Source organism: Cavia porcellus, unplaced genomic scaffold (genome assembly GCF_034190915.1).
Source record: "Cavia porcellus strain 051 isolate PalLab524CR breed Dunkin Hartley unplaced genomic scaffold, mCavPor4.1 scaffold_1, whole genome shotgun sequence".
Classification (NCBI taxonomy): Eukaryota; Metazoa; Chordata; class Mammalia; order Rodentia; family Caviidae; genus Cavia; species Cavia porcellus.
The window spans coordinates 72,706,049-72,850,227 of record NW_026947484.1 but is presented as its reverse complement, the minus strand read 5'-3'; the positions used below and the strand labels follow the sequence as shown (position 1 = coordinate 72,850,227).

The 144,179-nt window shown below is 37.9% G+C and overlaps 2 protein-coding genes and 1 non-coding gene across 5 annotated transcripts; 1 reads left to right on the top strand and 2 right to left on the bottom strand.

Annotated features, from left to right (window-relative positions):
* Window positions 1-62,051: 62,051 nt before the first annotated feature.
* Abhd17b (abhydrolase domain containing 17B, depalmitoylase) lies at window positions 62,052-94,864 on the bottom strand. 3 transcript variants are annotated; one of them, XM_063249759.1, is made up of 6 exons: window positions 94,714-94,850; window positions 77,341-77,399; window positions 73,099-73,135; window positions 69,694-70,163; window positions 66,042-66,221; window positions 62,052-63,581 (listed from the first exon to the last, which is right to left on the bottom strand). In XM_063249759.1, the coding sequence occupies exons 4-6, from the start codon at window positions 70,158-70,160 to the stop codon at window positions 63,362-63,364; spliced, it is 867 nt and encodes a 288-aa protein (XP_063105829.1). In that variant the 5' UTR covers window positions 70,161-70,163; window positions 73,099-73,135; window positions 77,341-77,399; window positions 94,714-94,850; the 3' UTR covers window positions 62,052-63,361. The 3 variants fall into 3 exon arrangements, with proteins under 3 accessions (XP_063105829.1, XP_063105824.1, XP_063105826.1); XM_063249754.1 differs by lacking the exon at window positions 73,099-73,135 and having other exon boundaries at window positions 94,714-94,844; XM_063249756.1 differs by lacking the exons at window positions 73,099-73,135; window positions 77,341-77,399 and having other exon boundaries at window positions 94,714-94,864.
* A 571-nt stretch (window positions 94,865-95,435) lies between these two features.
* On the top strand, window positions 95,436-143,848 carry CUNH9orf85 (chromosome unknown C9orf85 homolog). The gene is made up of 4 exons (XM_003472215.5): window positions 95,436-95,842; window positions 128,188-128,294; window positions 141,967-142,080; window positions 143,669-143,848. The coding sequence occupies exons 1-4, from the start codon at window positions 95,438-95,440 to the stop codon at window positions 143,814-143,816; spliced, it is 774 nt and encodes a 257-aa protein (XP_003472263.2). The 5' UTR covers window positions 95,436-95,437; the 3' UTR covers window positions 143,817-143,848.
* On the bottom strand, window positions 117,090-117,225 carry LOC111757534 (small nucleolar RNA SNORA2/SNORA34 family). Its single transcript, XR_002791858.2, has one exon. It is a non-coding gene; the product is annotated as a small nucleolar RNA SNORA2/SNORA34 family (small nucleolar RNA).
* Window positions 143,849-144,179: the final 331 nt, after the last annotated feature.

The following is a 144,179-nucleotide window of genomic DNA, read 5'->3' as shown; positions in this document are numbered from 1 at the left end:
AATTTAGAAGCAAGAGTCACAACCGTGAAATACATTAAAGGTATAATGCACAAGCACAATAGACTTATGAGTCTACTCTAGAGTACACAGAAAGAGATTAGCTGAAAATTTTCTTTGAAGGAACAGAACATTTTTTAAAACTAGAAGAATTCGTGACTAAGCAATATTAGAAAGTGTATCCAGTCACAACATTTTAAACAGTCTATATTTAGAATATATCCATTTTACACAAGGACATACAAGAAATAGTTGGCTTTCAAAACTAATTAGCTGTTCATTATAAGAAAGCATGCTAGTTACAAATAAACTTTATTTTACACAGTCATGAACACAGTCATGAACACAGAAATGAAATAGCTGCCCCGGGGCTGGGGATTTAGCTCAGCGGCATAAGCACCTGCCTTGCAAGCAGGCAGTCGTGAGTTCGATCCCTGGTACCAATAAAAAGGAAAAAGACAAAAAAAAAAAAAAAAAGCTGCCTGTTTAAAAATTATAAAGTTTTCTGGGGATATAGCTCTGTGGTACAAGTGCCTGCCAGGCAAGTGCAAAGGCCTGAGTTTGATTCCCTGGTGCACATACATACCAAAAAGAAATTGTAAAATTCACTTTAAACATGAAGATGCTGTACATTGTGCACCATTTAAAAATTTTTACTCCAGTGGCTCATATAAAAAGATTTTGAGTTTTTTAATGATATTAAAGGTCAAAGCTTTCAAGAATCAAATAGCTGTCTTTGCAAACCTTTTTTTTTTTTTTTTGAAGTGCTATCTTCGTACTTTACACAATACATAGAATTGTCTGTGGGTAGTTGTATTAGTCATCATCCTGCATTAGCATCTAGACATCCAAAGTTCTGCTATGAATCACTGGCAAAAGTGAAGCTTATGTCTCTTAGAGATACATGCAAGTCCATATTTCTGTGCATCATCTTCTACAGCACTTTTCTTTTACAATATGCTTTTTAAAAAAATTTAATGGCTTGGATTCATCCCTAATAAGGCATCTTGGCAATTATGAGATTTGTATCAATGATGTAATGAGAGAATTCTCTTAAGGGATTTTTCTGATTATTATGCTTCATAAATAATTAGCTTTATTTTTTAAAATATAAAAATATCTAAAATATGTTGACTTGCATATGAAAGGAATTAGTACAAAGTATTTTATATTTCCATGGAAACATACATCATTAAATTGCAAAAAAAAAGTATATGTTGTCTACTTTAATTTGAATAAAGATTGTAATAAATAAAAAGCTATCAGGAAGACCTTTACCTGGATTTTGTATGGCCTGACTTGGTCCAGTACTCAAAGAAAGCATCAATAATATTTAGTCCCCTTTCAAATAATGATTCCACTCTGCCGGTAGAGGGCACTATGTGCACACTGGGCAGATGGGGCCAAAAGGTTATTAAGTACAGCAGTTTCTTCGTTTTCTTTAAAGGTATAGCCCGGGGGAAGGAGTGAGGATGTGGGGCACCAGGCTGGGGGAGAATAGGTTGCTAGAGCTGTTCTTTGGAACTTCACGTTCTTTTTAGGGATCCCTCAGTGCTTCCAGGCTCACAAGAGTTTGTGTTCAGCCTTGACCCCAATGAGAACAGAGTGTGACTATAATGGGATGACTTGGGGGCAGGCACTATTAAATGGACAAGGGCTTCGGTTGAGGAGGATTTTTTTCCTTTTGTTCCACTCAGTTTGTGTAGCAAAAGGCAAACCAAGCGAACTGGGATCAGAAGACCTCTTTCTACTCTGTTATACCAGATCCTTAATCACTTCATGCAAACAGGCAGATCCGAGCTCCATATTCACTAATAAGCTTGGTTTTAGCTTTTAGTACACATGCTTGATGGCACAGCTACTCAGACTTTTTTATGTTATTAGGAGACTATTTCTGCTCATGTAAATATTTATTAAACATTTGATTTAGAAGACTACATTCAAATTTTTTGTGTATGTTTAAAAATTTAATTTCAACTACCATTTATTTTAATTATGTAATGCTAGCATAACTCAGCTTAACCTAATTTTCTTTTTATAGTACTGAAGATTAAACTCAGGTTCTTCACTCTGAGCTACATTCTCAGCCAAAACACCATAATTTACAAATCAGCAGGCAGAGGGCAACTAGCTTATCTCAGTGTCTCCCATTAGTTAGGAAACTAAGCCCAGAATCCTACATTGTCCAGTGAAGCACACTGCCTGGAGATGAATTTTAACTGTAGTATCTGCATTGGAATGAGGTCTTCCTTAGTATATACAAAGGTCGGAATCCTTTTTTTTTTGCTGTGCTTGGGATCAAACCTAGGGCCTCAAAAGCTAGAATCTTAAACCAGAAATAAAATCATCTAGGACTGATGATGGTAGCTGGGTGGTAGAATCTGACCCTAGCATATGTAAGGCTGTAGGCCTTAGTTCAGTTTCCAGTGAGTGCACAGACAAACATGAATCATCTTTCTTAGAATTTTCCTTTCCCATAGCAATTATAGAGAAATATTTTGCCTACACAGAGGATGATACTTATTAATTGCAAACATTTTTCTTGTAAATAATATACCAAAGGGTTCAGGTGTGCTTTTATAAAAGTCATTTTCAAAAGTACACTGAGAAAACCATAGGTAGGTAAAACTAAAATATAATCACACAGCTTTTTTAAATTTGAAATTTATCTAATCATCCCCATTTCTCTGCTACAAAACACAAAGAATTTTTATTTTCCTTCACCACCTCTTATTCTTAGATCAAGCACAAAACTTCAAAAGAAACACTAAGTTCTGAGTAGAACATCCATTCCAGTACTTTCACAGGCACCAACAACACAGAAACGAATAAATCACTCTCACGAGCACCTCCAGCTATAAAACAACCTGTCTGTGCTCACCCTGATTACTGACACCACCCCAACAACCAAAACACCACCCTCCCCACTAGTGTTTTAAAATTGCTCTAAAGTGATTCACGTTTTTTCTTTCTCCCAAAGTCAAGTCTACCCCCAAAATACCTCTCCTTTATGCAACACAGCAAAAATATATTTCTGTGTTGTCAAAATATTGCTACAAAAGCATTTATGCCGACTTTCTGGGCAGATGCACTCCAAAACACCCACAGGGTCATTGGAAATATTCTTTTCACATGCTCCAGAATGAATACTATCATTCATAAACCGAGTCCAAAGTGGCATTGTAACTTGCAGTGTAATTAATAAGAAAAAAGGTTATAATTTGCAAAGAAGAATGAGGAGGAGGAAAAGAAGAAGAAGAGGAGGAGGAGGAGGAGAAGAAGAAGAAGAAGGAGGAGGAGGAGGAGGAGGAGAAGAAGAAGAGGAAAAGAAGAGGAAGTGTCCTTATCTTTAGAGTGAATTCAGCTGTCTGTGAGCCTTTGCACCTAAGCTTGTCTTAGATGGTGGTAAGCCACCTACACTGAAGAGTCTTGATCAAATGTTATCATTTTCCTTCTTTCACACTGACAAAAGATTTTAAAAGCTAATTCCTCATATTAGAGAGAACACTGAAAGATCTGCCTTCTCATATCCCATTGGTAGGACTGTGAGTTAGTATCATCTTGCTTGGAAACAATTTGGCAATGAACAGCAAAGGTTTAAAACCAGAAATTGCTTGCTCAACAATTTTGCTTTTAAGAATTCATGGGGTGGAGGGGAGAATCCATCCAGGGGCCGGGGATATAGCTGAGTGGCACAGAGCCTATGTGGCAAGCATGAGGTCCTGAGTTTGATTTGGGGGTACCCCTCCCCAAAAAAGAATTCACCCAGTTAGGTGGGGTAGCACACAGCTGTAACCCAGCTAGTCAGGAGACTGGAGCAAGCAGATTGCAAGTTCAAGGCCAACCTGGGCAGCTTATCAAGAACCTGTCTCAAAATAAGCAAAAACTACTGGGGATATAGCTTAGCAGTACAGTGCTTGCCTAGAAAGTAAAAGGCCCTGGGTTCAATCCCTAGTACCACAATAAATTGATTAATTAATTTGCCTAAGAAAACAATCAGAAAAGAGGTTCATCACCACCATACTCATAGAAATAACAATGAGAACAATAGAAGTTTGAAGAATGCAGAGTGCTCAGTCATGGGGGATTGCTTGGCTGTAGCACGGAGCAACATAGGACAGAATGCTGAGCAGCTGCTGAAGATGTTAAATAAGACGTAGTGGCATAAGAAAATGTGAAGTATTCAGAAGACCACACGTACACATGCAAGCCCAAGAGTGCTGGGGACGGAACTCAGAACTTCATGAATGCCCAGCACACACGATTTACCACTCACTACACCCAGTCTAAGCTGATGCATCTTAAAAGAAGCAACAGACACATCACAGTGACTTCCCCTGGATACTGATGGGATAATGGTGTTTATTTTCCTTTCTGTATTTTTCTCTACTGTCTAAATTTTTACTGAAAACGTAGTTCTTTTGTAATGCAGGAATCTCTCTTTCTCTCTCTCTCTCTCTCTCTCTCTCTCTCTCTCTCTCTCTCTCTCTCTCTCTCTCTCTCTCTCTCTCTCTCATGTTTTAAGCCAGAACTTTCCCAGCTGACTGTCCAAATGGGATGAGGACACGTCTTCATAGATTTAGGAGAAACTGTGTGATCGTGTCATGAAGGTGCATCTGCTGTCGCAGCCATCTACAAACCTTTCATCTGGCCTGAAGGTCACCCTGGGCTCTGGAGCCAGCAGTTTCCTTTCGGCCAGCAGCACACAATCCAAGGAGGAGCTGCTCTGTGGGCTGGCCCGGTGCCATGAAGCCTTCCAAATCCTGCTGGAGCAGCAGAGAGGCCACCTCTCCCTCCACCCCGCCACACAGGGCAGGCAGATGGGAAGCCTCCTCTGGCCTCTCACTCCTCAAGCCATATTGGAACAGACACAGCCGAAGAAGCCCGCTGAGCTCTCCGGGCCAGGCCAGGCCAACTGAGTTCTCTCTCAAGAGAAGCTGCACCATGTGGGCTGCGCCCTGGCCTGTTTCAGCAGAGAGCTGGTGAACTGAAGGCCGGAGCTCTATTTCACGGAGAGCAGCCGGGCTGTGGGTCCCTTGCACACTGTCAGGCAGAGGCAGCCTTTTGGGACCCAAAAAATTCCCAGGATCGCAAAATTCCCAGGGGCCTGGCCAGTGAACCAGGAGTCCTGGGATTATTACTTCCTGCTGGTCTCCACTGACTTTGAATTTCTGTTCCTCCTCCTCTGAAATAATTGGAGTGGGGGTGGGAGCAGAGGGATGAAATGAGTTCGTAGCTGCTACTGGTATTCAACAGCTTTACAGAGATTTGCAATGAAGCTGCAGGGCAGACTTTTATGTCAGTAACAGTTTACTCCATGCCCATTACACGTGCCGGGAGGAGCCCGATAAATAAACTACCTACAGCCCACCACGCTGGCTGCTCAGGTATCCTTTGTACCGTTTAGTAAAGGCATGTTTTCCCCCAGACGGAACTTTCTCTGTTCCCAATAAAACGGGTCCGCTGTGGATGGGCAGTGTGTGTGCTGCTTACCGGAGCCCATGGGCCTGGGTACCATGAAGCTGCCCTCAGAGATTATCAAGTAAACGTGAATTCGACCTCTTTCTACCTGGTACCTTAGAATAATTACTAAAATTCTCTCCTCTTCAGCTTCCTTATCTTTAAAATGATAATACTCGGGCCAAGGATACAGCTCAGTGGCACAGTGCCTGCTTGGCAACAGTGAGGTTGTGAGCTCCATTCTGGGTACCAAAACAAAAAAGGGCAGGGATAATAATGAAATTTTGCTTCCTGGGTGCTATTATGGGGAGTACATTACCTTAAGTAAACTCTCAATAAATCATTGCTAATCTTGTTGTTAATATAGAAAATACATTTTAAAAATATTTTTAGTTTTTAGAGATACGGTGTTGCTATGTATGGTGGGCCAATTTCGAACTTAAAACCCTCCTAAAGTAGCCTCCCAGGTGCTGAGATTGCCAGTATGAGCCACCACACCTAGCAAACATGAAATTTTATTTTTCTTTTGTACTGGGGATCAAATCCAGAACATTGTACATCCTCAGTGAGCACTCTATCACCTAACTACCTCACCAGACCTACAAAACCAATTTTAAGATCAGTTTAAACAAAGCACAGGCCAGGCATGGTGGTACATGCCTATAATCCCAGCAATCAGGAGGCTGAGGCAGGAGGATTGCTGTGAGTTCCAGTTCAGCCTGGGCTACAAAGTGAGGTCAAGTCCAGCCAGAACTGCACAGTGAAACCCTGTCTCAAAAAGAACAAGTAAAGAAGAAGAGGAAGAGGAAGAGGAAGAGGAAGAGGAAGAAGAAGAAGAAGAAGAAGAAGAAGAAGAAGAAGAAGAGAAAGAAAGAAAGAAAGAAAGAAAGAAAGAAAGAAAGAAAGAAAGAAAGAAAAGAAAGAAAGAAAGAAAGAGAGAGAGAAAAGAAAAAATCTTGGAATGTTAGATTTTAAAAGGACCTTAGAAATAATCAATTTTGGGCCAGGGATTTAGCTCAGCAGCACAGCGCCTGCCTGGCAAGCATGAGGTCCTGAAATCACTTTAGAAATAATCAATTTCATTGCAGCCGTCTCCTTTTCCTTAAGGAAACCATGATTCTGAAAGGTTGAGCTGGGCCAGGGAGTCCCTAAGAGGTATTTTATTCTCTGTGTTAATTACTTATTGATATATCTTTCTGAGAAACTAAAAAATATTTCACAGATCATGTAGAAATCATTTCTTCCATCTCTATTATTTTGAATCATTTATTTGCCACTTACTGAAGGTTCCGTTTCAGGGAGGCCAGCCAAGACGCATTTGTCATTTTGGCTAAAGCGTTGAGTTGACCCTCTTTCCAGTGTCACCAAACCCACTGTGACTGAGCCATGGAGATTCAGAATTCCTCTCTTGTGTGCAGATGCCACTCGGTCTGGTTTTGGCCTGTTGATTTTCCTGGTCATTTTTGGCTAGTCCAAAAAATAATTTCAAGTTTAGGCAAACCAAATTTGTTTCACTGATTTCAAAGAGACAAAAATACCTTTTGTAGAAATCAAGACAGGATATCCAACACTGTGTGAAGGGCCGAGGAAGATGGATCACAGAAAGACAAATACTGTGTGACCTCACTCAGACATGGCTGGGAAGGAAGTGTATCTCAGAGCTGAGAGTAGAATGGGGTAACCAGAGGCTGGGGGAGACAGGATGGGTAGATGCTAGTCCGTGGGTGCAAGGTTATTGTTAGGCATGAGGAAGTTGTGGTGTCTGATTACACTGCAGAGTAATTGTAGTTGACAGTGGTATGCTGGATATTTCCAGATAGCTAAAAGAGGATTTTTGAATGTTCTCACCATAAAGATGTGATACATGTTTAAGACAGATCCACTAATTACTATGATTTGGTCATTACCTGATAGCTACATGTATCAAAATATCACGATATCGCCATATACACATACAAGTATAGCAATCAAAAATTTTGTTAAAAGCTTAAAAAGAAAAAAAAAAAGAGGAAATGAAGAGAGATTAGACAGAAACGGAGTGATCATATATCCTGTGCTTTCTGTGGGCCCACCCAGAGGCTCACTCAATCCTTATAAGAGGTTTGTGAATTAGGTATTATGATCTCTACCTATCACAGGTGAACAGCTGCAGGCCAGAGGTCCACTTGCCTCAAGCTGAGTAGCCAGGAAAAGTGGACTTAGAATTTAAACCCAGGTCAGTCTGTTTCCAAACTCTTCCATGGAAGTTGGCCACTCTTGATCTTAGTATTAATGAGAACCTGATCAAGAACCTGTTGATGTAAAAAGATTTTTTATTAAATTAAATGACTCCTATAAGATAGTATTTTAGAGACAAGAGATTTTTTATGCAGCTATTTCAAAGATAGCAAGACATAGTATGGTAGTCATTTTGGATTTACTACTGGCTTGTTTTCAAATCCTTTATTGCATTCATTGTTTTGTCCTTATTGTTTCTATTCTATCCTGCTGTTTGATTTTTACTATGTCCAAAGTTATCTGCAGTTATTTTGAGGACATCAAAAGGCATTATTGGAAACTACTACTGATTTCATAATGTTTTGAAAGCCTGTCTCTTTTATACTGGTTTGTTTTGATTGGTTTTATTCTGTTCTATTCTGTTTAAAATAAAATAGAATAGAATAAAATAAAATAAAATCTATTATGTAATCCATAAAAATGTGTTGACTAACTACTGAATGTTACCAAAACAGTGAATTCCAATCCTAAGATTCATCCCAAATATTATAAGGGATTCTATAGTCTTTCCTCATATGACTTTCTTGTATTAGGAATTATGCTTCTTGTATTGTCAGAAGAGATTTAATAGATTAAGATGAAATAATTGTGTACATCTTATTTATATCTAAATTCCTCTAAATTCAATCTCCTTATAATCAATCGATTCTTCTTTCATGGCCTTTTTAAGAGCAAAGCTTCAGCGTTCTCCTTGGCTTCGCCCTTCTGGCTTTTTTTCAAAGTATTTTTCCAGCCCACTTACAGTTCGGAACAGATGTAGATGCTGGCCTGCTCCCAGAACCTTGCCGCTAAATCATGACCACCATTCCCCACGGACTAAGTAGTGCAGAAGTAGAAAATGACTTCAGCCCACAACCGAATCTGTGTTACTGCCAACCCAATTTAAGCCCAAAGGACTCAATTCTATCTTTGTTTTATTCCCAGCTCGTGCTCTGAGAATGTATAGCACATCACATTTGATGACTTACAGAGAGTATCTTCAGGCCTCCCCCACCACCCCAACACTGTCATCTGTCAATTCCCAGACTTGAAAGGCAGAAAAAGGAAAAAGTCTTCAGCAAACCTAAGACACAGTAAATCAAGAATATCTAGAGTTGGCTACGAGGCGAATCAACACGAACTCAAAGAGAAAATAAAACCGTCTTTCTGGGAATAACTGACCATTTAAAATACGAATACAGTTAGAGATATGACTCAGAAGATTACACAGCACAACTCTGTCATTCCTGTGTACCGAGGGCAGCTGTATCATTTCCCTGTTACTGATGAATACAGGAAACTGTACAGTGCTGATAAAGAGCAGATGTGAAAGGGGACAGCTGTCAGTAACCCGGGCCTTTATTACAGTAAACTGCTCTAGAAAAACCCCAGCAGGAACACAGAGAAACTGAACAAGACTGTTGCAACTCTCAGTTCCAGAGCAGTTAGAGCACAGTTCACGGAGAGCTATTGTCTGACACAACCGTGCTTAGGGACCCAACTGTGCTTACTGATCCCTCTCACTTAAGCATTCACCAAGTCCTGCTGAGTCCCTCCATGGATGATGTACTGTGTAAGACCCAGGACAGACTGCTGAGCTGGGAGCCACCACAAAGCCTTTACCCCTAAGTCACACTTCTTATGTCCCAGGGAGCAAATTTTAAGCAAGTCATCAGTAGGAAATGCTCAATGCTCACCAGTGATATTTCAGGATGGATGAACATGTTTTACTACCAGTATGGAGCTTTTTCTTCTCCAAGGGATCCTTCTGTATTTTAGTCACAAAATATGCATTACTAAGTGATAGTTTTTTAAAAAGGAGTAATGAAAACTTGAACTCTAAGGAGAATCACTTATTGCTGCAAAACTGCTAAGCTTGCCCTACCTGAAAGTCTAAGTGAAATAAATGTAAGATGCCAAGAGACACACTCACCAGGAGTGTGGCACGCTGGTCTTTGACATTCATAAGCTCAAAGAAACGACTGTTACTTCCCATTAGTATTTGGTGGACTTTGACAAATTAACACAAAAGGGCAGGCTTGCAAACTATCTAAGCAGGATGCCTAAGCAAATAAAACAAAATCGTAAGGCCCTTATACGGGGTGCTGAACTGCGGTTCACCCTTCCCATAGGTGAGGAAGCTGAGACTCCCAAAAGATGGGGTGGGAGGGAGGGCTGCAAAGACAGGATTCAGGAAAGGGAGGGAAGTCACTGAGGGTGCCGGAATGGGGCTGAGCTCGGTACGTAACAGTCATGAGCACTAGATTTTAGCACCTCATCAGTAAACGTTCACTTCCTCCACATGGAGAAAAAATTAGAGAGAGAGAGGAAAAAAAAAACACCAAGGAAAGCAGCTAGGAGCCAGGCCTCAGCTGAGAACAACAGGAAACGGCAGCAAAACCAGCGTCACTGCGGCTGCCTCCCGACAGCCGACAGCCTGCGGAAGGTGAGGCCCCTGCGAGCCAGCAACTGTGAACCGGTGTGTGAGGACAAGGAACGGAACCCGGACATCCAGCTCTGCAGATGCAGTGGGAGCAGGGCCAGGAGGCTGCTCAGAGCAATTCTGAGCGCAGAAGAGGGAGCAGACACACAGGGCGACAAGCCTCACAGTAAGGAGCACAGGAGCACAGGGAGCCCCAAGGGAAGCAGGTGATTAATTCTAACAGCGCAGGCATCACAGAAGAGGGATCATCCTAGGGGCACTCCAGGCAGAGGGGAAGAAGGCAAGAACCACTGCATTCCCACAAGAAAAAAGAATTGCAAAGGAAAGCCCGTAAACCGAAGGAAAAAGAATAGGAGATGAATGTGTAGAAGTAGGTAAAGGCTTTGGCTATTACTCTGAAGAAGTCTAGAGAAGCATTTCCTTTTATTTAGAAAATCATTTTAAGCTATATAGACAAGTTGCAATAATCAAAAAGATGACACACAACAGCTTAGTATTTTCCCCCACTTGTAACACATCTCCTCTCCCTTCCTCATAACTATAATTTTTGAATCTATTGTAAGTAAAAAAATTAATCATTACTGTGAGAACATTATCAGCTTTGTGTTTCAAAATAATCAAGCTAGGGTGCAGCTCAGTGATAGAGCACCTGCCTAGCATGTGTGACGCCAACATGAAAAACAGGAAAATGAAAAAAAACTAACGACCATCCTCATGAAGGCAGAGAGATCTTAGAAAGGAGCATTGGGACACTGTATCTGAGGGTCATGGGAGAAAAGAGGGGAACCCAAGTTTTTGGACAGGGAATGAATGGTAGGAGGCCTCTCAAGACAGAATAATCCTAGCAACACATGAAAAAAGTGTATGGAATGATAATTATACGCTAGGCGCTGTTCCAAATGCTTGTACATTAACTCACTTAATCCTCACAGCCACCCTATGACATTAATGCTCTTAGTAACTTCAATTTACAGATGTTTTAAATTCATGCAATATATCTTTAAAAGTAAACATAACGTAATCTTTCTAGAAACTTCTTTTTAAAAGAGTAAGAGAAACATGGGCTGTGGGCCAAGGAATTAGCTTAGAAAATTTGGTACATGGGACCTTCCTCTCCCCACCTCCAAGCCAAGCATGAATGCTGAAGGTAACACTAATTTTACAAATATGTTTGTAATTTTAAAGATTGTGTGTGTGTGCATATATATATATATATATAAAGTAATAGAGCCTTGGCTCACAAGAAAAAAATTAAGCCCAAATTCCCAAGAAGTGAAAAATACATTTAATCACACTTTTTTCAAATGATGTGAAGCAAAATTAACTGGGAAATCGCCTTTATTTCTACTGTAGTATTCAAAACGGTTTTAAATCACTGAACTAAAATCAGCATCTCCCAGGCGCCCCCTTGTGGCCTTGTGTAGTGATTTCTGAAAAACAATTTTTATTGCTACACTTGTCACACATTATGATCACATTCATCATAGGGAATGTGTGTCTGTGTATACCTTAATTCTTCTTTTTTCCCCACTCCCCTGTAAATCCTTCTTCCCCTCCCATTTATGAGAATTTCAATTTTTTCCTTCCGTTTCTTCTTTTGCAAATCCCTTCTCTTCCTCTCTCCTCTTTTGCTCACTTTCCATTTGAACATATTCTTCCTTCTTCTCAATATTTATCTCCCATTTTGCTCCTTGCTTACCCTTTGAGTTTCTCACACTAGAGAAACAATGCAGTATTTAAACTCGTGTGTCTGATTTACTTCACTCAAATTTATGGTCTTCTGGGTGCATCCATTTACCTAAAAATGACCGGTTTGTCATTATTTGTGGCAGAGGGATACTCCATTGTATATAAACACCATATTTTATTTACCCACCCATCTGTTGATGGGCACATGGATAGTCTTGCTATTATACATTGTGCTGGTATGTGGTATGATGCTTTTTAACTCTTTCAAGAAGATAACTAGAAGAATGACTGCTCAAATGGAACTGCCAATTAGTTGTTTTGAGGCTTCTCCATACTGACTTCCATAGTGGTTGTGGCAACTTACGTGCCCACCCACAATGAAGAAGAGTTCCTTTTTCCTTAGCCTTTTTCTTCCCAGCATTTGTTATTGGTTCATTTTTTGATGATAGCTATTCCTTGGTGTTTTGTTTTGTTTTTGTTATCAGGGATTGAACTCATGACCTTGCACTTGCCAGGTGCTTATGCCGCTGAGCTAAATCCTCAGCCCAATGATAGCTATTCTTGTTGGAGTTAGAACCTCAGTGTTTTTTTAATTTGCAGCGATGTTGAACATTTTTTCCCATATATTTGTTTCATGCTTGCACTTATTTATCTGAGAAGTATCTATTAATTTAAGATGCCCACTTTTGGATTATGTCTTTAATTTCAGGGACTCAGTTTGGTTTTTTAGTCCTTTATATATTCTAATCTTAGTCCTCTGTCTGCAGAGTTGTTAGCAAAACTGTTTTTCCATTCTGTGCATTGTCTCTTCATCGAGTGGGTGGTTTCTTTTGCTGTGCAAGAACATTTTAATTTGACATGAGGCCAGGTATTGATTCTTTGCAGTATTTCCTGTGCAGCTGAGGTTTTGCTCATAAAATCATTGCCTCACCTACGTCTTCAAGAGTTCCACCTGTTCTGTCTTCCAGCAGATTAAGGGTTTCCGTTTTAATATTTAGATCTTTGATCAACTTCAATCCACTTTGATTTTAGTTCAGTGCATGGTGAGAGATATGGGTGTAGTTTCAATCTTCAGCATGTAGAAAGCTGGTTTCCCCAGCACCATTTATTAAAGAAGCTATCTTCTGTTGAAGGTGTTTAGCCCCTTTGTCAAAGATGAGAAGCTGAGTGTGCTTGGAGTTCTTTCTGCCTTGTCTACTCTGTCACTGATCCTGAAGTCTGCTTTTCTTGGTGGGGACGGTGATTTGTTTTGTTAGAATCATGTTGTTTTATCACAGCAGTTTTCACAGAACTTCTTGACCACAAATGCCTTTGCTATTCTAGGTCTCTTGTTTTCATATGGATTTTAGGATTGTTTTTCTAGTTCTGTGAAGTATGTTACTGGTATTTTGATTGGGAGTTCATTAAATCCCTGTGACAGTTTTGGAACCATGACCATTTTCTTTATATTAGTCCTGTCTTCAGATAATATCTGCATTTTCTGATATTCTCTTCTTGAGAGTACTGTAGTTTTGAATGTAAAAGATTTTTCACTTCCTTCTTTAGATTGATTCCTAAGTATTTCATTTTTTTATGCTATTGTAAAAGGTGATGTTTCCCTGATTTTGCTCTCTGTGATTTGTTATTTGTGTACAGGAAGGCTATTGATATTTGAGTGTCGACTTTGTATCCTGGTGGAGTATTTATGGTCTTTTACATAGTGTATCATGTAATACTGATATACTCAGGAAATACTGATAATTTCATTTCTTCTTTTCTACTCCTATTTCTTTTGTTTCTCTTGTCTAATTGCTTTAGCTAATGTTTTCAGAACCATGTTGAATAGGAGTGGTAATAGTGAACATCGTCGTGTTCCTGATTTTAGAGTGAAAGTTTTCAGTTTTTTGAGCATTTAGTATGATGCTGGCAGTTGGTTTGTCACAGATGGCTTTCATCAGATTGAGACAAGGCCTTTCTGTTCCAATTTTCTTTAGAGTTTTTAATCATAAATGGGAATGGACACTGTCAATTGCTTTCTCTGTGTCTATTAAGATGATCATGTGGTTTTTGTCCTTGGTTCTCTTAATATGATGTACTACATTTATTGATTTGCAGATACTGAACCACCATTGCATTCCCAAGATGAATTCTATTTGGTCATGGTATAATCTTTTTGATGATTTTATGCATTTGTTTTTCAGTATCTTATTGAGGAGTTTTGAACTTATGTTCATTAAAGAGATTGGCCCATTTCTATTTTAGTTGGATCCTTCTCTGGTTTGGGGATTAAGGTAATCCTGCTTCCAGGAATGGCACTGGGCATATTGCTTCTCTCTCAATTTCATTAGAATTTGAGAAGTTATGTCTTCTATAAAGTTCTCATAGAATTCAGCAGTGAATCCATAGGGACCTGGACTTTTCTTTGTTGGTAGTTTTTATTGCTTCTTCAATTTCATTGGCTGATATTGGATTATTTAGAATTTGTATATCTTCTTGATTCAGTATTCCTACTTTATATGTACCTAGGAATCCGCTCATTTCTTTAGAATTTTCCATCTTATTAGAGTACAGATTCTAATGATCTGCAGGATCTGTTGTGATTTAGTCCCTGTCATTCCTCAGTGCATGGATTTGGGTCTTTTGTTTCCTTGTTTGGGTGAGGTTGGCGAAGGGTTTGTGGTGGATTGATAATTAGTGGTCATCTAAACTGAATCAACGTGGTGCTGAGCATGGATGGCCCACTTGAGGACTGCCGCCAGCGTAAAAGGAGAGGAAGAGCATTGCTTGGTGCTGTTGGTTCTCCTGTTGCCATGGGTTCTCCTGGAGGAGCTTGTCAAGCTTCTTTCCTAATATGAGCTTGGCTGTTATTATCGTCATAGGAGCTTGAGCCCTTGTTACTAAGAATGACTGTGGTTCACTTTGGGGAGCTGTGGTCCTTACACTGAGCATCGCTTCCTGGCTCCAGAGTGGAAGATGGTTTGCTATTCAGTTTCCAGGAGAAGCTTGTCATGACCATGTTTGGTCATGAATTTCTTCAGTTGTTCCCATCTTCAGAGGAGTTCGGGACCTCGGGACCTTGTTGTCATTAAGGATAGCTGTGGTACTTTTCAGAGGCGCTCTGGTTCTTACTTTGAGTGTTGCTTCTCGGCTCCAGTGCAGAACCCTCAGCCTACTGACACAGCACCTTCAGCCTGTCACAGACTTTCTATCTTCCATTGCTGACCTTAGGGCCTTCCCAGTGCAGATCCATGAAACAGATTTGCATGAGTTATTGTTGTGGACTCTAGGCCTCCAGTTGGACTTGTGGGAAGCACTGTCATGGGCTCTAGGTTTTCAGATGAATTCATGCAGGTTATTGCCATGGGATCCAGGCCGTTGGTTGGATACTTTAGGTCTTTAGTGTGTAGACCGGTTTCATGCACTTTTTGTATTTGACTCTTTGGGTGACCATTATAAGTAATACTAAAAGTTATGTGTCCTGTCTGTAATTGTTTTCTATGCAAACTCTGACTACAACAGGGTTTGTCTATTTTACTATTTCAAATAACCAACTCTTTGATTCATTGATTCTTTGTATTGTTTTTTGAGTCTCAATTGCATTAATTTCTGCTCTGTTCTTTATAATTTCTTTCCTTATATAAGCTTTAACTTGCTCTTCTTTTTCTAGAAGCTTAAGGTTCAACAGTAAGTTATTTATTTAAGATAACTTTATCTGATGTGGGAATTCACCACTATAAATTTCCCTTATAGGACAGTTTTGTGTCCCATAATTTCCCATATGTCTTATTGGTATTATCATTTAATTGTAGAAATTTTCCGATTACTTCATTTCATCTGTGACCCCTTGGTTGTTCAGCAAGGTATTATTTAATTTCCATGTGGTCATGCAGTTTTTGTGTTTTCTTTTTCCATTTGTTTCCAATTACATGAACTATAAGCCCAAAATACGCATGGGATAATTCAATTCATGTACATTTACTTAAGTGTGTTCTATGATCCAGTATGTGGTCTATTTTGGAGAAAGTCCTGCATGCTGGCAAGAAGAATGTGTACTCAATTGTTATTGGGTGGAACACTGTAAATATCTACTAAATACATTTGTTCAAATGTTTGGTGTGGCTCTAATATTTCTTTGTTGGTTTTTTGTCTAGTTGATTTATGTATTTGTGACAGTGGAATACTGAGTGCCCCATTACAATTGTATTCATGCTTATCTGATTTTTCATATCCATTAATGTTTGTTTTATATAGTTGGGTGTGCTGGTATTTGGTACATATATATTTATGATTGTTATCTCATCCTCTTGGATTATTCCCTTGACACATATGTAGTGACCTTCTTTGTTTATTCTAGTCAGTCTTGGCTTAAAATCCACTTTGTCTGAAAATAGATTAGCTTCCTCTGCTTTTTGTCAGGTTCCTGTTACATAGAATAATGTTTGACTTTCATTCTATGAATCTCTTATTAAGTAAAATGAGTTTCTAGTATGCAGAGTATCATTAAATCTTGTTTTTTTATTCATTTTGCCAATCTGTTTTACTTGATTGGTCAATTGAGAGTATTTACATTGGTGGTTATTACTGATAGATACTGAATTATCCTTGTCATTATATTATTTTTCCTGTGGTTGGCTCCCTTTTTTCCCTTTCTATTTAATTGCTTGCTGTGCCTGGTGGATTCATTTTATTGGGACTCTTAGAACTGTTGTCTTCATTATCTTTGTCCTAGAATATCCTTCAGAACTTTCTGTAGTGTAGGTTTGGTGGTCATGAATTTCTTCATCCTAAAAATATCTTATTTCTCCATCAATCTTGAAGGATTATTTTGTGGGATACATCAATCCAAGCTGGCAGTTGCTTTCTTTAAAGACGAAATATTTAATTTGAAGATCTCCTTAGCTTAAAGTTTGTGTTGAGAAGTCTACAGTGATTCTGATGGCTTTCCCTGTGTAGGTGATTTGTTTCTTCTTTGTTAGCTTTTAATATTCTGCTCCTGTGTTAAATTTCTATTACATGCCTTGGTTTAGTTTTCCTATGATTATGTTTTTTTAGTTTGGTGCTTCACCCATTTGTATGTCAGTTCTTTTTCCATGTTTGGAAAGTTTTCTGCTGTTACTTCTGTGAATGGATTTTTTTTACCTGTTGTGTTGTCTACTGATTTTTCATTAATTCCAATTAATCTTACACTAGTTTTGCTGGCATTTTCTTTTCTTTTTTTCTGCCTCCTCCCATTTTTCTAGCAGTTTTTTGATTCCTTCACAGTATTAAGAATTCTTTTATTCAATGATTGCTAACCACAACCCTGTCTTCTAGGTCCAATAGTCTGTCTGAAGACAGACTATACTGGTACATTTTTGCTACATATACTTTCAATAGAATTTTTAATCTGCTGGGTTTCTAATTGCATCTCTTATGAAACCCAGTTCTTTCCTATGTCAGACATTCACCGTTTCCATGTCTTTCCTGAGCTTCTCTACTTTTTTTGTTCTGTATCTACTCTAAATTAACTAATCATTTCCCTCATTATGGTCATCATCTCTGTAGTCCTGTGTGTAATTTTTCTGTTTTGGCCTATCAAAAGACATTCATCTGTTCAGTTACTTCTGCTGCTACCATTTCAGCTGGGTGCCTTTTGATTTCTTCCACCTGGATCATTCCAAGATTTGCTTTGGGCAAGTTAGAATGTGGGGTTGCATTTGCTTCAGTATTTCTGATTTTCTTTTTTTTTTTTTTCCTACTTTTTAAAATTAGTTTCTGCATTGAAGCTTGGAAACTGCATGTGGTAGGTAGATTTATTACTAATATTGAGATATTCTGGGGAATGACTATTTTTCAGAGATATCCTCTAGCAATAGTTGGATTTTGGCATTTGGTCTGTCCCAGAAGGCTAACTCTCCTGTTTAACAAGAATGAAACATTGCAGCCTGGTTGGCCTAGCACCTAGTTCTTTGGTATTAGACTGTAGTATTGATTACTTAGAGAATCTAAGTATTGGCATACAAAAAGGGTCAATTGATCATAACAACTATGTCATCTTGTTTAAAGTAGTACAATCAGTAATAACAAGAATATCAAACACAGACTGAAAAATATCAAACTGTGATAACTAATAATTGACCACCTTTAACTATAGGTACAAGATTTATAGTTGTATAACAAAATTTAGGAAAAACCAGAGAATTATATACAAAAAATACCCACTCAATAGAGCAATTTTAGCCTAAGGGGAGAGAATTTCAAAGGGAGAAGAAAAAATTGAGAAATAAGAAAAACAGATCAGAAGCAGGGATGGAGAACAAAGAAAGATTAATCCAGCCGCAGGAAGTTGGTGAAGACAGGAGGAAAGGAAAGAAAGAAAAAACAAAAATAAGGACAAAATAAAAATCCAAAAACTATGTTCACATTCATAAACAAACAAACACTTTTTAAAACTAAAGAAAAAAATTCCCCTGTAATTTCAAGCCCGTGGTTACCTTCTGGGTCTACAGTTTTGTGGTGCTATCCACTTTAAAGCTTGACTCTGCTCTCGCTGGTAGACAAAGGAGACTGTAAGATCCATGCTGGAAAATCACCAAGAAGCCAGCAGTAAGATTAAGGTGCAGTGCTATTTCTGGGGCTTTTTTTTCTTTCTTTCTTTCTTTTTGGACAGTGTCTCACTATTTAGCTCAGGATGGCCTCAAACTCATGGCAATCCTCCTGCCTCATCCTCCCTAGTGCAGGGACTACAGGCATGTGCCACCATGCCCAGTTTTGGGACTTTCAAATTCATGGAAATTCAGGTTTAGCCTGGGCTCGGGTAATGGACGTAGGTCCTGAGTGGTTTAGCTTACATTATGAATATTGTTTGCTGCCTGAGCATGGGTCTCCAATCATGGAAATCTCTTGTGACTGTCCCAGTCACTGTGGGGGTTTAACACTGGGAGCCCTGAGATGAAGCCAACACATGGTTGCTCTAAATCCAAGGCTCATTTGGTCCTTCCAGCCAAGCACTCCAGGGGACATGGTAGTCACTTGGGCTGGAGTCACTAACCAGCTGTCATACTATACAGCACCCATCACTCATTGCACTGGTCCGTTTAGCCCTGAAGGCCTCTGGAGTCACACACTCGCACTGTGTCTGTGGGGACTGTCTTCCTTTCTCATGCCAGGTGCTGGGCAGAAACTGTTGACTGCCCCTCCTTTTCCTTGGCTGTCTCTTCAGTTTCTCTGTGAGCGCCAGCATTCCCTTTGGATCCTTACTAGGTCTCAGGGATCTGTCTCCCTTCTTTTCTTCGTCAAGTTGTTGCTTTCCAGTGTTTGGATTCTGAATCTTTGAGAGGTTGATTTGTTGCTCCTTACCACTCTGCTATCTTCTCAATGTCTTTCCCAAGTTTTAGGGACGAACTTTTGGGTAGGACAGAATTTATCTGGGGAACTGTTGTTTTGGGTAGGAGTAGGAACTAGAGCTTGGAATCTAGGATCATGCACACCGTATGCAAGTGCTTTGCCACCAAGTTACATCTCTAGCTCTTGTTTTTCATATTGAAACAGGATATCACCAAGCTGTATAGGTTAAGGCTGAATCTTCAACTTTTGTCTCACCCTTCTAAATAACTGGAGTTACAGTCATTCACTTCTGGCCTGGCTTTAGCTAAACAACTTCACGGAAAGTCTCAAAAAAGAAAACAAATCTCCAACATTAAAGCTTGGATTACTAGAATCAGGTAGGAGGATTTTTTTCTTTTATTTTTTATTTGCAGTACTGGAGATCAAACCACGGCCTTGTATTTCCTAGGCAAGCACACTACCACTGAGCTATAGTGATTGCCTTAGATTTATATTTTTGAAAGTTCTCTAAAATTATTTTGGTGACTAGTCAATGTGAAATCCTACACAAAAAAATTCATTTCCCTCTGAAACCTCAGAAACACAACTTTTAAGAGCCAGAAGGAAACCGAGAGGTCATTTTGTCCTGTCATTTCATTCGACATGTGAAAAAAATGAAAGCAAACACATAAAATGACTTGCCCAAGGTCACAGAGGACATCAATGTCAAAGTAAAGAGCCGAACCCAAAGTCTCTTGGCTCTACCTTCCACATGATTAACTGGAACTGCCTAATCCAATTCACTGCAACCTACTTACCCGGTAACTCGCTGAGAGGTCTTCAGTGTTCCCCACGCTCCACATCACCTTTGAGTAGAGTGCAGCCAAAGTTGCCGACAGATACACTGTGAAGATTAATCTTCCCTTTTATATTTGGCGTACCTTAAAGACAGACTAAGGAGGTACAGGGAAAACAGCAGGACAAATCGCATGTTCCTTACAGGACAAACCACTGAACAAAGACTTTTCTGCAGGACTTGTGCATAACTGATATGGGAACAGTGCTGAGCAGGCTCCTGCCCCATAAAATCAAAGCACTGCCTGTCATGCCAATAGAACTGTTATTCCTTGGGGTCTTCCATTTGAAAATGCCACTGAAGCTGGGAGAAACGATCTGTACCTGTAGTCTCACCTGTTTGGGAGGCTGTCATTTTCCCTTGATAAGCATCTCTTGAATCTAGGAATTATGAGCCAGCCTGGGCAACATAGTGAAAACCCCTGTCTTAAAAACAGCACAAAGAAAATAAAAGAGAACATAGCTTCCTTGCGACGGGGTAAAGAAAGTACAACGGGAAAAATCATCGTCCAGTCTGCCCCTGGGTAAAGATTAGTTCATCTGTAGGGAACTAACCCTGGGCAAGAGGGTGGAGGAGGAATGCAATTTGGAAAGCAGGGAGATTCCCCTGACACAGCTGGTCTGCCTCATCACTGCTGCAAGATCACCTGCTCTTTACCCCACCATTACTGTATTTTTCTGAGATGGTTCTGGGTCCTTACCTCTGATCTCTCCCCATGCCCTCTCTCTGTCTCTCTCTTTCTCTCCCTTTATCTGTCTCTGTCTGTTATCAAAGTCATGACCTTGTGCTTGCCAGGCAGGCACTGTGCCGTTCAGCTATATCCTCAGCCCAAACCTTTAGTTCTTTAAAAGCTAGACTAGTGTCACCAGCATCTCCTGGGAGCTTAAGGCCCCACCCCAGACCCACTGAGGCAGAAGTGACCTTTTCACAAGATCCCCAAGTGATTTGTATGTGCATTAAAATTTAAGAATCATTGCTCGGAAAGATGCATTTCACATTCCTGTGGTTGGGTGAAATACAAAATATCATTTTGGTCAGTTCTGATTTTTCTCAGTTGTATTAAAATCTAGGGTCTCATGATTCCAAGAAGTACAATTGCTGAAGGTATAAATATTTTACCTTTGAGGATCACAACTCATTTTCCTTCTCTTTTTCTTCCAATCACACACTTAATTTCACCTATCATGCTGCATTTATGTCCAAATGCAAAGAGAATTGGGGAGCAAACCCTTAATTATTAAAGCCAAGCAGCTGAGTCACATCAACTTCAGCCAATTACTAGATTTTCTTGAATATTTGTCACTACCTCAGTAGGATGGAGATAACATTGCCTGTTTTATATATTTCCTAAGACTGTTAAAAGATCAAAGGAATACCCAGGTTTCAATTATCATCCAGCCTATTGCTTCTCTCAAAACTTCCCATTTGCCAGACATAGTGCTATGACTTGTCTCTAGATGTACCCCACACACTACACCATCACCAGCTTCCTGTGCTCAGAGGTGGGGCATTTCAGAGATGGCTGGATCTAGGGTGTGTGATACCTAAATTAGTGCCCTGACTGGGTTAGCATAGTTCTCGATGTGGATAGTTTTATTTTTCTCATTGTTGAGACAAGATACATGCCACCCAACATTAAAAGAGGAAAGACTGATTTTGGCTCACAGTTCGTACAGGTTTCAGTCTATAGTCAGCTGCCTCCAAAGCAGGGTGGCATGGCAGAGGGGAAACGTAGGGGAGAAATAGTTCATTGTAAGCCAGGCAGGCAGTAGCAAGCAGCAAAAGCAGCAGCAGCAAGCTAAGGCAGTAGCCTTCTTTCTGCCACTGTGTTCCATCACACCCAAGGTGTGGCACCCAGCATTGCATACTTAATCCCAGCATTACACACCTTAGATCCACACCCCTCTGAAAAGCCTCACTATGACCACATGAGGCTCTGGGGGTACATCTAGATACAAGCCATAAAATGGATGATAGGAAGGCCCATCCTGGGTATGGGTCAACCATTCCTAGCATGCTGGCATGGAACAAAAGAGAAAGGAAGCTCACTGGTTGCTGCTTCCTGCTTTCTGCCTGCTCTGCCATGGACTGTTTCTCCTCCGCCAGGCCGCTCTGCCTGGCTACCCTGCCTTGGGGTCTCCTGGATTGAGGCCTCTACAAACTATGAGTTAAAATAAACCATTCCTCCTTTAACTTGTCCCTTTCCTCCTTTATCCCAGCGATGAACAAGTAACTAAAATACATGGTGATGAATGCCTTAGGAGACTAAGACAGAAGGATTACAAATTCGAGGGCAGCCTGGATTATATAGTGAAACTCTGCTATCACTTCCCCCAAAAGAAAAGCCTTCTATTTATGAATCTCCACTGCCACTGAACTGAAACACCATGTCTGCCCAAAGTCTAACTTCTTTTTGGTAACCCAGGCCTCCAAGACTTCAAAACATCATTTAATCTGAAACTTAAAGAGTATTTTAAGAGCAGGAATTTTCTTCCAGAATTCTCCTACCTCAAACTGTTTTCATGGCTTTCTAAGAAGGGTCTTTAAGGAAAGTCCCAAATCACCATGACTCATTTGGCCCTCAGATGTGATGCTGGCCACCTTCTCTACCATCTTGCCACACTCTGGTGAAATTAGGACTCAGAAAACTAATCAAGGAACAAATTAAAATCTCTGTAACCCTTCCTGTGACAGTTTCTTCTCTGACACTTTGATGAAAATGCCAGGAGTTGGGGGCTGGGGATTTAGCTCAGCGACATAAGCACCTGCCTTGCAAGCAGGCAGTTGTGAGTTCGATCCCCGGTACTGATGAAAATGAAAAAGACAAAAAAAAAAAAAAAAAGAAAAAAGAAAATGCCAGGAGTTTCTATGACTTTTCAGGTCCTTTTTGTGTAACAGATAATAATATAAACTGGGCATGGTGGCACATTCCTGTAATCCCAGAAGTCTGGGAGGCTGCAGTTGGGGTACCTCAAGTTCACATCCTGCATTGGCAACTTAGTGAGAACTTGTCTCAAAATAGAAGATAAAGACAGAAGCTGTTCAGGAGACGGGACAAACTGTGATAGGGGAGAGGACAAACGGGTAAAAGGAAAAATATGTGTATGTACAAGATGGCTAAGGTAGCTATACAACTAGGTCCTGTTTGTCACTTGAAAAGAATGTTTTGGCTCTTCCGGTGTCATGGCTGCAATTGCAGCTGAGTTACTTAGAAATACAGGCAACTGACTTCCGGGAGAACATGGCGGACAGATAGTAGCAGCTACTGAGGCTCTCTGAGAGACCCAGCTTAGAATCCAGGAATGGTATGGAGGGAGGAATCCTAAGCAAGAGGAGATATACCCTGCTGACCCAAGAACGAACTGGGCTGAGAGAAACCAACTGGGAATGCAATCCTGGTGCTATAACAGGAACAGATAAAGCCTCAGTGTGGAAGTTGGAGCCCGCGCCATTGGAAGACGTGATTTGGGTTTCCTGCCGCCGCTGCTGTGTATGAATCGGCTCGGTAGAGAGAGAGAAGCGCAAAAGTTCTGAGAACGGGAATCGGTGAACGGAGTTGAGAGTGGGACGGGTAGGGAGCTGTGCATCGACCTGCGGTGAGTGAGGGAAACTGGGACTCTTCTATGGTCTAGGAGGCTCCAACAGAGGACATTCTGGGACCATGCAGACTTGCTGGAACAGGGCGCTGTAGTGACCTCAGTCACATATCCCCCTCTCAAGTGGGATTGGTGAGCAGTGTCTAGCCTACATGACACAGTAGGCTAGCACAACCCAGGTCCCAGTGCCTGAAGGTGCACCCTAGCGGTGAAGCCTTCGGTAGGTTGACCTGGAGGGGCAGGCACTGCATAGGCTGCCTGGTCCGTAACTCCCTGGTGCGCTGCAGTGGGCGGGAACACCTAGTCGGTGCAATTCAAACAGACTGTGGGTGACAGGGAAGGAAGCTGGACCTCCTATATACACTTGTATTTAAGGAACAAAGAGTATGGGAAGAGGGAGCAACAAGAAAGGCTCCTCGGCCCCCAATCCTGAGAAACAGGGAATAGCAGACACAGCACGAATAGACATAAAGCGCTATCTCCAGAGCCTCATAGATGAGTTCAGGAATGAAGTTATTAATGACCTGAAGCAAGACAGAAGCAGAATAGTTAGAGAAATGCTAAGCACTGCCCAAGAAAAAATAGATGGTGGAATGGACGAACAGAAAAAAAGGGCAGAATTGTTTGATGGAGAAAATAGAGAAAACAGAGAATACGTGAAGCAGGTTTAAAGAGATTACCAGGAAACTAAAAACTCTATCGAAACTGGCATAACAGCTTGAAAGAAACTAAGGATAGATTATCTGAACTGGAGGGCAGATTTGTAATATGGGAGCATGAAATGAAAAACTTAAAAATAACAAAGAAACAAACAGCAATAATACACAGACCAGAAGATGATAAGAGGATGTATAACTTAAGAATAAAGAACATAAAAGAAGAGGTAGGACACAAACAAATGAATTACAAAAGCTACTCGCAGAAATAATCCAGGAGAATTTTCCTAATTTAGCAAAAGGTAAAGATACTCAGATGTATGAAGCATACAGGACCCCAGCCACCTACAACCCAAACAGAGCTACACCCAGGCATATAATAATCAAAATACCAGAAATCCAGTATAAGAACAGAATATTAAAAGCTGTCAGAGACAAGAAACAGATCACTTACAAGGGAACACCCATCAGAATTACAGCAGACTTCTCAGCACAAACCATCAAATCACGAAGAGCGTGGGGGGAAATAATTCAAGCTTTGAAAGATAATAACCTCCATCTATGATTGATATATCCTGCACAACTATCCCTGGAAATTGATGGAAAAACAACATGCTTCCAGGATAAAGAGGAACTAGAGGAATATGCAACCACCAATTCAACCCTACAGAGAATACTGCAGGATATTCTAAAAAAGAAAAATATGAAGAATCCAGAAATAGTGACAGAGAGGCCACAATGAATGGAGCAGAAAACAAAATGAAGAAGACAAATTGATAACTAATGACAGAAAAAGAGCTCAACAGAAATGAGGGAGAGAAGATTGGATGATAGGAACAGCTATTTTGGAGAAAACGACATCATAATAGGTAATGCTAATTTAATATCATCTTGTTTTGAAGTCCCATCAAGCTTTTGTTCTTCTGTCTCCATAGGTCTTAACATGTTGTATCTTATTGGATTTTATTATATGTGATAGTATAAACAAAAACTTTTATAGACAAGGAGATTATACAGAAACCATAGTTCATTTTCTGTTAGTTGATTCTAAATACCCTGTAATACTGTCATTCTCTTCAATGGTTTTACATTGTTTTGATATATTTGATGCTACAGTATACGAAGTTATACTCAAAGATTTCAAGGAAAGAGACAATATGGTAACTACTTTTATGTCAGGATTATATTGTGGTGAAACACTATTTTGCTTAAAGGGAGGTTATGTTTTGATCTGTGCTGTTTTGTTGTTATGCCCTCTTTTATCTCAATCTCCATTTTATTATTTACTTTTTTATTTTTATCCTTTTAATTAAGGGAAAAATAAAAAAATAGCAGGATATATTATAGTAACCCACTTTTTTTTCTATTAACTTGATTTGAAGCCCTGTATTGCTCTCACCATCTTGTTTTGACTGATGTTCCTCTAATCTGTTTTGCTTGATAGTACCAGGTTCGCAAGTTTAGGCAACAGCTGTGAAAATAGTGGGATTCATTATGCGCCCATTCTGGTTGACTGTTAACTACTTTTGAAGACCTGTAATGTCTCCAATGTTTTGGTTCTGTTGGTTTCATTCTTTACTGTTTTGTTCAATTTTATTATAACTGATGATATAGGCAATTCTATTGGAGATAGCGGGAGGCATTATGATAATCATTGTTGATCACCTTGTATTATGTTTTTACATTATCTATTATGTCCACCCTTTTGATTTGACTGACTCTGTTCTGTTATATCACATTTGGTTTTACTTTCTCCCAAAAAAGTAATAAGAACTGTGGGAGTAATAAAACCCAAAAAGTATAACAGTCATTTTACAAAAGAGAGGAAAAGAAAGTGCTCTAAACAATATAACTGCATGTATATTTAAGTGTATAAGATAGACAATGATATTACTGAGTTTTGTTGGATCATTGAACAGAACTGTTTGCAGTCTCACTGTTTGAATGTCCACTTTATACACTTTAATTTTGTAACTTGAACAAATATTTCTAAGATGACAATATGTAATCCACTAACTAGTGATTTCCTACTGTTTATTTTTTTCTAAAATTCTGTATAACTTGTACCCTTTTTCTGCTTTTTTTTCTCCTTAAATAAAATTTAAAAAAAGAAAAGAATGTTTTGTGCTAATATTGTTGAGACAAGATATCATGCCAATGTCTTGTACTCTGAATAACTAAGACAGCGATACACAACGTCTCAAGTATTATAACTGTCCTATTACCCTGTTTTGAAACTTGTTTTCACTGTTTATCTGTTTTTCTCTCTAAAATAAAATTTAAAGGGGGAAAAAAAGGGATGTGGATGCATCTTGGTGGCCCTAGGTTCAGTCCTGATTACTACCCACACACTCACACATTGAATGGTAATTGGATACTCAGCTCAATGTTTCCAAATATCTAGCCATACAGTCATCAAAACACCAAATTCATTTCAAGTTAAATTGCGCCCCGGTCTACACTGGGGCCCAAGAGAGTCTGGCAGCTTGGAGAGAAATGGTGGGTCACAGTCCCTTCTAATTTGCTCTCATTTGTGCCCTCGCTTTTCTCAGACCTTTCCATTATCAAAGCATGGGCATCGGCTCTACCAGGAAAGTGAAGCAGGGGAAGAAATGACTGAAGTTCTGGTTGGCATCATTGTGTTACATCACTCAAAATGTAGAAGCCGAGCTCTTTCTACTGCCAGCCTCTCTTGACGGAGACTGCAGGTGACTCCAGTCATTTCGCCATTGGACTTACAGAATGAACCGCCATGAGGCTGCCATGCAGACTGAACCCCTGAGGTACTCATCAGGTTCTCTTACTGGCCCCATGGAGGTCCTTTTCTCTCATCAAGATGAAAGTGTAGTACTCACCCTGCTCCACCCCCTTGGAGGGGTGAGCAAAAATCACCTCCACAAATATTTCCTCCATTTTCATTCTCTTGATCTTTTTACATCCTTATGAGGCTGAGGAATTCAAGAGTCAAGTTTCTAGTTTCTGGATACCTACTTTGAAAGAACCACAGCAGAGTTTACCTTGAAACTCAGTTTCTGACCTCTCTCTCTCTCTCTCTCTCTCTCTCTCTGTTCAGGTCAAGGTTTGGTTTTTCACGCTGTGCTGCATGGTGTTTCTGTAGGTTCTCAACACGCCACATTCTCCCAGACATCTAGGTTCCCAGTCAGGGCGTCTCCTCTTCTTGGAACACTGGATCCACCCGTCCTTTCTTTTCTGCATTGTTAATCAGGCATCTCCAACCCCTTATCCACACTGTAAACACAAATCTACTGAGAGAATGAAGATGAACAATGTGTAAGTCAAAGATGTGAACTGGTGTTTATTACCTATATGAGGAAATTGTGGAAAGCAATAAACATGGAAAGATATGCTAATTAACTATGCAAGAAATATAAATAAAAACTATTTGACATCATTTTCTACTTACCGTACTGGTACATATAAAAGTGTCATGAGGTCATATATTGGAAAGATATATACAAGTTTAACTATTGTTGGTTGTGGTGTAAACTGGCCCTAACTCTTTAGGAAATAACTTGCCATTACTTCATCCATGTAAATATGTACATATCCTATGACTCAGCAGTACATTCCCAGTGTTCACCTAGAGAAATAATCAAGAGTTCCCTCAGTCACATGTTCATGAAAGCACTGTTTGCAAAGGTGACAAACTGGAAACAATCCAAATGCCCCTAGGCAGAACAGGCACCATGTTCATAAAATGGGATGCTCTACAGCAGCAATACTGAACGAACCACACAGCTCTATGTGACAAGTGAATTAATATCAGGGACGTAGGGGCTGGAGATTTAGCTCAGTGGTATAAGTGCCTGCCTTGCAAGCAGGCAGTCGTGAGTTCGATCCCTGGTACCAATAAAAACAAAAAAGACAAAAAAAAAAAAAATATCAGGGACATAATGCTATTTTTTTTCTTTTGGTGGTGGGTTTTGTGGGATTTTATTTCATTTTGATGATAGTGATGGAGATTGAACACAGAACATGGTACATGCTAAGAAAGTGCTGTACTACTAAGCTGCACCCTAAATTTAAAAGTGATACCGTAAATTTAAAAGTGAGTTGCAGAATACTTGTAGTATAACATCTTTTGTATAAGTTTCAAAAGCAAGGTTACTAACACATTTTGGACAAACATTTACAAAGACGTGTAGCAAAGACAAGATACTGGCTTTGTACTAGCTCAAGAGATGTAAGGAAGAAAGGATACAACAATGGGGTGATCAAAAATATAACGAACGTCTCCATTTAAAAAATTATTACAGTAGAAGACACATTGCTAAGAATGACGAGATAAGGGTGTTTGAAACAGAGGGCAGTATTTTGAGGAGGATTAACAGTAATGTGTTTTCACCACAGTACATTTTTTAAAACTGTTAACATTCACTGTATTTTGTGGTCACACCTCACTGATCAAATGTTTATGGAAATTTCTGTCAAATAGAAACATGGTATGTCCTTACCTTCTTTATTCACCAGATCTGGTATTTTGTGAATTGTGGCTCTTCCCTAAAGTCAACATGACCCTGAAGTATAAAACTTTTGAATTATTCTGAACATCAAGGCAGCCGTGAAAGCACAGAGCCTCGCAAAAAAGGCCTTTCAGAGCTTCTCAGAAAGTGGCACAAATAATAGGGTACGTGTGTTCAAAGTGGGGGTGAGCATTCTGAGTGGGGTTAATGGCCATGTCTTTTCTTAATAAATATTTTAAAATTTAATTATATTTTATCACAACTTTTATTTAATGGATAGATACATAAATGTTTATTATCCATAATTTCTATATTTAATGCATATTTCACATGTAAGTGACACTGATCGACGATTATATATACACAAAGTGTTGATAAAAAGTTAGGGGTTTTCCTTTACTATTACTTGTCTCTGCCATAATTGATTCTCTGTCTGATCGATCAGGGTGCACATGGGGTCTGTGATTCAGGAACGTCTTGTTTCATTCATTCCTCAAGGCTCCCATCTGAGCACTAATTGAAAGGAGTCATTCTGCCCATACACTAAATCTGGTATTAGTTGGGCAAAGTGGAGGTTAAGAGCTATTTCCAAGTCCTGGCCCTGCTGTTTATGGTTCAGCTTTAAGAGTGTTGGCCTCAACAGAATGGAGCTAACAACTCAGGCTTCACAGGGTTGCTGTGAGAATAGAAAGGGACAAATATACACTAGGTACTTGGGACATAGCTAAGGACATATTAACTTCCTTTCCTGACATAAAGAAATAGGTAAGAATGGGTACCTCAAATGGCTCTATCACCATTATTTACAAACTAAATTTAAGCCTGTTTTGAGTTTCTCATTGTTTTGTTTGACAGACATACATTGAGGGGCTACCATGTACCAAATATTTTGATAATGGATCAGTAACTTCAAGCTTACAAATAGAGATGGCGTCCATTCCAACCTCAGGGAAAGACCTAAGAAGAAAATTCGAAACCAAGCCACACACTCCATAAAAATGGAGGCACAGAAAGCAAGCAAAATGTTTAATAAATATTGACAATATGCCCCTCAGCGCCAACACAGTACTTAAGGCCATTCATACTGTCTGCCATTGCTGAGTCATTGCTAAGTGGGGTAAACACGAGTTCCTGCAGTTACCTTCAAGGCTGATTATGTTGTCTCTGGCTGAAATGAACCCTAAAATATGTCATCTCCTGGGTGGGAGAGAGGTTTTAACTCCTGGAAATTGAGATAATATAATACTTGGTTTCCATTTTCCAAAAAATCCACTGGAATGCATTACCAGAAACTGCCTCCTGAATGACTTAAGGAAGAGCTGAGGAAAGGATGCATATTTTTAATTGATTTTCTCATCCTTTGAGCTGAGCTCCAAGCTGCCTAATCAATTTTTAACGTCTCAAAGAGCTAGTTGCATTCACAGTGACTCCAAAAAAGATATTCTAATTTGGGATGTCACTGGCATCACAGTCATAAATCATCACAAACAAAATTGCTGCTTTGACTAATCGTGGGCTATGGGAAAGGAAGTTCTCCTCGACTTTTTCATCTGGCTTCCCCTTCTTCACTTTACTGGGTATCAGTTTTCAAAGTTAGCGATATGAGTCCAATATATCCTCCTATTAATAATTCAGATGTGAGGTCAGAGAAATACCATACAACTTTAGTGCTGGCGACCACAGCTCAGTTATTGCTCAAAGTCACATATTTAGCTCAGTGGTTCTCAAACTTCAGTTTGCACCCCTGCAGGCTTCGTCAAACCCCAAATTGCTGGGCCCCAGCCTGGAGATTTTTGGTCTAATATGTATGGGGTATGGGGCTGAAAAATTCACACTTTTTAAAGTAAGTTTCCAGGTGTTCCTGACCCTTCTGATCCAGAAACACAACCTAAAAACAGACTCTTAATTCTAACACAAGATATAGAGTTCAGCCCTCAAGCAATCCAGTATTTTTTCCAAAATATTGTACTCAAGAGTATAGATTTCTATTTGTTTGTAGTTTGTAGCACTGATGATAGAACCCAGGGCCTCGCACATAATGGTAAGCACTTTACCACTATGATACAGATTCTATGCTAAGGTTATGGAAGTCTTATCTGCATATTTGCAATAAGGAGGTCTTTTTGCTCCACTAGACATCCTCAAAGAGGAGGATATCATTCTAGCTTAAGCTAAAGGCATGAGATTTGTACAGATCTGGGTATGGAATCAAGCAATCTGAAAGCTGACTTTGTGATTTGGGGTTATATAATTTCTTTCAGCATTTGTATCTTCATTGATAAGTTAGGGACTATAAATGCCAAAGATCTGAGAAGACTGAAAAATAGCCCAAGATCTATTTGACATACGTGTAGTTCTCAGACTGTAAGCATCCAATTTAAAAAAATCTAATTTAGGTTACTTCTTGTTGTTGTCGTTGGTTTTTTTACTTTTCAGATGTTAAAAAGGTCTGGAGGTAAATGTCTTAGCCAGTATCTCATGATATACACCAGAATGGAGGATAGAATTTGGTCTTTCCTTTTGCCCCTCATGCTGGCACTGAACTCAGCATCACAGCCAGTGCTCTATGCCTGTTACACCACAAGGTCTTTTAATGAGATTTGTTTTGTTTTAAGCCATCATGCTGGGGTAATTATTTCCAAACTAGGCACGTAGAAACTAAACATTTCAGTAGTGAAAGTCCATTTATATGGCAAAATAAATATATAGGCTTATAGCTGGGTGCAATGATGCATACCTATAATCCCAGCACTGAGGCAATGAAGGCAAGCAGGTTGTAAGTTCAAGTCCTGCCTGGGAAAACTAGCAAGATCCTGTCTCAAAATAAAAATAAAAAAGGCTGGGGTGGTAGCTTAGTGGTAAAAAAAAAAAAAAAAAAAAAAAAAAAAAAAAAACCTCCTAGACACTCTCTGTCTCTGTCTCTGTCTCTCTCTCTAATGCAGCAAAAATAAAATAAAATCATTTTAAAGGTAGGTTTATGACAAGCATGTTAGAGACCATGTTAGTGAAAATCTGTGATTTAATCTACTTTTAAAAATGCTATACTTCAAACCATTTCACAGAGGAAGGGGCTCCAACAGACAACATTCTGGGACCGGGCAGGACTGGCAAGAACAAGGGGCAGCAGTGACTTCAGTCAGTTGTTCACTTCCAGAACGGGAATGGTGAAGTGAGCTTGGCCTAGATTACATGATCTGGCTGAGACCAAATAGGTTATCCGAAATCAATTCCCTATGGCGGCGGCGCACACTAACGCAGTGAAGGCCTCAGCAGGTAGACTGACCCGGAGGGGAGGGGCCAGCATATGCTGCCCCTGTTTGCAACTCACTAGCATACTGCAGTGGGAAGGGTCACCTAGCCAGCATGCTTCAGAAGAATTGTACAACAAAGAAAGAAACTGGGGCCTCCTGGAAGAAACAAAAAAGATAGGAAGAGGAAGCAACAAGAAAAAGTCCCCAGGTCCCAACTCTGAGAACTTTGACCAGGACAGGTAAATACAAAGGAAGATGAGGACAGCAAATATGCCATATCAGACATGGCACCAGTGGACATAAAGAGATAACTTCGGGACCTCATGGATGAGTTCAAAAGTGAAATATTTAGCCAAGTAGAGCAAGATATAAGAAGATTAATAAAACAGATGTTAAGCACCCCTCAAGAAGACACAGACGGAAGAATGAAGGAACTCAAAGGAGAGAACCATTTGATGAAGAATATAAAAAAATATAGAACACATGAAGCAGATTCAAAGAGATCACCAGGAAATTAAAACCCCAAGGAAAGATGGCAAAACTGCTTGACAAAAACTAAGGATAGATTATCCAGCCTGGAGGACAGGTTTGCAATGTGGCATTATGAAAGGGAAAACTTTTTTAAAATAACAAGGAAACAAGTAGTAACAATACAAAGACTAGAAGACAAGAGAATCTATAACTTGAGAATAAAGAATGTGAATGAAGAAGCTGGGATACAAACAAAGGAACTACAAAGTCTATTCACAGAAATAATTAAGGAAAACTTCCCAAACATAGGAAAAGGAAATGATATTCCGATGTATGAGACATACAAAACTCCAGCCACCTATAACCAAAGCAGAGTTACACCCAGGCATGTAATAATCAAGATCCCAGAAATTCAATATAAGACCAGAATACTAAAAGCTGTTAAGAGACAAGAAACAGATCACCTATAAAGGAAGGCCCATCAGAATCACGGCAGACTTCTTGACACAAACCATCAAGTCAAGAAGAGCCTGGAGCGAAATATTCCAAGCCCTGAAAGAAAATAACCTCCAGCCCAAATTGATATACCCTGAAAAACTGTCTCTAGAAATTAATGGAGAAACAAGATGCTTCCAGGACAAAGAGGAACTTGGGAAATTCGCGACCACCAATCCAACTCTATAGAGAATACTGCAGGGCATTCTAGAGAGAGAGAAAAGTACTAGGATTCCAGGAACAGTGGCAGAGAGACCTCAATGCACGGAGCAGAAAACAGAATGAAGAAGATAAGTAGACAACTGATGGCAAAAAAAGAGCATAACAGAAATGAAGCAGAGATTTTATTCAAAACTGCTATGATTGATAATATCAAGTCTGAGAGTATAGGCAACTACACTGAAGATGACAAGACTCTACAATACACATTCTGGTTTGATAACTGCCTGTTTTTGAAGTTTTATACTATATACAAAGTTGTGTTTTTATAACTGTTATACACTGATATATTCAATTATACTATGTCTGATGATATAGCAAATTCTATTGAAGATAACAAGAGACAACACAGGAACTATGGTAGAAATCCTTGTACAATGGTCTTATATGTCTTTTTCATTTCATGTGTTCATAGGAATATGTTTTGTTTTGTCTTGCTTTGTTTCTCCCTCTAATATAGAAAGGATAGAAATACGTGTTAAGACTCATGCATGTGTAGAACCTATAAACAGTTTATGAGAATTGATCTTATGACACATGACGAAATGAACAAATACTTAAGAAAAAGAGACACTAAAGTACCCAGTACTGATCCTGGAGTGTCATAATGTGAAACCCAGCAATAGTATTATTCTTTGTTCAGAGTGATATTAGCCTGCTTCGGTTTGTTCAATCTCAACATAATTGAAGATATGGATAACTGCATGTATGTTTAAGTGTATACGATTGATAAGCATATTTCTAAGTTTTTGTTGGAGAGTTGAACAGAACTGGTTGCAGTCTTACTGTTTGAATCTCCACTTTATATGCTCCACTTTAGTATCCTGAATAACTATTTGTAAGAGGACAATCTGTAATCATCAACTAGTGATTTATTTTTTTCTTTGAAAGTATGTATTATTTCTACCCATTTTGTTTTTAGCCTTTCTTTAAATAAAATTTTTTTAAAATGCCATACTTCATATGATGTTGGTAAACACTATCAGTAGTGTCAAAGAATAAAATTACAAACATTTCATTTAGAGACTTTAATTGGCTTTGTTTCCAAATCTAAAATTGGCAATATTTTTCCATGAAATAAAATGAGCATCCTGACCAGCTGAAGAGAAGAGGTTAGTTTTAGAGGCAGAGAAAGGCTGGAAAAAGCAGAAACAAAAACCAGGAAGTGGATCGGTTATCTCACAGTTACTCTCCTGTAAGGCAGCGGTAGGCAGATGAAGTGATGGAAAGCCGGTTGTTTAGCCTGCTGTGTAAAGAGTGAGGCAGAGCGGCTTCATCATCAGGTGGCTGAAACTTGTCAGCTGGGAAACTTGGTTATCTTGCATTTGCCCTGGTTCCTGGGGGTCAGCTAACAACGTGGATTTAGTTTGGCTTTTAGTTTGAGTGATCCTGTTTTGTTTTTCAGTTTGGTCGACTGGGGCCTGGTACAGTTTAGTCCCAAACAATGGCCTTTTATAATTATTCCTTAACAGTTTGAAGACAATAAAGAATTTATTCTGCCTCCTCCTAACTACTAAAAGAAAACTTATACAAAGTTTCCAAAGTTTATTTTTCTTCCTGGTGGGTTTTCCAAAAAGAATCTTCTGTTTTGCAAAAGCATTTTTTTTGTTTGTTTTGGTTTTTTGCTATTAGAAATGATTACATCTGAGAAAGACCAGATTAAGGATGGGAAATCAATTTCCACATGAGGAAAAAGTTTTTATATATATATATAGTACAGTGAAAGTATTTTTGTTTTATTGAGAAAACATCTCACTATGTAGTGCAGGCTGCCCTATATAGCCCACATGAAATCCACCTGTGTCAGCTTTCTGATTGCTGGGATTGCTGGGATTTGAGGCCACTGTGCTTGGCCTCAGAAGTAAATGGTTCAAAGGGGAAAATGCAACTCAAAGGATTTGCTCAAGCTGTACCTGTTATATTTGTTTGGGGATATATGAAAATCAGCATGTTTTAGCCAGGCCTAGTGGCACAGGCCTATAAACCCAGCACTAGGGAAGATGAGGCAAGAGGATCAAAAATTCAGGTCCCACGTGGGCAATTTAATGACTTAGCAAGACCCTATCTCAAAATAAAAAATGAAAAATGGGACAGGAATGTAGCTCAGTGCAAATGCCCTGGGTTCAACCTCAACTACCCCACCCCCCTCAAATTAGCGTGTTGTAGAACCAACTGAAGCTCTTCCTCTGCTAACAAGGCTCCTGGGATGCAGTATTCAGAGAGCTGTTCAGCTGTGCAAATGCTGATGGCAGAGAGGAGGATGGAGATTAGGTCTCTTCAATTCTGGTTCTGTGTTTCTGGTACTGTGACCAGTTGATCACCATCATTTTTCATTGTTAGTTTAATAATTTGATGACACCAGTGTTGGATTTTAAGACATCATGGTGTGTTTGGGTGCTTTTAAGACATCATGGTTGTTTGAGTGCTTTGTCATTATTTTGCTAGATGTGAGTCAACAATTATGCACCCATGGAGAGAGAAACAGGGTGAAAAAGGGAACTGAGAGGAGTGATGGGCGCGTACTGGCTCCACACAAGGACTATAAACATCGTGTAACATGTCCTATGAACATGCAACAACAAAAATCCAAAAGCTGAAGTACTTGTTAGAGCTGGCAAGGCAGACTTAATTCAAGAAAGCCCGTGGTGACAAGCACAGTGATATTGGTAGGGAGCAGCTGGAGTCAGCATCAGTTCACCAAGGCACGAGTGGGGATTTATCCCCAAGAAGCAGGATGGGGAGAGAAAATTGCTAAGAAGAAAGAGGAAGCAGAAGAGGTTTCTGGCTAAAAGACTTGACAGGATTGTTGCTGAAGGCAGGCCGGGATGATAAACTTCAGGGGTGGTCAGGCACCCCAGGCCAGAGGACAGGTATTTTCTACACTGACTTAGCAGAGCTCTTGCTCGTGCCAGATTCTATATGGGCAGAGGGAAGCCCAAGACTTGAGCATCATGGAGCAGAGAACTCAGAGGACCCTGACTGAAGTTTTAGTCAAAGGGGAGTCTTTGTCACATCCAAACCAATCCTTGGTTTACAATAAAACTAGTACCACTGACTGGCATAGTTTAAAAAGTTACCTTGATCTAAGGAACTTACAGCTCTTATTCTTATTCTGAGAAGAGAGATACCCATTGAGAGGCCACTAGCTGCTAATTAGCCAGGAAAAAGACTTCTAACAACTCCTTGGCTACTGTTAGAGGCTTCAGTATCCAGGTTTACATAGTGACACAGATATTCGGAACATGGCAGGGATTTTCAGTCACCTTGGGAGGACATATTGATGTGTAACAGATCAGTGTGGGGGGGAAAATGTGTTCTCAGCCAAGGGACAGAAAATTGTGCATGACGCCCATGCCACTTACATAGGTCCTTTTAACTCGTATTTCCTCACTGATAGGAAGGTGTTGTCCAAGCAAGGGAATGGAAAATCTCTACAAAAAGCCACTTTGACCCTGGGTAAACCTTATGACATATCCTCCTTCTAATGACTTGGAAAAAATCAGAAAATAAATTATTCTGAAATGATGATATAAATTATGTATGAGTATCAATCGAACACTCAAGTATAATGAGTTTATGGAATACAAGAGAATGTTTCTTTTGAGATACTGCAATACTGCTATTGTTAAGTTCCTGGGCCAGCTGACCTCTTACAGGGAGCCTTTGTGCAAATTTGAAAAAAGCACCCCCACCCTTGTGGGTGATGCAGCTCTGTGGGGATAGTTTGGCAAGCAGAGCTTGGGATGGACCGTAGCTCTCTTCTGTCCTATTGGCTGGATGCCTTTGTGCAATACCCAAACTGCCCTCCCAGAAGAGGCTACCCAATTGCTATGGGAAATGAGTGCCGGCACAAAAGAATTAAAGCTTGAAGTGCTTGTGTTATTAGAGGACATTTGAAAAGATGTAGAAGTGATTGGCTCCTCTTCTTTGGACACAGAATTTATTTGCAAGGAATAAAGCATCAGGCTCAAGAATGACATGAAAGACCAGGGATTTAGCTCAGCAGCATAAACGTCTGCCTGGCATGCGCAAGGTCATGAGTTCGATCCCCATACACACACACACACACACACACACACACACACACACACAAAGCATAATATGAAAACAAATACAGCCTTCATAGAGAATCAAGATCTTACCTTGGAGGGTGTGTTTCCTGATGAAGCTCAGCTGGTGGAGCTACTTTTCCCCAGCAAGAAGCAAACAACCCCACACTTGGGGAAAACAGATTTCTGGTGTCAGAAGTGTCTCACCATCTGCCTGCTGTACTGACACTCGAAGGGAAAGTTTTGTGTTGGGGTATGGAGTTACAACACTACATCCACCTAGATGGGCTGAAAATTGGTGGGGTAGGTATTGGCAATGAAAAGTACATAAGTATTAATGTCCATTTCCTTTCCAAGAACGACACTTTTCTGGTGTCTCAGCAGAAAGGCAGAACCACAGAAAGCTGAGAGTCTCAAAAAGGACAAAATGGATACACACCTTCCTATCTCTCCTTTTAACTACAAAGTCCTAGAGATTTTGTTTTTTGTTTTTTAAAGAGAATAAAACAAAACACAACAGAACAAAGCAGATCAAGCAAAATAATGCAAATAACACAGGATTTCAAAACAAGACAACAGGAAATCAACAGTGGCTACCATAGTATCTCTTGTTTTCTTCAAAATAGTTGCCCAAACCTTCACACACAAATAGAGACTTTGTATAAAAGAAAAAGACAAAAGACAAGCTTGAGCAGAGATCTAAGGACTTAAGGAATGACATGATAACATGGATTTTCTTCTTGCTTTATATAAGATTTTGATCTTAAACATGGTAGATTAATCGAACTGGCTAAGGAAATTTGAAGACAATTCAATATTCAAAGTGTGGCAAGGTTAGTGCTGCTTTCTTTTAGCCAGATGATATAGTAAGAAAAGAGCAAGGCCAAATGATTTACCATGGATGCTAGATAAGTAGGCTGTCTGAAAATGCAACAGGTATAGAAAACAAAGAGCCCCAAGAAAATTCAACTTTCTCTGACTATAGAGCAAGGAAAAGGGCAGCTTAGTTGATATGGTTTAGATCTAAAATGCCTCCCAAAGTCTCAAGTATGCAGAGTTCGGGCCTGATCGGAAGAGGTGGGCCATTGTGGGGCATAACCTGAGAGGGTGTATTCACGCACATCCACATCCCCAGCTCTTCCTTTCCTTCTCCATTTTTTAACTGCCATGTTGTAAAAAGTTTTCTCTGCCTTGTCCCTTTGCCACGCCATTTCTGCCTTGGAGCTGGCTGACTGGACTAAAAACGAGCCAAAATAGACTACTACTCCTTTAAACTGTAGGTGTCAGGTGTACTGTGTTCAGGAACAGGACTATTGACTAACACAAAGAACTGGTATGTAGAGCAGGGGCTTTGATGTAACGGGATCATGTAGTTCAGAAGCCTTTGGAAACAGTTTGCAGCAAGAATTTGGAAAGATTTGCATACACTAGCTAGAGATGCCTTAGCACACTCTAAGAGCCTCATGTACAATTCTCATCAGAGGTAAGACTAGAAGGCTGATAGGAATGCAGACAGTAAAAGCCACGTTCACAAGGTTTCAGACAGGAATAAGAACTCTACTGGAAACTGTGCTAGGGGTCATGTGTATTTAATTTGGGCAAAGAATTTGCCTACATTTTACCCTTGTCCTAAGACATTGAGTGAGGCTAAAATTTAAGTCGTGGATGAACTGACCTTGTTGAGGAAATTTTAAATTAGTCCAATACTCAAACTGTGGTATGAGTACCACTGGTTTCTTTTAGCCAAATAAACATGAGAATCAGGAGAAAATACCAGAGCTTAATGATTTTAAAAGTTTGCATTGGCCAGAAAGGAAGCACCCACCCTGAGAGCAGGCTTGCTAAAGGAACTAACTTTAAAAAGAACTAGCTTTTAAAAGTGTTTTTACACCAGAACAATTGGAAAGATGACTTGAGAGCATCTCAGACCCCACTCCTCTCAAACTCAAAGACAGAAAAAGGCCGAACTCCTTTGACAGACTTTGTTTGAAAAGAGAGTTCAAGGGTGCCGTTTACTCAGAGCCAACTAGGGAACTGAATCCCAAATTTAGCCATCCTAGAACTGGGAGGACTCTGTAAGCAAGCATGGTCCATAGGAATCTAGCTACTGCTAATGATGATTACAGACCATGGCATCATTCATCCACATGAATGATTTTTTTATGCATTTTTATGCATGCAGAATGCAAATTTTGGGTTAAATAGGCCAACTTTAAAGGAAAGCTTGGGAGGCCAGGAAATGTGTTCCTTAAGAGGCAGAGCACAAAGTGGTAACACTGAAGCCAAAGATACAATGGATACCTCCAGAAGTTGGATAGCCAGGAATATGTAATGTGTTCTGAAGAAAATTACAGGCAGTGAACAAATCCAGCCCAAAAGAAAGGCCAAGTGAGCTGTAAATGGCTATCACACAGGGGAAGGAATGCTTAAGTCCTTTGAAATTCACGTCTTACCACAGCCTGCTGGATACTGCACATAAAGCTACAGGATTTGATGTTTGCCTTGTTGGGTGTACCCCCGTTTTTCCTGGATTGGGAATATTTACCCTGGGTCACTGCATATTGGAAGTATTAAACTTGCTTTTTGATTTTTACAGCGGCTCATAGCTAATAGGGTTGAGTGGCAAGTCTTAAGTCTCAGAGGAGACTTTAGACTTGGATGTTTCAGCAATGATAGAACTAGAAAGACTTTAGCAATTCTTAGAGATAGACTAAGTGCATTCTGCATAGTGGGATAAGACATAGGTCTTTTGGAGGCTAGAAGTGAGATGTCATGCTTTAGGTCTAAAGTGTCCCACCATATTCTAATGTTATGAAGGTGCATCTGTTTGGAAGAGATGGCTCCCCGGGACTGTAACACGGGAGGTTATATTCTTGTCCTTGGCTCTCCCCTTTGCTCTCTGCTTCCTGACCACCATGACATGAGTTTTCCTCTGCCACGTACCTCTGTCATGCCATTTTTGCCTAGAGTTGGCCAGCTGTGGACTAATACTGTGGGCTTTTAAGTTGCAGGTGTTGGGTGTTTTGTCCCAGTGATAGGAAAACGAATACATTGGCACAGCATCACTTTTAGATACAGTTGCTCTATGCTAGCCAAATGCCCCAGAAATTGTGACCCATTCACAGCCACAATAGCACAGGCAAAAGAGGGAGCATAGGCTGACATTGCCCAGTTATGGCAAGATCTCCTCTTTCCACCCACCCTCTGGTGTTAGAGGAGACCAAGTGGGGAAAGCAAAACTTTTATTCCCACTTGAGAAAAAGAGCCTGCCTCATATAACAACTCATAGTAACTATAACAGTACCAGATATAGTAAATATTTTAGTCTTTGCAGTCACACTGTGGCCATTTATAATGCAAAAGTAGCCATAGACAACACATAATCAGATGAACGTGGCTGTGTTTAATTTTTTTTTTAACTTATGAACTTGGACAAGAAAAAGAACAAGAAAAATAATCTCAATTTATTTATTTTTATTTTTTGGTACTAGGACTGAACTCACAATCTCACATTTGCCAGAAAGGCACTTACGCTGTTGAGCTAAACCCATGGCCCAAAAAATTTCAATTTAAATAAGAAACAATCAACAGACCCTAGAAGCAAGATTATACAAATGCCAGAATTATCAAACAAAGATTTGAAAAGCTGCCATCATAAAAATAGCCTGAACAGGGGCTGGGGATTTAGCTCAGTGGCATAAGCGCCTTCCTTGCAAGTGTGCAGTCATGAGTTCGATCCCTGCTACCGATAAAAACGAAAGACAAAATAAAATAAAATAAAATAAAATAAAATAACCTGAACAAGCAGGTACAACATACTTGAAACGAATTGAAAAAATTAATCTCAGACAACCCTAACCCTAAGTCCCAATGGGTACACGCAGTCAGATTTAAACCCTGTAGAACACACCCAAAGTGGTGCTTCATATTCCTCGAATCATAATTTATCCTGACCCTGAGAAAGGTCCTGGGAGCAGAAAGGACTACTCAAATTCATGTTCTTTTTTCAGTTGCAGATACCCAGCAAAAGTTAGAAAAGTTAGGCTATCAGACGATGCTAGTACATTTAGAGGAGGGTTTCAATGTCTGGGGATTTAGCTCAGTGGCATAAGTGCCTGCTTGGCAAGCACAAGGTCACGAGATCAATGCCCAGTACAAAAACAAAACCAAACCAAAAGCAATGTATTTAGGGCCAGGGATTTAGCTCAGCAGCATAAGCGCCTGCCTGGCAAGTGTGAGGTTATGCGTTCAATCCTTGGTATCAAAAAGGAAAAAAAAAGGTCACTAGAGGAGGGTTTCAAACTTTGGTCCTGGCTTTTGACTCATCTTGTTGAGATTTTCAATTCATTTTGGTCACATGCTGGACCCCAGGTAAAAGACAAAGAATCCTACAATGGGCTAACAATTTTGCAAATGAGCAGTATGTTTTAAGAAGGGAAGCAAAGGGGGCTGTGGATTTAGCTCAGCGGCATAAGCGGCATAAGCGCCTTCCTTCCAAGTGTGCGGTCGTGAGTTCGATCCCTGCTACCGATAAAAACGAAAAAGACAAAAAAAAAAAAAGGGAAACAAACCACCCTGGAGAGGCTCTCTCTTCAACAGAACCAAAGTGGGACGATAATAAGAGTGCAGGATTAAAAATTATGTCTGATATGATACCTGCTTCTACAATGGGGAAGAAAAAGTATATTAAGAAACTTGTTAATTATGATAAGGTGAGCAGGGTCATACAGGACAAGAAGGAAAATTCAGCTGTCTTCCATAGTCAGTTACTGGAAGTCCTTCATAAATACATTAACATAGATCCATTTCCCAGGGAGGCAGAGGCACTATTTCATTTATTAATCAGTCCCAGATATTCAATATAAAATACAAACCTTTAAATGAGTCCACAGACACCTACGACCCTAGTGTTAGACACAGCCTTTTCTGTGTTCAACAATTAAAATACAGAGAGTTTTTAAACTCATCCAAATCACAGAACCCCCAAAGATAACCGAGGAAAGAGTTCCTGTTTCAAGTTCAAGAAGTCTGGACATTGGGCATGCGACTGCACCAAACCACTGCCTGGATTCTTTCCCAGGTGTAAGACAATGTGCCTGACTCATGGCACCAGAGGGTTGACTGCTGCTTCCAAAGACAGGGTAGGGCAGACAAAACCCTCATTCTCTCCTCTACAGATTGAGGAGGCCCAAGGGTATCTACAATGTCTCTGCCCATAGATGTGACTATTTCCTGTGAGGAATGCTGGGTAATCTGAGGTGTCATGAGTGAGCCAATTTATTTATTGGTACAAGTACAGCTAATTCATTTGGCTTGCTTCTCTGGCAAACCCCCTTTAGATCGACAGTCACAGTTGGGATGAGAGGACCCTAGTCAGAGATTCTTTTCTCCTGATGTGTCACTTCGAGGGCCAAATGTTTAAACATCATTTTATAACTATTCCACAGAGTCCTGCTTACTTGCTAGGAAGACATTTACTGGCAAAATTTGGGATAATTTTCATATTCTGGCAAAGGCAAAAACAGACTTTACCTCTTGGGATTACACCAGGTCTCAATGACCAAACGAGCCAAGATGTAGATCCTGTTGCATGGTATAATGTGAGGACAAACTTAGCTGTGCCAGTAGTTATAAAACTAAAAGGCCCTAGCTTATTTCCTATCAGAAAGCAGTATCTAATTAAAGAGGCATATAAAGGCTTCCAGCCTTCCATGGACAGGTTTCTTAAATATGGCTTTCTGCAGCCTTGACAGTCTCCTTGCAATACTCCCATTCTCCCTATAGTAAAACCCTGTGGAGATATATGATAGTACAAGACCTCTGAATCACTAATGAGGTTGTCATTCCAATCTACCCCCTGCTAGCAGATCACATACATCCTGTCCTAAATTCCAGGAGACAGACTGGCTCTAGTCTTAGATCTCAAAGATATGTTCTTTCCCATTATCCTACATTCAGATTCCCAGTTACTGTTTGCCTTTGACTGGAAAAATCCCATTTTAAGGGAAAAGCAATAGGATACTTGGACAGTTCTCCCACAGGGTAAACGTTTGGAGATAGTCCTCTTATTTTTGCTTGGGTATTAGAGAAAAACTTAGGAACTTGAGCTTAAACAAGGAACCAATCTACAGTATGAAGATAATATTCTAGTTTGTAACCCAACTCAAGAGCTTCCCAACCATAACACTCTACAAACCTTTAACTTTCTAGCTAAAAAAGGGTTAAAAGAAAAAGCCCAGATATCCATCCAAAAGTTTTAATATTTGAAATATATTCTTGCACCCAGGGAACAGCTGTCTAGGGAATGTTTCCATGCTATCTCTGACGCTGGAACACTTGCCACTAACTAATAGCATTCCTTCTTCAGAATGACTGATTTCTGCCTGCTGTACACACCTAATTCTGGACTAACGGCAAAGCCTTTATAAGAAGTTGTCACAGGCCTCGAGTCTGTGTCCCTACAATGCACAAATGTGACTAGCAATGCCTTTTTTTCCCCCTGGTACCAGGGATTGAACTCAGGTTCTCACACTTGCCAAGCAGGTGCTTACGCCACTGAGCTAAACCCCTATGGCAACCCTATGGCAATGCCTTTAAAGAATTAAACCATGCCTTTACTCAGAGTCCAGCACTGGGAATATCTGACTTAAGAAAACTCTTCTTTCTCTATGTAACAAAAAAGAAAGGCATTGCTTTGGGTGTTTACCCCAACACTATGATGAGAACTCTACCCAATGTCATACTTTTCACAAATATTATATGAGGTAGCAACTGGCTAGCTTCACTTCCTGAGGGCAGTAGCAGTTATAGCTATGCTAACAGAAAAAGGTATAAAATCAACTTTAGAATAGTGACTAGAAGTCCAGGCTCCATATCAGGTCAGGGCTATTCTAAAGACAAAAGACTATTTGTGCTTAACAGGATAATGTTAACCATTCTGGTGAAGAAGTGATTTCCCATTCATGCAGGTCGCAGTAACCTGTCCCTCCAAGACTCAGAGACGCGATTCACTGGTGAAAGTAGCTTTGGTCAAGAAGGATGTCAAAAGGCAGGTTATGCAGTTTTCAGTTCATAATAGGTCACTGAAGCAAAACATCTTCCCTTTATTCAAAAGGCAGAGCTAACAGCTCTTAGGCACTGCTATTAGGAAAAATCAAAAAGCTAAATATAAATATGCCTTTCTGAGGCTACATGCACATGTAGCAATCTAGAAAGAAAACTTGTTAACTAATAAGCAATCATCTATAAAGCACAAGCAGAAAATTATACAAATCCTACAGGCAATGTGGGGAGCAGCTGAAGCTTCAGACCAATCACATGGTGTGGCGTCAAAGCCAGGTCAGCCTGAAGAACATGGAGCACTTGAAGCGAGTCACATGAACAAGCTGTTCCAGCTCTGAGCACAGAGCCCGAGGCAATCCAAGCAAACAAGCTGCTAGGTGCAGGGATGTCATGTGACCCTAACCCCAACCCTTTTTAGTATAAGGCCAATCTCATATGAACTGTCGACAAAGACCACCCAAAAAGAAAAACCTATTCCTGCGAGCTGCTGGAAAATAGGGTATGGCTAAAACTAGTTGGGAAAGAAAGCATGACACGGACTGAGACACATGCACAAAAGTTCTTGGAACCATGCATGAGGACTTCTCATACATGAGCAGCATCTTGACAGGATGATTTAGCCATGCTGGTGGCATGGGAAATAAAAAAAGTGACAGTTGCCACTAAGTGCTCATTATCATGCCAAGTCATGGCAGCTCATTCTATGCAGAAGGGGGCATTTTTTTCTTCTATTTTTCCTTGGCTCAAGGTTCCTCTGCAGAGACCTTTTTTCGTCTACCCGTCTACTTTTCCTACCTTTAATAAATGTGAAATTTTGTCACCATTTATGCTTGTTTCATGCAATTCTTTGTCCAGAACGGAAAGAACCTAGGCATCACCTCTTAAAGGATACTTCAGCACTCCAAAAATGGTAATAAGACCCTGTTTCGAAAAATAAAAAAACTAGGGATGTAGCATAGTAGAAGAGCATCCATGAGTTTGATCCCTGTCATGGCAGTCTACAGATAATACATCAAGCTATGAACTCCTCATCCAAGAAAAAAAAAGGAAGGAAGGAAACAAAAAGAACAAAACATCATTCTGTTAATCTCCTCTCTTCTTCTTCCTCTTTCTGATCCAGGTGCTTCCTTTGCACACACTAGGTAAACACTCTACCACTTAGCTGCACCCACAAGCCTTTCTATTGAGACAAGGTCTCATGAACTTGCCGAGGCTGACCTTGCACTTCAAGCACTCCTGCCTCCGTCAACTACGTAACTAGGATTACAGGCACCCGGCTTAATGTCTATAGCTTTTTTCCCCTTCTCTCTACTCCAAATGAGTTTTGTGTTTTAACATTCCTGAGGCTTTCCTCCTTGCCCTCAACCCCACTTGATTAGGAGAATGTTGAGAACAGGCTGTAATCCTCAGGGGACACTCTTGTTTTCTCATCTTATTCACAAGAGACAATCTGGGAAAGCTTTTAGTCCCTTCCAAGACATTCTGACCTGAATCTGATATAAGGCCATGGCAATCAGTTTGATTTTAATTTTTGGCATCTTCTTCAGAATCTTAGTTCTCTGAAGTGGTGCTTTAAAATTCTAAGGCTTGAGTGTGGCTAATTGTGTTTTGAATTAAAATGATGTAAGAAATACTGGGTATGACAGTGAAAAGAGACATGTCCTCTTCTTTTACTTGCCAACTAAGTTGAAGTTTGGCAATGGAAGTACATTTTCTCTGTGCTGTGCCTACCAGATGCTTCTTAGAACATGCTTGGGGGTAGGAAGCAAAATGCAACCAGTAAAATATAATCTGATTAGTGCCATCTCACCCAGCACAGTGGTGTCTCAGCACGTTGGACCACATTTGATTTCATGATGAATCAACAAATCAGGTATGCTCTATAGCAGAGATTTTTACCTTCACCATGATATAGTAAGCATGGGTCATGTAGTGGTTACTGTTTTCCAAGCTAGCATGATCTTTTGGTAAAATTACCTAAAGGTAACTGAGCATAGAAAAATTTGAATGGGATTCCAAAGGAAGACTGAAAGGAAAGTGATGAATGATAAAAATTGAGAGGTCAAAAACAAAAGTTTTTTTGTTTCCTCATATGCGGGAAGAAAACAGCTATAGAGAACAACAGGGGCTGGAGATTTAGCTCAGTGGCATAAGTGTCTGCCTTGCAAGCAGGCACTCATGAGTTCGATCCCTGGTACTGATAAAAAGGAAAAAAGACCAAAAAAAAAAAAAAAAAATATATATATATATATATATATATATATATATATATATATATACACACCCTGGAGAATAACAGATCCTAAGCCCAGACTTCCTGGATAAAAATTAAGTTCCTTTAGCATAAAAAGTATATACCTCAGTCCAGAATGCTAACATATAAAGCAAGCACTTAGGAGCCTAAGAACCTTTAGGGAAATAAGTAGAGTTATATTAGTGGGATTTACTTTCAATTTCTTTGGTAATTTTGACTTCTGTATTTTAAGAAATAAAAATAAAGACAGAAAGCACACTTGGGAAACATTTATCTTATTGAAGTAACACCACATGTGTTATGCATTGTGAAATTTAAATTTGGTCATTGTGAGTTTACCATTTATACTATAGGAACATGTTGCACTGAGATCACGTTTTTAGTGAATGAATTTGTCTACTCACTTAAAAAAAAGTATTTACCCTCTATTCTTATTAAAAGCACCAATCTTTCTCAACATGCAAATAAAACATTAAGTAATCAAAATGCAAACCAAGAACACCTCTAAAGCTAGGGATGTGGCTTGGTAGAGGATTGACTGCCAGCATGGGGAGGACCTGGGTTTGATCCATAGCACATCAAAAACTAAACCTGCCTGCCTACATTCTGTGTCTGCATGAGCTCCACTCCTTTCATGCGCTCTGCAGTCTTACCAGGCAGTTTTTGCTCTATTTTATAGAGTGGATTAGGGCAAAAGCTTGTATTTCAGGTCTGTGTTTTCTTGGAAGATTTGCAATAGTTTTCCCTTACAAAAATCTCTTTAAGCAGAAATTGAATCTTCTCTGGATTACCATCGCCTTTTCTACAAATGTCACACAGTAAATGAAGAGTGAGGTGTTTTTGTTCTCTTACTGTACTATTTAGATGGCATGTACCAGCGTCAAATTAAGTGGTATTAGTAAGGTAATTATCCAATTTATGTCTCTCGAGTTTCAAGTTTCTTCTCATGTTTTCTTTTAAATATTTGATCATTTGTTTACAATAACTGATTTACAGTCCTTGTTAGCTAGTGAAATTTTTGTTACTTTATGCTTTTTCTCCTAGTTAAGGGTCAGAATTTGCTTTTATAAATTTGGTGGCAAGCCAGGCATGGTGGTACACACCTATAATACCCGAACTCAGGAGGCTGAGGTGAGAAAAATCACTGTGTTCAAGGCCAGCCTGGGCTACATGCTAAGCTTAAGGCCAGCCTGGGCTACAACGTAAGATGCTGTCTATAAATGAATGGATGGATAAATGAATTAATGAGGTGGTGGTGATCAAACCCAGGGCCTCACACATACTAGACAAGTGGTCTACTACTGAGCAACAGTCCCAGTCTTTTGAAAATTTTGAGACAGGATCTCACTAAATTGCCCAGCCTAACTTTGAATTTACAGTCCTCCTGACTCCGCATTAGATCTGCTGGGGGCAGGGGTGGCATGTTCATTAAATTCTTATTGGATGCCGGACATTACTCTTATTGAGTGTTAACATCTTATTGATCCCTTTTAAGAAACATTAAGTTACTTGCAAATATCCCCTTGATCTTTTGAGGCTTTTTTCTTTTTCTGGAGGTAAAAGGGATAAACACCAGCCCCTTTCAGCACACAGGCAAGGGGGAAGAAGAACCTATGCACCTCCCCAACTCCATTAAGTGACCAACTGATCTGGGGAAACACAAGCTGTGATGTTAGCTATTGAGGTAATACACAACTGAATGCTGGTAGTGCTTAGTGATTCACCGACTTTGCAGGCCTAAAGCCAATGGTCTGATCATCTATTCACAGGGTAATAATATGTAATGTAGCCCTATGGGGGAGCTCTTTCTGAAGGTAGTGGCCATTGTTAATTCCCTATTATCTTGTTTTGAGTCCTGTATCATTCTCATTGTTTTAATTGGGTTGTATTGTTTTATCTTGTTTGATTTTGTTGCATCTGATGGCATGGGTAGCCATTTCAAAGATAACAAGATATATTACGGTAGCCACTTTGGATTTACTATTATCTTTAAGTCCTGTAATGTGTTGTTTTGTTTTATTGGTTCTATTCTATTTGTTTCGATTTTACTATGTGTGAAGGTATGGGCACCTATTTTGAAGACAAGAGGCATTATAGTAACCATTGTTGACTTCCTATTACCTTGTTTTAAAATTCCATGTCATTTACACCGTTTTAATTTTGTTTTATTTTGCTTTGTTTTATTCTAAAATTAAAAAAAAAAAAAAAAAAAAGGAAAGCAACTGTTCTACCACTGAGCTACATCCCCAGTTTTACCAGAGTATTCAGCCAAGAAATCAAAGAGCTCCTTGTGAAACTTTCTGGGGCTCTTTCCTGTGTTGCTTGCTGTCTCCAGCATTCTGTATTACAAATCTTATCCACTTCAGTATCTCCAAATTCACTTCTCTCCTCATTTGAATGGAAGTGCCATACTGTTTTGAGTTTTCTCTCCCTGTCTCACTCTAAAAATTGCCTCCCATAGTTTTCAGTTAGAAAACAAGAAATACAATGTATTTTTAAAAACTTTTTGTAATGTTAAATTTATCATATTTTTGAGATTTAACTAAATACCTTGTTTTATCTGTCTTCCTCTTAGGCAGAAAATCTAAACAATTGTGGAACTCATTCCAATGGAATCTCCTCTCAGGAATCCAAATATTGAGCCTTCTACCATTTCAACGTTGAAACATATAATGTCTTTATTTTTCTCTGCCCCCTTCTTTGTAATGGGGTTGAACCCAGGGCATTTGCAGCTACATAAGACTCTATTTTTTTTTTTTAAAGACAGGGTTTTCGTAAATTACACATGCTGATCTTCAATTATGATCATCCTGCTTCAACCTCCTCAAAGTGCTAAAATTATAGCTATGTGCCACCATGCTTTGCTATGCTTTCTTCTTTTTCCCTTTTCTCACAGCTCTATCCCCAGTACAGGGGTCAAAACCCAGGAACTGTGTACTTAAAGACACATCCCCAATCCCTTTTTTTAGTTTTTAATTTTGAGACAGGGTCCCAGCAAGTTGCTAAACTGTGTCGGCTGGACTTAAACTTGTGTTCCTTCCTACATACTGTCCAGTTTCCCAGTTGTTTATAACTGAACTCTGTACAAGTTATTCCTTGGCACTAAAAATGGAGTTCATAATGCATCTTTAGATTTAAAGCAAACATAAGAAAGCTGAATCTTTTGGAGCTGTTTAGCAGAAAAATAAGCACCCTCTTGTCTTCATCTTAGAGTGTGCATGAAGTTGCCTGTGTGACAAAGAGCTAAACTGTAATTCAGAGCACCAGCCTGCCATTCAGTGTTTACATCTGATATGACCATCTTTCTTCGGCTTTGTGATCCTAGTGGGTTTTCCTTGTCCCTCATTTGTAACTGCTCTAGAGAATGCCAACCTCTTTGGGAAGCTATCAGAGCCCTGCAAAGCAAAGTCTGTGCACTTCACACATCCTGTACTGTTGGAGAAAGCACATCAAAATTATCCTGAAAAGTTACCAAATGTTACAGTTGTAACATTTGTTAAGTTTATTTGTGTAGCTAAGTACAATAATGGCTCTCATCTCTTCAGGAATTTAACAAGTTACACAGCCCTGCACAAAGAACTTGTGCCTAGAAGATGAAAAAGCAACTAGTATTTAATATTTGATGCATGCCAAGCGTCACACATTCAATGCTGTGCTAAGGCTGGCTCACGTGGGTTTTGTGGGAGGCAAAGAAACGTGTTACAAATACTGCCACCCAGTTGTTAAACCATTGGTTGTTTGAAACTGGCCAGGGGAAAGTACCATGGAAATAAATGCTACTTATCAGGGTTTCTTGATACTAAATATCAAGAAAAAGCTTTCACATGATTCATTATGAAGAAAGGTGGAAGAAGATGAGGTACTTTAAATTTAGAATGGGCAATAATCCCATTTAAGAGAAAAGATGTGTTTCTAAAAACTAGAGGAGGTGCAGACTCACAAATTTCACAGGACTGAATGTATGTGTGGTTTAGGGGAAGGACTGCACGATGTCTACAGGAGCCATGTACTAAGCATATTGGCCTTAGAGGGATCAGTAAATTTCTTAAAATAGGGCACCAGTAATAATGGAGCCACTGGTACAATCACTAGCCTTTAAATAACTGGGCAAATAACAACACTTTTTTAACTTAGGGGAAAGGAGGAAGATGCTATGAAGAATGGCTGTTTCTCTGACTTTGGTGCTTGGTCCTCAGACCACATTAATCTGATCATCATGAAGAAGTGGATTATCTGTGTCTCAGTTACTTTTTACTCTTCGCTGTGACAAAATACTTGAGGCCTAAAGTTGGGAAGGGAAAGGTTTATTTCTACAGTTTGTGAAAGTTTCAGTCCATATTCAGTTGGCTCCCAGGCAGGGTGGCATGGCGAGGTCGCAGTTCATGGAGGCTGCAAAAAGCAACATGGAAACTGGCGAGAGACACACCTTCTTCCTGCCATTATATTATATGCTCCACCTGTAGGCGGGTATAGCACTGACACCATCAATCCAAGCACTAGACAATGAATCAACCACAAATGCACAATGCAAATGCATGAGGCCTGGAGCCACCCACATAAACCATGACAACCTCTTACATACCAACAGATACAATTCATACTTCTCAAATGTCATAAACAAGCACACACCCCAATTCTGTGTTGCAGAGTGGAGAAAAATGATGAGTTTAAAAGCTGGCATAACTCTTCTTAGTGTTTTTCAGTCCCTATCATCCAAAAGGGGATGGAATCACACATGCAAAAAGATTTACTGGATTGGGGAGAGGGGAAAAAATGACTAGAAGGGGTAAAATAGGCAGGAGAGCCTTCAGATGCAGTTTAGACAGCTCTGAAAGGATCCAGAAAGGAAGAATCCCAACAATGGGTCACTACTGCAGCATGGTCTGCGAAAGCCTGGTTCGGTCCTTGGCAAGTCCCTGAACAAGTCCTAATGGAAATACTGTAGAGAACTCTCACATAGAGCAAAAAATGGTCCATTCTAGAGGACTTGACCTATCACTCCAAGCCTTTAATAAAATCTGACACAGGTTTGAATACCTTGTGTTTTGTAAATCAAGGAAAAAGGCTATATTCTATGGTTGTGTAAGACACCAAAAAGGAACGTTTCTGACATAAGAGAAATAATTCTCAGGAAACAGTCAGGATGGTCACTAGAGAACATAGTTCGAGAATTCCCAGAAACCATTAGCCACTCCAAACCACAGAGGTGTGTGGGGACATCAAAGTGTTGAGAACAAAGATGTAATGGGAACTGACACTGCTCCTCTGGGTTTTCCTGATTCTTGTCTTTTGTGCAGTTTTTAATGCAATCTTGCTAAGATCTCTTTGATGTTTCAGTGCTCCTCTGCTCAGCAGAAAGGGTGTGGCCAAACTGGCTAGGGAAAGGAGTGGGAGATGTCAATTACAGGGAAGGTGAGCGCCTTGTGTGTAGGACATCTTATGAGCACCTACGTGATGAAAATGACATTAAAGACCGAACTTCACAGGGAATCACTGCCATGGTTTGCCAAGATATCCTATGCTGTTCTCAGACACAGTATGTACCTTTGTTTTTTGAGACAAGGTGGTGCGATATAGCCCAGGCTTGTCTCGTACTAATGACAACCCTCCCATCTCGGTCTCCTGAGTGCTGGGATTACAGGATGTGCCACCATGCTCAGCTGTAGCATGCACTTTTACTTTTCTCTTTTTCTTTGGGCCCACGTTGGTTCTGCAGAACTAGTTTCTCCCATACTAATGCATGCCTCACTTTTCAAATAAATTTTTTGATACTGTTTTTGGCTTTTCATTCAATTCTTTGTTCATGCCAAGTACCTGAATATTTTGATCAGTGAGCCATTTCTAAGGGATCTACTCAACAACACCTCCTCTACAGTATATATTGAGACTGTGTATCACCCTGAATCCCACTCATTAGCCCAAGCAGGAAAGTATAGTCTTATATACTCTGTATTTTCTCCCCATCCTATCCATAAATTGTTTTAACTCTAACTGGTCTACTAGTACTGCTTCCATACACAACTCCACGTCTCAGACCCATGAAGTCTCCCTTACTGTAATTTGTGCTTTTAAACTTTCCTCAGTATATTAATAGTAAAATATTACTATTTGTAGTAATAATCTCTGCATGGTTTCCCTCTTCTGTTATTCCTTTTTCTAAATTTCTTCCACATGCTCTTATCTTAACAAGCCTTTGCAAAGGCCTATAGTCAGGGCAGGCACTGGAGTACAACCATTTACTCATCAGGACAGAGGGGCTTAAAGAGGATCACTAAGTGTACCGAACTTGGAATTCAGATGTTTAGAGATGCAATACCCCCATAACTACCTTTTTGAGGGTCCTTCCATTTGTGTTTAAATACTCCAAGATTCAGCGACTCTGGGGAATTACAAACACATTTTAACAGCAGGAACACCCCCCCCCCACTACCTTTATGAGGGTCTCTCTATTGATGTTTAAATACTCCATGATTCAGCAACTCTGAGAATTACAAACACATTTTAACAGCAGTTTCTTTTGAGATCCTCCAGAAGTGCACCCATGAAAAAAGATTTGAGTGCAAATTGTTTACTTATGGGAGTGACAAAGTCTGAAATTAAAGACACTCAGGGCCAGGCAAACCAGCAATCAGATTTCCCTGGAGGCCACGGAAGCCCACTTAGGACACACACATGGCTTTCCCACTGGGGACACTAGGGAGCTGAGCTGTGTCTGGGTCCTAGTCCTACTTTGGTTAAGGCTGCTGCCCTGACTAAAGTCCCGTGAAACTTTCTTATGTACCAAGAAAAAGCCCTTGGAGGAAGAAATCAATGTGCCACAAGTAAAAGGGGCTCTTTATCAAAATGCTGAGGAGAGGGCACAGCTGCAGCATGGACAGTGCCTTGCTGGAAGCATCAAGGGAAGTTTATCCAGTGTCACACTCATTTTTCTCTAAGCACACACAAAACCCCCAAAGTATTATAACTGAACATAGCTTTACTTTTATTTATTTTGAGAAAGGACTTGATACATTGCCCAGGCTGATCTCAAACTGATAGGGTATCTACAAAGTAAGAAATGGGACAGCACTCCAAGGACTCAGTGTTCTCTGAAAAATCACTGGCAAACTGGCACATTATCAAGAATGAAAACATCTTAAAAAATTATCTAAAAGCAGTTTCTGGCCTAACATTCTACTTTGCTAGACATAGATCTACCTATAGAGCATATATAAACTTACAGTTTACATTTCTTTAGAATACTAATAATTTACTTACGAATTAATCTTTGTATCTTCAAGATCAACAGAAAAGATTACTGTCTTTACCCATGGTTAGCTGGTGATAAAACTGTGGCTCAGAGACTACTGATCAAGATTTCAAAGGGCACCCTTCTCTCCCCTTCTACTTTTTGCTAGCTTCTTCTCATATATAATGGACAGTCTATAACAACCTGTGCTCACTCTCAAGTCTTTTTAGAGCAAGGCTCTGGGTAAAGATTTCTGAAAAACAATAGGAACGATCTGAAAAACTAGCATACCTTTAACAGCTATTGCTAGGATTTCCTCTTTTGTTTGATCACTATTTTTTGCTTATTTCTCATAGGCAGACTGGATTAAACAGTGGTGAAGATGTAAGCCTACTTGCTCATTATAATTCCATAGTCTGTTTCCAGTATTTCAAAAAAAAGTTCCACACTACTTATTCATATTCAAGTTAACTATTAAATGTGCTCAAGGTATTCCATGAACTGCCAACTGTTTTCTAATTGGTTTTTCAGGCTGCATTTATTCCTAAATTGCCTTTTTATGTGTGTTTGGAAGTACCTTAGATCTAAAGTATGTTAACATTACTTCTTTTTCTTCTGCTTCTTTATCCTGTTCATGAACTTGTTTCTCAGCTTTGAAAAGTCACTTTAAAATTCAATTCCATATTCCCTGGTGTTTGCAACCACTGAACTTTCTCTTTCACCCAGAAGAAAGCACTTTTTAACTCTTTCCAACAATAATGGCCAGTAAACTACACTAAGCTAAAGTAACACTATCATTTGTTCTCCTGCAGTTTTTCATATTTGCAAAGAATCATTTAGAAGTTTCTGTTCCTATGCTGCCAAAATTTGGAATACTATGTTGCAATTCATTGAAAATTCATGCCTTTATTCATTAAAAGAAATACTAAAAACAATAGCTGTGACATTCACAAGAGAAGCAGTGTCTTAGCAGGCAAAATCAGACTTGCTCTGCAGAAACCATCAACTGGCCAGCACTGACCCTAATTCTTACCTCAGGTTGGTATAGCTTCATTTGTGGCTGCCTGTAGTACACAGCAGGGCCTTTTGTACCTTAAAACAAAGCCAAGTTGGCTCTTAATTTAGAGAAAATTTGGTCCAATTATCTTGTTTTCTAGATCAGCTAAACAGAAACGGAAATAGCAAGTTAAAGCAGATAAAAAAAAATTCACAGTAGTGATCAATGACAGTTAACAATATTAAAGACAAGACTGCAAACTCAAAAGCAAATATAAAAACCTAAAAGAAGTCCCAATATCACACGGGCATAACTGAATTCTACAGTGCTCAGGTTTAAGGTAGAAATATCTGATGAAATAAAGGCAAAAACTTTCTGAATTTATTTATAAATAATCTACATGCCCAAAAAGCTCAAAAAAAAACTTCCAAATATAAATACGAAAAGACCTCCAAACAGACAAACATACTATAAATCTACAATATCAAAGACAACCCTGAAATCTCCAAGAGAAATCCAATGCAGGGAACCTTCAAGAGAAATCTACCAGGGAACTTCAAGATTAACTTACTTACCATCAGAAAAAATGGAGACAAGAAAGCAATGGGAGAACAAAGCACCAAAATCACAAATATTTGGCAACCGAGACAATTTTATATTTCAAAATGAAAAAAAAAATGATTCCCCACAAAAACTGAATTGCTAGCACTCACAACTAATAAATTTTAGTAAGTGATCCCATCACAGCACAAATCCATAGAAACAAAGAACATTGATAAAAGTAATCATCTGACTACAAATGCACGTTCTTTTCTTATTTGAGAGCAATTTCAAAAACTTACATGTACCTAGTATACTGTTGAACTTAAAATATGTGAAGCACAAATATGACTATAAGCTAAGCTGAAATGTGTTAAGGAAATGATTACAGATGATAAATTAATTAATAATTGTAATACTGCTTTGTTTTGTAACATTAATAGACATTGTCTACAGAGTATATTTGGTATGCAACAAAGTTTCAGATATTATACAAATTATTGATTCTCTACACAAGACAAAATACAGAATTCATTGTCATGTCAACCAAATAAATTTTCCGATTTTCGCTAATTTTATTTCCTGCCCTGACAGACTTAAAGCACATTTTCAAGTTACTTGTTTATTATCTACCTGGAGTGTTATTGTTTTGAAAAGCCAGATACTAGTTTCTGATAATGGAAACCACGAAGACAGTGATGATTAAGGGTTTTTTGTTTTTGTTTTAAACATTAAAAAAAAGACTAGAGCAACAAAATGAGGATCTAAGGAAAAGGCTCGAACCTCAACAGAAACATTTTTTTCATTGTATTTTATTTTCCTTTTGACTGTGTTCTACAGGCATCCACATTTTTATAGATGTACAATCATTTTTATAGATGTACAATCTTTTTTTTTGCTCTGTATTACACTGGGTATTTTATGAAATTCAATTATTCTTGATAGCATCGCATAATTCAGGTGTATATAAACTACTCTGCATCTCTTTCCTTCACATTATATCTAATACTGCTGAATCTAGAAAGCTTGGAGTCTAAACTTTCAAACTCAAAAGGGTTTTAAAAATAGCAATATGGAAGAGATGATCTCTGACCTTCTCAGTTATTAGGTATTTAAATGCAAGTTCTATCTGATAAAGATTTTATAATATAGACTGCTAATCATTCTGATTTACAGTTTATGAATCTACCATGCTCGGGTAGGGCATTTGGAAAGGAGCAGTACATTTAGAAATTCTGATTCAGATTCTGCGGTACCCATAAATCTACCTGCTAACCTCCCTGCCTCAATATATTGCCTAATGCAGTTATTAGGGGTGGAATCAACTCTGAACTAATCAAGTAGTATCATAGAGGAAAACTATTTTATCTGCATATAAAAAAGATTTTAAATTGCAGTCCCCCTTTCTAATATAAAAATCTTACTTTTAAAGCACACTGTTACAACTTTGCTCTGTATGTACTAACTACATGGTATAGGAGAGGAAACAGAATAAAATTACTTAAGTCCCAGTGACTTTATATGGAGAACTAGTCTAACAGTTCTCCGCTCAGTGAGACTTGTGAAGTGTCTGTTCTTCACTTTGTGGGGTCCTCGAGGGTAGAGATGTTTGCTTACTACCTTACTCTTTACTCACCATGCTCAGTCCAACCCATTCAGAAAAGGGCTAAAAGCCCTCTCCAAACTGCAAATTACAACAGAAAACAACTTTTAGTGTCAGGCGGATAAGCTGTTACTTTTTGTGATTATTGGATATTATTAAAATGTACACACTATCACTGTGATTATTTTAAACCAAAGTAACAAACTAAAAGCCGATTGGTAATAATTACTTTTGATACATTTTTCAATGCTTATTCTCAGCATCTTAAAATTTGTAAATAAGCTGCTGGACTAGTTCTAATCTAGGACCACAGTTTCCATCATCATTAGGTTTAAACATAACTAAAAGCTGTACCTTTTAAAACTAAAACTGCACTTTATAAAAATAAATTTGTATCAATTACTTTAAACTTACAAATCATTAGTTTGAGAAATGTGAAAGGCACAACCCTACTTAATGTTCAATAAAAAAAAAATCTGAACAGAATAAATCTAGGTGTCATTAAAAAATAAAATATGGGGGCTGGGGATTTAGCTCAGCGGCATAAGCGCCAGCCTTGCAAGCAGGCAGTCATGAGTTCGATCCCTGGTACAGATAAAAAGGAAAAAGACAAAAATAAATAAATAAAATAAAACATGGGAGAGAAAAATAATTTATGCTCTGTTATAGCTCAACAAAGAACACAGTCTTATTACTCCAGATAAATTTGCTGAAGACAAAACGGGTTACAACATCATCGGCTGACATTAAGATTGCAGGCCTTGAGAAAGTCCCTTTCTTTGGATTTGTTCCTCCACCTGTAAAACAAAGGAATTAGGCTGTATTATCTTTAAACGTCCTAAGACTTACAAGTTTACCTGCATTCTTCTAATACCTGTGTATGAAATCCATCCTTCAAAGTTCAGTTCAAATACCACCTTTTCCTGGGGTTCTTTCTTATCACATTCCCTGGCAAAAATACCTTTTGCCTGTGAATAATATCCTGAAAATTTCCTTTAGCTTTTATTAAAATAGTATTATTTGCGCAATGAGGTGCCTGTGTCTTCCTTCAGCTACTCTATGAAGTGTATGAGGTCATACTGTCTCTTTTTACCCAGCCAGGATTTTGTATAGTACAGGCATTCAATAACTACTTGTTGGATGAAATAATAAATTACTATTACCAGTATTAATACTTTTACAGGTAATAGGAGAAAACAGTTAAAACCTGGGTTTTAAGCATGAACTGCATAGGTTCCAAGACATTCTTGAGAACGAAAAATATTTCCATTAAATGACGATACAATTTAGGTATGTTTGAGCAGGAGTGGCTATACTGATAACTACCAAATAGGCAAAAGGCATGGGAAGGAAGAGACAACTATAGCTACTATAAAATGATTAAGAGATTAATTCAATATTGACAAAAAGGAATATAAAACTGCATGTGCCTAATGTTTCACCATCCAGATTTACAAAGCAAACACTATTGGGCTAAAGAGAGAGCACAAGGTCCCAACACAGTAACAATGGATGACTTTCACATGCCACTTTCATCAATGAACACGTCATGCAAACCACAAAGAGCAACAAACATCAGAGATAAACTGTACATCAAATGGATCTAAAGTGTAACAGAACATTTCATCCAACAGCTACAAAGCACACATTATTTTCATGAGGACATGGAACTATCTCTAATAGTATATTGGTCACAAAACAAGCTTAAAGAGTCAAAAATTGAAATCATATCCTGTTTTCTGATCACGAAGAGGAACTTCATAAATTACACAAATATGTGGAGACTAAGTGACATACTTTTAATGGTGACATATCAAGTTAAGAAATTTTAAAAATTGTTAAAACAAATGAGAATGGAAATAACATATCAAAGTTTATGACAACAAAAGGAGTACAAAGGGGAGTTTTCATAGCAGCAAGCTACCTACATTAAAAAGTAATTTCAAATAATCGAGAACTTAGACAAATAAAAACAACAGTAGAATGAAAAAATTAACAAATATTAAGTATAAAACACTAAAATAATGTATTGATCAGAGTTTTTTTTTTGAACCAGTAAAATTCTCAAACATTTACTTAACAAAACTTTAAACAATAAAAAAGATGGAAACAAAAATCAGAGGTGAAAAAGGTGAAAAAAAATTAATACTACACAAATACCAAAGATTCTTAGTGACTAGTAAGAAAAACTGCATGCTAACTAACTGAAAAACTTAAATTTCTGGGTATATTCGATTTACACACATTGAACCATAAGAACGTGAAAAACCTCACTAGCCCAATAAAATGTTGTGAGATTGAATCTGTAATATACAGTCTTCCGGCAAAGAAAGTCCAGAAACGGCTAACTTCACTGCTGAATTTTATCAAACTTTTACAGGCGGCATAATACAAGAGCTTCTCAACCTATTCCAAAGAACTAAAGGGGACAAAAAAAAAAAAAAAAAACCTTTCATAACTCACTCTGTAAGGTCTACATTACCCTGTTACCAAAAGTCTGAGAAAAGACAACACAAAAATAGAACATTGTACATCATATGCCTAATGAACACAAATGCAAAATTTCCCAAGAAAATACTAGAATTCAACAGCACGCACACACACACAAACACTAAAAACATTCACTATAATCAAGTTCATTTTATTCTGAGGATCCAAGGATGGTTCAACATAACCATCTATGATGATTTCAATAGATGCAGACCAAGCATTTAATGAGATTCAACATTCCTTCACGGAAAAAGTCCTAACAAACAGGTATAGTATAGATAAATGGAACCTCAATACAATAAAGGATATATGACAAAGCCATACCCTGCATCACACCGAATGCTGAACACTTTTCCCTCTAAGATCAAGATAAGGTGGTCCGCTCTCATCACTTTTGTTCAACACAGTACGAGAAGTTTTAGCCAGTGCAACGGGTAACAGGAATAAAATGCATACAAATAAATATGAGCTATCTTATTTGCAGATTATGTGTGTAGAAAAAGCAAAATACTCTCTTACCAGGAAACTGTTAAACTGATAAATTCAGTAAAGTAACAGGATTAAAAAACAAACAAACAAACATCAGTAGCTTTTCTATACAACAATAATGAATTTGCTGGTGAAGAAACCAGGAAAGCAGTCCCACCTACAGTAAGTCTCACACACACACACCCCAAAACCAAACCCCAAACCTAGGAATTAACAAAACAGTAAAGAAACTGAAGAGAATACCCAAAAAGTGCACTTCCAATACAGACCAGAAAGATACTGCTTAAAAAGTTACCTATACGTTCAGTAGTATCTCCATCAAAGTATCTGACATTCTTCACTTAACTATTAAAGTCAATTCTAAAATGAACACAGAACACAAGACCTCAGATAGTCGCAACAAATAAATAAAGCAGAGGTCAACATAATGCCAGAAACAGTAACCAAAACTAGTACGGTATTGGCACAAAAAAAAGGACACACTGACCAAGCCAGATGAATAGATATCCCTACAATAAATCCACCCCTATACTGTGAACTGATTCTTAACAACAGTGCCAAAGATACACAGGGCGCTGGAGAAATGACACTGTTTTCAACTCTCACCCTGTACAACATTCAACTCCAAATGGATCAAAGAGCTACACGTAGAATTTAACTACTAGAAAAAAAACAAAGAAGCAGCACTTTAGTACATTTGTACAGGCAGTAATTTTCTGGACAGGACCCTAAAAGCATAGGAAACAAGCAAGAAATGATAAATGGTATTACCTCAAGTTAAACTGTACAGCAAAGGAAATTAATGGAGGAAATTAATAAGGAAATTAACCAACGATATGGGAGAAACAATCCGCCAATTATTCATCTGACAGAGACTTAATATCAGAAGATATAAGAAGTTTTTAAAAACCATTCACAAGAAAAACCAAGGGATCCAATTTAATTAAACGGTAAATAATCTGAATAGATACTTCTCAAAAGAAGTGCCGCTATAGCCAGGTGTGGGAGCGCACACCTGTCATCCCACCACTTGAGAGCTGAGGCAGGAGAATCACTGCAAGTGCAAGACCAACCAGGCTATATAAAGTGAGTTCAAGGCGAGCCTGACCTGCCCAGCAAGACCCTGTCTTAAAAAGACCAAGAAAAAGAAAACAAAACAGAAAACATACACAGCTGGTCATGGTAGCACATCCTGGGGAAGTAGCTCAGTGGTAAATAACGATAGTAGTGAGAGTCACTGGGGTTCCACCTACAGAGAACAAAAAGAGAAAGAAGGAATACAAATACAAATTGACCAAAAAGAAAAAAAAAAAAAAAAAAAAGAAAAGAAAAGAAAAGTGTACAAAAAATGCTTGGTATCATGAAGTACCAGGGAAACATAAAGCAAAACTACAGCAAGGTACCATCAATTCCAATTAAAATGGCTATTATGAAGAAAATGTGAAGGAATGCATATACATTATTGGCAGGAATACATATTAATCCAACCATTATGCAGGTGAGTATGGAGAATCCTCAAAGCAATTAAACGCAGATTTACCATGACCCATCTATTCTATCTCTGGATTCATACTCAAAGGAAGTAAAATAAGCAAGGACAACAAAGAGATGCCAATGTTTCTTGCAGCACTGTTCAAAACACCTAAGACATGAACTCAGTCTAGATGCCCACCAACAAACGATTAAAATATGTTTTCTATATACAATGAAGTACTGAGTCACAAGGAGTGAAATCCTATCATCTGCATAAAAATGGACTGAAGTCAAAGATGCTATGATAAATAAGCAGGACACAGGACCAAACGCTTTCTCTTATTTGTGGAAGCTGAAGAAGTTAATCAGAAAGCAGAACAATGACTGGGAAGGGTGTGGGGGTTGGGATGGAAAATGGAATATAGAAGAATAAAAGCATCACACTGAATCTGTTACAATATGCAACTATTATTTATCAAAAAGTTTACAACTCGGGGGCTGGGGATTTAGCTCAGCGGCATAAGCGCCTGCCTTGCAAGCAGGCAGTTGTGAGTTCGATCCCCAGTACTGATAAAAAGGAAAAAGACAAAAAAAAAAAAAAAAAAAAAAAAAAAAGTTTACAACTATGTCTTGTAAATATAAATGGTTCTTTTCTTCACTCTAATATGGCGATGAGAATGGAAGAAGGCAAACAAGCACACCTGAGGGATATATTTGATTTGTTTTTACTGTTAATTTGACACATCTGAACCAAAGCATTCACAATACTTGATATACTTTGAAGAGAATCATATACTATAGTCTTAAGACATAACCACAGAACAAGCAGAACAATTAAGCTACATAAGGCCTTAAAAGATATCCACAGTGTATATTATTTTAATATTCGTTCATTTACAAATTAAACTACATACTGTTAAATTTATTTCTCTTTTTCTTTCACTGTTTTAATCAGGCAGGATTCATTCAAGAAAAGGCAACTTAGTTTTTGTGTGAACTTTACTTTTTATTATGTTGGTTAATATAAACTTATGAGTGAAATGTTTTCTTACCTTCTGTATGTGGGAGCAAATCCATGAAACTCTCGGTAATAACCAAAATGAAAATGGACCAAAGATTCTAGTTATGGTCACAAAGAACAGCTAATTAACTTCTAGGTTTTTCTGTGATAAAGAGTACTACAACTCTATGGCATTAGTCAAATTTAAAACAATACTGCATATAAAAATCAGGCTTGAAGCCCTAACTGCCTTTTAAATAACTAAATGAAAATTTTAAGTAGTTGCCTCAGGTTCAAATTTATAAATCCAATCTAGTTAAAATTCAGTACTATCATGACTTCTCACTTATAAGGTAACTAATTGGTAATGCGACAAATGGCATAAAAATTAAGACTTCATTTTCTTCTTTTTTTCAGGATAAATGTATTATGACCAGAAAAAACAGAAAATTCAGTTTTATAGTTTATAGTAAATTCAATTTTATATTTTATAGTAAAATAACCATTTAAGCCTCGAACCCTGTACAACAGGGTTTAGAGCAATTCTACTTAACTTGCATGTTTTATTTTTCTTCCTTTTCATTTTTTTTAGTTATTCTGAGTACTTGACAGCTTTAGATGTACAGCTTTTATTACACTTGTATACCAGGATAAATTTTAGTACACTGAGAGGTGTTAAAATATTTATAAACTTTTTCTGATATGCAAAAGCATTTGGCAATACTTTTACAGCATTGGATTTTTATAGAATTAAAATTTCATACAGTACTCATTGGATGTTTAAAAAAAAAATTCACAGAAAAATATAAATTACGCAGCCTGACTGCATGATACTGTTATTTCCAGTTTCTAGTTCTGGTAATTAAAACCTTCATTAAGTCTGTTAACAAATCATTACCTGTACATTTATGAAGGCAACTGACATGATTTGCAAACAAAACCTTCAGGTTTTATGTTATTTACCAAAGAGTGCAGTTCAGCAAGAAAAGAAAACCCAGTATGCAAATTTACAGAACGTTTTACAAATTTACTAGTTCCTGTGACACAAACTGTTTCAATCTCTCAAGGTATTCCCCATAAAGTTCCACATCATTGTGTCCTGCTCCTTCAACCCACAGAGGCTCCACAGGTCTCTGGCAACGCTCAAACAACGCGAGCCCATGAGAAAAGTCAATGACTTCATCTTCAGTCCCGTGAATGATTAATACTGGAGAGGTTATCTTAGAAATTTTGTCAATGCTGTAGGGTAAAGAGAAGGGGGGAAAAGTGAAGTTAACTACGTAAAAAAGAAAAGAAACATAAAAATTTTTTATTCTGTAACAGAAAACTCAAACATGAGAAACTGTATGAAATCAGCTCAGCAGAGATGGACTTTTTAGATGTTGAGCAACATTTTAATTTCTAAAAATGCTGGCAGTCAGCCTTCATGTTCCAAAGGAAAACTTACAAAGAGCTATCTCTGGAGATGGTACTCAATCAGCTCTTTCGTTCTCTACTCCTACACACTGCTAACAGCCAACAACTTTAAGCCATTAAAAGAAAATGTTTCAAATATAAGAAAAAAATAAATTTTTGAAGTAACTTAGAGGATACAGAAACTATGCAGAAAAGAAACCTTACAAACAGGTCTTTTTAAATATCTTGAGATAAGGCGGTATCACCAAAAGACAGGAACAGAATTTTATATAACAAGAAATAGTGAAAAAACTCAAGTCTGTATTTGGTACGTAAAATGCTTATGTATACTATGTATATAGAGATGTTCAATAGAGGAATTTTTAAAAATAAAAAATATATGACTTTTTCAAATATTTCATGTATAGGCAGGGCTACTCTTTCTTTGGGTGCCCCAGGTAAGAATGAGGGAGCCAGGCAAAACTCTAAGTTGGTAAACTGCTCAAAGAGGAAAAATATGTGGGATGGGGAAAGGAAGAAAGAAAAAGGGAAGAGCCATAAATCAGTATGTGTGTATGTATATATATATATATATATATATATATATATATATATAAAATGGTATTGTTCTTAGAAAAGAACAGTTAATACTCCTATGATTAGATCAATTTTGCATGTCTGTATCTGGTAATTTAAGCAATCTTTTTGAATTTAACAATATGCAATATTATAACCATTGTTAAATTTCTATCATCTTATCAAAACCTATACTGTTATTGTTTTATGTTTGTTGTTTTGTTTTGTTTTTCTTTTCTATGTCTTATTTTATTCTTAAATTTAAAAAATGATGGTTTGTGTCACCTTAACCACCCTCCTCTATTAATTATTTAAAACAAAAACTCAACACAAAATAAAAACCCACCCTGGTACAGTGCTTACTTAGCACACAGGTGGCTCTGGATTTGAAACACTGCTAAAATTGAAAACCAAACAAAAATAAATATATAAATCTTAAAAACCACCGACTCCCTCCCCTAAAAAACCACAAACAGGGAAAACAAATCAAGCCTCCAAATCCCAAACTTCCCCCAGCGTGCAGTAGTAATAAGGTCAAATCAGCACTAGTGGTTTCTCTACTAAAATGACACTTTTCTGGTTGATGAAGAAAAAGTTTTTTTGAAACAAATAACCAAGAAATAATACGGTTGCTGCCCTATCATTCACAAAAAATTATTTATGTTGCTGCAAACTGATGAAAGGGAAACCTAAGATTTACTATCGTCTCTTATGCCCTGCTCCCTCTTTTGAAATAAGTAGGTCATCATTTTTTCCAACTAGAGTATAGAGGAAAAACTAAAAACAGATGGGAACTACCTGCTGTCTTAAGAAACAGGAAATAATTACTCTTTTTCAAAACTATGCAACCCTATGTTTGCAGGCTGAGTGGTGACAACAGACACTGCTCGTGAGGACCCAGGTGTGCTGTCTACACTTACGACTCCTGTTCCCTTTTATATAGTTCTGCATGCATAGGGCTTCCGTGTCCTTTTAGTGCAGTACAGTACACCTTGTTTATACACACTGCTGAAATTTTTTCTGACTATACATACAGTGCTGTAGTTTTATGCTGTTATACATTACAGTATGGCATCTTGAGTTATACAAATAAACCAAAGTCATCAATCAAGGTGGATTTTCCTTTAACCATCTCTTTGTTCTCAATATTGTAATGGATATACTATATACAATTCCTCATTTACTGACCAAATTCAATGAAAACTTAGTTGTAAGACTATAAACATGGTCACTAAATGATGACTCTCTATACTCTAATTCATATGAATTTTACAATTTAATTCTTTTGTAAATTAGATGTCATTAACTTAGTATCACTAGCTAATTTTTTCCTCTACTTATTTCATGCCCTCACTGTCAGGTATCTCACGTACTGGTAAACATTAGCAGCTCAAGAGACAAACTCCTTAAAGTGTTTATAGTACCTCATCTCCAACTGTACAACCAGTTCTGTCACTTTTATTTCACAACTTTATTCTTTTGTGTCTAATACTAGTGACACTGTGAAGGGTACAAGGTCCTCTGTTCATGTGGATTACTATTGGTCAAATTTTTTGACAATCTTCCTAGCCATCTGCCAACACTCTTCAAATTAATTTTTTCACAATTTCTGTATTAATATAAAATAGAAGCTCATGGCTAAATAACCTGTATCATCTATGTCTTAAGTGTTAGGGAAAAAAAAGTCAAGTTTCTTATAAATGAACTACTTTGAATATTGTCACTTACTTTGGGAATGCATCAAAACAGTAGGTCTTCTTGGTATCAGGAAAAGCAACTCGCATTCCCGAGGTCAAAGGAGAATGAAGAATAACAGCAGCACTCTCATACCGAGCAGCAAGGTCCACAGATGGCACTGTCCCTATACTCTGGCCATATATAATCACATTTTCAGGACGAATGCCATATCTACAAAATTCAGAAGTTACAAAAAAGTTGAACCAGAAGGAAATGTTCTACCATTTCTAAAGATTTATCATTAGAATAATGTAGGGTGAGACATCAAGTAATTTATGATTGAAAATTTTATCATTATCAATTTTTAGACTATAAGTGCTCTATTCTAAAATTATTTCATCTATTTAATCTCTCAGAAAACAATTATTGATACTATTTAGAACTTGCAATCCTCCTGCTTCAGTCCCAAGTAGCTGTAATTAGAATTAATATTTCACCAATCTGATGCATACTTAGTGTCTATTTTTTATTTAATATAACAAAAAGTTCTTTATTTCTCTAGAGACCAAGGTTATTTCCTAACCTGGTCATACTAATGAAATACTACATAAAAACTATGGTATGGAATACTCAAATTAGCATTCAAATTAACATTCCTTGAAACATGCCTTTGCTTATTTGTAGAGATGAACTATAATTGAAAAGATGAAGATAACCTAAAATGCCACCAAACACCACACAGTTCAGTTCACTATGAATAGACTTATGGGTAAAATTTTACCTCCCTAACACTGCTAAAGATTGAATATGAATTCACTGACTTAGTAAATATTGAATACCTAGTATGTTTCAGGAACTATAACTTGTCTGTATTATAAATGTCCCATCCAAGTACAGATGGAAGATGAAGAAAGCTAATCAATCTAGGTTATAGTGACCTTAAATATGCCTTCCCACTTACAAGGCAGAGAGTACTCAGTTGTGGTAGGCAAGAGCTATTTGCAAAGCAGCTTCTGGAATTTTGGACAGGTAAGAGCTTTCTGAGAATATGAACATTCCCCAGAAAGAGCAAGGCAAACTATCTATATGTTCTCTTCCATGGAAACAGATTAGCTGAACTATCCAGGTAATGATACTGTTTCCCAATATTTTATTCCAATCAGTCCTACAAAAAGATTTGATATAATCTAAAGCTGGGGTTCTATCTCTTCCTAATTTACTCTTAATGTAACTAAACTCACAAAAGCTTTCTTCCTTTACAACAGTCCCAGTTAACACACATTTCACAGAAGTAAAGAAACTGGAAAAATGAACATCAGCAACATTGGCACAACTCAACATTACACAACTGCGAAGAGCTGAAGGGCAACAACTGCTGGTGCCAATTATAGGTGGTTGGCTAAAGATGGCAATGGCAAGTCTGTAGAGCAGTGGTGGTGAACCTACTTGATGCATGCCCAGGGGGGTTGTTTGTTATCAATGAAAGCTCTAAAAGCTTCACTGTCAAGGCTCTACAGAAACCGGGCTAGCTGTCAATTAAGCATGGGAGAACTGTAGGGAATAACAAGTTCAAAACAGTATAAATTAGAAGGACTTCTGAGACCAACAATCTAATTGAGCTGTTTAATGAAATGCTCCAAGTCACACTAGGCGAACAATGGACTTATGTGAGAACGAGATGTACCAACTCCCAGGTCAGCGCTCTTTCCATGACAGCACATTAAGAGCTGTGCAGAAAGAGTACATAGTGCATTTCAAGACTTCATTTCCTATTGCCTCATCAGAAGGTCACAAACTGGGGCTACTAGACACACCGATTTTTCTGAAAAAGAGATCACTCAATAATTATGTAATTCAAGATATGGCTTAAGCCTTAATCCTTTATTTTTATTAGGTAAAACAATTTTAAGATATGTATTCTAAATATGTATACTTACATATATAAATTTCAGAACTGTAAATTATCTGGAAGATCTTTTACTCAACCTCTTTAAACAGATGAAGAAACAGGATCAGAAGTTAACTGTATTTCCCAAGACTACTTATACTTACGCTTTCAAATGTATTTAGAGTACAGCATGAGAGAAGATACAGAATTGCTAAGACTGGGATTTAAATTTATTCTAAATTATTCTTTGTTTCTTATTATGTGAAAAAAATCAAGACTGAAAATCATTTAGAGAATTTCTTTAAATTGACATCTGACAAGAGAAAGGAAAGTTGATTGCCTAAGATATTATTCACAACCACAGAATACTGAATCTTTGTTTTGGTTCAGTAAAATTATCCTTTTATGTTGCTTAAAAGTACTACTAATAAAGACTGTTTTACCTTAGCAACTTTAAGCCACATTATTTCACTGACATTATACTTTGTGATCTTTATGACATGAGAAATACTAAATAATCTTCACCACTCTCTTGTTAACTCCTTACTACTTAATATTTGAACTCTTCAATTCTACGTTTTCATTTAATTTCAATTAAGAATCTCCCTCACTTTCCCACTCCGTTTCTCCCTGGTACTGGGGACTCAATTCAGGTAGCAATCAGCGATATCCCAGCCTTTTCAGTATTTTCATGACATGGTCTCTTACACTGCCCAGGCTGTCCTAGAAATTTGGGTCCTCTTTCCCCAGCCTGCTGAGTACCTGGGATTACAGCTGTGTGCGACAACATGTAGCTTCATAATCCCTCTTATACAGAATTTCTCTAAAAACATAACTTTATACTTTTGGAGAAGGAAATATTTTTAAAGACATTTTCTAAAACAGGTTACATCTATTAACAAAATTGAAGAAGTTTTCCCTGGCAACATGAGTATTTACACATTAAATTACAAACAGTGAGTTTTCTTTATGTCTGCTAGTTTACAAGTATTGTATACTATTATTGAGCATTAATATGATTCATGAGAAAATACACTCTAGTCTACAAAATAGTTTTCAAGAAAAATTCGTATATATTTTGGTGTCTAGGAAGGTATAATGTAATTTCCAGTCTTCAAATGTATATTCTTTGTTATAATCAAGGATTAATTGACAAAATAACAGAATTTTCCTCACATAAATTGAGACATTACTTTTAAAACTTGAAACTGCTTTTCTAAATTTTAGAAATTCACAATATAAAGTAAAACCTGACTTTAAAATAATGCTTTAATCGTTCCCATAGGGTATTTAAATCACACTACCCAAGACATAATTACATGAAATGCAAATCTATTTAGAATTTGAATAAAAAATCTCTCTTTAATGGGGCCGGGGATTTAGCTCAGTGGTATAAATGCCTGCCTGGCAAGCGCAAGGTCCCTCGTTCGATCCTCAGTACCACAACAACAACAACAAAAAAAGATACACCAAATGAATTATCAAATATCATCCTTTTCTCTAATGTCCCAGAAAGGCTACAACTGTGAAAAAACAATTGGATATCATACCTCAATAAGAGGGTTCATATAACTAAATATCATTTGACTTAAAATTTTTTAAAAAATCATACATACATATATGTACTAATACAGCAGTCTAAGGTTATTATACAAAATTTAAAATCAATCTAAAAATTTAACAATTACTAAGTATATATTTATAAATACTATCTATAGTAGTTCAAGGAAAACATAACAATTTTTAGACTTTTTAGACAATACAATTTTGGATAACAACCATAAATATGAAAAATTCTTCCCAATCACAGCCTACCTTGTCCTAAGAGCAAGCCAAGCAGCTTCAATATCTGCATATAGGTTCTTCTCTGTTGGTTTTCCGGAGCTTGCACCATATCCAGAGTAATCATATGAGAATATATTACAATTAATCCGTGATCCCAGTCCTATGTAAAAGCTGCTCATCTGACCAAGATCAACAGCATTCCCGTGTGAAAAGAGTAAAGTGTACTTGGCATTGGGTGAGCAACGCACAAACATACAGGCAATGCGGTTGCCTTTACTGGTTCTAGTCATGAAACATTCAATCGCATCTTTTTCTCTAGAAGAGTATTGCCAGTCAGCTCGTTCTGAGAGGTGTAAAGTCCAGCGGCTTCCACTTTCATCACACATCAGGGTGTAAGTTGGATCAGGTGGCAAAAATGCTAATTTTGAAGCAATTTTCCCTGGGCAAGGTGGACAGCAGAAGAGGCAGCATAGCTCACTAAATGAAAGGTTATTCATTCTCTGAAAAAGAAAACGAGATAGCAGAGATTTTTAATAACTGAATGTGGATTCTGCATTCTCATACAGAGAGGTTAAAATAAAGATGTGTAATTATTATTGGTGGCCGATAACTACAATTTCCATCATCTGCTCCAAGTAGAATTTGGCATCTCTGGAATGAGGCAAATATTGTAGCCTGCAAATAAAACTCAAACACCCTATGTTTCAAATAGTAGTATTATAAATAAAATGTTAAAGATAATGTATAGCAATAACAAAAAGTATGAATTATTTTTTAGATTATTTTGCAATTTCTGTGTAACTCAATAAAAGTAGTCAGAATCCCATGAAGCAACTAGGGATTTACTGCATGATAAAGTAAATAAGAAATTGCACAAAGTGCAACAGTAGTACGGCCAGAATTTAGTGCTATTTACTCTACTCTCATGAAAACAACTTGCAAAATCCTATTTATGTGAGAGCAGCCCTTCATTTACAGTAAGACAGTTCAAAAAAACCCATAAAAGTATGCATATGGACTTGTATAATGTAATTATTGCCTGCCCTAAAATATGAAGTCAATTACCAAAAAAAAAAAAACCAAAGGCAAAATTTCGTCATGTTGGATGAAGAACATAAGGTTTAAAATCAGAGAGCTGGGGTGGAATCCCAACTTAACACTTATTAGCTGTGTCTCCTTGGGTACATTACTTATCTCTCTGATCCTTATTTGCATCATCAGTAAACAAAGGCAGTGAATACCTATACCAAACAGTGGTTATGAAGATCAGACACAACACGGTCATGGAGGTACACAATCCAGGGATGGCCACAGAGTTGGCACTCAAGAATGGTCCTTTTTCTGTATCTTCCCCACTATAATATTTAGAGTACCTAGTTCATATTAACTTAGGCAAAAATAAATGCTGTACTTGTTTTAAACAAATACAGCACTATCTGCATTTCTATTTAATCTCTTTTTAGCTGACAGCTAAATTTCAGGAAGAAGGCATTCCAAACAAACACTTAAAAGGTCTGGTAGCACCCGTAACTTTCTCCAAAGCATCTAAGTAAAAGCATAGGAAAAATGACACATCATTCTAAGAAATTTCCTGAGGAGAACAAATTTAGAGCTGGGTTATTTCAGCACAATGACCTTCACTCACTACTGTATCAAAATGTGTTCTATGGGACTCAACGCAAATCTGTTAATTTCCCAGTGCAAACACACTAGGTAGAAAAAAACAGAAACAGCACAAGAAGAGAGATACAAGTATGACATGAAGAGCTTAAAAAGATGAGCAAAGAAAAGTCTCTTGGATATCAGAAACACTTTTACTTGCTTTTCTAACTTTATTAACTTTTGGCCTTCAAAATACACTAGTTGGAACAATAACTAGAATAGAAATGACAACTAGGTTTCACCTCTAGTAAACATGAATTGGCTTCCCAAAGTATGATGTTAAGGATGCTGAGGGCACGCACAATGCAAAGAGGACAAAAAATGTGTGATACAGTTGTGGCAAATCTATGGCATAGCACGTATGCCGTAGCCAGGGATTCGCTATCACTGTAAGCACTAAAAGATTTGCCATCACTGGTGTAATTAATGGTGTTCATTATAGAATGACTGTCTTGCAACAGGAAGCTTAACAATCCTGATGAATAGGATGGCAGAGAAAGGAGTCCAGGATCTGCTTCAGAGGAGATGAGCTGGGAGAGGGGTTGAGGTAGAAAGTACAGTATTATCAATGTTCTGTTTAATACCTGACTACGGTTATTTCTCACCCTCAATTACCTTACATGCCATCAAATACTGATCCACAACTGCCAATTAAAAGCTTGATTAGTAAGTAAAGTACATATAGCTAGACTATGTTCCTATAATTTACCTCTTAGACATGAAAACTTACACACTGTAATATGCTAGTTTGGAAATAAATTTGGCTGACAACGTATGTAATGGCATAAAGATTCTCCTGGGGATGAGTGCCAAAGGAAAGAAGCAGAAAAGCATACAGAACCTCCTTTGTGAGGGCAGAAGAAATTATTCCCATGTCCAGAGTGAGCTATCTGGGGACCATTTAATGACAACTCACAAATTATCACCTTTCAAATAACAATCTTGGTATAGGGCTGCAATATAAATGTGCTTCAAAAAAGTTACTGTCTCCTTTTCTGTTTGAAAAACTCCACAGTACATACAAACAAAACTAAGTTTCTGTATCATCTAAGTTCAGTTACTGAGGGAAAACACTTTTATTTATTTTTTGATTTAAAAAGGAAATCACTGAAACAATTTGTTAAATTTAGCTAATTGTTAAGTCCACATTAAAGTCACTGGAATAAAAGTATCATTTACTAGTTATTCACACACACGGATATTCCTGAAAAGAAAAGGCAGTGAATATTACTAGGGAAAAAATAAAACATCTGGGAGTATGAGAAAGTCATAAGAGAAACAACAAATTTAATAATTTATAGAGGCAGCTGAAGTTTGAACCAGACAAAATAGGGATTTAAGACAAATTATAATAAATACTTAAAGAAAAAAGAGCAAGTTGAGAAATCTCCAGATATGCAGTTTTTGGTGAGGTGATGATGCTTAAGAAAATATCAAAGAAAATTTAATATATAAGGGAGTTAAAAGTAGAAAAAACCATATCCACTGTAATGTCATCTCAGGAAAACAGAGGCAAAAATAAAGACAAAGAATTTCTTAGATGTGTGTGTGTGGGGGGGGGGGGGGGACCAGTGTCAAACTCACAACCTCGTGCTTGCCAGGCAGGCACCTGTGCTGCTGAGCTATATCCCCAACCCAGAATTTCTTAGAATTAAACATAACAATTCAGATTGAAATAGCTCAAAAAATGCCAAATACGGGAAAACTCCCATAAGTAGACATTTTTGGGCAAAGATCCCAAAATTTTTCACAAAGAAGGAAGAGATTACTTACTAGAGAACAAGAACTGTTCACTTTTCAGTAGCAACACCTATAATAAAAAAGGCAAGCAATCAAAGATGGCTAGAGTATGGAAAATTAGAATCCTTGTTAGAGTATAGATAATTAGAATCCTTACACACTGCTGCTAGAAGGAAATTTGTGCCTCAAATCTGTAAGCTTAGTATACTTTCAAAAACAAACAGAATTACCATTTTACCAAGAAATTGCACTTTTACATATATACCTAAGAGTAATGAGAAAACCTATGTCTACATAAAAATTTGTACATAAATGCTCACAGCAAGCAGGAAGTAAAAATAATGTTCAGCTGAGTAAATAAAATATACCACATTCATACCAATGAAATGAACAAATCATCAATGCATGCTATAAGGTAGATGAGTGTTAAAAAGATATGCTAAGTGAAAGAAGTCAATCACAAAAAACACCATTTTTCATATGGCTCTGTTTATATGAAATATCCATAACAGGTAAATCTATAGATAGAAAATAAATTAGCAATTGCATAGGGCTATGGAGGACAGGAGTGCTGGGAAGCAACGACTAATGAATATGAAGTTACTTTATGGGATAATGAAAATGTTGTAAAATTGACTTGGCTGGTATTTGTACAAGTCAGAACACACTCATTAAAAACTACTAAATTGTGCATTTTAAATGGAGCGGGTTCTACAGTGTATAAATTTTATTTTAAGGCAATTACATACATGAAAAACTAATAGAGAAGATACATATCTGTTGTGCAAGATAGCAGGGCATTTTCTCTCCTAAACAAGAAGACACTTGACACCAAGTCAAAGTAATAAAGACAGACTGGTTCTAACACAGAAGCAGATCAACAAAAGACATATGAACAAGAATATGGTAGGACATGGGAGCTTTCAAAGCAGAAGGAAAGACAGGTTCTTTAGTAGATAGATGGTGCTGGGAAAACTTGTAATAGTTATATCCCTATCTATCAGTATATGATGATTTCAGACAAAAACTTATAACTCTCACACGGAAGCACAGAATCTGTAGATTTAACTTTATTCAAACAAAGGACACTTCGGGGCTGGGGATTTAGCTCAGCGGCATAAGTGCCTTTCTTCCAAGTGTGCGGTCTTGAGTTCAATCCCTGGTACTGATAAAAATGAAAAAGACAAAAAAAAAATAAAGGACACTTCGGGGGCGGGGGGGAGGATTTCATTACCCAAAACTTCACTGAGGGTAACACTTAAAATATGAGAGCTAGGGATGTAACGTGGTTATCTAGTATAAACAAGGCCTTAGGTTCAATTGCCTAAACCATAAAAATAAATAAAATAATGTAAAATAAAATGAGAAGAGCTTTACAGAAACAAGAGGAATACATTCACATGCCTAACAAATATGAGGAAAGACTCAATATCATCATTAGAAATAGCACTTCAAAACTATAAAACAATGCAAAACTGAATAATATCCAGTGATGGTCAGCATAGGCTAAAACAGGAATCATTGTGAAATATTGGCAAGCCATCTTATTAAAGTAGGAACAATCCTCACCTTGGGTAAGTTTATCTGAAGAAACTCTTGCATAGTTTCTGAGAATTCTCTTTTGTTTTTGAGAGAGGGTCTCGCTAAGTAGTTCATTCAGGCTGTTTTTGAACTTGTAGACTATCCTCCCATCTCAGTGAGGGCTGGGATTACAGGGTGGTTTTGCTGCTGCTATTTTTTTTAGTCTCGCATAGTTTCATAAGGTAACATACATACAGTATACTCACTGAAGTGTTATTTATGTCTGAACATAAGAAGTAACACAGATGCCATCAGTGGGGAAATAAGTATTTTTGATGCAGATAATGCAGTTATTTATAGTCAGAAGCATGACTTTGATGGCTAGAGCTTAAAAATATACTAGAAAGGAAAAGGAACAAATAGATCTGCCAATATTATTAATATTAAAATATTCATAAGCATTTATACATTTTCAAGGACAAGTATATCAGGCTATATATTAATGGAAAGGGAAATAAAGATGGTTGAAAAAAAGAGAAAAAAATATAAATTAACAAGCGCAGGTCTATGCTCACAGACTGATGAATTCTAGATGGTAACAATCACATCCAGCTGCTTACCAACAGATATCTAGTGCCAGAGTACCTGAAGCACAATACAATTTCTAATACTGTAGAATTAGTGAGTTAGGAGATTAACAGATTAATTTAAATCTTTGTACCTAAGAAGAAGCTCCCAGAAAAGGAGAGGAACAAGAAGGAAAAACTACTAAATTTATGCTTATTATATGAGGACAAAAGAGAAACAGTCAAATAAAAATCTCTGAGCCTGAGTGTTGTGGGCTGAGAGCAGGTGGAAGGAAATACATCGTTACTACTACAATTACTCAGTACATTATGAAGAACAGGACAATCTTCCAGGAAGGAGGAAATCTTGTTCTTCTTGAAATCAACACACAAAATGAAAGGTCATCTCAATTTAAGCAGATGGCCTATTAAGGTTTTCTTAGGCATATGCTAGATCAAATGCTCAGCTATGTCCTCAACGCCACAGAGGATACTTGGTTATTTCACTTAGAGGAAGAGGAATTTCATAAAATTATATGAAATAATTTAAGAATCTGCTTCTCATGTTTAATGACAAAGAAAAAAAGATGATCAGAGGTTTTTTTTCCCCCCCCAGCAAAACAGGAAGACTAATGTTAAAAATGTTCCTAAATAGAATGACCCACTATATCTCCTTCCTCTTTTCTAACTTAATTCCTGACATGACTTCTGTGGATTTCTGATACAATACTTTTCTGACAAAAATCTCCTTTAAATCTCTTTGTAATAATTTCTTAGTAATGGGGACCAAATCACAATCCTGCATCTGCAAATGACCACTGATGCTTTTAAGGTTTACAAGTATGTTATACTGAATAGAACTCAAATGACTTTTAAGGTTTAGGGGAAAAAAAAATTACAAATGTCATCCTTGTTGTTGTAGCTTATGCAGTATTTTAGCAGCCATGCTCTAACACTGTTTATAATTTAAAGTCTTACCCTATTCAATGTGTTAAGTTGTAAGTAATAAATCACTTAAATTTTGCTACACTAGATTTAATGTTAAGAAATACATCATAAAGCCCAAGATGAATTACTTTGAATTTGGCTTTACTTTTGGATAAACGTGGGGAGCAATATTATCATATGTCCTTTTTTGAGGGATATTAGAATTTATCATATCACCCAGAAAATCTGTATCTAAGTTAGTTACAGGTCAGTCTATCTAACAACAAGGCTTCAGAGGTTCTGGTAATTCTGAGTAACAAAAAAAGTTCCCTGGACATTAATTTTTAAAGCTATTTTTAAAAAATCTCTATAAACATTTGAAAACCAAGATAATTGAAAACAGCAAGACTGCAAAAATGTATAGATTGGTATATCTGCTACCATAAGAAAAAGTTACTTTCGATGCTTAAGGCAGGCAGGTGGGTACAGAAGTGGAAACTGAACTCCACAGTTTTGCATATGCTGCACAGACACTCTACCATTAAACTTCATCCCTCATCACACTGAGACTTACTCCAGTTACAAAAATTAAAGTCTGTTTTAAATGAACTGATAGATAAAAAAACCATTAAAAAAAATCAGAAGCTGACCAGCACCAGAAATGGATAAATACAATGTTTGATTAACAGCAAAATTCAAAAACTCCAGAGTGGACGAAAATGACAGGAAAGACATTCAGCTATTAAAACTCAGAAACAAGTCAGAATTTAGGTCTGTGCAAGTGGGACCAGGCATTCAGAACATCCCAGTACAGTGACCCAAGGGAAGCTGCTTAAATACTGCTAACAAAGGCGAATATAACTCAGTGGTCTAAATTTACTAACATCAAATAAAAGAATGTTACACTCACTTCAGTACCCGCTAAGAAGATCATGTAAGTCAGGCACTATCTTATCACTGGTAGGAGCGTTCACTAAGAAGTACACACAATATGTAAAACTGTGAGTGCTACTGGGAATCTTCCTCAAAAAAATAACAAAAAGGGGACAAGGTGTCCCTCATTGTAAAGGCTGTGGGTTCAAACCCTAGGTGGTATTGGGGGGGGGGGACTGAATATTCACCTTGGAAGAATTTTGGCAAAATGCTCATTTTCAATAATGAGGGAACACAGAGAACACTTACAAATCTACAAATTTAAAAGGAAGTACTCAGGATGATATTTACATTATGCAGAAAGAGAGCTTATAAAGCTCTTACTCACCATACTTTCTTCTCTTTTAAAAACTCCAACAGGAATCAGCAGCAGAGCCACACCACTGCCTATGAGATCACAGGACATGAAATTTGGGTGACTGCTGGGAAAGTTCAACTCCACTTGAAGAAATAGACTGTACAAACATGCAGTATGGATACAGAAGCAAACTTAGGGAAAAGTTTTTTTTAAGTATTTATACTTTTGTATTTCAAATTGAACCAAAATATTCCAGCAAAACAAATAGAAAACTTTACCTTAAAAAGGAATCATGTCTGATTTTTTAAGATTAAAATATTACAATTTTAAATACTAGTAAGATTCTAGACAGAGCAGTAAATGAGTTAATTGGGACATCTTATTGCAAGTGCTGTGGTAATTCTGAGTTAGCTGCAGATTGGTAGGAAAGACATAACACTGGTTTATACAATAGAGAACTACTCAGCTATGAGGAAGGAAAACCTTGAGGCTCTTATAGGTAAATGGATACAACTTGAGACCAAGCTCAAGGGTAAAAAGGTTCAGAACCACTTAGGTAAATAGCGGGTTGCCTCCCTAATCTAAAAACTAAAAGAATTAGTGGGATACAAAAATGTACAAAGCACCCTGGGAAAGTGAAAGGGGAGGAATTGTCTAAATAGGGAAGGGAGTGGACATTGGTAATCTTGTTATCATGATTTGAAACCCATATTGCTTTCATCACTCTGTTTAGTTTAGTTATATTCTGTTCCAGTTTGTCTGTTTGTAATAGATATTTGAGGGCATGGACAGCTATTCCAAAGATAGCAGGATATACTACAATAACCATTTTTAATTTCCTATTAACTTAATCTGAAACCTTGTATTGCTTTCACTGTCTTGACTGATTTTATTTGAATCTGTCTTGTTTGATCTCCATCTTGTCTTGACTGATTTTATTCAAATCTGTTTTGTTTGATAGTATCAAGTCTGAGAATATAGGCAACTACTCTGAAGACAGTAAGATACACTAGGATATCCATCCTGGATCGACTATTACCCTCTTTTGAAGTCCTATATTGTTTCCAATGTTTTGTTTTTATTGTTGTTCCATACTGCTATGTTCAATTTTATTGTACCTAATGATATGAGCAATTCTGGGTACTCTTTTTTTTTTTTTTTTTTTTGTCTTTTTCCTTTTTATCGGTACCAGGGATCGAACTCACGACTGCCTGCTTTCAAGGCAGGCGCTTATGCCGCTGAGCTAAACCCCCAGCCCCAGATATGGGCAATTCTATTGAAGACAACAAGAGACATCATGGTAACCACTGTAGATCATCTTGTATTGTGGTTTTACATCATGTACTATGTCATCCCCATTTTTTTGAATGACCCCATTTTTTTCTCATTTGGTTTTATTCTTTTCAAAATAAAAATAAAATAAAATAATCACCAAGGGTTGCTAGGTCCAATCCTTATTTCCTTTTGGACTTTTCAACTTGTTGACAACAGCACCTCTAAAAATATGAACATGGTAGTCTATAGAGAGCAGCAGGAAGTGTTATAGGACTTACGCTAAAGCAAAGGACATTAACTGTGAAATACTTATCACTGGCCCAAAACACTACCACTAATGAGCAGCAGTGGGGTGGGTTACTATATAGATGTTAGTGCCAGGTCCGAGAGTGGCTTTGAGAATCAGCATGTACTTATACTGTTCCCCTTACTGTCTTTTAGAGTGCTGGAGCTATCTGGAATAGACATCACCAATCCCATGATTATATACTGCCTGGAAACTTTAGCCTTTATCTCCCCACAATGTCAACCATGTATTTATGGGTTCACAAGTTGCCATCAAGGAGGTATTGTTAGATCTGGAAGCCAAGACCTTATCCCTTGAAGACTGACTAGACTAGCACCCACACGCCTAAGGCCAGTATCCTAGCCAAATGGGCAGGTACGCAGATTGTCTTTGAGGGATGAGTTATCTTTGTGTCTTACTCTCAAGATTCTCCTGCCTTTTGCAGAATGCCAGTGTGGAGAATTTCAGCTCCACTAATCTTAAACAAGGGACAGTTTACAAACTGTTCTCACTGCTTCTTCTTTTGTCCTCTTATGTCAGCTTTAAGTAGTCTAGTGTTAATGAAATTGAATTTTGGGGTAGATGAAGGAGATTATAATGCAACACAGATCTTTTGAGCTACAGAAAGGTTACATTGTCTATAACATCTGGGCAATCCGAAAAATGCATCAAGCTTTGGTTCTCAGCCTTTGTAGTCATCCTGTCAATGTCTCAATGCTTCATAAACTGTTCTTCACCAATATCCTAAATGACACCAGGATTAATACTGTATAATGCTGTTAGAGTTGGACTAATGCAAAATTAGTTAATGTAACAATAGCTTTGGGTTAAACATGAAAATTACCTTAGCTACCAACAGCACTAGTAAAACTCTGTAAGTTCTTAAAGACGTGTTACCTAACTTTATGCTTCTCAAACTTCAGCATTTACCTAATCTGTAACTGCTGCAGTATCTTAATTTTTTTACAGAGGTATTTGGAAAACTAAAAAACCCGTCTCCTTTTCACTTATCAGATCTGTGGTTAAATGGGTATCTCTGGTGCTGCACAGAGGCAAACTGGATCTTAATCCACTCTTCCTTGATTCTGTAAACACTTTCTGTTCCAGACATCACATCTGTATGATTAACATTCTCGGATCTAAACAGGAATTTCTGCTTTGTACTTTTTCCTTCAGTTTCTCTTTCCTTTTGGCATTTCACATGATCCAGATTACACAGTAATTCTGGTTGCTAACTTGTCACTCCTAGCCTGGAGCTATGCGGTCACATAGTCATTAGAGAATATCCCTACCTACCTAGTGGAGGTTCAACAGAATCTGGTAAAGATTTCATACTTTCAAAAAATACCTAAATCCTTATCAGAAATACAGGTACTAGGAAAGAGAATTTCAGCCTGTGAAAAGGAGATGTCATATTTTAGGGTAAGTCTGTCAAGTGTCCTGGGATTATACACAGCTAAATTATTTAGAAATATTGTAGGCAGTCAGACAGACAAGGCTGGGCCCTGGAGAGGTCAGTGCAAGAAGACAACTGTGGCTGGAGGCTCAGTTAGTGAAGGCCTCAACTACACCTGTAACACTTTCAGAGAGATGTCTTATCGCTGTTTCCCATTTGTGTTAATGTTCTGTTTTATTTCCTTTAAAAATGAAATAAATGTACATCAATTGCCTTGGGGTGGACGACCAAAATCTCCTTAACTCACCCCTTTCATGAAAGTCCTAGTCCATTCTAGGTGTGCTTGCTACTTAACTTGCTTCCCAATTTGATCCTCATTTAATCACCTAAGGTTTTGGTCCCACCGCACACCCACCTTGTGACTTCCCATTGGATCAATCTTACCTAAACTATACTTGTAATCTTGTTAGTTGACTAGTTTGTCCTATCCACCTCACCTGCTGGCTTTGCTCAATACAATACCTTTAAGAAGTAGAGTTGGCAGGCAACCCACTTTTTCTGGTCTCCTTCTGTCCCCCTTAGATTTCTTTCTCTCAATAAATCCTTCCTACTCTTTCTTAATCCATTGTTCCTGAAGTTTATTTCTCAATTTTAGAGAACATGAACTCGGCATACTGGACAGTTAGCAGGTTGGAAGTTACAAATAGGTCACTTTTAGAATTTGGATTATATATATCATATGTCCTTTTATCACTGGTAGATTTGTGTAAAAGGTAGTAAGATTATCATTACGGTCAACCAAGTAAATGGGATGGATATACAGTACTCTATTCCCAAAATGTATATACACAACCAAACAGTCCTTAGGACGTAGGTCTATACTTCTCTACCTTTTTAAAGGCAAATGACAAGATTCAAAAGAAAAAATAGGATAAAAGGAAAACTGATCAGTCCATGTATGTGTTTTATGTTAGTTGAAAGGGGTCACTTTTCTGAGCTAAACAGGCTAACTTAAGAAAGGTTATTTATCTCTTCTACTATCCTTAAGCTGAGTGTGAATACTTTACAGTAACACTTAAAATGTTCAATTGTAGGCCCCCCAAAGAAGGTAAGGAATAATAAGAAAATCTTTATGTTGCTCTGTCACCTTCTAACCAAAGATCAAAGCAAGAAAAACTAGATATCCCTTCTTGTAGGTAGTAAATCTTAATAAGCAATAAAATTAATTAATTATTAGCAGTTGGCTCTGAAGTCAACTACTTCCATGTTATTAAGTAACCTTCTGCCATGAAATGTGAAGTCCTCCTGCAAAGGAAAATGATTTTCTAGTATTTCCCGTACCCATCAATTCCTTTTCCATATGTAACATCTATTTAGAGAATATTTTAGAGAATAAAGGAACATGATGACAATTATGCATTTTCAACATCATATTCTTTAATTCTCTTTGCACTGACAGTGGGACTCATCGATCCTTACTAATTTGGCTTTTTGTCTATCCATTTGGACTACATTTCTATGCTGCCATCTCCACAGAGTCCTTTTCCTCTGGCTGTCTGCCAGCTTCTTTCCCTTACTGGATTTACCTGTAGTAAAAGTTTCAAAAATTACCCCTAATCTTAGAAGATGTAGCAAATAGTTGCCCATTGTGCTGAGTATGTTCCCTGGCTTGAGCAACCCAACCCTGCTTTCCCAAGTTGTTTCAGCAGTGCATAACAAGAACTGGAATAATCATTTCAAAGAACAACAACCTAGAACTCTAATTAAAGAAAGAGAGAACACAGTTAACAGATTGGGAACCAGTTAACTATATTTCTTCAAAGACAATTGAAAACAAAAGATAACTGGACTAATGTTCATTAGAATTACTCTTTAAACTATAAATTCTAAATTGGTCATTAATATTTTCAATTATTTTATAACAGAATGACTTGCTATTAGTAAATTAGGTTCTATGGGATCTTTTCATCTTACAGAAAACTTATTAAGTGGTAACTAGCATAGTTTCAGAAACCAGCAAGAAATAGAATAATTAGGAGAGGTTTTTTTTTTTTTTTGAAAGGTTTTGTAACAGAGCAGGAAATTGGGGTTAGATGTGATTTACAAAAACAGAGGGAATACCCTTTAGGCTAGGAGAGCAATACGTATGAAGTAGGATAGTGAGGAAGAAGTAAAGCAAAGCATATACATATAAAGAGGAAAAAAAAAACCAGGAGAAGATGGAATTTAAAAATCAATCTGTTTAATAATGTGTACAAAACCACTGTAGTTCCTTCTTGCAGCATGAAGCAGTCATTTAAGCCATTATGTACAGTACAGGCATGACCTACATCAGAATTTGATAGTACTGATGGCTTAAGTACCTTAACTTGGTAACTCATGTAATGCTGTTAAAATTGTAGGTATTGGGGCTGGGGATTTAGCTCAGCGGCATAAGCGCCTGCCTTGCAAGCAGGCAGTCGTGAGTTCGATCCCTGGTACCAATAAAAACGAAAAAGACAAAAAAAAAAAAAAAAAAAAAAAAAGAAAGAAAGAGAAAAAAAAATTTGTAGGCATTTAAGTTTCAGGATTTCCAATTTAAAATTTTGAAAAAGAAATCTCAGATACATTTCAACCCGTCACATGAAGATATGGCATATACATATTATAAAGAAAACAGAAAATTAACAAATGGCTATCATATCATTAACATTGCAAAATGTATAAATTACACCTTTCAGTAAAATAACAATATTTGACTCTATTTAAAAGAATTTTTTCTTTAAATTTCTAAACTAGTTTAACAAATATAACTTTCTACCATATAAAATAATAACAATGTGCTTGCTGGATAGTTCAGTTGGTAAGAAATTTTGTTTTATATTCTCCCTTTAAAAACAAGTAGGGCCGGGAGTGGTGGCACAGCCTGTAATCCCAGCACTTGGGAAACTGAGGCACAAGGATTGTTCCAAGTTCCAGACCAGCCTTGGCTGCCAAGTGAGTTCAAGGCAAGCCTGAACTGCACAGCAAGACCCTGTCTCAAAAAGACAAAAATAAAAGCAAGTAGAAAGAGCACAGCAAATATGGCAAGATATTTTTTCTTTTTAGAGATGATTCTAGGGTAGGTTTGAAAAATATTTTAGCCAAATCTGACAGAGCAGAACTCTTCAAGTTGTAGGTAAAGTAATTCTAATGGGAGAAAAACAGGTACAGGTGAAGGGGAACATAAATGTCATTATTTTAAATAGATCTGATAGCTTGAATCTTTGGCTTTTAGGATCACAATGTCCAGTGTGTCTGGCACACTTGTTTACAAGAGTAAAGGGAGCCAGAAGAAAAGGAAGGATGGTTCATTCATCCTGAATGTCACAACTATTCAATTTGCCTAGCCATTTGTTTCTGCTGCACACAGATTTTGGCTTTGAAAATTATTGTTTCACACTATACACACCTCATTTTTTAAAAAACAAAGGGCAGTGGGAAGAGAAACAGATCAGGAATTAATTAGGAAGCTCAGGTTCCAGCTATAATTGTACTTTAGTGAGCTCTTAAGCCCCAACTGCCTTAATTTTAAGTGAAAATGATGAATTATGAAATGTAGAATTTTTCCAGCAAGAATACTGTGTCAAATTCTCCCTTCTGCTATCTAGATTTTTTGAGGGGCATCATGATATGCTAACATCAGCTTTATATGATTCTTTTTCTCTCCTTGCTTTATCAAAAAAAAATCTAATTTCATATTCCATTAAAAATACTAAGAATATTTAAAAGTTCTGTATGAGATCTCTAAAGAAAAAAAGTGAATTTTTGGCGACCACTGCTGAAAACACCTAAACCAGCATCACATAGGCAGGAATTTTCACCGACTTGCTGCCCAGTTCCCATCACTCTTCATCAAAAACAAGAGCACATGCAATTCCCTGCACTTATTGATACTATCTTTACTACAGGTTTGTAGTAGTTTCTGGCTTTGAAGAAAGGACTGATCAGGGTTATTATATAAAACAACCCAAAGAAGGTGAATGAAACAAATGCAAAATATTTGGAAACAATATGAATTTCTTCCAATCATACTTGTAAGTTCCCTTGTACTTTCTCCTTTAGATGGACTAAAGGTGATTGATCTCCTGTTTATGAACTCCTCAGTAGCATCCCTCTGTACCATGATAAAATCAAACTTCTCCACAGACTCCCATAGATCTCGCATGAACTAGCCTTAGCCTGACCCATCTCAGTCTCACCATTTTTCAGTAACTTGAAGGCATGACACTGTTTCCACATTAGGGCTGCACCCATGTTTTGTTTCCTCTATTCCAGTCTTAAACACCACTCTTTCAGTGAGTTTTTCTAAGCCCCAAATCTAAAGTAGGCTATTGTTTCATAGTACTCAGTTCTTGACACTTACGCAGCAAACTGTGATCCATGCCATGTATTCCATCTGTGTGTTAACCTGATTATTAATGCTTACTGTTTACTAGATTCAAGCTCCAAGTGGTCAGAGTCCACATGCTGTCTTCTGGACTCACATAGGCAGTATTGTAATCTCATACATTGAGTTTAGTTGTCCAAGTTTTTTTTTAAAGTTTTCTTTACAATCCGAAAAGCTGTATTTGTAATTCTATCGAGACATTATGAGAATCCTAGCAAATTAATTTTAACTTATCACCTCCAATGCAACCCACGGTGAGAGTAAAAACACCAAGATATATTCCAAGTTAAGGGCAGCCAAGGGCTCCTAAATCCAATCCAGTGAGGATGTGTAGACAAAGGCCTTGATCTCAGGTCTCTCCCAGAATTTATTATCTTGTCAAGAAGAGGGGTGTCTCAGGGATGAGTGACAATGAGGATGGTGGGAACTGCTGGCTGGCCAGGTAGGAAGGAAAGCATCTCTGCAAACTGCAGAGATAAAGATATGTAGAAGGATCAACTTATATAATCTAATTAAGGTAGCAACTGAACTGTTTTGGGAGGCTGTCACTTTGGTTTCTGACATGTAAACTCTTGTGCCCTGGGGAGTCATAGCCTCTTTACCTTGAGGCTCATACCCAGTTGACATTCCTGGAGCCATTAACGCTAACATCCCAGCTGTGTTTATATCTTTTGCATGGAGAACACTATGTGAGGAAACAGGACTGTCTGTGTGCTTTAGAGATTATACACCAGTACCTGGCTAGCCTTATTTGCAATGCTTAGAGCCAATTGGAGTGAGAAGGAAATATGATAGCCAGCTCTCTACGTATCAGTATAATGAAATAAGTCTCCAAATAATCAAAGCTGCAATAATTGTTTTGCATTCAAGGGAAGTCACTAGAGTTGTCTCCCAGAGGCAGCACCTGGTCAATAATCTATTACCCAAAAACAGAAGATAAGAACCTGTAGTTATACAATTGAATACTCCACAAAATATAATTGAGATAATAAAGTAGGATTTTTGAATAAGAATTCAACACACTGACGTGATTTATGGCTTGAATCCTTCTGGAAATTATGATACTTAATAAACTGTGTCTACACAGAATACTACATATTTGAAAAATTCATCTTCTAATTACTTATAATTCCTAGTAATTAAGGCAGTTAAATAGAAAGACTATTAAGGTTAGGATAACCACATGAAGAACTAATTTGCTAAACATATTTTACTTAGCCAATGCCAATTAACTACAACATATAGTCAAATAATCTCTAATTTAATTAACAGTGTATTTTTTTTTTCTTTCTTTCTTTTTTTGTCTTTTTGTTTTTATTGGTACCAGGGATCGAACTCACGACTGCCTGCTTGCAAGGCAGGCACTTATGCCGCTGAGCTAAATCCCCAGCCCCTTAACAGTGTATTTTTTACATATCAAATTATATATGTAAAAAAGGGTTTTTTAGCCCAGACAAGGCTAACAAACCCTTTTCTAGAAGTCATTTGGATGGTGGGGAGAAAAAATCTGACATGCTTCCTAACTGATTAATTTGGAAAGATATTTTAGAAACCTTGGTCTTCAGAAATTATTATCTGCTTGCTGTGACAAGGATGGAACTCAGGGCCTGGTACATGTTAGGCAAATGCTCTAACACTGAGCCACATCATAAGCCTCTTCATTAATTATTCTGAAGAGATAATGTAAGTATGTTATTGGCAAAAACCAAATATTCTTGTATGCTTCAGTTTCCTTTGAGATGCTGTATTAAGCTTCTTAAAAGGTATGCTAGGGGCTGGGGATTTAGCTCAGCAGCATAAGCGCCTGCCTTGCAAGCAGGCAGTCGTGAGTTTGATCCCTAGTATCGATAAAAAGGAAAAAGGCAAAAAAAAAAAAAAAAAAAAAAAAAGGTATGCTAATAAAACTTACATTCGTGAAGCATTTTACATGTCCATTTAAAAATGAATAATCTTTCTGTAACCTGAGGTACGGCATTAGCTTCCCAAGTGCTGAAGTAGTTTTAATCAGTGTCCTAGACATCATAAATACAGCAATGTTGTCTTTATGAGTATCCTTCCTTGGGTAGTCAACTGCAGCTGCTTAAGACCTCACCTGCAGAGCCTGTCCTGGGCTAAAATAGTATTTGGGGTACTCAGCTGCTAACAACCCAGGTCTTCCTCCTTTCCAACCTTCCTTCCCAACATCAGGGAATACAATTCTGTGCTATGCTGATCATTTCCACACTCTTGAGGACTGGGAGGAGGCAAATATTGGCTCAAAATCTCAGAACATTGACCTCTTTCTCTTGCTTTTATTACTCTACAGTGCCATTATCATCTGGCATCATCATCACAAGCAGAACCTGAGACTTCAACCTAGCTCACTCCTTCACTATGGTAGGGGCAAAAAAAAGTTACATGTACAGACTGATACTTAATGACAGAGTTGCATAGCTCAGAGTTGCTTCAGTTTACTGGCCACTTTACTAATTCTTTACTAATTATTGCCCTAACAATAAATTTGAAGTAACACAAAACATGAAAGTTTACAATGTAAGAAAAATATAATAGTTTTTTTTTAAACAATAAATGCTCAGCCTTAACTGAATTTTGTTTTGAAACAGTAATAATTACTGGGCCAGGGATATAACTCAGTGGCGTAAGGCCCCTGCCTGGCAGGCACAGGGTACTGAATTTGATTCCTAGTACCAAAACAACAACAAAAAAAACTCACTAAAACCATAATAACTTGCCACATTATTTTTGTGTGTATAAATTAAATTGCCTTCTTATGACTATTTTTTGGGCAATAATGGTTTGAGCATAGGTGCGAGTCTATCAAAGTTCTTATTTGGTAAAGTGAAAATAGATATAAACAAATTAGATGTGTTAGATTAATTTATTACATGTCTGCTTAAAGTGACTTTGTTTAAAGATATTATGTTGGTTTTACTTTTTGTGGAAAATAAAACCTTTTGTACAATAATGTATTAGGTGATGTTTTACTTCCCTAAAGTAATTTAACTAGGCAAAACTTAAGAAGTAGGTTTCTACTCCCATTTTTGAAGTAAGATATAAATTTATTCAAATCACAGCTTAATATCTTTTAGTTTTGTGACTTTTTAACTTTCTCTGGGCCAGAGATTTAGCTCAGTGAGTGACTCCACTGCTTGCCTGCTAAATCCCCAGTACCAAAAAATCCCCCCAAAACATAGCTACTTTCTCGGGGCCTCAAATTTCTCAGCTGTAAATTCTGCAGAGTTGACCGTAAGATTAAATGGAAGCACATATAAAGTCTACACATAATAAATACAGACGTATTTTCGATCTCTTTTTGGACCTTAAAAATCAGTCAATTCCAAGAAAAGGTTTCATTCTTCAAGACTGACCTAACCTCCCCCTCCATCCACACTGGATGGTTCCTTTACCAAAAGCATCTTCAGATACTCCTGCTACTCAGTTACACTTTATGTACATCCTTTTCCTGTGTCTTCAGTCTCTCTTGCTGGGTTTCATATCTGGTTTATAAACATATTCGAGACTCTCCTCCCTTAAAAAAAATTACATGTATATACACCTAGAGTGTAGCTAATACTTATCTAAAGCAATCTAATGCTTATCATCAATTTGTTCATTATTTAGGGTCACTGACATAATTTCAAAGCATAATTAGTATGTTTCAGTCTCCAACTTTTACATGACCACTTTGTAGCATGTGACACCACTGTCCTTTCCTTCCTTTTTGCAACTAATTTTCAACCTTGCTTTTTCTGACCGCTTCACCACAAATTTATTTTTAATAATCTGCCTTAGTTTTTTTTATCCCATTCAAACCCAGTTCTTTTAGTATCATTTACTCACTCATGACTTCTAAGTCTAGACATAGTATCTAACTCTGTTAATATTTAAGATCTTTCCCTTAAACTCTAGCCCCTGGATATGATGGATATCCTTTTTTTTCCTTATATAATTTATATTTATTTCTCTAATCCCCTTTTTCCTCAAGTCAAGGCCTATTCCTGGTGTATCCCTTTTCATTCCTCCTAGCCATAACTTAAGCATTTTCATTGTTATAAAATTATTATGTAATATCTACCTCATATCCCTTGAATCCATACTGTACATTGCTGCCAAGTGACGTATTTGCCTGTTAAGATCTTTCAATGCGCCTTATAAGCCCTCTTCAGTAAGCATAAATTCTTTAGCACACCACACACGATTTCTTCCTACCTCCTGGTTTCCTAGTCATATATTGGTGAACACTTTTCTATCTAGTGGATATGCTATTTCCAGATAACAGACATGTTATTGTTATATCTTTTGTTGGTGAAATCCCCTCCCAACTCATCACTCCCACTTCAAAAAAAAAAAAAAATCCAGCAATTGCCTGCTGTGATGCATCACACCCATGATCCTAGCTACTCAGAAGATAGAGAGCAGAGAATGGCAAACTCCACTCCTACCAATCCAGGCAACTGAGCAAACTATATCTCAAAATAAAAACAAACTTAAAAGCTAAAAACCCAAATGTAACCTGTGGTGTTTCAGATAAGCCTGCCAATGCCAACTGACTGTATAATATTACTTTCTTTGCTGATGTGCAGAGAATAACTTTTACTTTTGTGGGCAAGAATGGCAGAGAAAAAACATTACCAAAATACTAAGCAAGATACTAATCAGAAGCAAAATACCCAGGGCATAACCTGCAGATGGCATTTCAAGAAAAAGTTTATTGCATGATCTATGTCAAATGATTCTAATTTTCAAAAGGCATTTAAAGCAATCTACCTTCAGAAGCAAAAGAAGTTTGTGGCCACCAAATAAACTGAAAATGTCTTCTGTTTTTGTTTCTGGAGGCTCTCAGGTTCATTGGGACTGGAATGCAGACTGGACCACACCAGATAACAGATACCAAGTTAACAGGGTTATTGCAATTCTTTCTTTATGCTGATCTACATTAAGGTTAGACTGAATTTGTTTTCTTTTTCCTCCTTGTGGTCTGGAGATGAAAACCAGGGCCACTGACACATTAAGAGAAGAGCTGTGCCCCCAGTCTTGCACTTATTTTCTTAATCTAGCATTTCATATGATATACTAAATCTACTCCAAGACTATAGAGCTTGATATTATATGGCTATAATAAGATAAGTATCATTTTTTATGAATATCGTTTTTTAGTTATATGCAGTATTTTTAAGGATAAAGTCTTTCATTTTCACCTTCTCAAACATCAGGAAGATTCATGAGAGAAAACTGAAAATAAAGTTACAACTACTCATTGCACATTTTTCAATATGACCTATGTTTTTTTTTTTTTTTAAATCGGTATCAGGGATCAAACTCACGACCGCCTACTTGTAAGGTAGGTAGGTTCCTATGCCGCTGAGCTAAATCCTCAGCCCCATGACCTATGTTTTTGCTTTACTGTAATGATGGTCAATTGTAGCAATATTACAGAAAAGGAAAAACAGCAAGATAAGGATAACATAACCAAATGTAATGGGATTGGATTATACTTTGCTTTGATTTTGTTTCACTTCATTTAGCACCTTTGTCCTTGAAATTCAAGTGGATGCATCCACCTTCATCACAAAGGTGATGTGGAGATTAATGTTCCAACATCTATAATACAATCTGCAACTCAAGCACACTCTCTATATACAAAACACTTTCTCAATAAATGCGCATGGTTTTCAAATACAAAAGGTACAAAATGCCTTCAAAGAAAGATAAACCTGAATGACTATGTTAATGAAATACATTACTGCACTATTCTTCCCATCTATATTTCAGATATTTCAGAACAGATGCAACGTTTATCAAATACCATAATTATAGGCTGAGATATAGATTATGAAAATAAAGTACAAAGTGCTTTATGAGAACGAAGTAACAGGAAAGAGGCAGGACATTTACTTGTTATCTGTTGTGATCCTAGCAGTATTTTCTCAGGCTGTCTTCCTTTTACAGAGGAAACCAAAGCTTCAGGTTGCTAATTTGCCAAATTCACACAATTTCCAAGTCTGAGAGACAAGAACATAGATTTAACTCAAAGACTATGTTCTGTCTACTCTTCCTTAATTTTACTAGTATCTACACACTCAATGGCCCGATTAAGTGATTAAGTGCACATCTCTGTTCTTTCTCTCTTAGTTAATGAGGCCTAGTGAGACACCCTATTTAACAGGTGAAATTGCTTCTTTTGATCCCCTTTACCCACTCCTACTTCTTGCAAAGTATTTCTCACTGTAACACATAGCACATTTTATTTATATGTGTACTAATATATGGTCCCATGCTAGGTGGTACAATCTAGGATTGTGGTTGAACGCTCTAAAAGGTTTGCAATCACTATTCTAGAAAGTCAGGAATCCACTTGTTTTGCTCACAGATTATCTGTCTACCCAGAACACAACTACATTAAAACAAAACCCTAACCACAGTGACTGGCATATACAAGTAGACATTGACCCATTTTTCCTTTCCACTTTTCATCTTTAGCTGTATACAAGAGTTTCTTTGATCATCTTTACTTTAAATTCCTGAGAAAGCAAAATAGACCTATATATCAGCCAAATTTACACTTAAATAATAAATGTATTCTAAGTTTCTTTTGTTAAAAAACAAGAAAGCCTGAACCATGAATATCATTTTAAAAAAAATTCTAGCCAGTTAAACAGCAAAAAAATAGGTAAAACAAATCATGAAATGTGTAAAATGCAGCTGACAATTGTCAGCGTTTAGGGGTACCTGCTATGTCCTCTAGTCCTATGATTATACAGAAGTCAAATGTCAGCCACAGATGAAATGTAAGAATCAGAGTACAGGTTGAGTATTCTTTATCCAAAATGCATGGGACTATCTTTGATTTGGGAATTTTTTGAATTTTGGAATATTGGTATGGTTTTATCAGTTTGAGCACTGCTAATTCAAAACCCAGAAATTCTTAAATGTTCCCAAACCAAAACATTTTAAGGGCCATGTTGGCACTCAAAGAGTTTTGAATATTAAATTTCAGATTTCTGGATTAGGGACGCTCCACCTGTATTTTAAAACAATGGTTCTCAAACTGTATGGAGTCAAAACCCATTAACTTTTTAAAGTTGGAATGATGAAGTCACCAAATTTTAATTTTCCCACAAAAGGATATTAAGAATTAAATAGCTACTATCACTAGAATTTTATCAGCATATATTAACACAAGAAAGACAATGTCAGTTTTTTTAAAAAGGAAGTTACTTTTATAGAGTGAATTTATTCACAACAGCCTCATATACACAGTGAATTTTAAGATCAAAATGCAAAAAAACTAAAACTGTTAAAGGCTTCACTTAAAAAGAAAAAAAAAATCAGAAAAAATACTGGTACTAAAGTTAAAAACTTCGAGTCACTAAAAGATGCCTTATTTAAAGTGAATAGGCACACTAAAAACTGGAAGATCTGCCAGGCGTGGTAATGCACACCTGTAATCCCAATGCTCAGGGTGCTGAGGGGATAGGATTTGCAGTGAGTTCCAAGCCAGTTTGGGCAACACAGTGAAACCCTATTTAAAAAAAAAAAAAAAAAAAAAAGACTGGTGTAGTTCTTCAAAGTTTACTAAGTACTGTTATCCAAACTATATAAAACTAATTACAAACCAGTAAGAAAAGGTAACACTGAACCAGTAATTCACACAAAAAGCATCTGAATGGCCAATACGTGAAAATATTGTGAACTATACCACTGGGAGATGCAAATGAGGTTCCCTATTCCTTAGAATGACCAAAACTGAGAATCAGGTGTCTATGGTGGAAAAACCTCCTCTAACATAACTGGTGTAATCACTTTGGAGAAAATACTAGCAGTTACCTAATAGAGTGGAAGAAACTTGTACCTTGTAGTCTAGAAAACTACCATCAGATTTATAGTCCAGGATAATAGCAACATTTAGGTCATTATAATGGGGACACCACTATTAGAAGGCTAGGCACTCTTCCTGTATAACGACAATACTGCTCCATGTCCTACAGTTTTTAAGCTACTCTGCTGGACAATCACAGAGGTAAACAGGGAACAAGAAAAATAAGATCAATCCTAAGGTCAGGTACTTCTAAATGAGACTCAACACCACATATTTGTATAAAAGGAGATGGTGACTATTTTGAAGAATTGAATCAGTATGAAAAAGAGGTTACAATGGCCATTTAAACATAGCTATAATCTAGTAGCTGTCATAAAGACTGTATCATCCATTGGTACAAAATACCTGTCTACTACTTCTAGCACCTCTACTTAAGACTTTACTGTGCTGTGCACACACATTGCCAGGGCCTCAGATTCCACACCTCCAACAAGCTCTCCATGCCACTCTAGTGCCATACTTGGTAGAAAGGCGAGTGTCAAGCAGGAAAACACATATTACTTTAATTAATAAACCTGTCCAAATATAGAATGCCAATACCAACATGCAAGACACGGAATTCATCAATTAGTACTCTTAAACTAGTATTACATAACCTGAGGAACTATCGCTTACATGCTCCTCATTGCCTTTTCTACAGGAGTAAGAGAACCATTTTATTAGTGCTACACTACACTAAAACCATCATTTTGTAATTATGATCCAAAGTAATTTTGTTCTACGAAATAGACAAAACCTTTGTCCGCTGCTATCTCATACCTTATTTAGAAATGGTTAAAGACACCCAAGAAAACAAGCCGCATCCTGTATCAGCTACAATACTACTGTACAGCGCGGGACAAAATTAATACTGCCTAGCCTGCTGAAAATCTAATCCTATCCTTGCCAATTAACCTTATTAATACTAGAGCAGGAGAAAATAGAGGTCAAAATATGGGTAAGGTAATAACTTACGTCTTCTTGGATCTCAAATAACATAGCAAGCAAGACACAAAAGAGATTTTGTATCTTTTATAGGTTTACCTTCTATTCTTCAAGTAATGCCACTGCTTCTTCCAAAATACAATTTATCAACAAGCATGGAGTTGAGCAGTCACTATTAGAACACTGGCAGTCAAGCTATTACAAACTACCGCATTGGCTATGCTGAGGTTATGTTATCCAACAGAATTCATGCAATAAACACAGGAAAAACCCAATTCTTTCGGGGAAAAAACTCCATGAATTGTAAATCTGTTAATACAAACAGTATTATGTTAACTTTCTACTTAGGCTCACTAGTTTCAATTACTGACACAGAATTCTTGTCCAAAATTCTTTTTACTTATTGGAGGCTTTATTAAAAAAAAAAATTCTTACGTTTCGTTACACACATTTTTGAAAGTATTATACACCCAAAATGTTAAAAAGTTTACTCTCTATTCCGTTATTCATCCTTTGCATACCAAGCCTACCGCACACTGATTTAAAGCATCAATTAAAAACATATCTTCTGCCATTGGCAGGAATCTCTCCATCAATCAAAGCTCTTAACATTTTTTTTTAAACAAGAAGCCGAGGTTAGACTCTTCTTCACCAACGACCTCCGCACAACACAATTTGACACAGCTTTCTCATTTTCGGGCGGGTAAAATATAGTTCCTAAACAAACAAAAAACCTCTTAATTTTCCAATTAAAATCGATTCCTGATAAGCTTGCCCCAGAGTTCTTAAGGAGACCCAAGTTCGACCATCTGAAGAAGCACCCTGCGACGGCCCGACTCCAAAGCACAAAATCCGTGCCAATTCCGTCTGACACCAGGCGGGCCAGATTCTGCACCCGGGAGGGAAGGCGTCCAGGCGTCCGCGGACCCGAGAGAGCCGGGGAGGGGATGGGAACGCGAGTCCGCCTTCCATTCCCGGGGGAGAAAAGCGAGCGGAGCGGAACGCGAAGCGGTGCGCGCCGACACGAGTCCTCCCGGCCCATCCCGGCCCATCCCCGCCCCTCCCCGGATCGCGGGTGCAGACCCGGGCGCCGCGGCCCCTGCCTCCCGCCCGCGCCAGAGAGATCCGGGTGGCGACAACAAAGCTGTCGGCGCCCCTCCCCCGCCGCCCGACCCGGCCCGGTTCCCGCGCCTGGCTCGGGCCCAGCGCGCCTCCGACCCCGCGGCCCCACGCACCTGCACCGGGGCGGCCACGGCCGGGGCGCCGGGCCGGAAGAGTCGGGAGAGAAGGCCCGCCGCCGCGCTGTGCTCCGGCCACCGGACGCTCCCTGCCCGCGGACGGCCCAGCTGTGCGGCGGCTGCGAAGACTGCGGTGCCCGGCGCCGGGACGGAGGACGGCGGAGCCCGCGGGGGCCCTGCTCGCGCTCCCGAGTTTTAGCCGCGCCGCTCGCGTTCTGCTGAGTAACGGCCCGGGCGTGAGGCGCTGGAGCAGCGGCCGCCGCCGCCGCCACCGCCGCCGGGGGGTCTCGGGCCTCACGTCCCGCGCGGCCGTGGTCGCAGCCGCCACCTCCTCTGCTGGCACTGCAGACAACACCCAATCCCAGCTGGATCTTTCTTCTCCTCAGTCTTCCTTCCTCTGCTCCTCCTCTACCCCTCGAGCGCCGGGCTCGCTCCGGTAGCGGGTAGGAAGCCGCCGGGGCGTTGAGGGGGCGTGCAGAGCCGGCGGAGCCCGGAGTTGGTCACTGACTGAAGGAAGGTGCCAAAGCTGACCCGGGCGCCAGCCTGCGAGCGGCCGGGGGGAGGGCCGAGCGCAGCTTCGCCCAATTTCCACCAATCCCAAGCCACCCAGTAGAGTCGGTAGCGCACTGCGCTCGTGGAAAGGCTGAGCGGAGTCGGCAGGAGGCGGGGATTGCGGAAAAGAAGAGCCAATCGGAGTAGAAGATCCCCGCCCCTCCCCGTGATGGACTGCCTCTTTCGGGCCAATAGGGGAATTCTCATTTCGAAGAAAGCGGGATTGGCTCGCTCGGTGTGGAACAGAGCCTGCACAGAGGGCCTCGGCGGCGCCTGGGCAGCATGGAGTTCCCACACCTGGAGCCCGGAGGACGCGAGGACGGGATGGGTGTCACGTGTGCTGACCGGGAGCGGAAGGCCGCGTAAGCTGCTTCCGGGTCACCCGTTGACACTTCCGCACAGGGAATCTGCTCCTCCGTCTTCTCTGCGACTTTTTCACTTCCCCTGGTGCGAGGTGGTAGCGATTTCGGTGATGAGCTCCCAGAAAGGCAATGTGGCTCGTTCCAGGCCTCAGAAGCACCAGAATACATTTAGCTTCAAAAATGACAAGTTTGATAAGACTGTTCAGACGAAGGTAGGAACCTATTGTGTAGACCCTGACTCCAGGAAGAAATGATTCATTAGCAGGGGTGAGGTTATGTGAGTTGGCAAGGGCGAGTTAGTCTTGGCTGCGCGCAGCCCTTTCTAAAATGTTATTCCCACGCCCTTTCTCTGACCTGGCTTTGTCGTCTGGTAAATGTATCTGATGGTCAACACATTTAACTAATTGCATAGCGCGGACAGGACCGTCCTGAGAACCAAGGAACAAGGGGGTAAACTGAGTCTGAATGCTCCCCGCTGGATGTCCCGTTTGGAGTAGGAAGACGTTATGGCCCAAGTTTATGCAAATATTGTTTCTTTTTGGCAAACCCCAAGCAGGAGTGTGTGAATGATTAAGTGCTTTCAGCTAACATAATGGGAATTTCTTTCTGTGAGATTTTGAAGAGCTAATTATTTATGTGAAAATGATTGCTGTTCCTAAAGTTATTTATTTCGTTAGCACGATTTCAGTAGGCTGCAAGAAAATTAAAGACTGTTTAGGTGGCCAGAGAACTTGGATTGCATTGCTGTGGATTTGTCTCTACACGCACAAGTGTAAGTCTATAGAGAGGAGCTAATTGACAAGAGCATATTAAAGGTCTGCGTTACATTCGATAAACCTGATAGTCGCCCAAACTGACTTACTAGAACTTACTAGTAGCCACAGTTATTTAATATTTGATATTTCTGAGTTTTACTTTGTCTCAAATGAGAAACTGACAGAATTATTTTGAGACTGAAACATGTATATAAGTGGTCTGGGTCATAACATGCTCATGATAAAGTTTCTCAACATCAGGACAGTAAACTAATCTGTTTATAATAACTGGTGGTCTTCTTTTCCTTTTTCTTTCATTTACTCTACAAATATTTAATGAGTATCTTCGTCATCAGAGGCCTCAGGCGGGTATACAGTGTTCGAAAGAATTGAATTGGTAAAGACAGTTCAATAAAGAAGAGTAAAAAAGAGCTAATTTTTAATTAGATTCTGAAAAGACCTCTCCTGTACTTGAGAGAAGTTTCAGAAGGAAAACCTTAAGCAACATTTGCAAAGAGTTTTGCAAGTTTGTGTCTGTTGTTAATAGGTAAAACCAGAATTTTAAAAAATAGAACTGTTACAAATAGTTGTCTGCCTCTTGTGAAGGTTTTGCACAAAGCTAGGCGTGGTAGTGCACAGCTATACTCCCTGTACTGAAGAGACTGAGGCAGGAGGATTGCAAGTGCAAGGCCACTCTGGACTACATGGCCAGACCCGGACTTAAGGAGGGGAAAAAACGATTATACTCGAACATTTGATTCTGATTATTTTTTCATCATATGATAAAAGTAGCAATAGTATTTATATGTATAGTATTCCTAAACTTCTTGCACTGTACTTTTTTATGTGCAACTTCTTGGTGTTATCCAATAGCTGTTTGTTTTCTCTTTTAGATTATTAAAATGTTTCATCTGTCGGGTTCAGACCACCAAGCTCTTTGTTGGAAGTTCTGACTAAAACAGAAACATTTTACTGAGGACAGGATGTCTCATGGGAAACTAATAAATAGCAGTCTTTTGACCTAGCTATATGCAGCTATCTAAAGCTAAAACTGTAGGAGCGTCTGACCCTGTCTGAGGAGTGAGTTCTTTGTAACTCCTTTTAGGATTGTACTGCAGTTGACTAGAACCTCAAATGCTAGAGTCCTTTTTTTCCCCTCTCTGTCAAACAATTTGTCAGGCCTTTACTGAAATTAGAAGTTGGGTAATAACGTTTTTATTGGGAAATTTACCTAATGTGCCCATACCCCCATATTTGATAATATTCTAAAAGAAAAGAGAAGCTTGTATTGTGACATTTCATATGAGCAAACTTGGACCAGAAAGTCAAACGCTGAAGGGTTTTGTTGAGGGAGTTATGTAACACTAAAGTCTGCATGATGATTTTGTAACCTGTCCTTTCTTAGGGTTAAAGCGTCTGTCCCTTTGGGGGACTGATAGCAAGGCCCCCAGACTATTGATGGAGGTCAGGAAGGGAAGAGATGAAAATAGATTTGAATCTCTTCTGGTTATTTGGTATAAACATGTTGATTCTGTGCCTGGCATGATGGTGCACACCTGTGATCCCAGCACTTGAAAGGCTGAGGCAGAAGGATTGCTGTGAATTCAAGGCCAGCATGGGCCGTGTAGCGACAACCTGACTCAGATAAAATAAAGTAAAATATTGATTCTGTCAAGTCAGTCTCTTTCCCTTACTGGAGAGGCAGTGATGTATAAATGAAAACAACATTGAACTAAAAGAAGAAAACCATGTTTTAGCCCCAATTCTGTTGCTTGTTTTGCTTTGGGATGCCAGACAACTTGTCTATAGCTTTTAATCTCCGTTACTAAATTAATACAATACTGTCTCTTGGGAACCCATTAAGGACCCCTCCTGTCTCCCAGGAGCTATTTCTATTTCCCATTGCTTTTCCTCAATAAATCTTCCTACTCTTAACCTCTGGTGTTCCTTAGAATTCATTCTCCAGCTTCAATGTGTTGGATGTCTAGCAGTTTGGGAGTTACATATATTTCCCTTGTTTCATTGGCTGTCTGATGATACTCTTGTTAGCCCCAGTGAGATAACTGCAGGGTGCTAAAGGCCTATCCAAGATGAGAAAGCAAGCATCTGTCGAGGGCCTGAGATACTGGGGAGTATCTCACTGCCAGTCACAGCAACTACCCTCTTCAGCCAGAGGGTCCCTCACAGCAGTTAGGGACCTCTTCAGAGAAGGAAATATTACAGACAGCTAAGTCAGGTAGAAGTACCGTAGGCAGTGAGACAGAGCCAAGCCATCAAGGGAGTAATACAGAAGGTGAGAACATGTTACAACTGTAGCTGGAGGCACATTTGAAGATTAAAGTGGCCAGATTTACATACTTCCGTATGGTGTAAGTGAAGTTTAAGATTATTGGTCCCACTCTTTTGAGATTTCCTGTATAGATAAACCATTATTTCATTAGAAGTAGGCCATTCTCTCCTCCAAGACAAACACTATAAGGAAGACTAAGACTACAGTTTATAGGCAAGGGTTAATGTCATCCATATGCCCTTACTACATTGGATCAATATTACCCAAGTGACTATAAATGTAACCTTACTAGGTGATCATAATTTTTGACCAAAGTTGTCCCTGTCTCATGTTTTTGCTCTGCAAGCCTTCGAAGTTTTTAGTAACAGCTAATACTTGTATATTTGTGTTCTTAGGTGTGTTATGCACTGTGAATACTTTATACACATCATCTAGTCTTCAAAATAACCTTAGGATAGGTGGTATAATTATCCCAGTTTACCTACTGGGAAATTAGGGCTTAGGGAATTGAATAATGTGTCCAAAGTTATATCACGTTGGTCTCAGGAAGTTAGTTCTCACCAGTGTTGTTACAAAGCGAGGTCACTGCATGTGCTTGTCCCCCTCCGTACACAGCTCTCCCCTTTCCACTCCTGTGCCATCCTGTGAGGCAGCAAAGGGAACAACACTCATCAAAAGCTGTAGAGATGGGGTTACCACATTTTGGACTTTCAGCCTGCCAAACTGTGAAGTAAATAAACATCTTTGGTTTATAAGGTTCCTGTCCTCAGATAGTGACAGAACACAGATAACGTAGCCCCTAAACACTGCTGGCTTGAAATGTTATAGAGTCTCTTTTCGTGACGTGTGCCCTTGGAGTGTCATGCTTCATAGATGGAGGTAGCTGAGGTGGGTCTCGCCTAATCAGCTGGAGTATGGGAGCTAGAGCTTCTTCTGCCCACTTAATGTAGAAGCGGATGCTAATGTAGTCCGATCCCTCAGCTTCTTGTTTGGTTCAAACAGGAAGAAAGCTGTCCTAACTTTAAGGTTGTATGATCGCATTTATACAGCAGAACAAATTTCTGTGTTCACAAGCTTCATTATCAGCACTATCACAAAACAGGAAAACCCCAAATACCTGTCAGCAGGAGATCGATATGCAGATTGGGCAGATGCATACAGTGAGATACTCCTGTGCTATTTTAGAAACAAAGTGCTGATACATGTATTGTGAGTGAATCTCAAAAATGTGGAGGGAAAGATACTGATTCCCTCCAAAAAGTAGGAGCTGTACTTGCCCTGGGTACAGGGGAATTGAAATTGACTAGGATGCAAAGAAACTTTCTAGGACGATGGAATCAGTCAGGATTACAAGAGTGAATACACTTATCCCATTTTATTGAATTGTATTTAAAGCTGTGCATGGTGCTAATGTAAATTTTAGCTCAACTAAAAACAGATACTACAACCAAAGGGCTGATTACCACCACTCAGGTGTAATGAAACTTGTTCTCTTTGGTTTTTGTTTTGGAAAAGTTACAGGAACATGTATCAGTCCTTTTTAAACAGAAAACTGTATTATTGAAGAATAAACAAAAAATAATGGCATGTACTGAATATCTCGCACAAATACAATACCTATAATTCTATTGACTTTCTCCCTTTATCTACAAATTCTAGTCATGACGCTTGACTTATTTCTCTATACAAAAGGTACAAATAATTACAAAGTGGATTTTGTGTGTAAGTTTCCAAGCCTGGGCACTGATTATTTCTAGTCACACTCCAATATAGAGGTGTCATCTTAATTCATTTGGTTGTGATGCCTGATGCTTTAAAATAAATGACTAAAACTTTGCTGTAGAAATCAGTTCCTCATACTATTAGTGAGGCTCATTGTGGAATGATATTTATCCTGTCTCGCAAGCCCAGGAATGTTGAGCCATGGGGAACAGAGCCAGATCACTCTAAGTAATCCCTGGTATAATTTCAGTGTGATGAAGGATCAGTCCTGGGAATAAATGACATTTCTCTGTCATCGAGTGTCAGTAATTAGGGGTTAAATCCATGGGCTACTATTGAGCACAGCAATTGGGCAGATAGAGTGTACCTTGGTTTCAAGTTCACTACCTCAAGCAATTTAGGTATCTTTCTAGTGATGTAAAGGTATCTTTCTCATATCTGTTTCCAAGTTGGGCAGTGTTTTTTTGATGTTTCCCAGTGCTATTAGAAGATTTTTTTTTTAATGGTACTGAGGATTGAACCCAAGCCCTCTGCACTGAGCTACATCCCGAGTCCTATTTACTTATTTTTATTTTGAGAAAGGGTGCAGGGATTATAGGCTTGTTCCACCACACCTAACCAAATTAATATATTTAATAATGTATTTAATAATCAGTGGAGAAGATAAAATCCCCATTGATTTGTTGTTTAAATACAACATTTTTCAGTTAACAAGGTAACTTGTGGTATGTTATACATACTAAATATTACAATAAATATTATGCCCAGTTAATGTCATAGTGCTAGGGAAGTTGTTTGCTTTTTGAAGTATTGCATTTGGAATTCTAATTTACCTTTTATTTTCTTTTACTCCCTCTCACACAAAACATTGTCACCTATGGTTGCGGTTGTTCCATATACTTATATCCCCAGAATTCTTCCACTTGAAAATAGTCTCTTAGGGGCTGGGGATTTAGCTCAGTGGAATATGCGCCTGCCTTGCAAGTGTGTGGTTGTGAGTTTGATCCCTGGTACTGATAAAAAAGGAAAAGACAAAAAAGAAAAGAAAATAGTCTCTTAATTTTGAAACATGCTACAATTTTTTTCCTCCTTAAATTATATACTTTAAGCATTTTTTTTGTATATAGTGAATGATAGCTAAAATGAATTTGTCTTTGATCTATTGAGTTAGGAAATAATACTACACTTACTATTGGACTAGTTAGGAAATCTTATCTTGATAATTACTTGCTTTCCTATACTGGCAGATACACATTATTATTAAAAACTAATCTCAATTCATCATCCAGGTACATTAGTTTATCTGAAAGAGAAGAGGTTGTAATTTGTAGGAATTCTCCCCCAAATGTACTGTTTTCTTTTTGGAAACAGTAAATAGTATAGCGTTTACAGCGGGACTGAGAGCCTGGCTATAAGTTCGAGGCCACAGCACTTATTTTAAGTTGTCACACTCTCTGTCCCTGCAGAAATGTTATTGTGAGATCCCAGGTAGCCTGCTGGGCTGCAGAGCGTCCCCCGGCCACTGGCTTCATTGTCAGTTTTCTCACTACGGACTTTGTGAAAGGAAGAATGAAATGGGAGGGGACAAAGAAGTAGCTAACAAGCTTTAAATTTCTGTCTTAGACTTTCCTTGTTACTACAGGCCAAATAGCACTTAAATGTATTGAATAATCAAATAAACATTCCTTTTCTGAGCTCACCGTATGTGTGCGAGGCACTCTTGTCATTAAGATTCTTTAGCTCTAACTTAAGCATAAAGGGAATTTATTGGAAACATACTAAGACATTGTGAGCAACCTCACGTAGGGCTTTTGCTCATTTGTTTTGGCTTTTTTTTTTTTTTTTTTTTTGTATTTGAAGATTCCCAAATCAGCCATTGCTGGGAAATCTTACCCTCATTTGGCCTTGTATATACCTCAGCCTGATAATAGTGTTTACAACGTCCCTTAGCCCTCCATTTTGCATTCTGGAATTCAGATTTTATTATTATTAAACAGAGACAAAGTGCTGAAAATGCAGTTTCTTTCACTTTTTTGCCCGATCTGACTCATCCTGGGAACCGTGTTGGTCCATAGACTTTGTTTTGTTTTGTTTTGTTTTGTTTTTTGGTCCTTGAAGAGTGTAGACTCTTAAGGGATATTTTTTTTCAGCCCATATCTGTCCTTCCCCTCATGAAGAACCCTCTCTCCCATTTGCTACCTTAGTCCATCTCTCCTCCCTCAGAAACTCTAGCTCTTGTAAAATAACGAAGCATTATCAGTCTATCCTCAGTTATTAAAATTTCTTTAAAAATCTTAAAGCCACCCCTACCCCCATTGATCTAGTCCTCTTTTTAGAAAAATCTCAGGATCTGGACTTCTTTATGTTACACTGTTTCATCCCTGTCTGTGTTGTTTTTATGATTCCCTGAAATCACTGTTGTTCACAAGGTCATTGATCTCTATATCTGAAATCCTTTAAAACACTCAGTCCTTGTGGATGATCAAAGTGTATCAATGTAGGTCCATCCGTAATAACAAAGTGACCTCTCTGAAGATGTTGGTAATGGAGGAGATTGTGCATCTTTGCAGTCAGGAGTCAGTGAGACCCTATGCCTTCCTCTCAGTTTAGCTTTGAACCGCAGACTAAAATATAAAATCTATTTCAAAAGTAATAATTCTCAGTAGTCATCCTCATTACTCAGCAACATTTGCCTTTTACACACTGTCTTATAAGTTATTCAACCTGTGGCTTAAAATGATCGTTTTTATGCTTATAAGTCCCAGGTCCTGGACTCTGGGTCAAACTTCCTCCTGAACTGTAGACAGTATAACTACCTGATTGACCTCTGTTCTTGGTTTTTTAGAAGGGATCTCAGGAATAACATGACAAAGAAAGAGCTGTTTTCAAAAGCTTTTTTTCTTCCAGTGTCCCTTAACTCTGTAAATGACCTTGATAGGTGTTTTCTAGGTGCAGTAGAAAAGCAAGAGCAAAGAAAGGAAAAGGCCTTTATTGTGGACACAGGAGGACTGCAGTAAATCCTTGCCATCCCCAATTCCGGGACTAGGGGTTGCTACACAGAAGGTAACTCATAAGTAGTTGGTAACTAAATAAATATATGTAACGGTGTATCAAATGCTTAACCATGGTACTACCATTATGATTCAGAAATAAAAAAATGTAACACACCTTCTTACTGTGCCTGAGCTATCCTTGGGAACAGTGTTGGTCTATAGGCCTTTCTGGGGAGGTCTAGGGGGGGTTCATTGACTTTTCAAGGGTGTTCTTTTTCAGCCCACACCTCCACCTCCCTTCCTGAAGAGCCCTTTCTCCCATAGTGGAGAAATAGTGGCGCTCATTGAGGAGGGGCCGGAGAGAAGTGGAATTAGATGGAATAATGCATAATGTGAGCTTCCAAGTTGTATGGGTCAAGACATTGAATGAGTTTAGTTTACTCTGAAAACAAAGCAAAATGAAAAAGTAACATTATTACAAAAACAGGGCTTCTCACTTTTCTTTGAGAGACAAGTTCTTGCATCTTCAAGGCTGCTCAGAAATGTTCCAGCAAATGACTTACATCTTTTAAAAGAAATGGGGTAGGGTAGGGATGGGTTAAGAGCCTGTGAAGTTGGGTTTTATCTCCCCTCAGTGAGTATTCTCAAACAATAGTACAAATAGGTATTTATGATTATTGCCAAAATGAATACACTACATTATATGTGGCAAAAGCATGAGAATAAAAGCATCTCTTACATAATTTGTATCAGGAGTTGGCCAGGCTCCCAGTTTTATAGATGAGTGTACTGAGAAGGATAAAAGACAATAGACAAAGTGATACGGTATTTGAGGGTCTGGGAAGGTCCGTGCTCTTGCGGCTAAGAAAGCAGCTTCTCAGGATTACCCATTATTTTTTGGGTCCACAACTTATAACATATCACGTGCAGGGAACAGCTGAGGCAGAAGGCACAAAAATGAGCAAGGCTGGGGCCTGGGATTTAGCTCAGCAGCATAAGCACCTGCCTGTCAAGCCCAAGGTCTTGAGTTCAATCCCTGGTACCGAAGGAAAAAAAAAAAAAAAAAAGAGCAAGGCTTTCAGAGATGGATGAGGAAATTCCAAGCAGTAAATCTATAATTTGAGGGACAGTTCACACCTACAGCTGCAGTGTTATCTTGTCTTTAGAGACATCAGAGTGTCACAGGCCACCACAGGCCTCAGCTGTGACCACTAGCATGGGAAGCTCTGTTTCTGCATCCAGCTGCTCCTGTATTAGGCCAGTCACTCAGGCCTGGACCAGACTCACAAGTTAGCAGAGCAAGCCGGCTGATGAATTCTAAAGTCTGCTCAGCATGGCCTCAGTGTAGTCTCCCAACAATTTGCACCCTAGGGCAATTTCAGTAGTTAATGGAGGTCTTTTAACAAAAAGGATGATTGAGTGGATTTGTCTTAAGCTGTGAATTAAAATTCTAGTATTATTAGTTTAGGTTATTTTTATAAATAGGTATATGACTGGTGGTTTTTCTTGTTTATTTCTGTGTTTTTGGCTCGGTCAGTTGACCTAACTATTCCAAGAATAAAGATATCTTGAAGGTTATTGATTGGGTAGCAAAAACAAGTTCTGCTAGTTTCTGCTGTGCGCTTTTGAATGTTTTGGTCCAAAGTATCAAGCTCTTGTTGAAGACAAGGTCTACAGCACCAGGAGTGGTGCCACACACCTGTAATCCTAGCACTCAGGAAGCTGTCACATAAAGATGACTGTGAGTTCCAAGCTGACCTAGGCTACAACATGAGTTCAAGTTCAGTCTAAACTAAACTACAGAGGGAGACCCTGTCTCCCCAAACAAAACAAACAAATGAACAAAAACACCATGTCTGCAGTGACAGTAGATTGGTAAACACTGATACTGGATTCGAAAGATTTAGTTCAAATTGTTTGCTATTAACTATTAACTAACGGTATGATTTGGGCAAATTGTTTTCTGGGTCTTGATGGGTTTTGCTCTTCTCTGTCATTCAGTGTTTGTAAAAATGCTCATATTCCTTCTGACATACAGTGTTAAGCATTTGGTTATTGCTAGTCTATTTTTTTCATCTTCCTAAGATGTTCATCACGCTCATGTGCCATTCTCCCAATTATGTCTTCCTGGTTGATGTGTATCTGTCCTTCCTGTGGCATTTATTGCCCTTATTGCACATATGGTGCATGTCATGTTAGCTACTAATGTACTGTCTTAGCTTCTTCCTCATTCTTACACACATGAATAAATGCCATCTAGTTCCCAAACTCCCAAACTCAAGCATTTTTTAACCATGTATTATGTATAACATATATACCCTATGGTACAATCTATTAAGGTTGCATGAAAAATGAGAATCAAATAGTTCTTATTGACAATGTATAATCAATTACCAATTTGTAATAATTGTCTGTTTTTAGTGACCCACAATGTACCAATCACTAACAAAAATGAATATGATATAAATTCTTCATTTAGGAATCTCAATCTGCTAACTAGTTTTAAAGGTGGGGAAAAAGGTAAATGTGAAACGTTTTCATTAATTAAACTTTTATTCAAATATAACTTATAGAAAATCCTGTCAATCATAATGCAGTTCAGTGAATTTTCACACATGAACACACTCATATAACCACCACCCATTTCTCTCAAATGTAACCATTATCTCAAGAAATAGGAAGTATATTAAAAGAAACTTTAAGTCACAGCTTTGGAGTGACCAAGGAGGGGGGTACATAGGTACCTAGATCATCAGCTTCTCTTTTCAGAAACAGTGTTCGTAACTATGGAAAATCATCCTGGCAGATCATCCTCACTGCTTATATTCATAACCTCAGTTAATCTTTCTGTATATGAAAGGAAATTAGTGTGATCTGAGTTTTCCAACAGTGATTAATTTGGTCCCCAGAGGGTTTTTGGTTTCTAAAAATACCAGGAGTGAACTTGGACCTTTCTATAGCTTTGGAACTGATTATCTCAATTGAAATCCTAGTTCTTACCACCTGCTTATTCATTAGGTTGAATAATTTTTAGAACTTTATGATGGGCATTTCTTTGATGGTTTATGAAGTTCGTTTTTAATTGGAACAATTGAGTTTATGTAGTAAAGTTAATATTTTTCAAATTGTCTTTTGAGAACTAAGTTGAGTGTGTGATTGGTTGGTTGGTTGTCTGTCCATTTGCTTGCTTGCTTTGGTTTTGGCAGACTCGTATGCCATTAACCAGGAGGTATCTTGTAGATGATGGAATGATGAATATGTAATAATATTTAAATCATTGTGTAACAGCAGAAGTCTACTACAACTTCATTTAAACCCAGTTTGGAAAATCATTAGATACTGTAGGTCATTGACAGCATCATAGACATGAAACACTAAGCTAAGCTAGGTATTACTTTAAATGGTTTGTTGTTCCGCAAAGATTTATACATTATTCAATGCTTAGCCCTTTCCTACCACGTGGCTGGCTTGTTTTGAAGTTACTCATGTCACTGAAGTCATCATGTGGTTGACATCATGGTGTATGCTTGTGGATGTGAATGTCAGTATGCCATCATGAGCCTTATCATAAGATGCCACGTTTCTTGTAAACTTGAATGACTTGATCTAATTTTTGATAAAACTATGTGAGGTAAGTCTTCTGCCACCTACATAAAGCATGTGTGATTACTTTTCCGTATGTAATGATATTGGAAGTTACATTTAATATTTAACTACAGGCAGTTCTTTGACCCTCATGAGGATCTCAAAGTCAGTTCTTTACTAGTGTATTTAAACCAAAAATTTCTAGCTTTCTGTGGTGGTTAACTTTAACTTTAAGCTTTCTCTAGGGATGTGTTTATTAAGGCCTTCTTTTTTGCTATCTAATAAGAGAAATCAGCTGCATTTTACTAAAGTTTCTTTTTTTTTTTTTTTTTTTTTAATGGTACTGGGAATCAAGCTCATGACCATGCACCTGCAGGGCAGGCACTTATCCCATTGAGCTAAATCCCCAACCCCTTAAAGTTTCTAATTTAAAATGGCTTACTGAAAACACATTTATCTTTCCAATTTTGTGAAAAAATGAAAGAAAAAAGCAAAACTTAGATTTTAGAAAATTGGAAAAGGTGCTGTTAACAAAGAAAGAGCCTTAGGGAAAGCAGGGACAGACGCCTTCTCTGCAGCTGGTAAACAACCCTGGTATGCCTGGTGGGTTGGGGAGAAATAGGGGAAAGCAGAAACCCGGAAACTGCACAGGTACCTGAAAGGAACTGTTTGACCCTGTTGGTGCTTTTTGACAAAGATCAGATTATTTTTAAGAAATAAACTGTTTCATTATGTATCTAAATGTAGAGATCTGTATGATATATATACTAGGTGGGTGACAAAATAAAAAATTCAGGACATTTCAAATACTGTGTACAGTAGCAGGATTAGACTAAGGCACCCACACAATATGATTCTATTACAATAATGTTAGCAGTTAAGATTTTTTCCCAGTAACACTTTAGGTTAATGCTAAGGCAACATCAGAACCACTGTAAAGTAGAGAAATACCATGAAAGAGAAAGGCAAAGGAGTATTCTTGATCACCTTGGTTTTGGCTTAACGAGGAATCCCTACAGTTGGAAGCAGCATATTTCTTGTGCATACTAAAACAAAAGCTATAAGCTGTTAATTTTTATCTTCTCATCCAAAGAGAAGGATTGGATAGTTAATATCTGAATTCATGTGCCTTTTTTGTTTAGTTTTTGTTAGTATGTTTGCAGTGCATTAACGATTACATTCCCATGGCGAGTTGGTACATGTACATAACACTTCTTTCTTCATCCCTTTTTCCTATATGGAAATGGTCTATATGTCCATCAACACATGAATGGATAAAGAAAATGAGATTTTACCATTGTATTCTTTTTTTTTTTTTTTTTTTGTACCAGGGCTCAAACTCAGGAGCTCGCACTTGTGCTGCTGAGCTAAACCTCCAGCTCTAGAAAATGTGGTTTTTATATACTGTGAAATACTACTCTGCTGTAAAGCGGGATGAATCTGAACCTTTTGTAGGAAAAGTGTTAAGTGAAATACATAGGACACATAAGCTTGAATTTGTATGGTCTCTTTCATCTGAGAACTGCAAAGTATAAATACAGTAAAGAGCAAATAAAAGATACATAGAAAGAAATAAAGAAATAGGTCTACTGCAAATGGAAGGGGGGATAGCAGATGAAGGGAGGAGAGGAAAAAAGAACGGAGAAAGGGGGCACATTAAACAAAAAAAAGATGTAGGGCTGGGGGTTTACCTCAGCAGCATAAACACCTGCCTGGCAAGCTCAAGGTCATGAGTTCAATCCTCAGTACAAAAAAAAAAAAAAAAAAAAAAGATGTGTCACATACATGTATCAAATGAAATAGTAATCATTATATATTACAAATATGTACTAATAAATTTTTAAATATTTCCAAATCAATAAAAGTAACATGTAAACAGAAGCAAGGACAAAAACTATAAGATTATGTTAATAAATGCAGAAAAAAACCTTTGATAAAAATCCAACACCCATTTATGATAAAAACTGTTCCGAAAATAGATATAGAAGGACCTTATCTTAATCTGATAACAGGCAATTATAACAAAGCTAATGGCAACATCTTTTTTTTTTTTTTTGTACCAGGGATCGAACTCAAATCTTGCACATGCAATGCAGGCTCTTGTGGCACTGAGCTAAATCCCCGGCCTGACAACAACATATTAACTGGGGAAAAACCGAACGCTTTTGCTTTAAAATCAGGAACAAGACACCGGTGTCCACTTTTACCACTCCTGTTCAACCTAGTACTCTAACCATTAGCAATAGTGATCACGCAAGGAAAAGAAATAAAAGGAATATGGGTAGGAAAGGAAGGAGTGAAATGATCAGTTATTTGCAGATGACATGATCCTCTACATAAAAAACCACTCCCCCCAAAATAAATGCACTTCGAAAGCAGTAGTGATTTTCATCTCTGCCTCAGTAATCCGTTCCATGCTGATTAATGTCCAGCAGACCTCTCTGATAAGTAGTCCTTATCAGTGCTATGCAGGATGGTAACTGCTAGGCGTGTGTACCTACCGAGCACTTGAAATGTGGTGAATGTAAGTGAGGGATTAGATTTTAATTTTATTTCAGTTTAATTCCTTTTATAGCTGTCTGTGGGTATTGTGTTGGCTAGTGTAGATCTAGGCCCTCATTTGTGAATATGAGTAGCCTGCTAAAAAGCACGAATATTTTTAGAAAATAAAGTCATGGGGGCTGGGGATTTAGCTCAGCGGCATAAGTACCAGCTTTGCAAGCAGGCGGTCGTGAGTTCGATACCCGGTACCGGTAAAAATGAAAAAAAAGACAAAAAAAAATTAAAAAAAAAAAAAAGAAAGAAAATAAAGTCATGAGATACGTGACAAGAAACCTTACTTCCCATGCACAGGTCAGAAAGGTAATGCAAGAGGCTGAAGTGAACGTAAGGAATCGTGATTGCTATCTAAGGATTCTGAGGCTCTCAAAGTTCCTGAAACAGGAACAGAATGTTGAAAAACAACTCTTAGCTTTTCTTAAAAACTACAGCAGTCACTGCTGAAATGTAAACTTTTTTTTTTTGAAATGTAAACTTCTTAATGGGAGAGCTGAATGTGAGTTTAAAGATCACTCTAGTAATTTGGGAGATTAAGTAACAGATTTGCCTAAAACCTTGTCCAAAGTGGTAGAGGAATTTGAGATATGAAAGGTCCAGCTAAGAAAGCCACTCTGTCTAAAGGAAATCCAGAAGACAATAAAGGTGACGGAAAGAGAATTTAAAAATAAAGGAGAGAGGCTGGGGATTTAGCTCAGCGGCATAAGCGCCTGCCTTGCAAGCAGGCAGTCATGAGTTCGATCCCCAGTACCGATAAAAAGGAAAAAGACAAAAAAAAAAAAAAAAAATAAAGGAGAAACATTTTCCCAAGGTGAAGAAAACCTTAGCGCTTCAGAGAGACGGGTTCTATTGAGTAGTTTCCAGGAGTGTGGTGGAAAAAGATACTGCTTAAGCAGACACAGTGGCCTGTACCTGTAATCATACCACTCAGGGAGGCTGAGGCAGGAAAAAACAAGTTTTAATAAGACCCTCTCAAAATAAATAAGGGAGAGGGTAAGGCTAGGCCTGTAGCTTAAAGTAAAAACCCAGGGTTCAATCTCCAGTACCACAAAGAAAAAAATTATGTGCACATGTCATTGTGATGGTTTTGACCTCTAGTGATAGAAATTCTTACTGGCTTCTGGTCAAAAGGAAAAAAGATTACAGACAAAGCAACCATTATCTTACTAGGCATCAAACTTGTTATACTTGTAAAAAAATAAGGTAAGGTCTACAAAATGCTTACATGGAAATATTTTGAACTTAGAATTCTTTATAGAGCTAAGTTGTAGCTTTAATATCAAAGTTAAAAAATCATTTAAACTAAAAATTTTTTTTTATCGATACCGGGGATCGAACTCACAACTGCCTGCTTGCAAGGCAGGCACTTATGCCGCTGAGCTAAATCCCCAGCCCCCTAGACTAAAAATTTTTAAGAAAATGACACTTAAGGACTATATTCCAGAATATAAAAAGACATGTGGTAGAAGAAGCAGTGATGACCCAAGAACCTAGTTGGGGTGGTAGAGATGCCTTAGAGAAGAAAAATTTAAAGTCTGCCTGCTGTTGCTTTGTGTCCGTGCTAGGCAGCTGGAGATGAAATACCCACGGTGGTAATAGTCCAGCCAGGACAGCAAGACCACTGTGTAAGAAACAATAGTGAGCAAACTAGTAATTTTTTACTGGGAGATTTTTTGGGGGATTTAAGGGTTGGTTTTTTTGTTTTCTTTTTTCCCCAGTACTGAGGATTCCACCCCCCCCCCCACTCTTGTGATATCAGAGTCTCACTCAGTGACTGAGCTACACCCTATCCCTATTTATTTTAAGACAAGGTTTTACTAATTTGTACAGCCTAACCTCAAACTTGGAATTTTCCTGCGTCAGCCTTCAAAGTAGCTTGGGATTGCATCACCATGCTCAGCTTCACTAAGAACTTCTTATGATAAAAAGTTTTGACTTTAAAAAAAGTAGCTGAAGTAAGCCCAAGTTGGTGGAGCACACTTGTAACCCAGGAGTTCTGGAACCAAGGCAGAAGGATAGCAAGTGAGAGCCAGCCTAGGATGCTTAGTAAATTAGAGAAACCTGGTCTCAAAACTAAAGTTCTGATAATGTAGCTCAGTGTTAAGGTCCTGGGTTCAAACCCAATTACCAGGGGGTGGGGCTGACTTTGTTCAGATACCCTGGCATTTAAACAGAGGATTTCTCCGCTCCTAAAAGCAACTCTCTGAATCACTTAACGCTTGTCTCATAGAAAGTCGCATGCATTTCAAGGAAAGCTGAAACAGCCTGTGTAAATAACTACAAATAGCATCTTTCTTGTTTCAACTTGTGGTTGAATCCTTTCTAGTTTTAATATCTGGCTGTAGCGATGTAAGGAAGGTCAGCAGGAAAAGGAGTTGCTGTTGTAAACAGGTTATCACTGTAGACTTTGATCTGAAACTTTTTCAGAACAATGTATTTTGGATTAACAATAGTCATGGAAAAGCACAAAATGCTTTTTCCCTGTGTCACACCTTTACGAATTTGTCGTGAGCAGTAGAGATACCTTACTCCTGTGGGATTGGAGTTCAATGAAATGATACAGCCTTTCAATCTGCAAGGGTGTGCATTAGCCTGGGTGTGTCATGACTTCCCCTCTGTTAAAAGTCCTCCTGAAAGCCCAGTTCTAAGAATCCACCCAGTTAATCTCTTATTCTAAACACTGGTTTAACTCTTAAGAGTGCTTTGCTTGCTTTTCAGATGTACTGTATGTCTATTACTTTTGTATTTCCAACTAGATTTTAAGCACCACAAAGAAAGGATTGCACATCATGAATCTCTGAACTCTTTGAGACGCCTAGCATTGTGCCAAGGATATACTGGCTCATACTTTTTGAGTTGTTCCTGTAGGCAACAGAGGGATGGTCATGCCACAGGATGTGTTTAACTTGAACCTGTGACACTTTTATAGTTGGATATGTTGGAGAGAGTCCTAAACTTGGAGTCACAACAACACAGTAGACTCTTGACTGTTAAGACCAATTTACTGAGTCATGCTTTATAAAACCTTGGGTGAGTTACATCAATTCTGTAAGTCAGAATAACAACAAATAACAACACTTTCTTTCCTCCACGCAGGGTATGTTTGAGAATAAAACAGGAAGGATTACAGGACAAATTTAGATTTTAGATAAGCCATAGAAATGAAATGTTGTAGTACTGTATTTTGTTACAGGTGGTTTGCATATTTCACTCAAATATATTTTAATTTTATCTCATTGTAGTTTATATTCTCATCATCAGAATCATCTTTTTGCTATTTCTCTTTCAAAAATGAGAAAAGGCTCACAATTGAAGGTTGTTAGTCATATATAAAAACTGAGCTTCAAACTAAATCAATTGTGGTACAACCACAGGTTTTCCTCATGTGACCTGACTTCTGATTCCATTATCAGTGTAGATTGTTTTTATGACACACTGCTACGGCCAGAGTGAGGTAGCTCTCCTCACAGAAGCTAACTACGTTCTAGGTGATAATTATCTTCTGACACCAGACCCCAAATAACTTAAAATACAGATTTATTTTTAAAAGATAAAATTGGTGGGGCTGGGGATTTAGCTCAGCAGCATAAGCACCTGCCTTGCAAGCAGGTAGTCATGAGTTCAATCCCTGGTACCGGTAAAAAGGAAAAAGACAAAAAAAAAAAAAAAAAAAGATAAAATTGGTTTTGGATATTACCAGTTATGCTGGTAAGAGTTAAATCCACGAATTCCTAAAATATCTTCTTAGGACGAAAGGAATTTTTTTAATTTAATATATGTTAAAGAAGATCAGTAATTTCTCTCTTTTAAGATCACTGACTTGGGGCGTACCTTACCAGTTAGACAAGATCTCACATTATGACTAGCTTCAAATGAGTGGTTATAAAATGTGTGTGTAGCTGATGACATCATGCATTTGCTGCCAGAGGAGGGCTTTTCACATTCCAGTTGAATTGTACACAGGTTGGCCTGTATTGCTCACCATTTAGTTACCTTTTATTGTTTAGCTCTGAGGGCGCTGAAAAATCTGAGAAGGTGATAGAAAAGTAAAGTCTTCTCTCTTAGAACACTGTTTAACAAATAATATTTTCTTCTGTAAATGATGTTTTCTAACACTGTGGTTTGTCTTGTGCTTTTTAAACAAATGATAAACTGTATATTGTAACAGTTACCTTAGGGACCAGCCTATGCTGCAAAGTGAGCCCAAGGCCAACCTGAACTACATAGCAAGACCTTGTCTCAAAAAGACACACACACAAAAAAGATTACCTTAGGGACAAATCAGCAAGTCGAGCCCTTATTGGCAAAGCAGTTGATGTACAAGTATTAGAATAAATCATAACACTATACAAATTGAAATATGCACTGTATAGAACTGGAATAAGCTTTGTCTCACACTATTTTCTTTTGCTCTATTTTTAATATTTAGAAAACAAAGCTACACAGGAACACTTTCCACTTGTAATTTAATAGCATGCCCTACTCTAAGAAGCATCTTTATGGTTCTCCTGTGCTGCTCCTCATTAATTCTGTGACCTCAAGCAAATCTCTTAATTCTCTGAGCCTCAGGTTTCTCATCGGCAAATTGAGGCTAATTATGTCTACCCTAACCACAAGAATGTTGTAAAAACAGCAGGGAGAATTTTTATAAAGGATTATATGTGTGGTTCATAGATTTATGGTAGCAGCCTTATGTACAAATTATTAGGTTGCTGTGATTTTTATAACCAAAAAGACTTGTTTATTAATAAACTGTTAGCAACTGTTCCCTAAGATATCTGACCCAAGTACAACCATATGTCATGCATGTGAAATTACTTGCAGACTTTTATAGAAAAACATTGACCAGGAACATAACCAAGAAAGAGTTGCAAAAGTGTAGTAGATCTTGGATAAGGTACATACGCACACACATGCTACACATAGCACCTTTAATTTTGATGTCCTCTGTTGAAAGATGTGTCAGGATCTCTCCTTTTCCTTCCCTCTGCTATTCATTACTGTCCTATTCGTTCAGCTATACCATTTTCTGTCTCTGATGAGGACAGGGGCATGTGAACAACAGAAGTAGATCCCCCAAGAATTACTTATTTGGGTATTACCCATGTTTTCTATCAGGTTCCTGATTTTACATGTCTTAACTGAGATTTGATCAGACTTTTGATCTTATTGCTTAGGACAGGATTTATAGACAGGAAAGAGTAAAAAAGAAACAGTTTTTCACCCTTCAATATGTTTAGATTTAATGAAATTTAAGGAATAGGAAAAAAGGAAAGAAATTACTGATATAAATTCTGTTTTTCTGATGGTGAGAAAGTCCAGAAATCAGGTGGTCTGTATATCGTACTCTAAGATTGCAAAATAATGTCTGAATTCAGGGACTTCATACACACACTTTTGTCCGTTTTAGCACTTTGTACAGATCCACACTCATTCTGTACTGAATTGTATGCTAGCCCCTTTCTCCTCTGGCTGAAGTGATACGTAGGGGACCTACAGAACCAAAACCTTATGTTTCTCCTTTTTCCCCTTTGGGAATCAGATACTGCAAGTGGACATTCAAAAGCAAATATATATATGGAGGAATTTAGAAAGTCACTGCATGTGCTCAGAGAAGTTGCAAGTACAGAAAATTTGATAAGCTCTTAGTTTATACCTCAGGCTTATTATTGGCAGAATGACATCATTAGTTTAAAAGGCAAGCAAACCCCAAAGGAAAGAGAAAATCAGACTTTCAGAAAAATTGTCTGATTAGATTCAAATGTCCAGTTTTCAGTAAATAAAAGCCCAAGGTATATAAAGAAAAAAGAGTACATGGTCCTCTCAAAGGAAAAAAGAAAATCAGTACAAATTAACTTTGAAAAAGAGGCGATTGTAGATTAAACAAGGTGTTTAAAGCAACTTACAAAAGAACTAAAGAAAGATGTGAAGAAAGTCAAGAAAGTGATGTTTGAACATGACAGAAACATCAGTAAAGATGTTTACTGATCACTAAAAACTTCAAAAGAAACTTTGGAACAGAAAAGTACAGTAACTGATGTGAAAAATTCACTAGACGGATTAAGAGACCGTTTTGGAAGGAAGAAAATGTAAAGGAAAGAAAAGGGGCTGGGGATTTAGCTCAGCGGCATAAGCGCCTTCCTTGCAAGTGTGCGGTCGTGAGTTCGATCCCTGGTACCGATAAAAACGAAAAAGACAAAAAAAAAGTTCATGTAAAGGAAAGAAAAGAAAATCGAAATGAAGGGGTATAAGGAATGAAAAGAAAAAAAATTGAGGAAAAGCTCAGCAGCACAGTGTCTGCCACACTCACAGCCGCTGGCAACTGCAGGGTTGTAAGTTCGATCTCCTATGCCAAAAAGAGAGAAAGAAAAATTCGCACTGAGACACATTACAGTCAGACAGAAACTATGGTGATCTAGAATGTCGTCTGATCCTCATGTGCTCAAACATGTGGTTTGTGGAAGGCTATTGCGTCATGGGGGTGCTATGCACATCTGTGGATTAAGCCACATATAGATAAATGTGGTTGGGAGAGGTGGTTCACTAGATCATGACCTGAACGGGTTATCTCCCTCCCTGCTCTTCCCTTCTCTCTCTCTTCCCAGCCTCCATGACATGAATAGCTTCTCTCTACCATGCCATTCTACTATGCATCACTTTCACTGTAGCCAGCAACCATGGGCTGAAACTGTGAGCCAAAATGACTTCTCCTTTTTAAAATTGTGTCAGGTGTTGTGTCCAGTGACAAGAAAATGACTAAGACAAAAACCAACATAGAAAGTCTTTAAAGCAGCAAGAAAGAAATGACTTGTCACATCCAAGTGATCCTCAGTTAGAGTTTTCTTATTAAAAACTTGGTGGGCAGTTGGCAGTGGGCTGATACATTTAAAATTTGCAGAAAAAACTGTCAACCAGCAATCTTAAATCTGCCAAAACTGCACATCAAAAGTAGAAGATAAATATTTTATTTTTTTAAAGGGAGTAAAATTAAACAGAACAAAATAGGACAGAAGAAAGCAATGTAAGAGATATACATTCCAAGCTAAATGACCTAAGATCTTCACTATCTATCAAATTGTCTCTTGTTTTCTTCCAAATAGTTGTCCCTGTCTTCACATACAGTGAAATCATACAAAACAACATGGTAGGGGCTGAGGATTTAGCTCAGCGGCGTAAACGCCTTCCTTGTAAGCAGGCAGTCGTGAGTTCAATCCTTGGTACCGATAAAAAGGAAAAAGACAAAAAAAAAAAAAAACCCAACATGGTATAAAACTGATCCAAACAGAATAAGGAAGGTATTTTAGGTCTTCAAAACCAGACAATAGTGAAGTCACTAATGGCTGTTATAGAGTCTCTCATTCTCTTCAAAATAGCTAACCATATTTCATGTATATTGAAGTTCAACAATACAAAACAGGCAGAGAGGGAGGGGTGCTTGGTTTCCCTGCGCTCCAGGTCCCAGCATGGCTTGGGTCCCAGTGAACGCTTGTGGCTCCCGTCCTGGCCCGCCACAACCTGCCACACTCACAGCCGCTCACCATGGGGGAAGGGGTTGCTTCAAACTTTCTTTCTAATGAATTGACCATTTCACTGCCCAAGTTCTGAGATGGCCAACAGATCATAGAAAATATCTCTTTAGGCTCCTACTTGAAACCAACAGCGTCAGGAAGCTAACAGCCTTGATTCAGAGCCAGGAAGATAAATATTTTCTCATATAAAAACTGAAGGAGTTTGTTATCTTTAGACCTGCTGTTCAAGAAATGTTAAAGGACATTAGGTAATAAATCAATCTGTATGGAGAAATAAAGATCTCAGTACAGATAAATTCATAGACAATTATAAAAGCTAGTATTGTTTTAAAACAGCATGCAACTAATTTTTATTTTCTGTTTAAGAAACTACATTTAGGGCTGGGGATTTAGCTCAGCGGCATAAGCGCCTGCCTTGCAAGTGCACAGTAGTGAGTTAAATCCCCGGTACGAGGAAAAAAAAAAAAAAAAAAAGAAACTACATTTAGAGAATAGTATAAGGTGTTAATGTAACTTTGGCTTATACCACCCATTTTGATTTCTACATAATCTAAAGATAAATGTATTAAAAAGCGTTTTTTATGTTTTTGGACATAACAGTGTAAAGAAAGAATTTTGTAACATTCAATATTTGAAACAAGTGAGGATGGATCTTAAAGGAACAGAGCCCTTGTATGTTATTGAAATTAAGCTGTTACAAAATTAGTGTTACAACTTTAGATTGTTAAATACAATTCCTGTGACAACCAGAAAGCAGACAGCTTATAGAATATACATAAAAAGAAGTGAGAAAAGAATCTAGCCAGTTTACTAGGGCTATGGATGTGACTCAGTGATAGATCTCTTGTATACATGCACAAGGCCCTGGGTCCGATCCCCAGCACCATGCTGGGGGTGGGAGGGAAGCAAAAGATGAATTTAGACATTTTACTGTAAAAATCAGTAAAACAACAGAAGACAGAATGAGGTACAAAAGCAAAACTATAAAACATATGGAAAGCAACAAAATAACAAGTAAATCCTTTCTTATCAGTGTTTATCTTTAAATGTATCTAGACTAAACTCTTTAGTTTTATATGTCTATAGGAAAAAGTTTAGTTCTGTTCTGCTTTGCTCTGTTTCTCCCTCTAATATAGAAAGGATAGAAATACATGTTAAGACTCATGTTTACATAAAACCTATAAACAGTTTATGAGAACTGATCTGATGACACATGATGAAATGAACAAAAACTTTGAAGGAAAGAAAGTGGCACTGCAGTACCCAATCCTGATTCCGGAGTGTTATGATGTGAAATCCAGCAATATTATTAATCTTTGTTCAGAAGGATTTTAATCTAATAAGTTGTGTTAGGTCTTAACATAATTGAAGATATGGATAAATGCGTACATGTCTAAGTGTATAGGATTGATAGCCATAATACTTAGTTTTTGTTGGATAGTTGAACAGAACTGTTTGCAGTCTCCCTGGTTGAATTCCCATTTATAAGTTCCACTTGTATACCTTGAACAACTATTTATAGGACAATAATGTATACATCAGCTAGTGATTTATTACTGTTTATTTCTTTGAAAGTATGTACTGTTTCTGCCCGTTTTCTATTTTGTTTTGTCTTTCTTGAAAAAAAATAAAATACTCATGTTTTAATTACTGTATGTCGGGGACCACAAATTCACAATGGCTAGTTTTGCATATTTACCTATGGGATAAAATGTGCGATTGCCCCATAGTTACCTTTGACAAATAGCCTTGTACAACAGATTTCTATTTGCTAATTGTGTCTCAGCTATATAATTAGTAAAATGCTCTACTTATCTTTAATTTGGTCATGTAAGATCCAGTGGATTGTCAGCACCTTGATAGTGGTTGTTGTGACTTAAAGGTCATGTGTTCTGGTCATGTTGGGCACCTAATATGAACCCGGAGTATAATCCTGAGTTGACTTAAGAAGGCGTAGATGCTCTTATGCTTAGAAGAGTCAATTGGAAATCTCAGATGGGTGGTACCAATCATTCCAATCCTTCCTTTTATCCCATCGGTAAATAAGCAAAATTAGCCATTGTGAATTTGTGGTCCCCAATAATTGTAAGACAAAATTTCCCCTGTTGTCAAAAGATAATTCCTTCTGTGTTTTTCTTAGAATGTTTTGTGTGTTGCATTGTGGACCCTTTTTTAAAAAGACTTTGTGACTGGGACGTAATGTAACTCGGTGGTATAGTACTTGCCTAGCATGTGCAGGACCCTATGTTTGGTCCTTAGCACTACAGATAACCTCCTTTTTTTTTTTTTTTACACCATTTGTAACATACGCTTCTAAATTGGAACAAAATGGAGAGATTTTAAAATCTTCACAATAGAGTCCTTTGTTCAGACTCTAACTAGTCTTTTTAAAACTGCAATAGATTTATCAGGGCAGCGTTTAGTTACTAGAATCCAGCTTCACAAACAGTTCTTTGTTAAAATACTTGCAGCACTGTTTTAATTTTTCTTTACAAGTGAGTAGGGCTGGGACTGTCATTCAGCAGCACGGAGCCTGCCTTTCAGGTGCAAGTTGCTGGGCTTTCTCCTCAGCCCCGCCCCCGTACACTATACTTTGGAAAATAAAATTGCTGTAATAGGTTTCCTGTCCTGCCAGAAGATACTGCCACTGCATGCTTCTGCCTGTTAGGCAGGTGTGGCTCCATTTAAGTGTCTGTATTAAATTTGTCAGTGAAAATGGGTCATTTGCTTGACTGCTGAAATATACAGAGTTTGCAACTGATGGTAGCTCAACCAACATTGAGAGAGCTATTGAGAGAATAGTCCTCTGTTTTAGATGATCAGAACTCACTTTGTATTCGGTCTTGGGGTGAAACTCTGATTGTTTATTGTTGCAGATGTCATTTGTTAAGGATTCCAGCAGTTGCAGAGAAAGGGGAGGAAGAAATCAAATATTATTTGTTAATTTTTGGAAAAAATTTATGTTGTAAATACATTGAACAAGAGAAACGTTTTGAGTATTCCTAGTTCATATTTTTACTTATCTGCTTGTTACTAAGTCTTATGAATTTAGAAAGAATGAGAGAAAGAAGGACTAGACTTCAGGGAAGAAAATTAGCTATTTTATATCACAGAAGAGTTATATCTCCTTTGTGCCTAAGATAGTTTTTATTTAAAATTTTAAACATTAAAATCCCAAATGTTTATATATCTGATATATATGCATATCAAATATTTTAGAATACTAGTGTAATGTTTTATTTGATAGAGATTTGACTGATCCTCTTTGAATGAATTCTTAAAATGTTGATAGCTAATCTCTGAGTAAAAATACTGTATTAATTTTCTGAAATGGTAAATTTACAATAACTTGGATTTTACATTTTTTTCTCTAGATCACAGTAAAAACAATTTTACTACTAGAACTCATTTCAAAAGTATTTCTGGGCTATAAATATGATTCTCTCATTTCCAGAAACAGTAAAACACATAAAATAGTAAAACTCAGTAAGTTATCCAAATAATGTATTTCTGATGGTAGTAGATGCTGAGTGTCTTGTTATCACATTAAAAAAAGATTCAGAGATTCAAAATTTTAAGTAAAAGTCAGTATCCTAGATAGTAAATTGGTTTTATCAAGGATTCTTAAAATTTCCTATTTGAAAAGGAGAATGGCAGTGTCTTTTATTCTTTTAAAAATACTAATTACTGGGCATGGTGGCACACACCTGTAATTCCAGCACTCGGGGAAGAGTATGCAAGTTTGAGCCCAACCTGGCCAACTTAGTGGTTTAGCGAGACTCTGTCTCAAACAATAAAAAGGGACAAGAACACAATTCAAAATCTAAATATAGTTCCAATCTTCAAAATGATGATGGTGGTGGTGGCATGGCCAGGATCAAAAAGCAAAGTATATTTTGATAGAAAATACTTGAAGATATTTATTTCACTATCCAAATAATAAGCCACGCTCATCCAAATTTGGTCTTTCTTGGGGTCGGGGTTGGGGGCTACAATGCACTTGAGTTGTTCAATGTGTACAGATTTGGGCCTTGTCTACTTTATCAGAATAGCAACCACAAATGTAATCCTGGAACTCTGTGGGGCCAAGACAGAAGGAACAAAAGTTCAAGCCCAGTTCAAGGAATTTAGTGAGATCCCGTCTCAAAATTAAACAAAATTTTTAAAAGAGGGCTGGGAAAACCCTGGGTTTAATCCCTAGTATAACAAAAGAAAAATATAAGGACTGAGGATTTAGCTCACTGGCAAGCTGCAAAGTCATGAGTTTGATCCTGGTACGAAATGGGGATATATATATTCAGTCAGAAGTTAGAAATAGTCAAAGTACTTAATAGGAAATTGATTAAATTATTTCTCTGAGTAAATATAATGCAGTCAGTGCCAACATGCTTTAAAGGCATACATATTAATATGGAAAAATTAATGATAAAAGTTACAAAGCAACATGTAAGGAAACACAAATTTATGTAAGTAGCACTCTTGAAATGCTAGAAAACACAAGTATCTCCAAGTGATAGAACTTTTTTCCTTTATTTTTATTAACTTTTTACAATGTAAATGCTTATATGTAAATACTCAAGAATTAAATCTGTAAAGTAGATCAATTAAAACATTTTTCATCTACAAAAGTGATAAAGTCTTGTCATAAGGACATTGTGTAAATACAGTATACCATTGATTAATGTAATCCTACTTAAAATCATAAGCTGGTTGGCATAAACAGATTGTAAAATTATACAAAAAATCAATTAGAATAGTTAAACAATTTTTATAAGAAAAAAATTAACTCACTGATTTCAGAACTGGTGGTATTAGGGAAACAGTAGTCACATAGATTAATGCGTAATATTATGTCTAGAAATAGATGCTGCACATACTTAACTTTTGACTAAAGTACAAAAAAAATTCAGTGGTGGTGGAACAACTGGATACCCATATGTAATTGAAAAATAACTGCCAGTACAAAAGTTAATTCCAAATGTATGAGATTAAATATAAAACTTAAAATTACTAAACTTTCAGAAGAAAGTGTAAGTGAAAAAGACTTCACTATTCTTTAACGGTTTCTTAGATTTTACACACAAAAAATATGATTCATAAAAGATAAAGTTGCCAAAGTACTTATTAAAATTGAAATGTTCTGCTCTTAGGAAAACAGTATAAAGATAATGAAAATAAAAGCACAGAACAAGGCACCTATCTGATAAAGCGGGGCTGGGAATTTAGCTCAGTGTTGTCAGCGTCTGCCTGGCAAACACGAGGTCATGAGTTCAATTCCCAGTAGCAAAAAAAAAAGTCTGATAAAGTGGTGTTATCCAGAATATGTACAGAATTCTCATGTCTTAATAAGTAGGGAAAAAAAAACTAAAACTAGAAATACCGTTTGATCCATTTAGTAACCTTCTCAGAAGGGTTAACAACATCCTATTACCGTGGTACATGCACACCCATGTTTACAGTACCACAGTTGATAATAGTTAAGTCTTGGAAGCTACCTGCGGTCTGTCTGCAGATGAGTGGGTAAAGAAAACATGGTGTTTACATGTAGTGGAGCACCTCTCTGCCATAACGAAGGGTAGACTTGAGTCATCTGCAGGGAAATGGATGAGGTCCTAATGTAAAGTGAAATAAGTCTGATACACAAGCGTATAAAGTATAAAGACCAAAATAAAAGGCCGATATCAGAAATGGGAGAGCAATCTTCCTCAGATAAGAAGGCGATCAAGAGATGGATGGAGGGAGAGGGGAAGGGAAGGGAAAGAAAAACGGAATTAAAATGCGTTATGTTTCATGTACAATTCCACACAAGGTATGTATGCATTATGGACTTCAAACATGTCCTAATAAAAAATAAATGTTAAAAATGAACCAAATATTTAAACACTGTACTAAAGAAATGTACTGAAGTAAATATGCACATAAGAAGATATGAAAATATAAATTAAAATCCTAATAAGAATACTACCATTCTTTTCTTTTTTGTTTTCTTTTTTTTTTCTTTCTTTCTTTTTTTTTTTTTTTTTTTTTTTTTGTCTTTTTCCTTTTTAACGGTACCGGGGATCGAACTCACGACTGCCTGCTTGCAAGGCAGGCGCTTATGCCACTGAGCTAAATCCCCAGCCCCCATTCTTTTCAAATAGCTAAAGCAAAAACAAAAAAAAACTTACAATTTCAGGTGTCTGGAAGGCATTTGGAAAACTAGGTCTTCATCCGTGGTTATTGGGAATGCAAAATTACCATTAGTAATTTTGGCTTTCCTGACATGAACTTGGCTGTTACCATTTGAGAAGCTGTGATCCCGTCTTCCCTGACCTTGGCTGTGGTTCTTTATGAGGGAGCTCTGTTCCATCCTTTGAGTGTTGCTTTCTGGCTCCAGTACTGGTCCCTAGCCTGCAGGTACAGGTCCTCCATCCCACTGACACAGACTTTCTAACTTCCACTCCTGGCCTTTGGGCCTTCCCAGTGCAGATCCTTAAAATACGCTTGCATGAGACATCGTTGTGAGTTCTATACGTCCAGCTGGATTGATATAGGACGTTGCGGTGGGATCCAGGTCCTCGGCTGGGTTCTTTGAGTTTTGAGTGTATGGACCAGTCTCCGGCACTCTTTTACATTTGATTCTTTGGATGAATATTGTAAAATTATCCTGTAAATTATGTGTCCTGTATTAAATTGTTTCCCTTGCAAGCCCTGATCACTCAACTTCAGCACTGCTGACTAGTGAGAACTAGACTTTATATTACCTTCTGACATGAGTAGTATAAAGTAGAAAGCAGCAAAAATTAACAACTATGCACTCTTCTGATCAAAAAATATCTAACCTGGATGCAGGCAAGCCTTTAAATCTCTAACTTACAGAAAACATAGGAAGGAAAACAGTTATATTTTAGTATGAGAAAACAACCAGACAAACCTGGGATATGGGACATTCTCAAGGATCTAACTTGGCTAGGTCGTTTTCATAAACGACTGTGTAATAAGAGATGGGAGAGACACCTCTAAATCAAGAGCGATGTAACAGCCAGTAGTACTTGAGTACTGATTTAATCCTGGTGATAAGGGTTGGGATGGGGGAACAGCTCTGAAACACTTAGGAAATTTCAGTAAACACTGGCCACTCTGACTGATGTTACATACTGACTTTTCAGTTTTCTTAGGATTGGACCAGTGTGGTTAAATAGGAGAAAGAATATTTCTTACATTGTTTTTGTCTTTTTCCTTTTTATCGGTACCGGGGATCAAACTCATGACCGCCTGCTTGCAAGGCAGGTGCTTATGCCGCTGAGCTAAATCCCCAGCCCCTGAGAAAAAATATTTCTAAGACATGATGAGTAAGAAGAGATGAAATGTCTTATGTCCTTCGCTTATTTTAAGTGTACACACATGGAAAAGGCGAATAGGTCAACTGTTAATGATTGTCTCGACCTAGTGTGTATGGCTTTTCTGCAAGTTAGACATTTTTCATAATAGGGTAAAAGTTCTTAGCATGCAGTGGGGAAAAATAGTATTTATTAAAGATGGCCTTATCACACGCAGCATGTTCCTCTGGGGATCTGTGACCACTGGGGATCTGTGCCTGCACGGCATTCTTCAGAACTTCTTTTCTCCTGCATTCTGGGCATGATAACGAGCTTACACTGAGAACTATGGAAACTTTTCTGTGAAATGTTTTGTGTTGTAGGGTGTGTTTTAGAGAATTTTGTGGACTGGATTGTATGATATCTTTTTGGGGAAAGCTGGAGCTGCGCTGCCCCCGCAGAAACCATTCCAGACGCTGGGTTGCTTGCCCACTGCTGGGAAGCCCTCTCCAGCAGGTGCGCCTCCCTGTGTCTGCCTGATGACTCCGTGCCCGGCCCTAGTTTTCCATCCTTTTCCTCCCTGCTTTTTTAAAATTTTATTTTATAAGATGCTTTATGTCCAACGGTGTTCGAAGGATTGAAAACAATGTAGGGCACGTGGTATAGCTTGTTGGTCGTTCTTTTTGTGTAAGCAAAATGTTGGGTTCAATTCTGAGAACCAAAAAGAAAAAAAATGGTTCATAATTTCAAATACACAACCTAAAGACATTTTCAAGACTAGGAATTGTATTTGCAAGAAAAGGGAAATGTTTCTATAAAGTTAAAAAGTCTACACTTTTAAGTGTAATTAAATAATGTATACAAGTTCCTTTCTTCAGGAGTAGCACATTTATTAGAGTAAAATTCTCCGGGGCAGGGCAGGCAGGAGTGGGGCCCCATTGGGACAGGGTCTCACTGTGTTCAGTAGTTCCGGCTGGCCTCAGATTCACTATGTAGTCCAGGATGGCCTCAAGCTCTTGGCCATCCTCCTGCCTCAGCCTCCCAAGCCCTGGGATTACAGACCCGCACCACCATGCCCTGCAGGAGGGAAATCCTTTTTTTTAAGGGGAAGACTAGAGTGGGGCACAGACCACACCCAACAGCAGGTGACTTTGCCATTTTCCTTTGAGAATTTCATTCTTTTTTTTGGGGGGGGGGGTGTTACCAAGAAGCGAACTCATGACTGCATACTTGCAAGGCAGGCACTTAAGCCACTGAGCTAAATACCCAGCCCCTGAGAATTTCATTCTTTTATTTATTGTTTTTAATAAAAGGAAGTAAAATATAACATCTGTAGTTGTTTTATTTTTAACATTTCTTAAAGAATTATATATAAGTCCCACAGAAAAGTTACATTAGTAGTTTTTGAATACTATTCAGATTTGTTCCCTCAAAGCAGTACCATCCTTCAGTTAAATGATAGCCTTATTTATGAAATGTTTTTTAGCAGCAGCATGTTGAAATACATGTAATTCCCCTTCGCTGCCTTCTAGGAAGTTACAGTCTTCATTGGGTTTGGATTGCGGTTTTATATTACAAGAGAGGGGCTTCTGACAACAGTGTGAGGATGGCAGGAACAGCATCACTGACTCTAAAATACAATGATGGGTAAACCGTCCAGATATACTTAAGTTTATTCTACCTTTTAAAGTATCCACATAATAAGTAAGGTTTTCTTTAGCTGACTTCTAAGTTCAGTGGACTCTAAACTTTTTCCCCCTAAAAAATCTGGAAAATAGTTGTTAAATTATCCTTGAAAGACTTTTCTATTTATAAAATTATTTCATATCAGGGCTGGAGATTTAGCTCAGCGGCATAAGCGCCTGCCTTGCAAGCAGGCAGTCGTGAGTTCAATCCTTGGTACCGATAAAAACGAAAAAGACAAAAAAAAAAAAAAATTTCATATCTGGGCATACTGAAATCTCACCCTTACCTGTGATCTGCTATGACAAATACACTGAAATTGCCAGAATCAGGTTAGTCATAAACACAGGCTAAGGTCGCCATGCCCTTTGCCCTGGAGGAACAATTCCTGCCCTAGGATTTATTTTTCTTTGCTCACATTACTGGATTCGTTTCCAGTTTGTTAAATTGTGATAAAGTACACACTTCCCTTTCTTTTAAGTGAAAATGCTCTTATTCTCATCCTCTCCCTCACTCTTCTTAACACACGGAAATCAAATTTAATTTTGTAGTCATGCCAGTCAGTCATGTGAACTCTGTACAGCATCTCCATTTATACGGCTCACACACCACTCACAGGACAAGTTCCCACAAAGATCGGTTTTGTTCTCCTGCTGATCCACCCTGAAGAAACCAGTTTCCAAACTGCAAGGCTGTGTAAATCAAGATCGACTAGTCAGAAATTGGATACAGAAGCAAACAGGAAACCAAACAATGTTGCCTGATTAATAAGTTAACACGCACATGTAATAAAATGGAACACAATAAAATGTTCCGCATTCTAAGAACATTCTCCTTAGAAAGTTTGTATCACATTTGTAGTGGAAACTTACTTAAAAGGTAACAGAGGCCAGTGAGAACAGAACTCATTCAGCCTCTACATAATTCTTAAGTGGTAGAGTGTGTTTTTCACTAGAGTTAACTGAAATATGTTCATGGATTAATTTATGGATTTTTGAAAATACTCTTGAAATACTTGCTTTTTGAATAAATGTTTTCTCAGATTTGTTTACCTTATCAGCACTTTCAAAAACACCAAATACCTTTCAGAATTCTTTTCTTTTAGGTGATCTCATCTGAGCATTGGGCTTTCAAAAGCTCACAATCAGCTTTCCGAAGGATATTATCTTTGGGATGTGTTTTTCTCCTTCACAAATTGAAGAAAGAAAACAAAAAAAGTCTTAAAATTTTAAAATGACCTCTGCTCACTTCCAACCTTCAATCTTCCTCATCCAAAAGAAATCAGAGAATTCTCAGAATGATTTGTGAAAATACTCAATCTAAGACGTGAATCAAATGAGTATATTAAAAATATATATGTAAAACTATTACAGAAAAAACAGTTTTTGGGAAGAAGATTGTAATTTAAATGTTTACTTCATAAAGCCCTTTGCACATTAAGCTATTCACACCCACAAATACATATTTTTTTCCTGTATCAGGGACTGAACTTATGGCCTCTTGCTCACCAGCCAGGTGCTAACACTGCTGAGTTCAATTCTCAGCCCCACAGATAATGTTTTCTATTTTTGATGAAAGCAGGTTGGCAAGACGAACTTTTCTAAAACATTTTTCTTTACCTGAAAATGCAAAAGAAGTAAACAAAGTAAGAAATCGCCTTCTTGTTTCCAGCCTCTCCTCCCTGGCACACCTGAAGTCTGCTCTTTGCAGACTAATTCAAGATTCTTCGATTTCTCAGTTTAATCAACTCACATTGGAGTTGTTTAAAGTCTTAAAAAATAAACTACTTTTTATTACATTTTATTAAGGTGTAATCAACATATAGTAAAATACATTTGTCTTAACTATTTGAGTTTTGACCCATCAGAATATGATACACATTAGGATTGACAGGTGAGGGTTCATAAAATATACATGCAAGGAGGTTAAAAAGCTTTCTAGATGATTCTGAGCTAAACTCTGTTAAGAGCCATTGCTTTTGTAAAGAAGCAAATTGAGTAATATACACACATAATCATATGAAATATTATATAAAGTTAGGATATTGTTTTGCAAAACACGTATACTTTTTATGTGCCTTTTTATAAAGCTTGCCATGGTGGTTCAAGTAAAATTCTCAATTTTTTTTTTCTATTTGTTTTTAAAGAAAATCAATGCAAAACTTCATGATGGAGTATGTCAGCGCTGTAAAGAAGTTCTTGAATGGCGGGTAAAATACAGCAAATATAAACCATTATCAAAGCCTAAAAAATGGTGAGTTGTTTCTTAATTACCTTACTGCTTACATAGGTATATATGTATTATAGTTTATTATTTTACTGCCTATCTTTCAAAATTGTGTTCAAATAAATGTTAAGTAAATTTTAAACTGGCTTCATTCTCCCTTATAGAATTTTATCTTGCATGCTGAATCTTAGTCTGTGAAGGCAAACAAATAAAAAAATAGACTCATCACTCTCTGATCCATTCTTTTATAAATAATATACCATTTTAATAGAACCTTATTGATAAAAAACAAGTTGGGACAGAGAAGAAAAAGTTTGGTTTGCAAAATTCTACCTTTCATCAATTAAGTAACACTATATGTTGTAGATTATTCTTAAAAGGGTTCTGACCTTTTGATTTTTGTCAGAGATTTAATAATTTCTATATTTCCTCAAGCTAGAGTGATTTTATAAAAAGTCTCTCTAGAGATCAAAAAGCATTTATCTAATGTTAATATTTTGAATTATTTTAACCTTTCATTCTTATTAAATTCCAATAAAATTAATATTTTTATTTGAAATAGCTTATATAATCCCACTATAAAGTATTTCCTCTTTATTGAAATACCCTTTCATCCAAACATCTTTGGATTTTTTCTCTTTTTTATTAGTACATTTTAGTAGCACATAATGAATACAGTTAGTTCATCGTGGGGAGCGGTGAAGTAGTCCATCTTACTTCGTTTTACTTTCCCTTCCCTTTCTTCCTTCCCCTCTCCTTCCTTCCCTAGGTCCCTTTCCCATCACCAAAAAGCCTACCTAAAGTTAAATACTGCATGGCTTCTCTAACATGAGAAACTCAAAGTATAAATCATTCCAAGGGTAAAGTAAACCAAGAGGTCCTTTTTTGTGTGTGTGTGTGTCTTTTTCCTTTTATCAGTACCAGGGATCAAACTCACGACTGCCTGCTTGCAAGGCAGGCGCTTATGCCGCTGAGCTAAATCCCCAGCCCCAACCAAGAGGTCCTTTTAATGCAACGCATGAGGATTCCTGAAACGCGCTGGGTCAGGTAGCATCAGTGAATCTCAGCCCTTGGCCGCAGTTGTATTCATCTGTAGATTGGTGTCTAATGAAGACACGGGCTCTGTCCGAGGTCCCTGTCCACGCATTCTGTGCCTCCGGGCTGTTATGTGTCCTGTGCTGTGCCCTTGCACCCTTCAGCCCAGTTGAGGACACCATTGGAGGGTAACAGCGGCGTGAGGAAGGAAACGGTCATGCTCAGGATAAAAGCCAGCATATTCTTTTCACGTGAACTTTAATGTGCTAGCTGTGTAAGACATTTACTTATGGTTGCTCTGTTTTATTTAGCCATTCAGTGGGATAAACTAAGGGAGTCTGTTTGGATTTTATTTTTCTCCTGTGCTAGTGTTTTAGAGCAGAATTTTTTAATAATATTTACTAAAAAAAAATAGTATTTACCACAGATATATTGGACTCCCCTTTTTAGAGAGCTTATAAATTTCTTCTTTTTTTCTCCTGTTTTCCAGCATTTCCCCCCAAAAGAAAAACATTTTAAAAGTCTGATCACTGCTGGGTGCAGTGGCAACTCCTGTAATCCCAGCACTCAGAAGGCTGAGGCAGGAGGATCTTTTACAAATTTGAGACCAGCCTGGACTACAAACTGAGCCCAAGGCCAATCTGAACTGCGTAACAAGACCCTTTCTCAAAAAGACAAAAAAAAAAAAGTCTGATTATTTTTGTGCTCACTGGCCCAAATTAGCAGAAAGGAAATTGAGAGGTAGGGAAAGTGTTTGCACTGTGCAGTTTTGTATTTCCATGAGTGAATTAACTGTGTTCCCTAGGAAGTCACCAGAGGCTGCTTGTGCAACAGATCATCCCCTTTGAGTTAATAAGTGTAATACAAGGTATGCGGCTTTCTGAGTTTTAGCAACAAGGCTTCTTTCTGCAAAGGTATTTTAAAATTATACCATCAGTCTACATCTTCCTTTGGTAGCATCATTTCTAAGATAATTTGAAGTCTACATAATAAAGGTTTACGAAGCCATAGCCCTTTTAATGTACTGGTGCTGTGTACCTGAGGAAGCCTCTGAAGGGCAGTCCTGCCTCCTCTGTTATTCTAATCTCTCACCTTTAATATCTGCTGTCACCTATGTTTAGCGTCATTGTGAGTATTGCCAGTATATAAAGGATCATACTAATTATGAATTTCCCAGATGCTAGACTCTGCTGTAGAATTGCTCAATTTTTTAATTTTAGTGCTTAGTTTTCTCTCTTGCAAACATACATTTTTATGACCAGAAAATTTTGTATACTTGAAATCCTCAAAGAACCGACTTTTTGCCAGGGATTTAGCTCAGCAGTTTTAAGCGCCTGCGGGGCAAGCACACTATTGTGAGTACCACCTAGTACCAAAAAAAAAAAAAAAAAAAAAAAAAATTTAGAAGAACCAACTTTTATTCAAAAAGATACAAGATTCAGTTTAAGACAAAGTAAAAGGAAACAGTTGTAGTAGCAAGTTTCTGTACAGTCATGTGTCCCCTCTGACAGGCACTTGTTCTGAGAAATGCCTCAGCAGGTGAGTTCATGTTACACAAGCATCATAAAGTACACTGAGCACATGCTAAGACTCTAGGAAGCTGGAAGCGAGGTAACCTTATGTCAGTGCCGGGCAGCCCACCATACCACGGGACCTCTCCTGACTAAAACAGCATTCTAAGGCCAGGGCTCATTGCCTGCCTGCTGGTGAGCACAGGGTCATGAATTCAATCTCCAGTACAAAAAAAAAATACTAGAACACCATCATGTGCTGCATTTTTCTGTTGAGGTTTCTTGAAAATTTGAAATATAAAAACCTTAAGAATACTTGAACACATTGACTCAGGATCAGCAACTGTGTCTTCCTGTCATGTAGCTGTCAAAGTCCACAGTGGTGCTGTTGCCACAACCTAAGCAATGTGGTGGCCCAGAAGCCTTTAAGAGACCACTGTGTCAAGAAGATGGGAGCTAAAGAAGATCTCAGGAGCTGCTCTTTTCCATCACTGGGGTAGATATGAATAGCCCTATACTAGCAGACAAATACAGAATGAGGATAGTGCAATACTGTGTAAATACAAAGATACCAAGAGCAAGCCAGTAAAGCCTGACAAAGATGTCTAGGAATAACAAATGCAATCTTGTGCAAAACAAATCACAGCCAAGCCACACCTGTAATCCTAGCACTCTGAAGGCTGAGGCAGGAAGATCACCGTGAGTTGAGACCAACCTGAGCTCCCTAGTGAGTTCAAGGCCAGCCTAGACCACAGAGCAAAACCCTGTGTCTAAACAAAAATCAGGGGACCAGAGTATCAGTGGCACAGTGCCTGCCTGGCAAGTACAAGTCCTGAGTTCAATTCCCAGTACCCTCCCCAAAAAAGTTATAACCTAGGAAAGTTACTACTAGTCAGAACAAAACTTACATGAAAAGAAAATATCATTTTCTTCTACCCTCCTAGGTTAACAGTAGTAGAAAAATACATTTATTTAACACCAATTTTATGTGACATGGGAGCCTTCATAAGGAAATGAAGACCTAAAGAAATGGTTAGCCCAAATGTTTTTATGCCAGGTTTGATGCGTATATAAATCCAAAGAATAACAGGGATTAACAACAAAGGGTGTAGAAGGGGAGAAACTTGGGAGGCCTGTGGACTTCTGGGGAGAAGGGTGCGCCTGTCCTCCAGGTATCAGGAAGACTCAGCTTGCATGTTTGAGCCCTGCCAGTCTGAACATGTCACTTAGTGGGTTCCCCTGCTTAGCCTGGAAAATGGTGAGTTTTCAATGGCCCTGAACACAGGGCACACAAGGCAAGCTGGAAAGCCTGGCTTTCTTTTTTGTTTGTTTGTTTGTTTTTTTTGTTTTTTTGTGGTACCAGGGATTGAACTCATGACCTCACACTTGCCAGGCAGACGCTTATGCCACTGAGCTAAATCCCCAGCCCAAGCCTCGCTTTCAAACTATGATCTCAGTCCATGACTGAGTTGTAAACACTAATCCCTGCCCTTTTGCTTTCTGTTTATGAAGACATATCTGTTGTAAGGAACTTGAATCTATTGACAGTGCTGATGGTGACATAACTTGTTTTGAAATTTAAATGTCTCATTCAAATTAATCACCTATAAATTAAATTTGCCCTTTGTTATGATTTATATAAGAAGTTTACAGATGTTCATCAAGTTCTGATGGAGTTATACACTGATAAATCCATCAAATAAGTTAAAAGTATCTTAAGTTAAAAATAAGTTTAATGAATACTGCCTAAACCAACAAACATCATATCTTAGCTTTGCCTATCTTAAACATGCTCACAACATTTACATAAACCTACAATCGGACAAAATCATCCAACACAAAGTATGTCACGGTAAAATGCTGTCTCGGGGCTGGAGGTTTAGCTCAGCGGCATAAGCGCCTGCCTTGCAAGCAGGCAGTCGTGAGTTTGATCCCCGGTACCAATAAAAAGGAAAAAGACAAAAAAAAATAAATAAATAAAATGCTGTCTCCCGTAATTTACTTGAATACTTCACTGAAAGTGAAGAATAGAATGTATGGGAATGGTTAAAAAAAATTGGAAGTGAGAGCATTATAAGTGGGAAACCATCTGTAGTTTGATGGTGGATGTCAAAGATGTGTCTGATAGAAAGTCATTTTTCTGGTACTCTGAACATTGCTATTGGTTAAAATGTTGAATATTAATTTGTTTCTCTAGTGGTTGCTTGTTACAAATTGTATAATCAAATATAGTAATGTATATAAAGAAGTGTTCAGTAGAAATTTAGGAACAGAGACCTCTTATAAGACCTTTTATTTCTTTTGGAATGAAGTAATAATATCCCAAATGTAGCAAAAATAAAACCCCATTCTTCCATTTGTCTTGTAAATTACCCAGACTCATACACAATTCACAAATTTCCGCCCCCATGGGACTTAATGTGCACAGTCTGTGGAGTAATCTGTGCAGGTTAGCTGCTCTGGCTGTAGTTCCAGCCTTTCCTCTGAGGCTCTGAAGGGTAAACAGGGATATGTAGGGACCAGGAATTTAGCTCAGCAACACAGCATGAGCTCCCTGAACCTGAGTTCAATTCCAAAACAAAATAACCATGATATGTAATCCTGTAATGTGGTTTTATAATCCTCTGTGTTGAGTGTGGATTCCTGAGAGCCACTGCAGGAAACGTGCCTAGGAAACACCAGCAGTGTTGAGTTTCTGTTACTTGCATACCAAAGGGTGGTGGAGTACAAGCTGTGTGTTTACCAGGCACCTAGTCATCACGTCTGGGAATACCACAGGTGGAGCCAAATTGTGGCAAAGGTTAAGTATGGTAACCAGGAAACAAGGCAATGCCAGAAAAAGCATAGTAACATTTTTGTCAAGTCCTAATTTCTTTTATGTCTATCCCAGTATAAGACCTAAGCAAGTAAAACACAGAATTTTATCTCTTATTGTAGATCTTCCAACTGTTAAAATGTTTAATTTTGCAATATAAAAAAATGTTACTACTAAAACAGTGTCATCTGAAACTCTTAATAGTTGTTTTGTTTTGTTTTATTCTGTGACTGGGTCTCAGTATGTAGTTTAGGCTGGCCTTCAACTTGCTATGCAGTCCAGACTGGCCTAGAACTGACTCTGTTCCTGCCTCAGCCTCCCACAGGTGGGGATACAGGAGTGTGCCTCCAAACCCAGACCTGGTTTTTTGGTTTTTAACTGTGAATTTGTGGAGGTGATGGATACAGTGATAACAGCCTGGGATGATGTAGAGCCACTGTCTTCATTCCAGAGTGTCAGCATTTTCATTGTCCATAAGGAGTAAGACTTAGAAACTAAGATCACTTCAAAGATTATATGACAGGGACATCTCAAAGCTGGCCTCTTGTTTCCCAGAGATTCTCTCTGCTGCTTTATTTTCAGACTATTATTTTTCCAAATCTTACAGTGGCCCTTGAAAACTTCAAATTTTGTCTCTGTAATCTTTAAATACATGGTGAACATTATTAGGTATAATTTTTTTTTTATGTTTTTCATTGTAAAAAATGGGGAGGTATAAAAATTTTAAAAGGTAGGGTACTAATTTTTAAAAATGTATTGCTGTCTCCTTTGTCAGTAAACATGGTTTATCAGAGTAATCTGTTTTTATTTGACCGCACTTTCCATTAAAAGTGATCAGTTGTGGTATACGTAACCAAGATTCAACAATTCTTTCTGGGGATTGTATTTCCATAGAGAAATGAACAGAAGTAAAAAGTATTACTATTTTAACATCTCTGAAGGAGGTTTTAAGTAGAAGGTTGTAAAGTTCTAAAAATACTACCATTCATATTTTCATAAATGTCACATTTATAAAAGAAAATGTCATTTTAGTTGTGTTTGTTTCTTTGCTGTAAAATAAGTATATTTATATTTAGAGTGACTATTCTAACAAAGCCCGATTTTCAGAAGAAATTTAAATTTAAAAAGAGCACATTTGCTTCAGTAGTGGAATTCATTCTGTTGTCAGAATGGCCCTTGATAGTCTTAACTGGACTTGGGAAGCACCCCATGGGGTGTCGAGGCAGTGTTATTGTGATGTAGGTCAAGATTTCTCCAATGGTTTTAGCATATGAACTTCCTGAATTTAAAAGAAATTCTGAGGACTGGTTTCCAAGATTCCTGTTATGTAAATAATGCATTTTATACATCTGCATTTTAATAAGCTCTATGGGCATATTTTCTTCTTAAGGAGGCATTATTCATGAAAGTGAGGAGCAAGAGAATCAGAACTTTCTGACTCCAGAATCCAAACAAGATACCCATTAAAAATCTCTTTTACTTGTAAATTTTAACACTGACAGTTTTATGAATACTTTTTATCCTCTAATTAGCAATTGAAAAATTTATTTACCCCAGGAGTATCACATGAAACAAACACATTCCAATTTCCTTAAAAGTCTCAGATGAATCTAATCAAAATACATTTTTAACGTTTAAATTTTAAACATTATTTCAAAACTTTTTTAAAAAATTAAAGCCAAGGGGCTGGGGATTTAGCTCAGTGGCATAAGCACCTGCCTTGCAAGCAGGCGGTCGTGAGTTCGATCCCCAGTACTGATAAAAAATGAAAAAGACAAAAAAAAAAATTAAAGCCAGAAAGTATTGTAAAAATTATCCGAAGCCATTTGAATTATTAGAACTTTATTACACGTGTATTCTAATGGTATAAAAATGCTCAATGTACTTTTTATTACACAGTAAGGCTTTTGGAGTGATAAAATACAAGCATACTGAAATAATTAAACTCAGATATTTTAATAATTTTCAGGGATGGGATATAGCTCAGTGGTACAGCGCCTGCTTGGGGAGCCCAAGGTCCTGAGTTTATTGCCAGAACAACAACAACAAAAAATTATAATTTTCACTTAGACCATATGTCAGATGGTTTTTGCTTTTTCCTTAAATTCTAACTTATATATCCCAGTTTGTGCTCTGGTATAATTTACGTATATTAAAATTCATCATTTGTTGTATACAGTTTAAGTTTTAACAAATGCATAGATTTGTGAGACCAACATCACAGTCATGACAAAAGCATTTCCATTACCCAAGTCATCTCTTCATGCAGTTTTATAGTCAGTTCTACCAGCTGCCAGCGCTGGCCAATCACTGATCTATTTTCCCTCCTATGTTTCCTTTCCTGAATGTTATATACATGGAATCATATAGTATGCAAAATTTGGTGTATGGCTTCCTCAGCTTAACACAATGAATCAGCTCCATCCACATGGTGTGAATCAATACACTGGTCCTTTCTACTGCCCAGTAGTAAAGGTGCCTGGGACATACTGACCTTGCTAGGTTTTTGGTTGCTTTGTGTAATGCTGCCACCAGCATTCACATACAGAGCTTATTTCTCTTGAGTGAATAATAGTGAGATGGCCGGATTGTGTCTCTTGCTTTCTCACCATCAGTGTAAGGGCACTCCAGACTTTCCACAGCCTAGTCAGCATGGAGGACTGTTTTACCTTTGGTTTTTCTTTTCTTTTTTGGTACTGGGGATCAAACTCCTGACCTGGCATTTGTCTGGCAGGTGCTTGTGCCGCTGAGCTAAATCCCTGGCCCTTGTTTTTTATCTTAAATTTTCATTTTATTCTGTTTTGGCCATAAATGAGCAGCTGTGTCTCATTGTGGTTTTACTTTGCATTTCTCTCATCACTAGTGATGCTAAACATCTTATCACAAGCTTATTTTTATCTTGACTCATTGAGGAGGTTTTGGTTTTGGGTTTTTTTTTTAACATCTTTAGCTTTGTGTTTTGATATTGAGGCTTAAACCCAGCAAGTTGGACCTACTAAGTAAGTGCTTTGCCACAGAGCTGTATCCCCAACCCTGTTGATACAGGAGGAATGTAACTCCCAACCTGCTGGATAATCCAGTCAGATGTGGCAAGTTTGTGTCCCCCAAAAGTGAAGAACCAATTCTAAAGGCCAGTGGAGGAGCAGAGTAGGAAAGGTTTACTGAGAAACAGGAGGGGTCTCATAGGTGAGTGGCCGCCGAGACCCCTTACCAGGTATAATTCATACAGCAAAATCACAGTGTAGATACCACATGGGTCAAACCTCCATCACCCTGTAGGATTATAACTGCTCACCTAATACTGATCCAACAGGGAGGTGGGTCACACAGCAAGGGTGCATGGAAAGTACAAAGGCGTTCTGGAGAAGGGCTGGGTCCGGATGCCCTGGTCACTCGCCTGGGCAGCCAGTGCCAACCTGGGCTTCCTGGACCAAGCGATGCTAATTCTAATATACTTCCAGGTTTCTGCTTATCCCTTTGGAAGACCTGTGGGCCTTTATCTTGAGGCCTGGTCTTCAGCTGCACCGCTAGCCACAGTTATGAGGTCTTAATTTTTTTGCTGACTTCCATAACTATATTTTAATTTCTAACTTAGCTGCTTATATGTTTTGACTGTTATTTGTATATTTATTAGTATTAAATCAGATCTGAGTTTTCCACATACATTCTGCCAATCTCTGGCTCCTTTTTCTTATAGTGTCATTTGTCTTTTTTTCTTTTTAATGTTTTGTCACCTGCCAGCATGGGTCCTAGCAGTTAGTGATAATGGAATACTAAAGTGACAGTAGGCATTTACAGGATAAAGTAAGATCAAGATGGGAAAAGGGTTGAGTAGCTGAAGGCAACATGCGCTAATGAAGAGTCACACTGCCCCATTAGTAAAGCACAGGACTGTTTTTACTGACACTATAGCAAGCTGGGATCCAGGTTTTGTAGCCCCAGAGGACTCCACAGTGGGGGCATTCCAGTTCCCATGACATGAGAGATCTTCATGACCAGTCTCAGTCTGCGAGGCTCTGCTGCAGTCCCATGTGATCATGGGTTGAAAGCAGTAGAGATTTTGGGCACAGGTGTTCTCAGCCTTGAAGAGTGATGGGATTGTGCTAAGTTTTGTGCCAATAAATAACCCTTGTTTTGCCAGCTTTTAGAAGGATTCTGTCCAGATGACTAATGTACTTGACAAGGTTATGACCCAGAGCTTTACAAAATTAAAGTCATGTTTTGTTCTCTTTTTAGTCAACCCACTGGACATTTGTAGGCCCAAGTGAAGAATCACAGTTTTTAGCAAAAGAACACTTTTAAATCCCTATCTTAAGGAAAATATAAACCATGCTTTTAATAAATCACAAGTTCAGGGCCCAGAAGATTGTTTGCCCTCTGTGCCTATGGTTGTCTCTGACATGTCATGGCTCTGACAATTTCACTGTGTTGATCAACTGGTCTTAAAGTCAGGGCCCAAGTATAATTTCTTTTGAAAAGGAGAAATGTTTAATTATGATTAATCTAATCATGATTATAGATCATGGTATTATTCTAACTAAGAAAGCTCATTGCAAATAGTTCCTCCTATGTTTTCTTCTAAAAGTCATGTAATTCTTCGTGTTCAAATTTTCAGCTTATAACCCATTTCCTCTTAATTTTAGGGGGATATTCAGTTGTTCCAGCATCTTTTGTTGAAAAGACTCTTTTCTTTACTCAGTTGCCTTTGGACTGTGCTGAAAATCAACTGGTTACATATGTGCTTTGGGTCTGTTTCCAGACTCCAGTCTGTGCTATTAATCTATATACCTACCCTTTCAACAGTAGCACAGTACTGGATCTTGATTACTGAAATATTTTGGTCATTTTGCCATTATGTATTTTCTTTTTTTTTTTTTTTTTTTTTTTTTTTTTTTTTTTTTTGGTACCAGGGGTTGAATTCATGACTTTGCATGTGCCAAGCAGGTACTTACACCACTGAGCTAAACCCCTGAGCCTGCCATTATGTATTGAGAGGCCTCCAGCTTCGTTTTTCTTTTTCAGAATTCTTTTGGGTCTTATAGCTACATGTTGATAAGCAATAACATTTTAAAAGGAATCATCGTTTCTAAGCAGTGTGTCTCAACAGCGCATTTAAAATATTTATAAATATATGTTCTGTTAAGCAGGTTAGTAGCGTCATAATCCCTGGCTTAAATTATAAAGCTATGGCAATTAAAACAGCATGGTACTGGCACAAAAAGAGACATGTGGTTGTGGTTCAGTGGAACGAAATAGAAGAAGCAGAAATAATCCCAGGCACATACAACTGTTTGTTCTTTGACAAAAGAGCGAAAACATACTATAAGGAAAATAGCCTCTTTAATAAATGGTACTGGGAAAATTGGATATCCACATGTGGAAAATTGAGTCTAAACCTATATATCTCACCATGTACTAAACTAAAATAAAAGTGAATCAAGGGGCTGGGGATTTAGCTCAGTGGCATAAGTGCCTGCCTTGTAAGTGCGTGGTCATGAGTTTGATCCCTGGTACCAGTAAAAAAAAAAAAGTGAATCAAACTCCTAAATGTTAAAATAATCTTCTGGAAGATAAAAGAGACAGAATCCTTTAGAACTAGGCAAGGACTTGCTGAATAGAACCCCAGTGACGCAAGAATTACTGAGAATCAAGAAATGGCATCAGGCCAGGGATTTAGCTCAGCAGTATAAGCGCCTGCCTGGCAAGTGTATGGTTGTGAGTTCAATCCCTGGTATGAAAGAAAAAAGGAAAAATAGAAATAAGATTATCAAATTAAAAGGTTACACAGCAAAGGAAACAACCAACAGAGTAAAGAGACAACCTGCAGAATGGGAAAAAAGTTTTGCCGGCTATTCCTTGGACAGGAGTTACATCTAGAATATATAAAGATCTCATAAAATAGGACTACCAGAGTAAAAGATGCATTCAAAAAATGGCCAAAGAAATGAGTAACAGTTGCTAAAAGAAGTAAAAATGGCCAATAAATACATGCAAAAAATGTTCAGCACCACTGATCATTAGGAAAATGCAAATTAAAACTACAATCCAGTGCCATTTTGCTCCAAAAAAAATCAACATGGTCAGAAAAACCTTCTAGTAACAAATGCTGGTGTGGGTATGGGAAGAAAGGACTCCTTCACACTGTTGGTAGGGATGTAAACAAGCACCACCACTGTGAAAATCAGTATACATATTCCTCACTACCAAGTAGAAATTCCACTTAACTTAGCTAAGTATCTTCCCAAAAGAATTAGAAACATCATATTGCAGGGATATATGCACACCAATATTCAAGGCAACCTAATTTATAAGAACTAGATCTTGGAACCAGCATATATGCCATCTACAGATAAATGGATAAGGAAAACTTCCTTACATACTGTGAAATACTACTCTGCCACAAAGATAACTTGAGGCATTCATAGGCAGGTGAAAGCAGCTTGAGAACATAATAAGTAAAACAAATCAGACCACACAAACTTAAACATCACATGGTTTCTGTATAATCATATATAAGAACAAACAGCAAAATAGATCAATCAAGAAATAGGGAAATACAAATAGTACCCAAAATTTATCTATTCTACTGTATCAAAAATATTTTAATATACACACTAATTTATTTCATTTGAATTTCTGGTTTCTCTTAGTTCATGGAAAAGAAAGTTTTATGTTTCTTCTTTGGTAGAATTGTTTTTGTCTGTACCTACTTCAAAGATAATGACAGTGTATTGTTATTACTTGTTTTATTTTTTCATAAAATAAAAAATATCCTATCCTAAAAATATGTGCTGTTATCCAGGTCTTGTTCCACATAGAGCACTCAAGCAGAATAGATTTAGTCTAATTCTTAAGGACCTAGGATTTCTGGAATGATAAATGGCATTGACTTCAGCTGAAAATCACCAGCTGCTTTAGCGTTCGTGGGGGAGTCAGCCCATCCCTTGAAGCTTTGAACACAAGCACTGACTTCTGTTCTCTCGCAAGGACAGTTGTGGTGGTCATCTTCTGGTACTCAGTAAGTGTGAGCTGAATGTGGACACCTTCCTCAGTTCCCCCAGCAAGCAGGCTACTCCACCTTGTACTCTGTGTCCTTTGGTCTCCTGAGCCAACCCCTGCTAGCTTCACACTTGGCTTCTGCAGCTTCTCTGCCCCCTCAGCTTTCACAGAATTGAAGCAAGTTAGAGAATTGCTCTGGGTGAGGCCTTGGCTGTGCCCAGCTTGATCTGTGCCACCAATGGGACTTTGTCCTTGACTGGAGTAGCAGTTATAAAGAACTGTTTTTTCCACTCACAGCTTGCCGTTTTTGATGAGATTTCAGCCAGTCCCAGCATTTGACTTACTTTGCTCACTAAGGCTATCATTTCTAGTTTTGTCTTTAAAGTGAGAGGTCGCGACTTTTCTTCCCACCTGAACACTGAGGTGCCATTGTAGGGTTACTGATTGCCCTTATTTCTGTGATGTTGCATCTCAGGGAGGCCTGGCTTTTAAAAGGGAGGGAGACAGGAAACAGCCTGGCAGTGGAGCAGTCAAAACAGACAAAATTTTATCAGTGAAGTTCACTGCTTTATATGAGCATAGTTCATGGCACCCCCAATTTAATTACAACAGATCCCACCCATCAGAATTCATCAGAACAGGCAGAGTAATAATGAAAAGCTTTGAAACACTGTGAGAATTACCAAAATGTGATACAGAGGCATGAGGTGAGTACTTGGTATTCCCCCCAAAAAGCACTGATAACTTCTTGACCCAGGTTGCCGCTGATCTTCAACTTGTCAAAAACAGTATCTGTGAAGCACAGTAAAAGCAAGTATGCTGGTACAAACTCTAGGGTTAACCCACTGATTTCTTGGGGGAGGAAAACACTGGCTGGCATTGGAAGAGATGGTACTGGATCGTGAATGAGTCTGCGGGGTGTGGCCGTCTTACCAGTATTAAATATTCTAGGCCACAAGCGAGTGTCTTTCTGTGTGGTCAATGGTCACTTTCTTTCAGTCACGTTTTGTAGTAATGTTCAGCACACCAGTCTTACATTTCATTTGCTACGTTTTTGCTAGGCATTTTATTTTTGGCTTGTTTGCTGTTGATATATAAAAAAACAATATATTTCAGTCTGTCAGCCTTGTTTGAAATGTTTTAATGACACTTAAAAAGCCCCTTTAAGAAATGAGATGGACACCAAGAATTATTTTACAGTTATAAATTGTTATCTAGAAAGTAACATAAGATAAATACCAAAGTTGAAGATCTAACAGATTTTTAAAATTTTTCACCTATGCATTTAGACACATTATTTCATCAATAAATCTTTAAACTATTTTTCTTCCATTTTTAGCGTTAAATGTTTACAGAAGACTGTGAAGGATTCTTACCACATTATGTGTAGACCATGTGCTTATGAACTTGAAGTTTGTGCAAAATGTGGAAAGAAAGAAGACATTGTTATTCCGTGAGTATTTCCTTTTATATTTGGAGATCAGACTTAGTAACTGATGTATGCATTTTCTTTTAATGAGACACACAGTAAATCTTATTCTGAGATTGTAGTGTATCACACTAATTTAGACGTTTCTTCAGTCTAATAGGGAGGAAGTCATAGTTTTCTTAAATGTTTCTGTATTACAATAAAAGTAACACTTCATGTATGTAAGAACATCAGATATTTAGCTATGAGATTTACATTTATTACAAAAGAATTAAACATTATATAACAGCTTTCTCTTAATGGACATCTATTATTAATTTCTTTAAGTCTCCTTTAATATTTTAATTAGTAGATTCTTGAATTTAATTAATTTTGAAGAATCTGTTTCTTTGTGCTTATTTCATTTGGTTCCTGCTCAGTATAGCAGTAAAGCCGAGCATGGTGGCATACACCTGTAATGTTAGCATTATGGGAGGCTGAGGCAGGAGGATCAAAAGTTTGAGCCCAACGTAGGCAATTTAGTGAGACAGTCTCAAAACTTAAAAAAAAAAAAAAGCTGGAGATATTTATTGTAATCCAAATATAATCCCTCTTCCAGTCTACCTCACAACCTAGGAGTTTATTATTTGTAACCCCATAGAAACGTTATTGGAATTTCAGCGAGTTAATTCCAATCTACCACCTCCAGTGCAACCCACAGCGAGAATAAAGACACTAGGACATATTAAAGTTATAGGCAGCCAAGGGGTCCTAAGTCCATTCCAAGTGAGGACATATGGACAAGGGCCCTGATCCATGGCCTCTCCCGGAATTTATTATCTGGTAAAGAAGAGACAGGTTCAAGGCTGATAGATAGTGTGGATGGTGCTAATTATATGAGCAAGGTGAGCTGATCTAGCTGGGCAGAGAGTACACACCTCTGCAATATACAGGGAAAAAGATAATGCAGGAAGACCAATCTGTATAACTTGATTGGGATAGCATATAAATGAATTTAGGAGGCCCTTGCTTTAGTTTCTGATATGTAAGCTTATGTACCCTGGGAAGTCATGGTCTTTTATTTTGAGGCTCATAAGCAGTTGATATTCCTGACTGGCTCTGCCATCCTGTATGCAACCCTACAGGGAACACAGAGTAAGAAAACAGGAAATTCAGTTGGCCTTAAAGATTACTTATCAGGGGGCTGGGGATTTAGCTCAGTGGCATAAGCGCCTGCCTTGCAAGCGTGTGGTCATGAGTTCTATCCCTGGTACCAATAAAAAAAAAAAAGATTACTTATCAGTACCTTATCTAAACTTATTTGTATCCCTTAGAGCCAATCAAAGGGAAAAGGAGATAACATAGCCAGCTTGGAAACAAAGCTGGGTTTAAATAATGTGGACATGATAATTCTGCATTCAAGGAGAGCCATCCACTTGGCCTACACATACTGCTCAGCATGAAGGCCCTGGGTTCAATGCCCAGAATTCTCCTACCCGTCCCCTAAATTACCCTCTCCCCCACATACATACCCGAAAAGAAAAAAGAAATAGAGTGGTAAAGGTCTTTGCAACCTATGTGGTTAAATATCAAAAGCCTGGGAAGTAACCAAAATTTTTTCTTTCATCTTTAGGTTTAATAAAGAACCAGAAAAGACAGAAAATAGTGAAAATAATCAAAGAGCCAATCATAGAAGAAGCTGCAAAAGGAATGAAGAAAGTGATGATGACTTAGATTTTGATATTGATTTAGGTGACACAGATGATAACCAAGTGGATTAATGTACATTAAAAGTCATTATAAAAAAGTAAAATCTTGATCACCTTTTTTTTTTTTGGCCTTTGATAGTGTCACAAAAAAAATACTGTGAAATTCACTGAGGAAATCAGAAGAAGCTATGGAAAATAAGCAAAAGTCACATGAATAATATAAATTACACGATATTTACATAACTGTAAAACGTTCATTGAGTTGTCTTCAGACAAAATTTTAAGTTGTATATAGTAGGATACCTGCCAAAAAGCAGATAAAATCAAGGTGTCATACTGCAGTTCCTGGCAATTACTTAGAATGCATTATCTACTATCAAATTTAATAAGATTCAGAGTTGGTGCTTGTATAAGAACCATCTAGGTGAGGCATGA

Excerpts from the sequence above, each read along its gene's own strand:
- Abhd17b (XM_063249754.1), bottom strand. Across the intron at positions 66,222-69,693 it reads TGGCTTGCTCTTAGGACAAG|ATATGGCATTCGTCCTGAAA; the intron begins GTAGGCTGTGAT and ends TGAATTTTGTAG. Across the intron at positions 63,582-66,041 it reads TGTTTTGATGCATTCCCAAA|CATTGACAAAATTTCTAAGA; the intron begins GTAAGTGACAAT and ends TTTACCCTACAG.
- CUNH9orf85 (XM_003472215.5), top strand. The coding sequence starts at position 95,438 with ATGGACTGCCTCTTTCGGGCCAATAGGGGAATTCTCATTTCGAAGAAA. Across the intron at positions 95,843-128,187 it reads ATAAGACTGTTCAGACGAAG|AAAATCAATGCAAAACTTCA; the intron begins GTAGGAACCTAT and ends TTGTTTTTAAAG. Across the intron at positions 142,081-143,668 it reads AAAGAAGACATTGTTATTCC|GTTTAATAAAGAACCAGAAA; the intron begins GTGAGTATTTCC and ends TTTCATCTTTAG.